General features: G+C 43.8%; 3 protein-coding genes and 2 long non-coding RNA genes across 8 annotated transcripts; 3 read left to right on the top strand and 2 right to left on the bottom strand.

The window, feature by feature from the left end:
- Positions 1-22,876: 22,876 nt before the first annotated feature.
- Positions 22,877-24,790, top strand: CCRL2 (C-C motif chemokine receptor like 2). Of its 3 annotated transcripts, none has more exons than XM_010997098.3 (2): positions 22,877-23,176; positions 23,677-24,790. In XM_010997098.3, the coding sequence occupies exons 1-2, from the start codon at positions 23,123-23,125 to the stop codon at positions 24,736-24,738; spliced, it is 1,116 nt and encodes a 371-aa protein (XP_010995400.1). In that variant the 5' UTR covers positions 22,877-23,122; the 3' UTR covers positions 24,739-24,790. The 3 variants fall into 3 exon arrangements, with proteins under 3 accessions (XP_010995400.1, XP_010995387.2, XP_064352686.1); XM_010997085.3 differs by lacking the exon at positions 22,877-23,176 and adding an exon at positions 23,213-23,310; XM_064496616.1 differs by lacking the exon at positions 22,877-23,176 and adding an exon at positions 23,322-23,469.
- Positions 24,791-36,585: 11,795 nt separating this feature from the next.
- LTF (lactotransferrin) lies at positions 36,586-63,185 on the bottom strand. The gene is given in 17 exon segments (NM_001303567.1): positions 36,586-36,784; positions 38,171-38,360; positions 39,766-39,950; positions 42,137-42,204; positions 44,395-44,536; positions 46,424-46,579; positions 47,456-47,503; positions 49,269-49,359; positions 50,471-50,625; positions 51,564-51,738; positions 52,193-52,371; positions 55,011-55,066; positions 55,987-56,134; positions 56,521-56,703; positions 57,035-57,143; positions 59,324-59,487; positions 63,130-63,185. Coding segments are annotated over 17 exon segments (2,127 nt in total). The 5' UTR covers positions 63,173-63,185; the 3' UTR covers positions 36,586-36,749.
- Positions 61,831-76,415, top strand: LOC116158217 (uncharacterized). The gene is made up of 3 exons (XR_004142414.2): positions 61,831-62,431; positions 65,054-65,142; positions 73,845-76,415. It is a non-coding gene; the product is annotated as an uncharacterized LOC116158217 (long non-coding RNA).
- A 933-nt stretch (positions 76,416-77,348) lies between these two features.
- Positions 77,349-84,901, bottom strand: LOC135323352 (uncharacterized). Of its 2 annotated transcripts, XR_010384870.1 has the most exons (3): positions 84,429-84,868; positions 78,846-78,999; positions 77,349-78,704 (listed from the first exon to the last, which is right to left on the bottom strand). It is a non-coding gene; the product is annotated as an uncharacterized LOC135323352 (long non-coding RNA). The 2 variants fall into 2 exon arrangements; XR_010384869.1 differs by having other exon boundaries at positions 77,349-78,999; positions 84,429-84,901.
- Positions 84,902-87,645: 2,744 nt separating this feature from the next.
- On the top strand, positions 87,646-88,998 carry RTP3 (receptor transporter protein 3). Its single transcript, XM_031471163.2, is given in 3 exon segments — positions 87,646-88,009; positions 88,216-88,291; positions 88,294-88,998. Coding segments are annotated over 3 exon segments (879 nt in total). The 5' UTR covers positions 87,646-87,808; the 3' UTR covers positions 88,896-88,998.
- Positions 88,999-144,179: the final 55,181 nt, after the last annotated feature.

Genomic DNA, 144,179 nt, shown 5'->3' with positions numbered 1-144,179 from the left:
GTTGTTAAGAGTGCATACAAGACATATGACCCTTGCCTCTGGGTCAATTCAAACATTCTGGTATCTTTGTGTGTGTGTGTATATGTGTAAACATACATATAGATACATATATATGACATTCATATGCATATAGAAACTTACAAATTGCTTGGAAGAAAATAGGTATCTAATAAAAATCCTATGAAATAACTGATTGTATTCTTGTTCTTTCAGCCAAGTGTACATTTAGAAAATACCACATAAAACTGTGAGAGCATTTTGTAAGCAGTTGTTTTGGAAAATTTCACACACACACACACACACACACACACATATATTGAGGATTATTTTTCCTTCTGAGTATTTTAAAAAGTTGACCCTCTCCCTGGGTCAAATTGCCAGAATAATTTGTTTTTAAAGATGCTACCTCCCAGAGTAGGGATTCTGAGCAACTGACCCTGAAAACTTTTACATTTCAAACTTAATTCTACTACTCAAGCAAAAGAATGTGTTTTTAAAAAAGAAAATCAATGTATGATTAAGGATATTCCAGCTGCCTATGTTTGAAAATGAAGAAGGCATATAATGTCATAACCTGGTCATTTATCTGTTTTATTTAAGTCTTCTGCTGCAGACACATGATGCAAGAGGAGAAGATTGGTTGCTACAAAGGTTGCTTTTCTTTCATTTAAAATCTGTCCCCAAGACTAGGCTGTAATTGTAGTGATGACAACAGTGCCTGTGTGGCCTGCTGTGCACCTGTCTCTTATCCTCAAAGAGGACAGGTGCTCCAGGTGGAGGTGAAGGAGCAGGGCATATTCACGGTCTGGAGCACACTGGTTCCCCCTGACCCCACTGCAATCTCCCCTTCCACAGCAGACTCTAGCACCTGCCACCGTCCTACTTAGAGGTCCTGCTTGGTGAAACAAGCAGCAGATAAGGACAATTGGAACTGGCCCTTAGGACAGCCTCTCCCTAGCAATACCTGGAGGACTGCCTTCCATCATAAAGGTTGAAAGGAGGCATGAACCGAGGAAGAGCAGGAGGGGCTGGGGTGAGAGCAGAAGGAAGGGTCAGGGAGAATGAAGTCCTGCCCCATGTGATGAGGCAGCTGCCACAGGGAGGCTGGAAGGTGTCAGTTTTTACAGCTGATATACAAGCACTGCTTATCCACGTTCCTTCTGAATAAATTAATCTAATGTTAACATGAAGAAAAAGCTACTCACCGTGTCTGCAGCCTTTCTGGGGTGTATCTCTGTCACCCCCTATGTGCATTCCTCACTCCTCATTTGCCTGGATCCCCCGTGCCCCTCGCTCACAGGCCCCTCCACCACCCACTTCTTCTCTGCCTACCCCTTAGACCGACAAAAACATAATGAGTGTGAACTCATGATGACCTGCAGGTTCTGACTCCATTCACTGCCTCAACCCAGAGGCCCTCATCAAGGAGGGGATTATGTATGTGCCATGGAGAAAGTCAAAGGAAAGGTCAACATCCTTAGCAGGGAGGTATATTCATAAATCAGGATTCTGTTGACATTTTATTCCAAGGGTTCTTAGTGAAAGCAGCACTGACTGAACTAAAACTCATTGGCATTTCCTGTGATTATATTTTCAAATCATGTATTATCTATCTGGGAGGACAGATTCCCCAGTATGAACATCAAGGGTTCAAGTGTTAACCCTTCTCATGAAGGCATCAGACTTAGCAAACAGCCACCATGGAGGTGAGAAGTGAGATGTGAGCCAGAGAACAAGTCCTGAGCGTCCTAAGTGCCCACGCTCATAGTCTCCTAATATATCCACTGCCTACAGAGCGTGTGGAGAGCGGCCATAACTCTCAGGGGTGAGGGTGGACAGAAGAGGCAAAAAGAGGCATTTCTATAGTTCCTTTGTAACTAAATAAAATTTCCTATAAAATTCTTGCTTGTATTTTTCCAAAACACAGTCAAACTTTAATATGTTAGGTTATATGTGTCACAATTGTGCTAAATTTTTAATTTTTCTTACTTCTCATAAGCATTTTTACAAGTCTAAGTTATATTTGTCTCCATATTTTTACTACTTTGAGAATAAGTACTGTGTAACTGTGATTCTGTCATGTTTCAGCAACTTATTTTTGTTTCTTTTTCTTAAAGTGGTAACTATTTTTTTAAAGTACATGCTTTAATGTTTTACAAGCTTAATTCAATGGGAAGAGGCTCGAAGCCATTAAGAACCTTAGGCTGTACTGCCCCCTTGTGGCCACTTTTTAGCAAACCAACCAGGGCAGCCAGCAGCCTGCCTTGACCATAGAGCTTGTAGACAGGGGGCATTTTTGCACTTGACTGTTCAACGTTTATCTCTGCTGGCACTACTCCCGTGTGGACAAGAAGTATTTCCACAGCAGTTCAGGGTGGACAATGCCCAACTCACTCTCGTTGTTTCGTAGAATAAGAGGAACATCAATGGAGGCCACAAAGGAACATCAGTTGGCTGGGGCCAATCTCTGTAGATCTATGAATTCACGACCTTGCAACAAGATCAGAAGATGTTTTGTGACAAAGTATTTTTCAAAGTCCATAAAACGCCACAAGCCCCTCCCGCATATCCCTTCATATATCCAACAATGGTTGCAGGTACCAAGTGTTTGAAGCAATCAAATACGATTGAGGTAGGTGGGTTTCTTTTTCATTTACAGTCACCTTTCTCCATCACTGTTATCACATCACATAATTTGAAACTGAAAATTTTGTTGAGGCTCTGTCAGTCCAACCCACTCACTTTAAAGACAAAGAGCACAGCCCACCCCAATCCCCGAGATCCTGATGTAACAGGTCTAGGGTGGGCCAGAGCACCGGCATGCTGTCTGTCAATCACACGTGGGGTATCCCCATCGCACCTGGGCAGATAGCGACCAGCTATTGGGTGGGGCAGGTGGGAGTAGTTCTAACTCCCTTCATGTTGGCATCATGTTCATGAGAGTTGGGTCTGGAATTCATGGGGACCATGCTCGTGGCTCCAGCTTAATCCTGACTACACAATGGGTCACCTGGGGAATGTTACAAATAGGGACACAAGTCCCACCCCCAAGGATTCTGATTTGATTAGCCTGCATGCAGCCTGCGGTTTTGACCTTCAAAAGTTCCCCATGTGATTCTAAGTGTAACCAAGTTTGAAAACCACTGCTTACAGCCTATGAAACTGAAAGCAGGATGAAGAGACGGCTGCCATCAGAGGAAGATGCTACCTGTCCTGGAAGCAGTGGCGCTCAGGCCTGGGACACTATGGACTCAGCTCCTCTATTTTCAAGAACATTAACTCTTGTCTTCCACCAAGTTGGTTTTTAAAGCAAATGAATCTAGCCTTAATTCGCAGTATAAAAATATCTGTATTCAAGGCTCCAAATATTTCACTTTCATTTCTGGTTTTGAATTATGTTTTGACCTGCCGATTCCAAGTGAACAGTAAATAAAAGTGGGATGTCTGGCGCATATGCTGAGCTTGGCAGCTTCAAATTCAAGAGAGAACAAGTCTCTCATGTACAAAAGGTCTGTTGGAGATGTTCTGCAAGAGAACATAGATTTTGCTTCTGTTGGTAAAAAAAACTTCTCCCCCAACTGTTTCCTTGTCCCTCCAGTGAACCGCATCTTTAACCATGTCCAGTAAGGCATTACCCCTGAAGAACTGAATAGCTGTGAGGACCCCTGTCAACGCTGGGTAAGGCAGTGATAATTCTGCAGAGAAATCAACATTTTTAAAATAGCAATAGATCACATTTAGTCTAAAATTCCTCTACTTATGTTTATTTCCACTAGCTACTATTCTTCAAATATCCCTTTAAGAAAATTATGTTTTTCTAACATAGTCAAATCAGGGCTCTTGATTGATTGGTTAACTCACTCCTTCAGGGTACAAAGGAGGGCCTGGTAGATGAAAAAGCAGGTGTTTAAAAATCAGGCTGATTTGAGTTCTAGCCTTAAGGCTGTGGGAGCTTGGGGAAGGGACTTAAAGACTCTGGGTCTCAGATTCCTTTCCTGTAATTTGGGGTACCAGTGAATTATGCTGGGATATAGTGTCTAGACCAGCACTGTCCAGTAGGATTTTCTGTAATGATGGAAATGCTCTGTATCTGCATTGTGTAGTACAGTGGCCACCAGAATAGTGCACAATGTGACTAATATGACTGTGGAACTAGGCTTATAATTTTATTTAATTTTAATCAATTTAATTTTAATATGGCTATTGATTATATTAATGAACAATTCAAGTCTGATATACAACAGATACGCCATAAATGAGTGTAACTTGGACTCTAGCATCAGGGATTCCTATGTTTAAATTCCTAGGCAAGTTACTTAATGTTTTTAAGCCTCTGTTGCCTCATCTGTAATACGGGGTAATAATAATACCTCATAGATTTGTCCAGAGGATTAAATGAGAAATTGCATGTTAAGGGCTAAATGCAGTACCTGGCACGGAGAAAGAAGGTCTTGTAACTGTTAGCTCCTTTCCTAATAATGACTGATTGCTCTTTGGATTACACCCCCGCTCCTTCAAAGAATGCTCTTCAACATGGCGGGCTACCCAGCTCACTTTCTGCAGGGGCATGGAAGCATTTCCACGTGAGGGCTCTTTGGGTGTGAAATCAAACATTATGGATTTAAAGAGATAGATGGACGGGGCCTCCCAACTTTATGGTTGTGTTCAATCCATTTGACTTAAGGAGTTCCTTTGGAAAGCCTATCATGGGAATTAACCTGATACCGTAATTCTCGTTGGATGCAGACTCTATAGCTCAAAGCAAAACGGGAGATTGGTGGGGGCGGGGGTGGCAGGCCAACTCCCTTCTCCTGCGTCTAGGATTCTGACAGAAGCTTACACACAAGGAGAAACAAAGTAGGAATTAATTTATTAAGGACTAGGTAAGTACTGAATATTCAATGAGCTCTGGCAAAGTCCCATGCGCAGACATGGCTTAGGCAGGAAAGGAATGGAGTTTCTCACTACCGCCCTCAATCTAGATCTAGGATCCTCACCCTCAGGTGTGCCTGTGAAAAGGGGAGCAATCAAGAGACCCCCAGCACACTCTCCTCTCATGGGAGCTGGAACAGGGCTGTGAGAGGGATAGTAAGTGTCCCCGTCAGCCCTCCTCCAAGAGGAAGAGAGGACTTGGGCAGAAGCTCTGCCTTCCCTGGAGCTGAGCAGAAACCTAGGGAGAGGGAAAGTGAAGGAGGTCTCCCTAGTACTGTTCTGTTGTGCACTAACCAACTGCAGCTCAACATTCATTCAACAAACACTTGTGGAGGGGCTACTATGTGCAACACACCAACCATGCCACAAAAGAGAGTCTCTGTCCTCATGAGATTCACTGTTTAGACAGAAAGGCGGGCAAATAAACAAAGTGACCCAGTGTATGAGGAGTGCATTGTGAACAAGGTACAGGGAGGAGGCTCTGAGGGTCGGAGGAAGGTGAGCTCTCCCAGCCCAAGCACAGGCACCTAGGGAAGGGAGCCTGCAGGAGGCCATGGGTACTCGAGTAAGGGCTGCTGGAAAGTTCCTTAGGGAGAGCATGGGGGAGAGAACAATCATGCAGGTGTGCAGAGGGACAGAGAGCAAGGCACAGGCCAGCGGCCTCAAGAGGCACAGTGAAGATGAAACAGGAACGATGGATGGATGGATAGATAGATGATAAACAGGTAAGTAGATAGACTGTGTGATTGTGGGTAAGGGAGGGCATTCCTCCTGAGGGAGGTCAGGAGTGGTGGCCAGTACGGGGGAGGGCAGGACCAGAAAGTGTTCCCTCCAGCTTCCCCTGGGCAAACACTCTGCCCTCCCTTTGAGCACAAGCAAAGCACAAGGTGATAGGGAGCAGGGAGTTTCCCCAACATTGTACTCAAGTGCACTAGCTATATATGGTTCTACATTCTCCATTTACTCATTAATTCAACCTTTATTGAGTGCCTACTGTGTGCAATGTCTATGTTTGGCTGTCAGGTGTGGATTCTATCCTGCCGGCCACCGGGAACTCCTGGCACCGTTAAGACACCATCAGCTTTGCTTTTCAGAAAAAGTCTTCTGTCGCAGGACAAAAGGAGAGACTCTGGGAAGAAGAAGGTGTCACAAATGGGGGGGGGGGGGGAGGGAAGAGAAGCCAAGGATCACGCAGGCCCCAGGGAATGAGGTTCTGATGCAAGCAGAGTCATTTACAGGTACCTGCTCTCTGCTTTCAGTGCCAGAGTTTTATCATGACCATTTTATAAGCAGAGCCTGTCCACCACCTTCTGCTTGTATCTATGCCTCCTTTAATAGATTACACTGAACAGAATGTATTTATTCCTTACTGTCCAGAGTCACCACCCTGAGGGCAGGTTGTGGAGGGGTGGGGAGAGGCCTGCACCTGCAAACAAGGCCCCAGGCTCTTTGAATATTTGGATATGGTTTTGTAACTTCCCTGTCTCCCCTCTTGCTCTCAGTCTGCAGGTACTTAAGTGTATAATTAAAAAGTCTCCTTCTTGCTTCTGTCTCCAGCTCCCCAGTTTCCTATCCTGGAGGCAATGAAGTTACCAGATTCTTATCATTCAGGAGATATTTCCTGCATATGTAAGCAAATTCACACCTGCATCCTTCTCCCCTTCTTTTACTTAAATGCTAGTCTAATATACCACACCTTGGTTCTTTTAACTTTATGATCTTGGGCAACTTACTTAAGCTCTCTGTGCCTCACTTTCTCCATCTGCAAAATGGGGATAATAATACCAACTCCACAGATTGTTCCAAGGGGTAAATGAATTGACATATTAACTGGCATATGGCAATATGTAACAAATATTAACTGTCCCATGACAGCCACTCAGGAAATTTCAGCTATTCTTGTTATTGTTGTTGGCCATGCAGAGAGACTTTATTTGTATGTAAGTGAACTTAGTAACTTTTCCTTTGGTTTCTGGGTTTGGTGTCTTGTTTAGAAAAGCCTACCCCATTCTGAGATTGCAAAAATCTCCCATGTTTTTCTTCTAAAGCTTTTATGGTTTCATTTTTTATAATTTTTACTGTTCTCTCTGAAATTTATCTTGGAGTATGGAGCAAAGAAGAAATCCAGAATGTTTTTTTTTCCCAGATGCTATACAATCAGCCCAAGAACATTTGTTGAACAATTTTCCTACTAACTTAAAAATGCCTTCTCTCCAATATCTTAAATTCCCCACAATGTTTGGCTTTACATCTCTATTTGCAGTTAAATAATTGGAACTTGGCTACCATTTAACATGTTTCTCTGTGCGCTGTGTTTTCTTTGAACTGGTCGTTAGGCTTTGTTGGCTGCAGGTGTGATCCCTTGAGGGGCCCCCTTCTGGGTGAGTCCTTCCACCGCTCCACACAGGGGGCGTACTGTCACCATTACAGTGACGTGAATGTTGGTCAGTGGGCTCAGGGGCAGTCAGATCAGTCAGAGTCCCCCGACAGCCTTTGATGGTCTTTCAAGGGCATTACAGTGGACACAAATTAGAGAGGCCACCTGCTCACCCCAAAGTCAAGGCGTGTGCTACCCCAGGTGAGCATCAGATGCCTACTCTCAGAGATGATGACTGTGACTGGGCCCCAGAGTGGCGGGCAGTGTCCTGGAGAGAGGACTCAACACAGAACTGCCCTAGGTCACATTTTTCACAAAATCAGATGCTCCGTGATTCCATCTCTCCTGAGATCAATCCCAAGAATCTGCAAGCATTTCTCTTTATTGCTGGGTGAGCCTGAGTCAGTGTCTGCTGTTTATACCTAGGGTGCCTTTACGGATACAGCTGTAAAAGTCTCTACTTCTCGCACACATGCATCAAGGAGTATTTCTCCACACTACTTTCCAGCTGCTCCCTCTTTTTCCAGTTGAATGAACAAGTTTTCATACACGGAGGCATAGATGTTTGTTTACCAGCTATTGTGGACTGCATGTTTATAAACCCCATTAAAAATGTTGCAAGTCTAACCCCCAATGTGATGGTATTGGGAGGTAATTAGGTCATGAGGGTGGAGCCCTCATGAAGGAGATTATTGTCCTTACAAAACACATGAAAGCTTGCACTTTCTCCGCTCTTCCCCTGTGAGGATACAATGCGAAGGTGGCCGTCTACAAACTAGGAAGCAGGCTTTCACCAGACACCAGATCTGCTAGCACCTTGATCTTGGACTTCCCAACCTCCAGCAGTGCAAGAAATAAGTGCTTGTTGTTTAACCCACCTAGTCTATGGCGACTTGCTGTAGCCACCCAAGCTGACCAAGATGCCAGGCATTTCTGCTACAAGGTATTTCTCTGTCCTTTTGCAAACTGCTTTTTTAAGGGATCTTGTATTAATTACAAAAGAATATCACTTCTGGAAAGTGAGCCCTTTTGCCCCCCTCATAGTGCTGTCCCTCACCCCAGTTTTCCTCCTCTATCAAAACCCCCCTCTCATCTTTCATCCAGCATACATACAGTGAACAACAGATGACAGTAGAAAGTGTCACTGATTCAGAGGATGTGCATTTGCAGTTAATCACTTATTTACCCAATATTTACTGAAAGGCTAGTGTGGCGCCAATGTCACAAAGAGGCCTGAGTTCCTATGTCCAAGGGATGATTCACAAGCCTAGAGCCAGGAGCCAGAGAGATAGGCAATCACAGCACCAAGTAAGGCACACTTCAGCACCAAGGAGGCCTCCTAGCTGGGTGCTGGGCTGTTAGAATTGTCAGTGGTGATGTCTCAGTGAAAGCCTGAGAACCGGGGAGGGCCTCTGTAGTCTCAGGGTTAAATCAGGCCCCATACTCAGAAGCACAAACGAAACAATTTTATAACCAAACCTACTTTTCCTCATTCTGAGCTGCATTTGTTTCAACCCAAAGTTCCATTTCATGCCTCCTAGCATGTTCAATCCAACCCCATGATTTTTTCAGCCAAATTCAAGATACATATGATGCATTTTCTGGTTAATGCTCCCTTGCTCCAAAATTTTTTCTCTTTCCTCCCCAGTCCCATGGTTGATTCCTCTAGTGTAGTGGAGCTCATCCAGGGGATGGCTTTCCTCTGGGGCCATCCAGCAACAACTGCAGACATTCAGGTTGTCACAACTTGTGAAGAGGGCAAGGATGCTGCTCACCATCCTACAACACACAGGACAATCCCCCCCTAACAAAACTGAGTCCACTCCAGCTGTCAGCAATGCTGGGGTTGAGAACCCTCCTCCAGCATCAGCAAGGAGGACCCTGAGGCCTGTGGTGAACTGGATCAGGCCCCACAAACTGCTGCAGCTGACTCCAGACTCGTGGAATATTCTGGATGCTTTGCATGGCTACAGGAGACTCAGACTGTCCACGGGCACCCATTCTTGTCACTCCACCACTTTCACGGCCTTCCCACACCTGGTGATGCAGGACACAACCATAGTGAGTCCCACCAGAGATGCTCCCAGCCTCCCCCATGGCGTAAGCAGACCTGGTGAGTGTGTGTCCCCTGCACCACTCCCTCCCTTTGGCCAGGGATCCTTAGAACACAGCATTTCCAGGTATCTTTCTCAGTGATCCAGTTTGTGTGCATATTAGGGAGGGGTCTTACACGAGAAGAAATTACAAGGGAAAGTGTATATATGTAAGATGAACAGAGGAAGTGGAAATAGTGTATGAGAAAACATAAAGGCATGGAGAGGAAGTGGCTTCAGGGAATGGATGGTGAGTAGTTTCAGGAGAGTGGAAAGTGAGAAAGGAGTGGAAAGAAATGAGACTGGAGGTTGGTGAGCAGAGGACAAATGAGGACGGGCCTTGCACACTCTGCTAAGGAGTGTGGGCCAGTTACGGAGGAGGAGGCTTTGAAGCCAGGGAGTGAACACACGCTTTGGATACTGATTGGCCCTGGCAATTCGTGGATGTGCTGAAGGAAAACAAGAAGGGAATCAGGGACTCTGGGCGGAGGTCTGGGCAGTGCTCCTTCTGGGACACAAAGGAGGCCTCCACCAAGGTAAAGAACTCTGTGTGGAGAGAAATCAATAATTTAAAAGATACAAGGGAGAAGTACTCATCAGGATTTGGATTTAGGGAGTGAGTGAGTAGCAGAGATCAAGGCTTGGGCCCCAGTTCAGAGGAATGCAGAGATGTGGGATGTGGAATGATGGGCTCAGTTTCTAGTAGAAATCATGGAGGACATCCAGGTGGCAGTGTCAAGAGAAACTAGATATGCTGGCCTTAAACCCAGCAGAATAAATGGAAGGAGATCTACATCTGGGGTCACAGGAAGTGAACAGCATGGGGGTGGACAAATGGCTCAAGACAAAACCCAGAGGAACACAGGCAGCCAAGGAGCCCCAGAGGAGGAGAAGGTATGTGGGACAAGGCAGAGCCAACTGGAGAGGAGAGAGCTCTGGGAGGAAGAGGAAGTGTCAGCGATGTTTCATGCTGCCAAGCAAGATAAGAGTGGAAAAAAAACGTCTCCTGACCCTGTGATGCAACCAGAAAAACAAGGTAACTTAATAGCTCCTGCCCTGTCTCTTCCTGGGCCCACTCACAGCAAAGGAGCACAGAATCATATTCCTTCCTTCCCTTAGAAAAGCATGACTTTTGTCCCTAAGTTCTGGGCTCTCCAAAGGGGACAGGGTCAGACTTTGTGGTCTGAAAGTCCTGGTTTACTAGGAGAGGGAGACATCCTTTCCAATGACCCTGTCCAGAGGGGAGGCTGAATCCTTTGAGACAGGAAGGGATGGGTTGGTGGACTCTGATGCAGAGATAGGAGCTCAAATCAAGACCTTGGATGCCCCCGGGCCTCGAAGGCAATGACTGTGGAGCTTCTGAGGAGCCTCAAGGGCCATCCCTTGGGGTGCACTGGGCAGGGAGAGAGGGCAGCCTACTGTCTCCAACAAGTGGGGCTACAAGGGCCTTGGCCCTCAGAAGGGCCCCAAGCTACCACCCAGGCTGAGGACCAGGGCAAATCCCACCCTGCAAAGTTAAAATCTGTCACAATTTAATTTTTTTAAAGGAAATATTTTTAAAGTGAGATGCTACTTAGTCTTTTATCTCTGTTCATAAGAAAAAAATTCTTATCAAATCAAGACACAGTTAGTGTCAAACCAATGACAGTCCAACACAACCAACCCTACAAAAGCTAGAAGGTGGCCAATGAGGTGGGAAAGCAGAAGGGGGAGAAGGGAAAGCTGGAGGGTGGGGCTGGGAGGGATGTGCCACTTCCTCTTCACTCCCTGATGACAACAGTGAGTACGGTTACTCGTGGTCAAGCAAGTCAGTGGGCAGTGTGGCCTCACGTTGCACATGACTCTTCCTTCCGTACACAGTACACATGAATTTTATGGTCTTACAACATGGTGGTTTTAGAAATTTCAGTTTCCATTTCTTGTCATTCAGGGTAAATGAAATTTACAGGAAACCAGAAGCCTCAGCCTGTGCAGTAGGTAGCTTTTCCAGATGTCCACTTCAGTTTTGGGGATGGGGTTGCTGCACCCCTCGCTGGGAACCACCCTCAGCCACTGGGATCTGCCTTCCCAGGGGGTATCTGAGGCCAACGACTGGCTGCTGTGGGACTGAAGAAGCCAGGCCCCTTCTTTCACAGTGTGATGGAGATCAAGGACCACCTTGGCACTGGAGCTCCTCATAGGATCAGTTGAGGCTTCGGCTGTACCCATACGTGGTGGATTCTCCCTCTGCCTTGGTCCTGCCTTGATCACTCCCTTATATAAAAGCGTATCTCTTGGAAGCTGCCCCAACAAGACCTTTGCATGCAACTCTGCTGCTAACAGCCCTGGATTCCCAGGAATGCAACCTAAGATAGTCTGGTTCTCAGTTTCAACTTTCTCTTCCACAGAAAATCAAAGATGCCAATGAGTAATAAAATGCCTCCACCTTGAATTCTGTTACTTTCCCTTCCCTTGCTCCATCTCTGAGATACAAGTAGATGGTCCCTCTAGCTGGGCCAGGTGCCCCCTGCTGACAGCTCCCACAGCTCCTGTGTGCTCCCCTAGAACAGCACATGACTCCCTAAATAATAACCAGGTATGTACCTGACCATCTGCCTCCAGAAAGTCAATGCCATGAGTGCAGAGAAGGGGTCTACTTTTCTCACTATTTTCTCCAGGGACCTGGCAAAGTTCCTGGCACTTGGGAAATGTGTCCCACAGGGTCCTGGCAGGAAACAAATGGCACACGCAAGTACAGCCACTGAGGAAAGTTTGGTGAAAGAAAGGAGGACTCTTCACAAAGATTTAGACAAGGTATAGGGAAACCACAGTAGGTAGTGCAGTACCTGATGCTGGTGAGAGCAGGCTGCCATTCCCACTGCTAAGAACAGAGGGTGCAGGGCGAGAGGGGTGGTGGGGGCTGCTGTCTGACAAGAGATGCTTGTAGGTCAAGGGACACATCAGCCCCACCAGGAAGGCAACCCCTGAAACCCCACCAGGAAGGAGCCAGTAGCTAAATCCCTTGACCTCACTCTCCAATCTTCTGCCCAAAACTCTCCACTGGCCAAACCCAACTACAACTCAAAGGACAGAGGAGTCTGCTCTTACAAGATAAAGCTCCCTGGACAGCAATCAGTGTATAAGAGAGTAGAGAGTGGATACAGGAGAGCAAAAGGAAGACTTATAAGACAGTAGACACTAAATGCCTGGGAAATGAATAAATGAATGACATTTTCAACAAATATTCATTGAGACACTACTCAATGGATATTTATCATTTTGATCACTGTCTCATGTAAACAAATCAAAGACCACACACATAAAAAGGTCACTAAGTGTAACTCCAACCTGGGGGCAGACAGCAAGACTATGTGAGATGGGGACCTGGAACTGAGAGATCCTGACATAAAGCTCACACTTGGGAAAAGGCGGACTAGAAGAAATTTGCTCAGAGGCAGAGGACAATAAGGAAGCTTATCCATTTTTGCCAAGGCTCTAAGTGGTAGGGGGTAAATCTCCTCTGAGAATCCAAAACCTGTGCCTCATGAAAATCTGAGGTTCAATTTCATAACACCCTCAAGATGGGAGACCCTCAGAACCAGTCCAGGAGAGCTCATCTCAAGCCATTGATGGTCCCAGTGCTCCTAGCTGAAAAAAAACGCAAAACTCCCCCAGAAGGAAGTGCTCCCATTTTAGGCCCCAAGAAAGCTGCTGCAGATAAAATAATTCCCATAAATACGATCTCACACTGAGGATACAGAGCACACAAGGAAATGGATCACCATGCATGACAGCCAGCAGGCCTAACAAACTATAGGATTAGAACCATGAAAGAGTGTATTAAATCATGATTTGACTAAAAGTAGCCTCATGAGCAATCAAAATCCTAGAAGAGTAACAAAATATTATTATAAGAACCCACTCAACGTATCAAGGGTGTATTCCACTCTTGCGGAATTTGTCTTACTGCTCTAACTCAGCACATTATTTTTGAATATGGAAAATCCTAAAAACCTTCCTGGAATATGGGGGCTTTTACTCAGCAGGTGTTTTTCCTTTCTTTTCCTAGAGCTATGTATACTTATCTTCTGAGTCCATTTGTCTTCCCGTTGAAGAGTATTAGGATACTTCTCAGGACTTACCGATTTTCCTTCTTTCTACAGTACTGTATCCGTAGGATTACATATAGGTACTAAAATGCACCATATTTTCAAAGTTTGGGTACAAGATTGTACCCTAATTGTTGTTCAGTTGCTACTGGCAAATTTTTAGAATTTTCGTTGAAACTATTTTTTAGTCATTTTATAAGGTACTGGAGGAGAGCTCCACAGAGCTTCACTCTGCCATCTTTACTAGAAAGTTCCATACTAATGTTTTTAACATTCTATAAGGGTTTCAAAAACATGAAGCACTACTTCAACTTAGGCAGCCCTAGATATAGTGGTGTTTGTGTTTTGTTGACTTCAGAGTTTTGTTCATGGTGGTATTTATAGTTGGACAGTAGGGAGATACTGGACACTTCCTATTTATGGGCACATGATGCATTAGCTGCCCTAACTTAGCAGAGTAGTTGATTACACTTTACCACAGGTTGCTGGAGTGGAATGGTGGAGACAGAAACCAGGCTCGAGGGGACTGAGTAGGGAGTAAACAATGTGAAGTAGCTGAACAACTAATGAAGGCTGCCTGGGGACGGGAAGAGTAAGTAGAGCAATGTGTGAGGTTAAGGGTGGGTTTATAGTCTTTATTTAAGAGAGAGATCTGAGTGTTTTTAAGTTCTGGAGAATCCAAAAGAGAAAGAGGTTAGAGCTATAGGAAAATGTGGGAACAACTGATGGAGGTTAGAAAGAATGAGATCCAGAGTGCAGAGGGGGAATTTAACTTTTGATATAAGAGAAACAACTCTGTCCATGGAAAGAGGAAAGGATGAAGACTTTGAAGCTGGGAACCAGAGAGTTGAGAGAGTTCTGAGCAAAGCAGAAGGTGAGGTCATAAATGTAGGTAATGGGAGTGGAAGTTTGAAGAGACTGGAAGAGCTTTAAATAGTTTGAAGTAGCCCATGGAAAACAAGAGAAAGTGACAATCTGGGACATTCAGAAGAATAACAAGGGAAACTAGAAAAATCTCTGGAAGCTAGTTGAGATTGGAGACCATAAATTAGTGATGGATCTTGTCTTCATGGCTAAGTGGTTTTAACCCAGCTATTCTCAGGAACACAAGCTAAAAGAAAGAATGGAGGGGACAAGTAGACTGATAGATCTAGTAAGACAGGGCTTCAAGGGAGGTCAGGATATTGACCAGAAAATGATTACATAATAGACTACTGGATCGCAGCTAGACAAGGAGGGATGTGACCATAGGATGGGCTGAGAGGCAGAGGCTAGGGGGCTTGATGAAGAACAACAGTTAAACAAGGAGTGAATGGAGTGAGAGCAACCAAAGGAGTGAAAGTTGTGATAAGAAAGAGTTTGGTGGTGGATCAATGCTAACAAACCTGAAATTTGACGTTAGTGGAGTGAAAGTGAAGACCAGTGAAACTGAGTTAATGAGCTGAAAGACCGGGGCCCTGCACGGGGTCAACATGGGCAATTAAGTCACCAGGATGATGAAGAACACTGGGGTGAAGAGAAGCTCCTTATCCACGTACATGTCTTAAATAAAAGAAGGGGGGAATCAGGCAGTCAGTGGCAATGATTAAGAAGAGTAGAGGGTAGTGGCTGGAGACCAAACTAATCTCTTATATACCAACCTGTTGGAGTAATGGTCAGCAAGTGACAGTGGGGTTAAGGACGTCACCTCCTGACCCCCAAGTGTGAGGCAGGTATGAGAGGGAAGGAATATCCTCAGGGGACAATAGATGGTAGAATGTTCTGGGAATAAGTCAAGGATGTCAAGAGGATTGTCTACAGTGGAATTCAGATTGCAGAGGACACAGAGGAAAAACAAGGGAGAAAAGGGGACATTAGGAAGTGAGGTGAGGGCAGAGGAAGCACAAAGGAGAATGGCAATGAGAAATAGAAGGTATCTGACCTGAGGAGTTGACTAAAGCTGGCTGGGATGGGGTCATGGTGACAGTAAGTGGTCTTATGTGTTCCAAAAAGATTGATCCCAGCAGACCACAGGTAGGTATGGCAGGTAAGAAGGTAAGAGAGGGATTAAGAGCCTGCAAAATGTATCATTCTCTAGTAAGCAAAGGACTAAAGACTCTCTAAAGACTGACATCTCTCTTCCAAGGCAGTGTTAGCCCAAGTCCTTCAAGATACAGTTGCCAAGATGGGATGTAGCATTAAGGAAATGTGTTAGAGTAACCATCTCTGAGAGATATGGCAAAGGGAGGCAGCAGAAGCTAGGAAAGCTGCCAGATTACAATGCAGGTCTGACCCCCAAGTGAAGGAGAGAAGGAGGAAGGAAGGTTGGGTGGAAACAGCAGCCAAAGTCGCTCATCAGAGGAGTCCATTTCCCAGGAAAGGGCCTGTCACAGGGTACCTAATAGGGCCATTGGCTGGGAGCAGCCCCTGGCAAGCATGGGCTCAGTGCAGATGTAAGGATGTAATTCAGACTGAGAAAGCTGGGACCCACAGTTGATTATTCTCATTCCCATGGTGGCCACACAATACAGCAATATTCGTACGTCTAAGGCAACATTTCTCAAAATATGTACTGCAGAGCCCTTGGCCCGTAAGTATCTGTATAAGAATTTAAAAGGGGATCCCATGATCAAATTTTGGGAAATGCTGCATCCTTTCTCTAGGATCATAATGCTTATCAGCATTTGAAGAGCTCCAAGAAGTCCTATTGTAAAGAACCTTGCTTTAAGTTTTCAGTCCACCTATTTTTCAAATCCACTTGAGCAAAGTCCCCACACACACTTTTTAAATACTTTTTAGCATGATGCAGAATAAACTGAACATGCATTGAGAAAGGCTTTTTTTTAGGATACAGTTAACAATTTTTCTTCCAGTAAGTATATGTAACATCTATATTTCACAGTTGATCATCAGTATGTTTTTTGGAAGTATCATCTCCCCCTGGCTGCCCTCCCAGGTAGGCCAGGCACTAAGAAGAGTAAGCACTTAGGTGAAGTCTCAGGCTTAGCTAGTATGTGGGAGAAAACATGGGGACAGGATGATAGATTCTCAGAATCCCTAAAATTACAACATGTAGGTATCTGTCTCTCCAATCTACTGCTCATTACCAAACAACTAACCCAAAGGAAAATGGATATTTTCTAAAAGTAGGTTTTACACATTTTCCATTACAAAGCAGTGCTATTTAAAAATGATAATAGCTACTATTTGGGAATATCACTATCATACATGTTTTCTGTACTTACCAAATTTTCTGTAATGTAATATTTACTAATAAAAATTAAATAGATAAATAGATAATCTGAGAGCACTGATACTTGATGAAGCCATTTTAAGGAGATAGATTAAATTATTGTAATTCTAAAATTTTGAATATCTATTTCTCAATATCAAGTTAGAGCTCTGAAAATGTCATCAGGCTAGCAATCATCATCCTAGTACCCTCCCAACCCTTTACCGAACTAAATTTAATGTTGTATCTATCAATCAGCAACCAGTCAAGAGACAAGAATCATACCAGTAATCTGAACAAAGAACATTTACTATAAAGAATTATTAACCAGTGAAAGGAGATTAACTGTCTAAAGGAGCAGGAAATAGGAACAGCAGGTGCAGGGAGCAGTCTCTAGGCTGAGGCAGAGCATCCAAGAAAGAACACACTTGGAAGATGCCTTCTTTCCCAAGGCTGACATTCACACCTTGTTGGAGAGGGTGACTACAACCCACTGAATTGTCAGGAAGTTTGCCAAGGTCCTGCCATGTGGGGCTTGTGAGCAGGAAACTGCCTGCAGGAGTACCAGCAAGACTCAAAGGAGGGTAGGCACCACTGGGTCTCCACACAGCACTGTCAGGTCATCCCAAGGAGCAAAAACAAACCAACCAACGAACAACAAAATCCAGGAATCAAAATGAGAAGCCCCTGCCTCTTCCTGTGACTCTCAGTGCCTCCTACACCAAAGCTGGCAAAGAAGAAATGTTTACAGGGTTCAGCTCTAGGATTACATAGCAAGGCAAAGAAGGATGGGTCAGAAGTGAAAGGCAAAAAATTACTAACAGGTGCACTGCATCCTTTGCTTTTTTTTTCATTGAGGGCCAATGTAATATGAAGAGTATTTCTGCATCTCCTGTGAAGTTATTGCACCTTCCTGATATAAGAATTTAGTAACAAGAAAAAATGAGATAATGAGTATTAATTATTGGGCCTAATCATTTGCTGTTTCATTTTCTCAGAGCTCCTCTTGTCAGCGGGGCTTTCTCTGACCATCCTATGTAAAATGTGAACCCCCGAACCACCCTTGCCCCTCCCAGTCTCCTTCCCTGTTTTGCTTTTCTCCAGAGAACTTCTCTCCTTCTACCCCACAATTTACTTACTTAGTTTTGTTTGTAGAATGTAAGCTCCATGAAGGTTAGGATGTTTCCCTAAGTTGTTCATTGCCTGTAACAGTGCTGGGCAGTGCTGGGCACACTACAAACGTTTGTTGAGTAAATGAATTGAATAAATGTGATTTACATGTATGGAGAAATGAGAGTTGTAACACATGACAGTTTCTTGGACTGAAACTGGGATTAAACCTAAATAGACATTTTTCCAAAGAAGACATAAAAATGGCCCACATGCACATGGAAAGATGCTCAATGTTGTTAATCATCAGAGAAACGCAAACCAAAACCACAGTGAGATATCACCTCACAACTGACAGAATGGCTGTCATCAAACAGACCACAAACAACAAATGGTGGTGAGGATGTGGAGAAAAGGGAACCTTCATACACTGTTGGTGGGAATGAAAATTGGTGCAGTCATAATTGAAAACAGTATGAAGATTCCTAAAAAAAAAAAAAACACTACCATATGACCCCAAAGTTCCATTCCAGGGTATATATCAGAAAAAAATGAAACCACTAATTCAAAAAGATAAAAGCACCCCAGTGTTGGCAGCAGCATTATTTACAATAGCCAAAATATGGAAGCAACCTAAGTATTCACCAACAGATGAATGGATAAAGATGTGGTGTACATATATAATAGAATACTATTTAGCCATAAAAAAGAATGAAATTTTGCCATTTGTAACAACATGGATGGACCTAGAGGGTATTATGCTTAGTGAAATAAGTCAGACAGAGAAAGACAAATACTGTATGTTATCACTTATATGTGGAATCTAAAAAATAAATTCCTGAATATAACAAAAAAGAAACAGACTCACAGATACAAGGAACAAACTAGTGGTTACCAGTGGGGAGAGGGAAAGGTGGAAGGGGCAAGACAAGGGTAGAGGATTAAAAGATACAAACTATTATGTATAATTTAAATAAGCAACAAGGATATATTCTGCAGCACAGGGAAACATAGCCAGTATTGTGTAGTATCTTTAAATGGAGTATAATTTATAAAAATATTGTATAACTATGTTGTATGCCTGAAACTAATAAAGTATTGTAAATCAACTATACTTCAATTTTAAAAAACTGGGATTGAATTATAGTGATAAAGATGAACTCACATCCTCAAAGGTTTGTGAGCCACATGCCAAAGCCACAGAATGTGGTGAAGTTTCAACAATAATGACAACCCTCTTACAGGTCCAGATAGTAGAATGGTAAATAGACTTTCCTCTTGCCTCACCTTCAGACTTCTAAAGCATTGCTTCCTACCAATTTAGAAGTTTCAAGAATACCATGGCCCTGGAGATCTAATACACAGTACAATGATTATAGACAACAAAACTGTATTATGAACATTAAACTTGCTAAGAGAATAGACCTTAATTGTTCCCACCACTAGAAAAACTGATCACTGTGTTAGCTAATACTACAATGACAATCCTACAATATAAATTTATTAAATCAATACATATACACCTTAAACTCACACAATGTTACTTGTGTAATCATATTTCAATTTTCTAAAAATAAAATAAAATACCTAGGAACAAACCTACCCAAGAAGGCAAAAGCCCTGTACCCCGAAAACTGTAAACATTGATGAAGGAAATTGAAGATGATATAAACAAATGGAAAGATATTCCATGTTCTTGGATTGGAAGAATCAATATTATTAAAATGTCCATACTGCCCAAGGCAATGTACAGATTCAACGCAGTCCCTATCAAATTACTGACATTCTTCACAGAACTGGAAGAAAAAAATGTTAAAATTTGTACGGAAACACAAAAGACCCCAAATAGCCAAAGCAATCTTGAAAAAGAAGAACGGAGCTGGGAGAATCATGCTCCCTGACTTCAGGCTATACTACAGAGCTACAGTAATCAAAACAGTATGGTACTGGCACAAAAAACAGACACATAGCTCCATGGAACAGGACAGAAAGTCCAGAAATAAACCCATGCACTTAGAGTCAATTAATCTATGACAAAGGAGGCAAGAATATACAATGGAGAGAAGACAGTCTCTTCAATAAGTGGTGCTGGGAAAACTGGACAGCTACCTATAAAAGACTGAAATTAGAACATTCTCTAACACATATACAAAAATAAACTCAAAATGGATTAAAGACTTAAATGTAAGACCAGATACTATAAAACTCCTAGAGGAAAACAAAGGTAGAACACTCTCGGACATAAATCACAGCAATATATTTTTTGAACCAGCTCCTGGAATAATGGAAATAAAAGCCAAAATAAACAAATGGGACCTAATTAAACTTTAAAGCTTTTGCACAGCTATGGGTACCATCAACAAAACAAAAAGACAACCTACAGAATAAGAGAAAATATTTGCAAATGATGCGACCAAAAAGGGACTAATTTCCAAAATATACAAACAGCTCATACACCTTAATATCAAAAAAACAAGCAGTCTAATCCAAAAACGGGCAGAAGACCTAAATAAGCAATTCTCCAATGAAGACATACAAATGGCCAATAGGCACGTGAAAAAATGCTCAGCATCACTAATTGTCAGAGAAAATGCAGTACAAAACTACCATGAGATATCACCTAACACCAACCAGAATGGCCATCATTAAAAACTCTACAAAAGATAGATGATGGAGAAAGTGTGGAGAAAAGGGAATCCTCCTGTACTGTTGGTGGGAATGTAGATTAGGGCAGCCACTATGGAGGACAGTATAGAGGTTCCTTAAAAAACTAAAAATAGACTTACCATGTGATCTAGCAATCCCACTCCTGGGCATATACTTGGAGAAAATAAAACTCAAAAAGACATATGCACAATGTTCATAACAGCACTATTTACAATAGCCAAGACATGGAAACAACCCAAATGTCTATCAACAGGTGACTGTATAAAGTAGATGTGGTATATATATACAATGGAATATTATTCGGCCATAAAAAGAATAAAATAATGTCATTTGCAGCAACATGGATGGACCTGGAGATCATCAGTCTAAGTGAAGTGGACCAGAAAGAGAAAGAAAAATGCCATATGATATCACTTATATGTGGAATCTAAAAACAAAAAAGAAGGACACAAATGAACTACTTATTATGTATAACTTAGAAGACTGATTTCCTGAATATGTGTAAGCATATTTGACTGTCCTTTATGATTGGATTACCATATTCTGCTGATCCTTATTTTATAGTTGACTTTATTCCTTTGATAACTATGCAAGTTTAAAAAGCTAAGCTTTAAACTGTTCTTACAAACAATGATCAGTACATATGATCAGTACAAATGATCAGTACATGTAAACTAAAAAAAAGTAAGTGCAGTATATTGTCTATACGTATTTACATGCAATATATTGTATATTTGCAGTCAAACTGTAACAATTCTACCTAATAAAACTGAAAAATGGAAAAGAAAAAAAAAGCAACCCCATGGTCTGGATGTGGATAATCAGAATGCTGGGAATCAAGCCAAAATAAAATAATTCTGAAAGTGAAAGCCATACTAACATCAGGAAGTTACGGTGATCCTGAATTTATCAAACAGTGTTTTTCTTTGGGAAACTTCAAATTTCACATATTCTGTGACACAGATGAGGCGTCTGCCTGCTACAACTTTCCTCTCCTTAACCATATAATGTGCAGCATGTATGTTCATCTGGTTTCCCAAATTTCAGAGTTTGACTTGACCCTCATTCCTTTGCCTAGGACTGATTAGTAAGCATCAGGCAATAAAGCACCACGAGCCACCATGACTTACTCAGCCAAGGTTCTAGGGGGACTGGTGTGGCTCCAAATAGCTCAGCTGCAAGGAGGTAGAGCCTCAGGAGGAAGGACCACTGCTGGTTCCAGGGATGTAGCCACACCAGTGGGCAGAGTTTCTCAGGGCACAGTGACCCTCATTCACTCACAGAAGCCATACTGGAGGGTGGTGGGGGAAGATTTGCTGGGAAACATTCACAGCCCAGGTTCCCACCAGCACCAACTCCTCCCAACCTCACCATATGGGGGAATGTCATGAGTTTCCCTTTGAGTTAAACTCAATGCTCCATCACATATTTGTTCGGGCCTTTTTGATGTTTATTTTTCCTTTGCCTTAATAGTTTCCTCAGTTCTATTTCTATTTTAATAGGTCCACATTCTGTACTGACTACCACCTCAAATACAGCTTTAGCATTAACAGACGTCAATTTCTAAGACTGTTCCCCAAATGAGTTCCATCACAGGTACAAAGAGTTGATCCAGGAGAAGTTCATACAGATTTTCCAGTTATTTCAAGTTCTTTTTCTCAGTTCATCTTTCCTCCAAACCACCCTCGTCTCCTTCCTCCTCTCCATGCTCTCCTCCTACCACCTCAAATCTGGACTCTCAGCTTCCTTTCTCTCTGGCCTCAAACTTTGCCCCACCTCAGCCTGGCTGGGGGTTGAACTTGTTCCCCTTACATTCTCTGCACCACAACTTGGTGGCATCTCCGTGTCCTTACCATGGAATTTTCCTGTGCCGGGTCCTCCTTCCCCAAGCAGGTTCAGCTCCTAACATCTTGCTTAACTCCTTGGTTCCCATCAATTTCCCCCAGGCTCACAGGTACCGAGGCCCCATCTCTGCACGCCCCTCCTTTCCCAACTGACAACATTCGGTAGCTTCCACTGTCCCAAAACCCTCCCTTGGGGCCCCATCCCTCAAGCAAAGCACATAATCTCTCTCAAAAGTGACAATAAAAACCTAAGCAGTGGTTCTCACTGCAAGTTCTTGAAGCCCCATATGCTAATGCTGATGAAATGCTACAAGCGAACATCAAGCCCCCTGGCCCTGGATACACAGTCACCAGGTGACCCTTTTCTCCTCTACTGCTAGCCATTACCTACTCAGAGTTACATGTCAGAAGCACTTTCCTGTCCCTCCCTCAGTATCACTGAGAAGCAGCAATAACTTAGTTCCCTTATCTGGGGCAGCCAGCAGGACAACCACAGGGAAATCAAAGGCGGGGTACAGGGCTGGCGGCACGGGTTGGGGGGAGGGGGTGGGGGTGGAGGAAGCAGGAGAAGCAGGAGAAAACAACTTCCCGGTTTCTTTTAGCAGCTTAAGAAATTCCCTGGGGGTCTGGGGGAGCTTTCAAGTTGCTTTATTTTGGTTAGTCCCCGAGACCTGTGACTGGTGGGGCAGAGCCACGAGGCGGATAAACAGCGGTTTATCTTGCCCTTATGGGTCAGGGACCGGCTGTTTAGAAGGAAGCCAGCCTTTCAACTGGCCCAGGCCATTCCCACAGCAACTCGGATGGTAGGTCGGGGGGCTGTGTCCTTCCCTCCTCACCAGAAACTCAGTCAAGTGGTAAGTATTGATGTATTTAACCAATTATGTCCATGCTGATGCTTAGGGTGGTTTCGCTTTTGCAAGCACTTATTTATATCCTTCGAGAGAAGAACTCAGACCTCTCCGCCTGTCACAGGAAGTTGTTACAGCGGGTGAGCAAACTTTTCAAACGCATAGAAATTGTGGCTGACATCAATTTTGTGAAACTAAGCCCCAGTACTTAGTTCTCTTTAATTGTGTATTTTCTCACATGGCTTTCTTACATAGGCAAGTCTTGTTTCTACTAAGAGAATGACATTCTATGAAGAAGGGTAATACTTACTTTTGTCTCCCTGCAGTAGCTCACATACTACTAAGCCCCTCAGTGCTTAATGAATGGATGAACTATAGTGGCTGCTCTCCGCTTATGTTTATTTTCAACCTTCTAAGTTGTAGGCCTGCTTTGGATAAAATTAAACACCAGAAAAGGTTGAGTATGGCTGCATAAATAATAAAAATAATCTTTCATTTGTCCACAGGGCAACAGCCTGAAGATGGCTAATTACACGTCAGCACCAGAGGATGAGTATGATGTCCTCATCGAAGACAATCTGACTAACAACGAAATAGAACCATGCACCTCATATGACCCCAAGATTCTCTTGGCCCAGCTGGTGCCTCACCTCTACACCACGTTGTTCATGGTTGGCCTTCTGGACAATATCTTGGCTGTGCTTATCCTGGTAAAATATAAAGGACTGAAGTATGTCGAAAATATCTATTTCCTCAACTTGGCAATTGCTAACTTGTGTTTCGTGCTCACCTTGCCATTCTGGGCTTACACAGCCTCACATGGTGGGGTTCTTGGAAACCCCCTGTGTAAAACTCTCGTGGTATTCTATTCCATAGGCCTGTACAGTGAGGCATTTTTCAATGCCCTTCTGACTGTACAAACCTACTGTAAGTTTTTCGATGTGAGGTTTTTCTCTGCCTCCAGGACGGTGGCTGGCAGCACCATCACAATGGCTTGGGTCGTAGCCGTTTTGGTCACTTTGCCTGAACTTGTGTTTTACAAACCTCAGCTGGAAAGCCAGGAATACAAGTGCTTCCTTAGCAGACCTCACTTCCTTCCAGCTGATGAGACATTCTGGAAGCATTTTCTAACCTTAAAGATGAATATTTTGGGATTTCTCTTGCCACTGTTTGTTTTTGTAGTTTGCTACATGCGAATGAGGAAAACACCAAGGTTCAGGGAAGCAAGGCATGACATTTTCAAGCTTGTTTTCACCATAATGGTTGTTTTCCTTCTGATGTGGGGCCCCTACAATATTGCGCTTTTCCTGTCTGCTTTCAACGAACACTTCTCCTTGCATGACTGTAACAGCAGCTATAACCTGGACAAAAGCGTTCAAATCACGAAAATCATCGCCACCATCCACTGCTGTGTCAACCCTCTCCTCTACGTGTTTCTCGACAATGCCTTTAGGGAACACCTCCGCCGCCACCTTTGCTGTCTGTGTGATGACACTGCACCTCAACCCACTGAGGAATATGCCCAAGACACATCAAGGGGAGAACATCACCTTTCCACTAACATGTAAACTAGCTCCCGTCCTTTGGGTGAGATAAATAAACATCAATTTTTGTCTCGTTGCATTGTTCTGTGTGATATTTTTTGCACATCTGTACATGAAATAGGAAGATTTTAGGATTCAGAAGAAAAGGGGGAGGTGAACAAACATTTATCAAGCTCTGAATTTGTCTCAGGCACTGTGCTAGGTTCTTGACAAATGTGACCTGCTCCACGTCCCAGTGCTTATTCATGATGTAGATAGAATTAATCTCATTTCTCTGGGGAGGAAAACAGAGGCTCAGAATTTGTCTAAGATCACACAGCTAGAGAGTGGCTGGGCTGAGACACAAACCCGAGTGCCAGTCACTCCAGAGTGTATGCTTTGTCCAGCATGCCAAACTTCAAAATTTGGGCAAAAGACAACACACGAAACAAATATGTTCTTTTAAAACCAGCTGGACCACATTCCAAATTAGAAGCCACTCATTCACACTGAAGTAATTTACCAGGCACATTTTCTTTCAGGTAATTGAAAGAGCTGGCTAGCTGGAGGCTATGGATAAAAAGAGGAAAAGAGACTCGTCCTGCGAAAAGTTCTCTGGGTTTTCTTGGCTACTTGCCTCACCTCTGCGGCCCCCAGATACCCTCAACCTGTGAGCTTCCCAAGGTTTCTAGTACTTCGTCTTCCTATTTAACAATAGTAAATGTAAGATTATGTCTAGAAATGTTCAACACAATGCATGTTTTGTCCTTTTCAGTGTAATACACACCACAGGCCTCAGTGGCCTGAGCCTACAAAATGTCACAATAAACATTTGCCTGAGACATCCAGTGGCCATTTTCAGTTACATATTCCAAGGAGAGTTGACAGATAAAATACAGGATGCCTGTGGACCAAAACATCTCACCTCCATCATTGAGGATGGAGGAGGAGGCAGCCCCTGGGGGAGACCCTATAGGGAGTGCACAATCACTGGCTCTTCTGTGTCCTCACCAGGTGCTATAAATGAAATGTTTCCCTTAAACACTTACATGTTGAAGCCCAAGCCCCCATGTGATGGTACTTGGAGATGGGGCATTTGGGAGGTAAGAAAGTTTAGATGAGGTCATGAGGGTGGGGCCCTTAGGATGGAATTAGTGCCCTTATAAGAGGAGACATCAGAAAGCTTACTGTGTCTCTCTCTCTGCACTACGTGAGGACTTAGCAAGAAGGGAAGCCAGGAAGAGAGCCTACACTAGAACCCTTCCATGCCAGCACCCTGAGCTTGGACTTCCCAGCCTCCAGAACTGTGAGAAATAAATTTCTGTTGTTTAATCCACCCAGTCTATGGCATTTTGTTAGTCAGCTTGAGCTCACTAAGGCTCATTCTGAATGACACTAAGTAGCAAATAAAAATACTGTGACAAGTTGAGAGTGGGACCTCAGAAGAAAGTATCCTAGCAGATGTGAAAAGAGGGTTAAAAAGTTCAAGAAGAGGAAAAGGATAAGGGACAGAAAAATTCTCTTCACAAATTGATACAAGCAGGTCTGGACTCTCCATCCACTTCTACCACATGTGGGATAAAATCTCAGAGAAAATTACATCATTTTTGGATGTTTACAGATACATTGATGAACCCAAAGAACAAATCATTTCAGAATTTTCAGAATGAAAACATGGAATGTATAGAGAATAAATTCTTAAAGTGACAGAGTGACATGGTTATTGAAAATCAACCAGCTACAACAACCTACACACATAAGTAGTATATTTGAAACATTGATGATCCAGCAAGGTCTTCTTCTCCTGTCAGAGCAAGAAGACAGTTGTCCTAAAGATAAAAATGACACATGCTCACACTATTTACAGTAGCCAAGAATAGAAGCAATCTAAATACAAATCAGGTGAATAGATAAGGAAGATATGGTATATGTATATATATATACACACATAACTCAGACATAAAAAAGAATGAAATTCTGCCATCTGCAGCAATGTGGATGGACTACAAAATATTATGAAGTCAGACAGAGAAAGACAAATCCTGTATAATATCACCTATATGAGGAGTCTAGAAAATAATACAAATGAATGTGTATGCAAAACAAAAAACAGACTCATAGATATAGAAAACAAACTTGTGGTTACCAAAGGGCGAGAGGCAGAGGGGGAGGGACAAATTATGGGTATGAGACTAACAGATACAAACTACTATGTATAAAATAGATAAGCAACAAGGATATATTGTATAGCACAGGGAATTATAGCTGTTATCTTGTAATAACTTATAATGGAGTATAATCTGCAAAATACTGAATCACTATGCTATTCACCTGCAACTAATATAATATTGTGAAATAACTATACTTCAATTTAAAAAAAAACACATGCTTTTTCACTCTTACACAAACTATTGCATTAGAAAATTAACAGTCAACAAAAAGCCAAGGAGAAGGTGTCTAGCATATTCAAGAAAAACTGACAGTGTTTCTGTTTAGCAAGTAAATTATTTTCTAATGCAAAAAAAAATTCCTCTCAGGTCAAGTTAATTCTGATTTGGGACATTAGAGAAAGACTGAACTGTCATGAGAAATCTCTGATTCATCTGAACTCTGTATTTGTGGGTACAAATGGAATGAATTTGAAAATGGAAACACAATTGATAGAGTGAAAGAAAAAGCAATAAAATTTGAAGTTGAAAAAATACAGGATTCCCAGTTAATTTTGAATTTCAGTTAAGCAACATATAATTTTGTCTGTGCCTTTTTTCAAGTGTGCTATGGCTACATTAGCCCAAGTTACCCTCCCTCCTCAGAACTTTCCTGGTCTCAGGCTCCTACACCAAGTCAATAGGACTTTGTCCATTTCAGTGTACGTTCACAGACATATCTGTACCACATAACTGTCCTTCAAAGAAAACTGAGTCTCATCAGCCTCATTTTACAAGTGTGGAAACTGAGGCTTAAACCACACAGCTCTCAAGGGTCAGAATCTGGGCTTGGTATCTTCTGACATCAGATCCAGTGCTCTTTCCCAATGTTCATACCGGCACTATTTACAATGGCCAAGATATGGAAACAACCTAAATATCCATTGACAGAAGTTGTGGTATATTTATATAATGGAATACTATTTGGCCATAAAAATAATAAAATAATGCCATTTGCAGAAATACGGACGGACCTGGAGATTGTCATTCTAAGTGAAGTAAGCCAGAAAGTGAAAGAAAAATACCATATGATATCTCTTATATGTGGAATCTTAAAAAAAAAAAAAAAAGACAAATGAACTTATTTACAAAACCAAAACAGACTCGCAGACACATAAAACAAACTTATGGTTATCAGGAAGGGAACGGGGTGGGAAGTGATAAATTGGGAGTTCAAGATTTGCAGATATAACTACGATATATAAAAAAGATAAACAACAAGTTTATACTGTATAGAACAGGGAACTATAGTCAATATTTTGTAGTAACTTACAATGAAAAAGAACATGAAAATGAATATATGTATCTACTTTCATGACTGAACTATTATGCTGTACACCAGAAATTGACACACTGTAAACGGACTATATTCAATTAAAAAAAAAATCCAGTGCTCTTTCCTCTCCTCCACCCACTACTTCCTTGTCTACAGAGCTTGGTTTATAGAGTGAGTTCCTGTACATACTGCACTGGATTTTTCAAAACAGTCCAAAGGATAGGGAGAAGGCGGGTCCTAGGATTTCTGCTCCCCTCAGCCACCAATTTATAGACCCTGAGAAAAGCAAAGTTCTACAAAGAACCATCTCTGGCACATCTAACAGAAGAAAACCCTTGATCTAAATTTCAGGCGCCGAATCCCTTGATTTTTCCCTGTGATGTGGCCTTTAGCTATGAGCAGGACCATGAGTCACCTCCCTGGAGGCCTCTGCCATGCCTGCCTGGGGAGAGGATGGGAAGGGATGTCTGTCTTCCTGTGGGACACAACACAAGCCATCTGGTCTCCTGGCGCCTCAGACAACTGGGAATAAGACACCTCCCCTTGCAGGGCTGTTGGCCAGGATGAGGTCTGAGTGAGCAGCATAGTGACAGGCCCTTGGGAAACTGTCCACACACCAAGCAATTTTCCTCACTCCCTCCACAGATCCTGTCTGTACCCTGATGACACTAAAATTTCATTTCTCTCAGGCCTCCTCCTCCTCCTCCTCATATCGGCCTTCTGCAGCTGCTCCAAGTAAATGACTACTACAGTTTGACAAAAGGATGTGGGGACATGTGGCTCAGCCTCTGCTGCTTTGTTTGAGGTAGCAGTGAAGAGAATCAGCTCATTTCATTCACGTCACTTACAACAAAATGTGTTTTCCTCTGCCTTCAACCATGTGGGCTGCCCAACAGTTTTGCTCTTTGTCTGTGGACAGCCCTTCCTACCAGAGCCCCTGCCCACACACTCTTTCAGGCGCTCATCTTTGCAGTGCACCTGCCACACACTTCCTGGGGGTGCACCCACCTTGCTCACCATGACTCAGGCCCCAGCTGCCCCATGCAAACAGACTCACCCTCTTCCGCAAAGCACACAACCCAGGTCCCCAAGCTTGCGCCAGTTCCATCTGATGACGAGCTGTATGCTGTACTTACCGTCTCCACTCTCGCCACTGAAGGACTCTGGGGCAGAGTCTGTCGAGTTCATCTCTGCAGGAACTAGAAGAGATGGAATGTGGTGATGGACGAGGAGGCCAAGTGAGAGGTAGTAGCCAATGCAGGCACTGTTATTCCCCAGAGAGAGGTGACACTCACACCTGTGAGGGAAGGCAAGGAGGGGTTGACTGCCAAAGGGTAATGGAAGCACTTCCTTAAAAGGAAAGTTCCAAGGAAAACTGGGAAAATACGAATATGAACAAAACATCAGGTGATATAGAACTGTCATTTTCAAATGTGACAATAAAATTATGATTATGTGGGAGAATGTCCCTATACTTAGAGGATGCATGCTTAAGAATTTAGGAGTGAAATGTCATGGAGGCTGCAACTCACATTCAAACAGTTCAGTCACACACACACCAGGTACGTGTAAAGAAAGTGAGGAGGAAAACACGTCAAAACATTAACAACTGTCAACTCTGGATGGAGGGTATACGGATGTCTGCGGAACCCTCTTTGACCCACACTGCACAAATGGCAATTTTCCTAAGACCAAGCTGAAGGGGAAAACTGACTTGGATATTGTCTGGATAAAAACAAAGAAAAAAGACTGACCACATGTACAAATTTTAAAAGTCTCCTCCTTTCTGGTCCCTCATGATTGGGGTCAGACTGAATCTGTAGAAGAGTCAGAGAACAAGCCCCTGACCCTTATTTTACCCACAAATAAAGCTGAGCCCAGAGAAGGTAAGGAACTTACCTAAGGTCACACAGCCACACGGCAGCAGGTCTGGGACCAGGCTCTAGACGTCCGGCGGCACAGGCCACTTCTTTCCCACTCAGGACTGACCTGTTAATATTTCTGAAAACAATGGCGGCCTAAAGGATTCTAACAGCTAACTCCCTGAGGGAATGCATGCAGGCTCAGTCCTCCTCCTAACGGTTCCTCCTGACGTGAAGTGACAAGACGCTCCCAGCACCACAGAGTTGTGGCTTTTCCCTCAGAAGTACACCCGCACTGTCACCGTGAGGGAAGCGCCGGCAGGTGCGCCTTCCCGCCCTCGCCCTCACGCGGCGGCGAAGCACTGCGGCGGAGCACTCCGCGGTGGCACTGCGCAGGTGCGGACGCAGCACGCAGCTTGGACTCCTCCGCGACACCGACGCTCCGGGCAGCATCCGCCCCAGCACTGGGACGCTTGCAGCAGTTGCAGGGCAGCAGCTCGGGCCCTCGCGACACCTGGGTCAGTGGGAGTCAGTGTCATCCTAGTCGTGCTTCTAGAACACCTCCAGGAACTGGTCCTGTGCATCCGGCAGAGGCAGCGCCCACCTTCCAAGAGTGGATGAAAGGAGCCAGAGAGGCTCCTACCTCAGTACAAATGGCTGCATCCTGGAAAAACAATTGGCAAACTACAGCCCTCGGGCCAAACCCAGCCACCCGCTTTTTTTTTGTTTTTGTTTTCTTGGTTTTTTTGTATGGCGCATGCACAAAGAATGGCTTTTACATTTTTTAATAGTTGGAAAAAGCAAAAGAAGACTATTTCATGACATGAAAATTATATGAAATTTAAATTTAAGTATCCATAAAGAAAGGTTTTTTTGAGCATAGATTCATTTATATATGCATTGTGGGTGGTTGCTTTTTGCACCACTGTGGCTGAGTGGAGCAGTGGTGACAGAGATGGTCTGTGGCAGTCTCATAGCCTCTCACTGCTGCTTGGTGCATTGCACATCACAGCAAGGCAGTTATAATTTAGTAGCATTTCAAGCACCACACTGTGATGTTGTGATACTGTAAAAAAATATGTATACGGTCTTCATCCCTGAGTGATTGGAGTGATAGGAGTGTCTTGTTATTCATAAGCCCTTGCAACTAGACCTGAGTTTATGCGGATGAGGTGACTCTTGGTGGTTCCCTAGGTAGCTTCAGAATGGGAGTTGGTTCCCAGAACCAACCATGTGGTTAGAGGGTTGGAACTTTGAGCTCTGCTTCCTGACCTCCAGGAATGGGAGAGCGACTGGATAATCACCAATGGTCAATGATTTAATCAGTTGTGTCTGTTACGAACTTCCATGCAAACCCTAAAGTACAGGATTCAGGCAGCTTCTTGGTTAGTGAATGCATTTATGTGCTGGGAGAGTGGCACACCCCAGCTCCATGGGGACAGAAGCTCCTAGGCTCTAGATGCTTCTAGACCTTAGCCTCATACCTCTTTATCTGGCTGTTCTTTTGTATCCTTTATAAGATCCTTTACATAAATAGGTAACAATAAGTAAAGTGTTTTCCTGGATTCTGTGAGCCATGATAACAAGTTATCAAACCTGAGGAGGAGGCCGTGGAAACCCTCAATTTATAGCCAGGTTGAACAAAAGTGTAGGCAACGTGGGAACCCACCACCTGTGTTGGAGGAGGACAGTCTTATGAGCCTAAGCCCTCAGCCTTGTGGGTCTGTGTAACTCTTAAGTGGTTAGAACTGAATTGATTTGTAGGAAACCCAGGTGGTGTCCACAGAGAATCAGAGCATTGTTCGGTTTAGAAACCCCACACATTTGGTGTCATAAGTGTTGTGAGTAGAGGAACAGCTTCTCTTTATACACGTGGAGCCCTGCCACATTTTATTTTATTTTCATTGCCAGTGCATCTCCATCATGTCAAAATAAGAAAAGAGAAGTGAACTTCGAATGTCAGGCTATTAAGACACTAAGGATTGTGGATTATTTTGCTTTCAATTTAGAAGACAAAGCATTATATTTATTATGCAGTGTAACTATAATTTTGCTAAGGGTACAACATGTGTTGACATTTCCAGACTAAGAGTTCATCACACTATTCCAAACTCACAGGGGAAAAAATGGTCAGGAAAATTAGAAGTTTTAAAGTGAAATATCTCATCACAACAGGATTTCTTCAACACAAAAAAAATAAAATAAGGCCACAAATGAAGAACATTTCTAAGTAGCTCATGTGTTAGCCAAGCAAGAAGAGCCATTTAACTATGCTGAGTTAATGAAATCACATTTGATTGCAGCTGTAAATCAAAGTGTCCAGAGAAAATTAACTCACTTAAGACTGTTAGCAAGCCTAGACTTACGCTTGGGAGGAAAAAAAAAAGAAAAAGAAAAAGATTTCACTTTGGATCTATAGCTGCCTTGTTTGATTTTGCATAAAAAATTACTGTAAAGATTGTTAGCCTTTCATTGACAACTAAGACTTTGGGAACAATATCAATAGTCAATTAAAAAACAAGGCAAATGATTGTAAGTCATTTTCCTTGGCTTTTGATGCGTAAACAGTTGTTACAGATGCCGTCAACTGTTGTTTATTTGAGAAATGAGTGGTGAGTTTGAAGTGAGTCAAGGATTAGCCTCCATGAATAGTCTGCATAGAATAACTACAGGCAAGAATATTTTCCGAAAAATTGAGAAAACACTAATTCAATACAGGCTGAAGTGGATTCTGCTAAAATGTATTACAATTGATGGTGGTTAAAATATATGTTGAGCAGGAAAAAAAATAAGGCTTAGAGTGAGGACTGAGCAGAATGCCCAGGCTACAAGTTTTCCTAGAAGACTGTAAGGAACTTGGGGTTTGAGGATGTAAAAGCAGGGACACCAAACAATCCACACTCAATTCAGCGTCAGGGTGAAAAGAATTCAGGACCAAAGGTCATGTGGCAGTTCAGAGGCTTGAGCTACCTGGGATGGACGTTGAGTGGGAGGAGAAAGAAACATCTGGGAGGTTATGGGACTCTGCATGAACATTTCCAGCTTTTGCAAGATTCATGAATACTGCTGTGATGGTTCACTGTGGACACAGTTTTTAGTTTTGCTTCCCCTCCGAGGATATGAGACACCCAGATTCTCAGCAAGCTTTCAGAGACATGTTTCTCTTGGCTAACACAAATCCACATGTTGGCTGCTTCTGGTGACCAGAAGACTTTGTTCTGGCAAAGATGAAACTAAGAAAATGTGCTTTTTCTTCTTTGCCTCCATCTATCCCCGTCTTATCCAAGAGTCTCCACATCCACTAGCTTTCTGGGGTCTGACTCTCCTTAAAAATTCAAATAATATACTCCTGGTGCCAAGTCAAGTAATATACCCCGGCTGCCTATCTGCTGCACTACAGAAGGTCCAGGGCCTTCCTCAGAATTCCCACGGATCCCCAGGGCCTCACTTCGTCTGGTTTCCTCTCACCACATTCCATTTGCTCCCTGAGGCATTGATGTTTACCACTGTTTCGTTGCTGGGAGTTGCTGTCCTCTCTCCATATGCTTCTTCCATGGGCAAACACTGTCTTGGGCAGTTATTCCCCTGAGAAAGGGGCATGATAACCAACATAGGTGAGTCACTGACATGTTTTAGGCATTGATGATAAAGTTCCTACACCATCGGGGCAGGAATGTCTCCATGACTGCGTTCTCCTTTAGAACCTGAGTCGCTGTTCTTCCGGGGCCCATTCATCTTCTTCAAGCAGCTTTTTCTGCCGTCTCCACACCTCTCCCCACCTGCAGTCAACTGTAAGTTGCCCTAGTCATTTAGTAGAGCAAGTCGGCTCTGTTTATCTGGCTCTGACCTTTCACCTTTAGGGTAGAGGGCTCACTCTTCTTAACCCAAGTAGCCTCTCAAGATGCTTTCCTAACAGACTTCTACTCTAAGATGATGCCTCTGGCTCCACCCCAAAATTCAGACACAACTCCAGGCATTGTTTTCACTCTTGCTCAAATACTAGTCAGGGCCTGCTTTGAGCCACTGTGCTCACAGCGCAGCAGGATTGTCAGTTTGGTTGGAAGGAGTAGGCTGGTGCTCACACCCACAACTGCTGCAGTGGCTGGTGACTTGCTTGCATTCAATACATTTCACAAGTATGGGCCTGATATACAGATGTTCCTATGAATTTGTTGACAACACTAAATTTTAGAAAACAGAGACATACAAGACCCTTGGGATTTAAATAAGTGAAGGTACTGCCCGAGATCAAGCAGCAAATGAGAAATAGAGGGTCCTATTGCCAAAATATTCACCACCCCTTCCTGTGGGTATCACATGCCCCCTCACTGATGCCACGGCCACCTGACTTGCTTTGGGCAGTGAAATGATGGAAATGATATGGCCTCTCCCAAGAGGAAGCTTTTTTTTTTTTTTAATGGAAGTACTGAGGATTGAACCCAGGACCTTATGCATGCTAAGCATGGGCTCTACCACTAAGCTGTACCCTCCCCCAAGAGGAAGCTTTGAGAGTTATTGTGTGGTGCCTCCATCTCTATTTTATTCCCCCTTTAAAGGCCAATATGCCCCAGGTGGGGGCTTCTGGTTCAGCCTGGGTCTCGGAATGAAGAGATGAACAGCAGAGCCACTAGTGCCCCATGACTGGCATGGATATGAGACAGAAACAAACCTTTGTTTTATAAGCCACCAAGATTTTGACATAACTTAGCATGAGCTAATGGATGCAGTAATATTTGATTTTGAAATATAATTTCAGCCAGAAAAGGGAATTTCATTGGTGAGCCTTTAATTTCACCTTAGTATCTTATTTATACAAGGAGGTTTATATGGCTCAAATATAATGTTTTATCTTGCTGGTATTATAACTAACACAGCTGTATAATCAAATGTTTCTCACTGAGTAACCTTCTCAAGGCTAGTGGGGATGTTCTACAAATCTGGGTCACAATTCAAAGTGGCAAAAAAGTAAGTTTTCATCATAGGATTATGGGACCCTCATTAATGTCCTATTCTGTCTTTCCTGACAGATTGGAGGGGCTTCTGCAGGCAGCAGCAGAACTGCCTGTCTCATTGATGGCAGTCAGCGCTGGCCACCCTTATCTCATGTCTGCCTTTCAAAGGGAGGACTCCCGGGGTTGACACAAGTTTGCCTGTTGAGTCCAATGAGCCACTGGAAAAACTGAAAGCAGGAAAATGATCGTTTCTCAGGGAAGAGTTACTAGTCAGAGAGAGCAGGTAGGACCCCATTGGGCCCTGTTTACTGGTGAGGGGAGTCTGTGCATTAGCAGCTAAAACCCAGCCATTTGGTTCTCTCTTATTTTCCTTCCCGGGCATCAAGACAGTGGGTCAGAAATGAAACGCTGGAGAAGAAAATTATGGGGAACACATTTAAAGGACAAAGCATGGACCCTCAAAAAGGCAGAGAAAGGAAGGCCAGGAGGGAGGAAAGATGGCATGCAAGCTGAGGAAACAGGATTTCCAAACAAGATATCCAGGAGTGCAGGGTCCATAGGGTCGACGACAGTGAAGGGCTCAAGGGGAAGAGATGGGAACCCTACTAAGCTTGGCCATTTGGGAGGGCAGGGCTGTCCTTTCCCAGAACCACTTTGAGGTTAGAATCAAATTACAATGGGGTGAAGAGAGAATGAGACAGTAACCCACCCACCCACCCCACTAGCTGAAGAAAGTAAAGGCAGCCGTCTTAGACCATGTTTGGAAGAGCTTGGCTGAGAAAAGTGGAGGAAAAAACTAGTGACTAGAGGTTAACCCAAGGTTGAGGGCCAATAAGGCTAAAGGATAGACATACAGTTATCCCTCTTCCCTTGGTATCTGTGGGGATTGGTTCCACACCCTGTGGATGCCCAAATCCACAGATGATCAAGCCCCTTATGTAAAATGGTGTACGTAGTATCTGCACATAACCTACACACATCCTCCTGCACACTTTAAAGCATCTCTAGATTATAGTACCTAATACAACGTAACTACTACATAAATAGCTGGCAGCACACTGCAAATTCAAGTTTTGCTTTCTGGAACTTTCTGGAGTTTTTTCCAAATATTTTCCACCCTTAGTTGTTCAAATTTACGGATGTGGAACCCATGAATATGGAGGGCCCATTGTATTCCACGTTTTCCTATAATGTCTACATTCGTACACTTACTGCATCTGATGCTGTTTACTTAAAGTGCCAAATACTCATAAATTTTCTTGATCGCCACTTTCTTCCACTGATCCTTGATTCCTACTCTCTTTTCCCTCCCCCGCCTTAGAAACACACACACTCTCTCTCTCTCTCTCTAATACAAGTATGTATGTGAATGACCGACCAGATGCCTTTGGGGAAAATAGTTACTTGGTCTGTCCTTAGATTCTAGACCATCAGGCATCATTCACAAAACTTCAACAAAGACTGGGGGGGTAGGACCTGGAAAACAGGGAAGGAAAGGTCCCACTGGGCAGGTATTTGGTCAGACACATAATTTCAGTATGAAATTCTAGAAAAAATGAATGACACTTTATAGGGAATGAAAACCAACAGCATTTCTAATTTTATTTCTTGCTAAGTTGACAGCAGGGAATTGTGAAAACTGATGAGCTTGGCGAACTCCGCCCTCAGGAAGGGAGAGGAAGGTGCAGCACACCTGGGATCAGGGTTGCGAGCAGCCAGGGGCTGAGGCTTCTGGGGAGGCGGGGCGGCTTTTCGAGTTTTACCTCATCAGGAAGGCGCAGGCTTCCAGAAGCGCTGTAGGGCACAACAAAGCAGGACATTCAGAGACTGATTTTTTTTTTTTAATTAATACATCAATCAAAAAAAAAATACATCAATCAAGGAGGACACAAAAACAGACTTTCCTCTGCCCTTGTCCCACCGCTGTAAGTCAATGCTTGTCATCTGAATATTACTCCACAGCCTCTCCTCCCAAGAGCCACAGGGCCGAAGGGAGCACGCGGCAGCCCTGGTCCTCACCACGCTGGGAGATTCCCTGCTCTAGCCTGAGTAACACCATCCACACCTCATTTGTCTCCCATTGAATCAACTCACATTCTAAGTTCACAAGGCATTGCTGGCCCTCGAATTTCTTCTGGAATGTGAGCAATTGATCAGCTTCATGCAAATCTGTTTGCAATGGCGTCCACCTACGCATTAATCCACAAACCCTTCCTGAGCACCTGTTTTGTGTGTCCCTGAGATCAGAGCTAGGGAGTCAGCAGGGAAGATAAGCGTGGCCCTCAGTGGCTGCATCGTCATGCGGTCCGGTGCCGGATGCTCGCAGAACAGCCCTGCTGCGGGGTCTCTAAGTGTGGCCCTAGACCCGCCTGTGTCACAGTTCTCTGAGACAGAGCAGGGTTTCTCAGCCTTGGCACTGCTGACATTTGAGGCTGGGTAATTCTCTGTTCTGAGGCCTGTTCTCTGCTTTGTTTAGTAGCATCCCTGCTTCTACCCGCAGATGCCAGCAGCATGCCCTAAATCGTGAGAATTAAAAATACCTCCCGGCATTGCCAAATGCCTCAGGGGCAAAATTACCCCTGATTGAGAACCCCTGATACAGAGATTCTCAGCCCTGCCCCACGCCCAGACCACCACACAACCCCTACCAATGCCTCCAACTTCCCAGGTGAGGGACCAGGAATACGGATCTGGGTGACCCTGGGGCACAGAGGAGGCAGCACTTGCTGAAATTTGAGAATCATCGCCTGGACCTTACAACACTCTGCTATGTCTTCTAAATGTTTTTAAAGGATTAAATTATTGTCCATATGTTTTCCTGGCCAAAATGTTTTTTGAGAATGTGTATTCTGTATAGTTAGTACTTATGGTAACTGTCTAGAAACCAGAACTTGTCATTTCTCAATATGTATGTATATGCATGTATACATAGATGTGTATGTATATACATACACACATTTACAATCAGATCAGTATTATAAAAATTTAGCATACTATCAACTGCTTTATTTTCCTCTCTAATTCTTTCACCTCATCAATGAGAGTGTAATTTCCTGAGGTATGGAGACATTGTGCTGTCTTAACATTTTTATACCCACTTCATCCCCAGAATGTTTGGCCCTCCACCCTTGACCTTCACCCGTGGTGGTGTCTCAGTGATGCTGCCTATGTTCCACTTACGGGAGGTGGAGCATCGTCTCAGCTTAGCAATGGCCGTGACATACTGTGGTCCCAAATACTCTTCATATGTTGTTTTGCCTTGGAGTTTGGCCAGACACTCAGTGTTGTCATTGAACAGGAGGTTTTTGGTTTTGGACTGGAACAAGCAAAACTTGCCTGGGCAGTCTTGTCCATTTCTTCCAAAATGAGCCTGTGTCAAAAAGGGCAGCTAATGAGAGAGCAGCTGAGGAAAACAGGAGAGTCGATGGATTTGGGGAGGCCAAGGACATTTCTTCCATGCAGGATCAGCCCCAGGAAAACCACGGGGCAAAATGAGCTGAGTCCTGGAGTCGTTCCACTGCTCTGGCCGAGTCTCCCCCTGCCCCCTGCCCCTAGCCCAGTGCCCAGGCTCCTCACCACTTCTCAGTTCACCTCCTGCCATCTTGCCTTTCTTCTCAATCTGTGGCTTTTTTCTTAGAACTTCTTATGGATGACTATGTGACTGCTGAGGATTTTGAGATCCACCCCAAAAGTTTATCACCTCTAGCATCCTAACAGTTCAGCTCTCCCAGAGAGGCACTCTGCACTGGAAATCATCTCTGCAACTGGCCATTGCCTTGGACAGGTCACTTAACCTCCCTTGGCCATGGTTCCTCCTCCATGCCCAGGGCTCCCACAGAGGTGAGATGTAATTACCAAGCATCTCCATTCCAGCACCAGTGAGTGTGCCATCGTGGGGCTCCATGAATCTAGTTATTGTGCCCATTTTTACATTCTAGGGCCACTGTCTTTAAAGCACATCTAGAAACATGCCCTTTTTTTTTTTTAATTGAAGAATAGTCAGTTTGCAATGTTGTGTTAACTTCTGGTGTACATCACAGTGATTCAGTTGTACATAGATGTATATCCCTTTTCATATTCTTTTTCACTATAGGCTATTACAAGGTATTGAATATAGTATATGCTATATTCATCCTATGCTATACAGCAGGACTTGTTGTTCATCTATATTATATATAGTACTGTGTATCTGCAAATCTCGAATTCCCAATTTCTCCCTCCACTCTCCACTTTCCCTCCTGCAACCGTAAGTTTGTTTTCTATATCTGTGAGTCTGTTTCTGAAAAAACATGCCATTTTAATACAAAACTAGATATTCTAATAAAGAATCCCAGACTTTAAGGAAATTATAGGATTTCCTTCAAACCACTTCACATAGATAGCCTTAAATCTATAGACGTTCTGGGTTTGCTATTTTTAAAGATTACAAATGCAGGGACCTTGTCTAAAACATTGCCCAGTCGGCCCAGACTCCAGAGTAAACCACTCTCTCCCTAGTTGGGGCAGGAAGGCTCAGTCACGTCCCTCATTTGCCTGAAGAACAACAGGAGGGACAAGGACAGAAGGCATCTCCCAGCCAGGCGGTGAGCACAAGTCCAGGGGCCTGAGACTCAGGGCAGCCCCGCAGTGTGGAGCAAATACGCCCATCACCAGCTTCAAGCAGAGGGACTAGAAAGGAAGACTTGAGATGGGCTGAATCCCCCAGCTCTGCGACCGCCCCACCTAACAGGAGCTCATGCAGGTAAGAAAAGGCAGGAGGCCCTGCTGACTCATACCTGTTGGCGGGGCAGCACCTGTTCCAGGTGTGCTACCTTATCAATCCGAGATACCACAGCATGATTTGGGGCCACGGCCAGGTGGCAGCTCTCAGCCTCAGTCACAGGCTTCCTGGTGCCATTGAGGCACAGCAGCTCAAAGTCTCCCAGCTTCAAATCCTTAGCCCACTGCTCAGTGTTCTTTCCTGGGGAGAGAGAGAAGGCAGCGTCAGCCAGGGCTGTCTGGTGTAGTCAACGCATCCTTTCTGGGTGGGTGTGACCATCCTGAGATGTACACACTGGGGTTGCAGTGACGTGAAGGAGAGCAAATGAAGTTTCACAAGTTATATAGACTTCAAACATATCAAACATGAGTGCTATAGCCTCATGATGGAATATTACTCAGCAATAAAAAGAAGTAAAGGACTAACATGGGTTCCAACATGGATGAACCTTGAAAACAGGGTGCTAAGTGAAGGACGCCAATCACAAAAGACCACACACATATCATAGGATTCCATTTACGTGAAATGTCCAGAATGGGCAAATCTACGGAGACAGAAAGTGGATTGCTGGTGGCCAGATCTGGGGGAGTGTGGAAGGGACTGTTATTAGGTGCAGGGTTTCCTTAGCGGGTTATTATTATTTCTTTAGGATTGTTCTAGAATTGGATTATGTTGGCAGCTGCACAACTCTGTGAGTGCACTGGAGACCACTGAACTGTACACTCTGAGTGGGTGGATTTTATAGTATGTAATTTGTATCTCCATAAAGCTGTTAAATTTCTTTAAAAGAAAACCCTTCATCAAATAAATAAGAAAAAAGAAAACCCTTCATGTATGCCGTATTTTCCAGTGAGTTCCAGAAAAAGAAATGCTGGTTTGTGTTCAAGAAGAGATTGTTTCCTTTCATATTCAAATGCTATTACTGCAACCAGAGGAAGGATAGGAACTTCTATAGGTTTACCAAAAATGTTTAAGTCAATTCCAATAACATGCAGTTGTAAAATCCCAGAGAAGCTTAAAATTAAATTTGACATCCATCTGATCCCTAGGTTCATAGTTCCTAAATTTGAAATGTAATTGTATGCACGCATGCCTGTGTGTGTGCAAACACATAGTCACTGTTTCTCCCCTTCTGCCCTGTCCCCTCAACAAAACACTTCGGCCATTCTCTTAGTTTTGTCTATTTGATATTGAGATCATCCCAAAGTTACATGTCTGCCCTCAATAGTTCTCCCCAGAGACTTGAGGAGGGGCAGGAGGAGGAGGCAGGAGCTGTAGGATTGTCACCGTCATTGAAGGAGGAAGGCAGAAAGTTGAGGCAGTTCCTTCGCAGGGGAGGAAGTGGCAAGTCCTCTGTGAGGAAGCTAAGTAGGGGCTAAGGAGAGAGGTGCAGCTTGGAAGGTGGCAAATCGCTAGGAGTCTTGAATTTGGTAATTATTATTTTCACTAGAGAGCAGAAGAGAGAGTGATTACTCATGCACTGGCTGGTAGGTTTTACCTTCTATCATCTGCATCTACCTGTGATGTTGTCCTTATTAAATCCCCAAGGAGTTTCCAACTGAGGGCTCACATGGGCTGAATGACTTCCTTTATTAGAAAGAGGAATTTTACTTGCATACGTTCATTTTTTTAAAAGTATCATTCACATTCAGTTTTTAATAGGCTGAGACAGGCAGATGGTGCTTCCGTGGCTGACTAGAAAAAGCCAGGGAGATGTATTTGCTCCTGAGTATGTCTTGGGTGTGTGTGTGTGTGTGTGTTTGAGAAAAAGAGATAGAATTCTGTTTCAAAATCCATGTGACATCCGACATTCTAAGCGAAGTAAGCCAGAAAGAGAAAGAAAAATACCATATGAGATCACTCATATGTGGAATTAAAAAAAAAAAAAAGAACATAAATACAGAATGGAAACAGACTCATAGCCATAGAATAAAATCTTGTGGTTGCCAAGGGGGAGGGGGGTGGTAAGGGATAGACTGGGAGTTCAAAATTTGTAGATACTGACAGGCATATATAGAATAGATAAACAAGATTATACTGTATAGTGCAGGGAAATATATACAAGATCTTGTGGTAGCTCACAGCGAAAAAAAATGTGACAATGAGTATATGTATGTTCATGTATAACTGAAAAATTGTGCTCTACACTGGAATTTGACACAACATTGTAAACTGACTATAACTCAATAAACAAAAGTTTAAAAAAAAATCCATATGACATCCTATAGATGTTACTATGTTGTATACTGAGGTAAAGTATTTTGGAAATAACTTGATCCAAGTCTGGAAAAGGTTACAATCACTTGCCGATTGCAAATCTGAATAGAAGGCTGTGTTGTCATGGCAGAGACTCTGCCTTGAGGGGAAAGGGAAACAGCTTCACCTACCATCAGTGTTGTCTAAGACGGTGACATCTTTCACAAACGCAACATCCCCAACATTCTCAGCCAGGCACCTAAAATGTTCCAGAGAATAAAAACAATGCCAGAGAAGAAAAACTATTTTGAGTTTTCATAAATATTTGTAAGACACATTCCAAAAACTGAAACATGGAAGTAAACATAGAAAAGATGAAGACAAATATTTCCAAGAACTTTCAGATTTTAAATGGTAGATTGAACACATATGTGAGCCTTCCCTCCTTCTAATAGTCCAATAAAATGACACAAATGAGATTTTTTAAAGAGCCATAAATCCACGAGAGAGAGGAAAGGGAGAAGGAAGAGAGACGATAATAATGACAATGTTTGGAAGTTAGAGATCAAATGGGTGAGCAGTAATTGACCCATCAGAGCAAAGAAAGCTGTGACATAAGTTGGAAGTTGGGGGGAGTTCAGGAGAAAGCTGACATGCACAGCAGAACTGCACAAAGACTCAATGATTAGAAGTACTAGGCACCATTGAAAGTGGCTGAGAACAGGAGGCCTGGGTAGAACCTATATACATGCTATGTATATACACACGCCCTTCTATCCCGTGCTGCCGGGAGATTGCTGGCCCCTCCTCCTGGCAGAAATCGGGTTTGTTCACAGGGAGGTTGAATCTGAACACTAAGGACTAGAAAATCAAACCCAGCTTCAGGTGCAACATTCCCAGGTAAATGATCAGCCTGAGGCAGCATCCGGTTTGTTCATGCATGGATTATTGCTACTTACAGAACCTTTTGAGATGAATGAGTGATTTCTTTTTAAAGTACAGAAAACTCAGCAAATTTTTAAAAGACACCTATCAACTCCAGAGGAAACAAAATCTTTGTACAATAGGGGAAATATAATCTTATTATATCACATATTTGATATGAGACTGGTATTTACATATTTGTAATAAAGTAAGCACTGAATATGTCATACTCTTGTAGGAGGCTCCAAGGAGGTGAAGTTGATGGTTACAGGTGGATGGGGCACAGAAGCAGTGTGAGAGGTTAGATCCTCTTCTTTCATAAGAGAAAGTCAACAGAAAATAGCTTAAAAATTAAGAACTGGCAGTCTATAAGGATGTTAGTTAGGAACACAGAGGTAAACAGAACTTCCGGTTCCAGCTTTCACTTTGAACAAAGCATTTCCTTCTAGTATAAATAGGAATACCAAAGTGTAGGAGTTTCCAGTGAAATAGCGCCTTATCACAGGTTTGAAACAACCCACATAATTCCTGTGAAATTTTTATCAGACATGTTGTCTCTTCAATATTTCTGAGTGCAATCACATCACAACCTTTCCATTTGCAAAACTTTAGCCCCTTAAAGATATTTTTTAAATTTTGTTTAACTTAAAGATATTTTTGAACAGTCACAAAATATTTTTTCAGTGAGTCACTCAGAGTATAGTAAAAGGATACTTTTATTTCCTTCATCACTGGAAAGAAGGCTACTGAATTTACATTAAAAAGTTCAGACCAAAAAAAATATATATGAAAAAAAAAAAAAAAGTCAGACCAGTTTGGGCATTGTCATTCTCAGATACATGACACCACCTTGTGGTGAAATATATTCTTGGAGAACAGAGGAAGACGAATAAGGGAGATCTGCCCTTCAAACCCCTAACTGGACCACTGAGAAGTAACAGCTGAATGAATGGGATTGTAAAACAAGGATTGTGGAAAGAAACTGTGATTCTCTAAACGTTTATAACTGGTGAATTCTGAAAACTTATTTTTTGTTTTATTTTTCACTTTACTGGTGGAGAATAACACTGCAATACTGCTTTCTCTTTGCCATTTCTAAGGCCAGAATCAAAAAGAAAGTGAAACATGAGACATAAGCATTACCCAGATTGTGGAAAAAGTGGTGGCTCCGGGAAAGAGAATTCTTCCCCATAAAACTGAATTGCAGAAAGGACTTAAGATACCACAAACTCTCCCCATTTGATTCTGACGATGAGGACATTGAGGCTCACTGAGGCTGAACTGGGCTCCAGGCCACAGGGAGGAGCCCAGCAGAGCTGAGGTCAGACAGCCCCCATGCCAGCCCTCACTCTTGGGGTGCTGAATGCAGTGGGAGGAGCCCTCCCTGGCACCGCCCATAAGCTGATCCCCAAGCTGCCCCCTGGCTCTGCTGTGACGGGCCATATTGGGCCCCTTAGAAATGCAGCACCGAGATGCTGGAGGATGAGGGACAAGGCCTGTCTGGTGAAGCCTGAACAGCACTTACCTGAAAGCCCCAGTGTAGCCATAGTATCTCTCGCTGCTGTTGGGCACACACTTGTTCTGGCCCTCCTCGTTGCCTGCACACAGAGCACAGAGCTTGGATCTTGGGTCAGACCCAGGGGCACAGCTTTGACTGAAGAATTCATCTGCAGAGAAGAAACACGGGAAGTCGGCTCTTCCTACCTGACTCAAGGGAAGCAGTCTTTCCCTAACAGATGATGTGGCTTGGTTTCCGTGCATCCTATTGCCCAAGACAGATAGAACACAGTCACTATCACACATAGGAACATGTTACCAACAACGAGGGACCCACCAGAAATCAGAAAAACTTTAGACTGCAGGCATCGACAGGAAACACAACTAGGGTGGGAGAAGAGAGTCTGTGACAGCACAAAGGGTCCCACCCTCACAGCTCGAGCTGGGGACTCAACTGATGAACGTGACAGCCATCATAGCAGAAGCTGCTGGTTGTCTACCATAGGACCTGATTCCCCCTTTTCCTCAGTAATAGAACTGCTTTTTACCTGGGCTCCTGGTCCCTTAGAACAAAGATGAGCCTCATCAGATGCTCTGTGGCTCATAAGCCACGTGGCTAGGTACTTGCTAGTGAAATACAAGTGAGAGTCTAGGGTGCCAGTGACTCAACAGCCTTAAAAGTTGGTCGGGGGGAGGCTATAGTTCAGCAGTACAGTGCATGCTTAGCATGCACAAGGTCCTGGGTTCAATACCCAGTACTTCCATTAGGAAAAATAAATAAACTTTATTACCTCCTCCTACCCTCCCCCCACCAAAAAACAAAATTGGCACGTGTCTTTTGCCCCTTCTTTTCCTTCCCTTCCTTCATTCTGCACATGGAATACAGAAGTGGGAACTGGACCTCCAGATGTGACATGAGCCATGAGGTGACCCTGAACATGGAAGCTACACATGTGTCAGAGTAGCCAGACGTTTGAAGCCTGGGTCCCTGACACCATGTGATCGTTCTACCATCTCTGGACAACCTACCTCTAGACTTCACTCACGTGAGAGAGAAATAAGCTTCTATTAACATCTACTGGGGGTTTTCTGTCCTTGGAGCTGCTAATCTGAACTAACCCATCATGTGATTTAACCCACAGTAAGGATTTAATGTGGATTAATTCGGGTTAAAGAGAGAGGAAATAAAGGTGACAAGAAAGCCCTGCCCCATTGATGAACAAGTAGCACCCATTATCTGACTCGTGCAGCCCATGCCCCACGCCAAGCTCGGGTGACGGCTGGGAGCACCCCACCATGGTCCTGGCAGCTTCCCCACAGCCTCGAGGCAGCCGTGGGGTCAGAGAGAGTGGCACCAGCCGGCACTGCTGGTAAGGAGCAGAGCCACACGAAAAGTCTGCCAAGCCAGGATCACAGACCCATTCAAAATGCAGCAGGGCCCCCCTCGAGCACACGCCTGCACAGGAGATGGGCCATGGTGAGAACGTGGCACACACCGCCACGTCTCCAGGCCCACGGCAGGCAGGGAGTCGCGCACGTGAGGGGTGTGAGCATGGGGTGCGGCAGGGAGAGGAGGCGCCGGCAGCAGCCTGAGCCAGAAGCCTGGAGGTCTAACTCCGTTTCCTCTGCCATGTGGAGTTAGAAGTCAGTTCTGTTTAGGAACAGAAGTTACCTTTCAGAAGGCGGGCAGGTGGCTTTTCCCAAATTAGGAAGCCACTGCCTGGGAGGAATTTAGATTGGGAGCTTTAGGAGGCAAAAATTAACTTTCATACTTCTCAGAACCTGCATCCATTCTTGGGGTGCAGAAACACTGATGGATGCTCCAGTTTTGTGCCTTCAAGTTGGGTAGGCTGGGTGTGGGAAGTGTGGTGCGGAGAAGCTCGCGGTACACCCACGACAGGAGGCAGCCACGGCGGGAGCCTGCTTACACCGAGAGGGGCCTGTGGGCCACAAGAAGCCTGCAAATCCCCACTCCCCCCTTCCCCATGTTCCACAGGGAACCCCAGCCTAACCCCACTCCAAGCTCGGCCGACCCCCGACTCCCTCAGGACTCCTACCAAATCTGCAGGAGTCTGTATTTTTGAAGAGCAGGCCCATGGGGATGTTCCAGCCTGCGGTCCTGTCCACGGCGGTGTGGCAGGACTTCTTGCCTCTCAGAGAATTCCAGGTGATCTTGTCATTTGCTTTCCTGACAACCGCCACGGCAAGATACCCTTGGACAACAGAAGAGCAAGTCTTAGCTTTGTCTGCAACCCAGGCCAACCCAGGTCAAGAAGCATCCCCAGGCAGTGACTCCCCCAGATAACTGGCCATTATCAGATACACCAAAAAGCTTAAGCTGCTGCTCTATGTTAAGATGAGACTGATCTGGGCTCTGACATGAAATAGTAAGCTCATCCTTTCAGTGATCTCAGGGGACAGTCCTTGACCAGCGATACACTGTTCCTAAGTTATAAACTAGCAATTCATTGTATTCTAGATGCAGGCTGCTAAAGCAACAAACACTGAACAACAAGCATGACCCCAACAGTGCATAAATCACTAACTGCAATATGCAATATACCAACAGCGTCGCGCCAGAGGAATGCCGGCCCACAGACTGAGTGCTGTGTGGGTGCAGGGGGTGTGTCCCCAAGGACCTCCCTGTGCTGAGAGGGGGTCAAGGTGGTGCAGTCCTCCTCCTGATAGCATGAACCTGGCAGACTGAAGCTGGACAAGCACCAGCTCTTGTGAGCGGGTTGGGGTGGAGCACGGAATTTAGCACAAATCCAGACCAAGATTTGCCACAGTCTTCTCTATGGGTGTGAGTGAGACCTGGGGCACTGTTTCCTCAACCATACGAGATGGAGATGTATCACCCCTCCTTCCCCATAACCACGACACAATGAGGAACTCTGAAATTTCTCTGCCATCTGTGAGGGTCCATATAAACTTAATTAGTTACTCCTTGCTGAATTATTCGCATCTGCAAAAGAACTTATAGCTTCGGCTGCATCTCTTTCTGTGCAGGTTTTTTTAAGTTCCTACCACCTCCTCCTCCAGCAACAAGGACTTACAGTTGCCCCTGAAAGTGACCACTTCCAACTCACCTTTTACCGGTCGATGCACACAATCTAAGCCACTGCTTTCGGGGGATTCTGAAGAAATAAAGACAAGCAAAATGTCACTAAACACTTCTTTAATGTGTTTATATATTTTTCAAAGGCACCCACAAATCAACGTATATTGGCATAGTTTTGTGTACATGTGGGGATTTTTTAATTCTTATTTTTTATTGAAGTGTAGTTGATCTAGAATGTTAGTTTCAGGTGTACAGCAGTGACTCAGTTTGTATATGTGTTTTCAATATAAATAAATGCCACTGTACTATAGGCTTCACTGAGTTTCTTCCCTTTTTTTGTTTTCAACCCAATACTGTGTTTTAAAGTTCAAATCGCTTTACTGTCTGTAACTTGTTGAGCTGAGTTTGGGCTCCTAAGTTCATTGCTTCCAGTGTTGCCACTGACATCTTCATACATGTCTGGGGATGTGCCCAGGGGCAACTGCTGAAACTTCTGGACATTTCTATCACCACATAAACCAATCAACTATCTTTTCTGTTTAAGCCACTTGGCAGTGGGTTTGTGTCACTTGCAATCAAAGGACTCCTTCCTACCTCATCCTCGCCTTTTGGAGGTGAGGGGTACCATGTCCCACCTGCCTGGCTTCCTCTAGCTCCATTTTGAGAGGCCAAGGATAAAGAAGCATTTTTTTATGTCTCTTCAGCACGCCCCATCCATGCCTTCAGACTCATTAACAGGCTTCTCCTTTGGAAAAGTCTCATCACTCACATTTCATGTGATGGATAATGTGAACCCATAGGTGTTGTTCTATTAGAAGAGCATTTTGTTCAAATAGGCAACATTGGTTTATAACATTATATATATTTCATGTGTACAACGTTCTATTTTGACTTCTATATACCCTAAAGCGTGTCACCACCAAAAGTTTAGTTTCCATCCATCACATACAGCTGACCACCTTTACCCATTTCACTCTCCCCCCACCCTCCTTCCCCTCTGTCTCCAGGATTCTATTCCCTGAATCTGTGTTTGATGTGGTTTGGTGTTTTTTTTTTTTTTATTCCACATATGAGTGAAATCAGAAGGCATTTGTCTTTCTCCGTCTGAGAAATCATAAACTTTTAAGTCTCAACAATGCAGAATCAAGTCCAAAGAGACCATCCCAGCAGTTCCAAGCAACAGAAATGCATATATGTGTTCACAGACATTCATAACAGCATGACTTACAATAGCCACCAACTGGAAATTACCCAAATGCTCATCCACAGTAGAATAAATAACTGCCATAGAGTCACACAATAGGATACTACATATCAACGAGATATAATGCTCAGCAAAAGCCATTTGAAAAAGCACCTGTGCAACTCCTTTACCTAAAGTTCAAAAACAGGCAGAACTGATCTGTGCTATTTGAAGTCAGGAGTCATTACCCTTGTTAGAGAAAGAGGGCTGGTGGCAGGAAGACACAAGGGGAATTGTGAAATCTGCTGTGTCCTGATCTGGGCACTAGTGCAGTGAGATGTGCCGGGTTGTGAAATGTCCTTGAGTCATACACTTATGTGCACTTTTCTGTATCTATATTATATTTTACTAAAATCTTTTTTTAATTAAGAAGAAGAAGCCAACCTGGGTTTTGTTAGTTCTTACTATAATATTCTGTGTGGGTAACACAGCCCCTTTCCTCTATTCTGTCCCCAGATTGTCCTGTTTGAAGGTAACCATCCATCTTTATTTGTTCGAATCCATTCCTCCACCTGGACCCACTGAGTAGGGTTATTCCTCCCTACCCTGACCCCAAAGCCCAGAGGGAATAAACCAGAAAGGACACTTCCCCACTTACGTTGGCTCTCCGCCAGGACAGGCACCAAGCCACACTTGCCCGCAATGTAGATATATCCTCCATCCAAGCTCAAAGCATCAGCTTCTCCTTTCTGCCAAGACAAAGCATATCACCAGCACCACAGTGAGGCTCTTTCCTGTCCTGCTGGTCTTTACGGTTCTGAGAGAATGGCTTTCTGTCAGGTACTCAAGCAAGAATTGTTTGAACTGAGCACGCAAAGGAAGTAGTATGTGCACTATTAATTCTCCACCTGCCCCACATGCTTCTCATGCTGTTGTTTCCAGTGGAAAGACCAGGTACAGGTTGCTCTGTCCTCTAAACAAAACCTTTTTCTGTCCTTGGAGCACTCTGGGGCTGCCCTCCTAGACCAGGGAGGCATCCCAAGAGTGGAGAGGAGACAGATGGGAACAGCTGGCCAAGTCTAGTCTCTGCTTGTTAGCACTACACACAACATGCTATACAGAAGTTATTCAACAAGTGAGAAGAAACAATTAAACTGGCTCACCATTTTAATGAATTAACCCACATGCCAGCATTGGAAAAAGGATTCATTAAAATTGTCATTAAGACCCTCTTTGGCCCAGTAGTAATCTGTTTTTACAACTGTTTTAAAAATAATTGGAGATGTGGATGAAACTTCTGTTCAAGGCTGCACATCACAAGGTTACTGATAACAACAAAAGAAAGGGACAGAAAGAAATAGGGTCATGACTAAACTGAGCCACATCCATATAAAACATAGCCCGAAACCATTTTTAAAGTGTTTTCAAAGAATAGGTATTCACGTGGGAAAATGACTATGAGGTACTGTGCAGTGGAAAGGACTCAAACTACCGAACTGGCACGGTCCGGTACTATTGTGAGCCTAGGCATGGGCGGCCCGAGAAATCCTGGAGCTGGAAATTAGCAAAACTCTAACTGCCGTATCCCTCTGTGAGACCACAAGTGGTTTTTTGTTTTTGTTTTTACAACACACCTTTCCATATTTCCCAAATTACCTGCATTCATCGTGAGTGGTTCTTATAAACCGAAGAGTGAAAAGTGCACAACAGGTCAGACAGCGGTGCCTGGTCCGACACTGCGCAGGCGCGCGCAGACCCCGCCCCCGGGTTCGAGGCGCTCACTTCCACTCTGGATGTCCGGCTCCCGGGATCGCTGCCCGACCCAGACCGACGCCCGCAGGCCCGCTGCCGGCCACCTACCAGCACCAGGGCGATGCAGTCCTCGGTGGTGGAGGCCGTGGCACAGACCACGCTTTGGTTGCTCTGGCGGCTCCACTCCTGGCACTTGAGCTGCTCGTCGGAGCCCACCGCGCACCACACGACCTGCGCGCGCCTCAACTCCACCTCCGCCGCCGCTGCCGAGGGACACAGCGGTCGGCGGGGGTCTTGAGCCCAGCGAGGGTCACTCAGGCCCGCCGTCCTCCCTGGAGCCCGGGCTCACTCAGAGTGCCCTTCCTGCCCCTACCCTCCTTGGACAGGAGCTACCTCCTCCAGGAAAGAGTGGAGTCGGACACTTGCTCCTCTTTCCCTCCACCTGCCCGGCTCTCCCTCCACTGAGCTCCCCAACCCCTTCTTCAGGCATAGCCCCCATTGTGTCTCATTTCCGTTCCTTTGGAGGCTTCCGCGGCTTCTAATCTACCCACGCCTTAGCGTAATGATTTGTCTAATAACTGGGTCCCAAGGGATAAAAACTCCAGGACAGAGAGACAGTGGCAGCTCCAAGAGATGGCCTAGGGGAACTTGAACCCACCCCCTGACCTCCTTCAAGGCCAGCAATCACCACCACTAACAACAGGGCAGCCTCCTAGTTCACCCAGACTCCACCAGAAGCCTCCAGTGGAGAAAGAACCATGACTGAGCTGGCTCACTGTGATGTCCCCAGCCAAGCTCAGGGTCCAAGCACTGGGCTTTGTCCCACCAGGTCTCTGGATATGTCCCAGAAGCGGCCCTGGCTCTCTTAGTTCATGTTCATACTTCTCATTCACAGGAGGCAAACTGACTTTTCTGTCAGGGCTGGGAAGACTGATGCACGCAGGAACACGAGGCAGTATTAATGAGGAGGTGGCACATTCCTTTGGAGGCACTTTTCACCTGACTTGGTCCACAGAAGACACACCTGCATCAAACCTACCATGGTGAAGCCTCCAGTGGCCATAATATGGCCAAGTGACCACGACAGAGCAGGGCCATGCTGCCCATGGCAGTTGTGGGGAGGGTGTAATCCTAGAAGGCCTCACCCATGGCTCACCACCCACACTAGCCTGCCCTCAGGGCCTGCCTGGTCCTCACTTACTTTCCCTCAGGCCTCGGATGGCAGTGATGTAGTTGGAGCCCAGGTACAGCCCAGAATCTATCTTTGAGGGGATCCTCAACAACCCAAGGGCAGAGTCTTTGAACAGCAGGTCCTTCTGCCCAGCAGGAGAGCCAAAGAGCTGGAATGCTGATGGCTTGCCTCTTCCAAACTTTTCCTAATTAAGGAAAAATAGAATCATGATATTAGTGGTAAACAGGAAACAAAAACACGATGTTGAAATAGAGCATCTGGAACTTAGGGGTGATTCTGAGAGCAGAAACCATGGTTGACTTCCTGCTATAGAGGGACTCATGTCATCCCTATGACATAGCTCACATATGGCTTAATCTTTAGAAAGTTGCTGGAGTCCAGGCACATTAGAGTCCAGAGAAGAACGCATTGTCCTCCCCCTGCTTCTGCTCCACCCTATGCGACACTGCCAGTCAGTAATGCTAGAAAGGGCTTCATTGTTCCTGCTGTCCAGAGGACAGCCTGGACAGGCAGGCCACTGAATCTATAAACTCCTGTGCAGTGAGGCTACAGAAGGACTCCTAGTGTGGCAGGAAGTTAGGGAAGGAAACTGCCCCCCACCAAATCCAAGCAAGTAGGGTTACTAGGGGTAGGGCTACCTGTGCCTTGACGAGAAGTTTCCAGATCAAGTCCTCCTTGCCATTCACACTTCGGGCCACAACAGCATGAGAAGGGACCCGGGCTAGATGACACTCCTGGAATGCATCCACTGGTTTCCGAGTATTGTTTGGGCAGAGCAGCTCATACTGGTCCCTGTCCGCCTTCGCTGGCAGGCTCTCTAGGGAAAAGGGGGAGGTGGAGGGGAGCTCAGATGAGCCCACTCCAGGGAGTAGCCACGAGCTGTTGTTCCCCTTTCCCCACAGAATTTTGAGCTGGAGGAGACATCTTACAAAACTGATAAAACTAGGGGTCAGAAAGGCAGTGGATTGCTCCAGAACATTCAGAAAGGTGAAGACAGTGCCCAGAAAGCCTTAGGGGTCAGCCCAGTGTTCCTCTGATTGGATCATATGGGCCCTGGGGTTGTTGCAACTCCTGCTCGGCAAGCCCAGGCTGAACCAGATGCATCTGTTTCCACAATAACCCCACCTAGAAAAGGGTCACATGGTGGAGACAAGCACAGGGGGCCAGTCAGGGGGGTGCTGCCTTACCCACATCTCTGGAAAGAATAAATAAAATATCTAACTCAACATAACAGAGTATTTAAAAAACTAACAGATCAGAATTAAGGTTTATCAGTTTGTTCCATTAACAACAACAACAACAAAAAAAGGTTGAACATCAAAGAAGCTAAAGTAATTCACGACATGAATGGATTAAAGGAAAACCATGAAATCACCTTAATCTTAATAGGTTCAGTAAAAGCATTTATATGTTCATTTATGTGTTCATATATTTGTGATTTTTTTGTCTCAGAAAACTAGTAATACAGAGAACTAGGCAAAAGTATAAATAATGAACTTGAGAAATGCCACTTATCAAAATATCTACAGCAAAATCACACTAAAAGAAGAACATTTAAACATTCACTTCAAAATCAGGAACAAGGCAAGTGTTGTCCTCATTAACAATAACCAAACAGAAACTAATACAGCATATAAGATACCATAATAGCAACTAAAACCATTAAATAGCTGATAATTAGTCTTATTAAAAACGTAGGAGACCAAGAGAAAAATGTTAAGTTCTAAGAAAGGACCTAAAAAGAGGTCGAAAAGGAGAGATTTATCATGATCAGGAGTTGGACAGTTTGACATAAATATGGCAATTTTTCATGGGCCAGTTTAAATTCAATACAACTCTGAATTAAAGTATAATGCTTTTAGAAGTTCAACAAAATAATTCTAAAATTTTTTGTTCAAAGTTTTTGAAAATAAGTAGCAAAGTGTTGGGGGGAAGGCTCTTTTGCTGCCTCCACAAGCTGTGAAGAACCACTACAAGCCAGAATAATAAAAGCATACAAATACAAATAGACCGATGAAACTAACTAACTCCAAAATGGATCCATGACTATAAACAAGCTTGATGTATACTTGGTTCCACAGATTAGCAGGAAAAAGGTGGAATTTTTTTTTTTATAGTTGTTATTGTAAGGGAAAAGGTCTGACTATAAAGGGGGAAAATGCTGAAGCTGGATCCATACCTAACTTCCCAGGACATATGAACAAATGTATGTTGGGGAGGGGAGTCTGTTGTAGAAAATCTTTATGGTTTGGGAGTTGAGGGCATCTTTGAAAGACCCCCAAAACACAAACCAACATGGCAAAGCTGACTGATTTAACCTTATCAATATCAAGGACTTCAACAAAGGGTGCTACTGACAGATTTTCTTGACTGAGAAAAGATTTTCCTAAAGTCTAGAACCAACAATGGCTAAATATCTAGAGAGAAGGAATGCCTATCCTTGAATCAAAATCACGAAGAAACAGGCATGAAAATCAATAGAAAAACAGTCAAAGATTATACAAGAAGAAAGTGAAGCCCAAATTACTAGCAAATGTATTGAGATGAACAGACTCACTAGCTGCCAGAAAAATGCAAAATAAACCAACACTGACATATCTATTGCTCTACAATAATTTGGACAAAAAATATAAAAGTCAATAAATACCCAAAATTAAAATTGTGGGAAAATGAGAATTCTTGTCAAGTGCTGGTGGGAGTGTAATTCTGCAGAGTGACCTTTTGGTCCTTGGTGAGTGTGTAGGGCCTGTCTCTGGTGGTCTGGGTGGAATATGTTGCCCTCTGTCTAGTGGTCTTGTAGGGAACGTGTTGGGGGTGTCTCTGGTGGGCTTGGTAAATTGTGTTCATCCTGTGCACACCTAGCAATAGTGCTTCAGTGTGTGGTCTCTCGCGGACCTTCTCCTGCAGGAGTGGGGATGCACACGAGGACCTGAGTCCTGGAGCTGTTTGTGACAGAGTGGAATGAAAGGATGACCTACTCCATCGTAGGATGATAGATAATAAAACGTGATGAGTGCTTTCCTTGGAGCATCTGTTAGAACCACTGAACCAGACACGGACAATAATGTGGCTAAATCTCCAAAACAAAATGCTGAGTGGAAAACCTCAGCCACATCTTGATCAATAATGATCAATAATGACCAATAAAGCTTCTGTGAGTTTAGAACCCAGAAGCACAAACCAGCACTGTACATTTTGCAAGACCACATATATCTCAGAGGACACATGGCAAGTACCATGGCATGGGTGTCTATGAGGGGGAAGAGAAAGACAGTGGGCATGAGAGATTTGAAGAAAACTGATTGTTTAAAATATGAAATAACATAAAATAAGAGCTGTGCCCTGTAAGGATAATCGTGTGCCAGGAAGCGAGGAGTCAAATTGGCTGAATGCTTGGAATGATGATAAAATAAAATAAACAGAGGCAGTACCCATGGCACTTCTCCCTCCTCTTACCAAACACTGTACTGTCCTTGACAAAAGCCACATCTCCAGCCCCATCTTGCAGACACCTGCGGGATGAGAAAGCACCAGATAGGCTGGCATGAAGCAGCTCCCCTTGACTTCTTCCTCCTGCCTCCCTGGGGAGCAGGGCCCTGGGGCTTGTCTTCTGTGGGTGCCTGGCCTGCAGAGGGCAGGGCCCTGAGGCTTTGGGGCATCCTCTCAGCAAGGCGGCAGAAGTCACCTGCAGGTACATTCTGAGGAACAAGGGCTCGGGTGTTGTCCAGAGACCCCCACTTCCTGCTTTAAGGACTGAGAGGGCAAAACTTTGTCTTTCCAGGTAAAAAAGTTTTGAAGCCTTTACACCAGAGGGTAAAAGTGATGTCCTTGGCCGTGTGGTTTTTCCTCCCAGGACTAAGTGATAGACGTTCCCAGGCCAGCAGAGAAGCCGGGAGGCCTCCCTTAGCAAAATGCTCGAGTCCGGGAGGCAGATGGGGGACGAGGAGCAGCATCAGCCTCAGCACGGGGGGGGGGGGGGGGGGAGAGGGTGCGGAGGTCCCTGCCTCCCGGAGCCAGGAGAGGCCAGGCTGTCCTGCCCCACCAGAAGCCTGGGACTGGTTTTCTCATTACAAGACTCTTTGAGTCCCTCTGTGGTTAGGGAGGGGACAGAAGTCAGCAGGAGGAACCCAGGACAACGTCAGATTCAGGGTTCTCTGGGAAGACAGAAGGGGCCACTGCCAGAGGTGACTGCTTGTGGGGCTGGTGCAGAGGTGAGGGGGCACATGTGGGGCCTGGGGGGCTGGAGGGGAACGTGCGCTGGGCAAAGGCAGCACCCTCTTCGGACTCAGTTTCTCTGTCTGCACAGCAGTAGGAGAACTGGACTTCCTCAGTGGTCCCTACTAACAGATTGAGCTCTACTTGGTACCAGAGAAAGGGCCTCCTAGCTTGAGGAAATGTGGGCCACTGGGGAGAAGAGGACAGTCTCACTCACTTGAAGGCACCAGAGTAGCCAAAATATGGTTCCTGGGAGGAGCAGGCACATTTATTTTCCCCCGTCCCTGCACACAGCTGACACAGGTTGGGGTACTCTTTTCCATCCACGCAGGGAACACAGCTGGCAGAGAAGAATTTGGCCACAGCTGTTGAACCGACAGAAATAGACCGGAGTGTGAGCCAGCTGAGTCACAGCCAGTGGCACCTCCCAGTGTGTGCTCCCGTGGGCAGATTGCTGCTCCCTCTGCCCCCTGCCTGACAGCCTTTGCAAAGCTAGGAACTCAGAGAGATGCATCTTGGCTGATAGCAGACTCAGCTGCATCTCCCAGGGCTGCCAGTGCGGTAGACCCTGACCATGCAGGTTTCGTGCAGGTTTTGTGCAGGTTTCGTGCAGGTTTCATGGAGGTTAAACTCACTCCCACCTTGGATTCATCCCATATGTTCACCTGGGTGATATCAAAGTGATTTGTGTATGTGCCACTGGAGTGGAGACCCCAGCCTGAGATCATCCCCAATTCTCTAACCATCTTACCTTTCTGGAGGGGCTCAGGAGGCCCTGTCCAGTCCAAGAATGGACGAAGTAGCCCCATAGGGATGTTCCACCCAGCGGACCTGCCAAGGCCGGTATGGCAGGACTTCAGGCCTTGTAGCTGGTTCAGCTGAAAGTTGGTGCCCTTTTTGGCAATGGCAACGGCATAATAGTGGGTTTGGGGATCTGCAAAGGGGCAGAGGGAATCGAGAGCTCGTAACCTAGACCGGAGGGACAGAAGCAGCCCACCCTGACCAAGCCCCTCGTGGGAAGGGGACCATGTACTGGCGTTTCATCTGGTCCACAGCAGCCCAGAGCCTGCTGTTTCCCCAGGGAGCGTGCACGCGTGTCCTCCCCCAGTGGGTCAGCATCTGGCCCAAAGAGCCCAGGGATTCCGTCCCTTGCAAGTGTGATGCTGTCTGAGACCCCAGCTCTGTGCTTCATCCAATCTGACTCCAAGGAGCCCAGGGCCCAGGCCAAGGCCACACTAGCTTCTGGGTCCCCATGGAGAACTCACTGTTTTCTGTCCCATAGACCTCTGCCGCTATCGGCCGCAGCTTGTAGGGGTCCAGGCCTGCGTCATACACCAAACCACCGTCAAGGGTCACAGCATCTGCCTTTTCTGTCTGAAAGCAGAGGCCAGATGGGCTTCAGGAGAAAACCTACCCTAAGCCAGACAAGTGAATTGCAGGACGCCAGAAGCCTCCATGGCTGGAAGGCTCTTCCAGAGGGGCAGCTTTCAAACATGCCCACTCAGGTGCCTTGAGAGGTGGCACGAGTCCAGGGAGCCAATTTCTGGGTGATGAGCCCCAGCCCTACTGCTTTACCTCCTGAGGTTGGAGGATTGCCTTAGATCACTCCCCGAATCTCACCCTTAATAATCACTTGTATCAAAAGTTGTTGGAGATGCTTCCTCCCCTGGTTTTGCTCTGTATTTATTTCTTTTAAGTTCTTGCTTATTGAATAGAAAGTTTAACTATTAATAGAACTTAAAATTATCACAATAAACCATGTTCATCCCCTTTGGCGTATTACTTCTCACATGCCTACCTCTTTCTTACATCTGCAATCAGGTACGGATCATATTTTGTGGACTGCTCAAGTCATCTAAAGCTGCCTATGGTTTCTCCCTTCTGTAGAGCCTTTATCAATTTTATTGACTTCATGATATTTTATTATAATGTGGCTGTTCCATAATTTATTAAATTAAAATTTAAAAATTCCCCCTCAAAGTTCAGCACTTGGGTTACTTCTGACTTTTTAAAACTATACTTTTGGACAGCTTTGTTCTCATAACTTTTTTCCCTTCTGATGACCTGTTGCCTTGGGATAAGCATCTGAGGGTGGGATCACCCAGACAATGAACATTTTATGGTCAAGGTCCTGGCTGTCATTGCCATTCTGCTTTCCAGAAGGTTCTGAAAGCCAGTTTAGAATGCCATCCACTGTGAGGATCAGTTTCATTGCAGAATCACCAGTGGGACAGGCTTTCATTTTATTAAGTGTTGTTACTTGAGAAAATGCAAGTACTAACAATTTGCTGAGATTTGCATTTCTCTTGATTATTAAGAGGAACATTTCTCAAGTATTTTTATTAATTATGAACACCCACTGCTCCTGTTGTTTTTCTTATGTGATCCCACACTTCTGACCAGTTTGAATCAGTTCTTTACAGGGTGTGCATAGCAGTCACTTGTCGGGGGGGGTGGTGGTCACTTCTTCCTCTGGTGCTTTCTAAATTTTTTTGTTTAAATGTTTTTAATAGCTGCAAGTGAAATGTTTCATATTTTAAAATCTGTCAGTTTACTTCATGATTTAGTTCATTGCTGAAAAGCTAAGAGATTTCTCTTCCCTCTGTAATTTTGCTAGTCAGCCTGTCTCCCTGGCTGTTCAATAATACACATTTTATTTCTAATCATTTAATCTATCTCAACTTTACTCTGATGTATGGTATGTAGTACTGGCTTCAAATGGGGCTCTTATTAAAAAGGCAGATTTTGAGACCTTATTCACAGATATTGAACAGGTTAGAACAGGGCCTAGAAATCTGCATTTAAAACCATCAGGAAATGCTGGTGCTGCTTGTCCACAGGCCATAGTGATAAAATAATAGCCTAGAATATTGTTCAGACTAGATTCCCCACCCCCAAGTACTGTTCCAATAACCCTAGATAGTAATAGAAACTTTTACACAAATCACCCACTCTGCACTAGAGTTGAGTACGCACAATCATGGCACACGGCAAACACATAACAAAGTTGTCAAGTGAATGAGTAAAAATTATTTCGGTAGATCTTATATCTCAAAAAACAAAAGGAACCTGAAATCATCCACAAGTCATGATTCCCTTTTCTCTCCGCGAATGTCTTGGACAAATGCCTTTCCAATGCCATGTTCCCTGGCAGGCCCTGCCCCAGAGATGTGATGTGCTGACTATGATGGGCTGGGTTTATTTCTCTAATTATTAGAGGTCACGATCTTCTGGAGGTTTTACCTTTCAGAGTCACCTTGACTTTTGCCAGTGTCACATATTCACCCAGTACGACTGGATCTCTGGCATTTTTTGCACAGTTGTTACTCACAATTTATGTGGCGATCCCGGTTTCCCTACACACAGTCTCTCCACTTTAGAATATTAATTTCTGCTTTCAAAATAGCATTGTGTCCTGTGAGAGAGGACTGTTCCCAGCTTACAGGTGCCCAGGAAGAACAGGAGAGGGAGTGGGAAGAGCACATTTTCCACTGCTCTCTTCTCCTTTCCCTTCCTTTCAGTCTGGTCCCACCCAAACTGCAGCCTGGACTTACCGAGATGGCCTGGATGCATTCAAAGCGAGATGTCTTCTTTACGCAGGTGACAGAGGGACCACGCACTTTTTTCATCCTCCGTTGCCATTGGGCACATTTTGACGACTCTGCTGGTGATGTGGTGCACCATCGAACACTTTTCTTAGAGGCAGCCAGACACAGTCCTGGGAGAAGGAGGCCAAGGAGTGAGGGCTCCACCACTGCCCATGGAAGAGACTGCCTCCCCCTCTGACGGAGTTTTCCTCCCCTTCCCTCTCCATTCTGTCCCTAAGTCAGGCCACTCTCCTCAAGCGGAGGTGTCCTGCTGGCCTAATGAGAACTCAGTGCTGGCCAGAGGGCTGTGATTCTCAATGAATTAGTGGAGACAATCAGGGCCTCTGGATTCTCTTCCCTTCTATGACTGACATACTTCTGACACCTGAAAAAACAGTGATGCTCCCTTGAGTCAGTTTATGGAGTTCTCTTGCTTTGTCACCCTGGAACCTGGGAGGTAGGCAGGGAAGGGATTATTGCTTGTGTGTTTCTGGTGTGGGAGCTGAGTCTTGAGAATGCTGAGTGACAGGCTGCTCAGCAGTGGCAACATCCTGCCTGGAATCTGGGTCCCTCTAGATTGCTGTTTCTACAAGCATCTCCCCAGAGGATGCTGAGGGAACAGAGGAAAATACACCTGATCGATCCCTTGTCAGTAGCTGCAGTAGGTATTGTACCAAATGGGTCAGTGTGCCTGAGTTACCACCATTCACCTCTGAATCAGACAGAGGACTCTTATGGGGGGATGGAAATGCTCTAAAACTGATTTACAGTGATGGTTGCACCACTCAGTAAAATTACTAAAAATCATTGAATTGTACACTCGAAGTAGGTGAATTTTGAATAGGTGAATGTAAAATATACCTCAGTAAAGCTGTTACCAAAAAAACAGAACAAAAACAAAAACCACTTGGTTGCAAAAGCCCCCTTCCCCTTTGGCTGTGCTTTGGGGTGGAACACTCAGACCTCTGCCACCTCCTGTTCCTAGGCCATCCCCTGCACAGTCAGACCCACTGAGGTCTTGAGGCAGGCTGCAAGGGTGTAAGGGGGAGACCTGTGGCTCCCAAGCTGAGTCAGCAGAGGTTCAGGGACACCCGACTGCCACACCCCTCCTCCGCCAGCCATCATCCCAGGGAGATGTCTCAGGGTGTAATCTCTCCTCAGAAAACTTCACTCAGAACTGTCCCAGAGTGAGAATTAACCCTCTCAGATTCAGCCCAATAGTGTTTCCTGGATGCCCTCTGTATGTATACATAGCACTATGTGACATGCAGAGGAACGTATAAGCAGACAGCTCTCACCTCTCATCTGGAGAGGCAAAAACCAAAAAAGAGGAAGCTAAGTATGATGAATGCTCTAGAAGAGAACAAATATCAAACCAGGAGTGATGTCCCCATGACCTCAGCCAGTAATGGGTGGGGGGAGGGGGAGGACATTCCAGGAGGCGGGAACAACGGGCTGTGTGCACAGTGAAGCTTGCAAGCACGTTCTGTGCCAGATCTCAGCCCTTCACTTGACCTCCCTCAAACCTCCCAGCCCCTCTTTATTGTGAGTTTTGCAGTATCCATGTTTTCCAGGTGAGGAAAATGTGGCTTTAACTAGTTATGTGGCTTCCTGACATTCCACAGCTAATAAATTTGGCTCTAGGATCTGAACCTAGGCAGTCAGACAGCAGACTCCCTGCTTTCACCACTGGGCTAGCCTGCCTATTGAGGCTCACTGGGTTAGAAACAGGCTGCTGTGGAGAGGGGTCTAGTAAACGGTTTGGGGTCAGATCATGGAAAGCCTGCAATGATTGTCCAAGAAGTAGTGGAGCAGTGACTCGTGAAGGGGCAGGGACAGGGAGGACTGAAACCTGGAAACCAGGCAGAAAAGCATCCGGAATAGAGAAGGGGGAAGAAATACAGAGTTGGTGTCAGAAATTAGCTTGGGATGGGTGGTACCTGGGGGTGTAGGGAGAGCTAAAAACAAAGACCGTGTCTCAAGGTAGGGGGAGGACACCAGCAGTGGCAGGAATGGGGAACTGGGGCCGAGCTCGTGTGCTCCCCTGGGAGGGGAGGAACCAGAAGACTAAAGCACAACTCGGGGGTTTTTCGAGGTCCTCAGACCCCAGCTCCCCAAACACCAGAAGCAGATCGCTCATCCCTTCCCACAGTTCCCACCATCCAGTTCTGAAGCTATGTGTCCCTCTCAAGACCAAGTGCTCCCTGAAGCAGGTCTGGGTCTGGCTCTTCCTGTATCCCAAACCCAGCCCCTGAAACATGTCAGCCACTCAGATGCTGTGCACCTGAGCCTGCATCGACTCTTCCTAAAAGTGTACATCCTCCAATTCCTTCTGTGCAAATGTGCAGTGACCCAAAGGCAGGGGCTGGGATGGAGTTACTCTTCTGACCCCACCCAGCCTTTGCCAGCCAGTAGACCCATGGGGAATCCCCTAAGGCAGCTGCCACTCCTTCCTCTGGGTAGGACAAGGGTTTCAGTGACACTTTGGGATGTTGGCCACCATCCCAGGGACTGCAGGGCCGCAGGATTTAAACTGCAGGCTCTGTGGGGGCCAAGACAGCCAAAGATTCAAATGAAATAGAACCCAGTGGTGCAACTCTGAGCCGGAATCCAGACCACGGCCCGTCACCACCTCCAGAAAAGCAAGGCTTCCTACTTCTTGGGCCTCCCTGTGCTGTGGGCCCAGCAAGCCACACATCAGGGAGTTGGTCCTGAGGAATTGGTCCTGGCTAGACCCAATCCTGCCTTAGCCAAGAGAGGGACGACCAACACCCATGGGAAGGAATTTGGAGGAGGGGCCAGGTTTGGGGGCATCGCTAACCACCTCTTTTCATCCAGGAAACTCCCAGTCCAGAGCAGTTGCCGTTGGACAGGAAGAGGGCTGCAGGCATTGGGGTGGGGCAGGGGAGGAGGATTGCAGACACCTGGGCTTTCGCTCTGACCTGGCTCTCACACTGCCTGCTCACACACTGCCTAGATGCTGCTCTCACAGCCCTGACTGCTGCTGCCTGGAACCCTCTGTCTCCACTGCAGGTTGCCCTGCCCTCATGTTTACATCACGAACGTCCATCATAGGTGAGTGTCCTCCAAGCGCACCAGAAATTATTTCCGATACTTGGGTACAGGACTAACAATTGTCTAGTCCCCTCTATTTAGTCCCTTCTAGTCTGGGCACAGTTAAAACCAGAAACCAATCACTTCTGTCACACCCTCTGACAGAGGGGTGGCATCAGCAGGGTCTGTGCCACCACCCCGGCCCCTCTACCATAGGAGGCTTGTATACACTTTTGCCTACCCTGCCCCCTCCTCACGGCTATGTGGAAGAGAATTGGACCATTTTTAAATGAAACTATGGCTCAGAAAGTCTCTGTCTTGCCCAAGTTACACAGTCCTTGCAGGAGCTGGGATCTAATCTGTCTCCTGTGTGTCTTGGGCAAGTCACTCACCCTCTCTGAATCTCATTTTCCTCCCACATAAACGCATATAACAATACTATGGGTACCAAAGGTCCTGGTGGGACAAAATGGGTCAGGGTCCTGGAAGGTCCTTAAGGAAGATCTGCCGGCTCTAGGTATCGGCCCCACCTGCTTCACAGAGCCCTGCTCAGGCTCCTCCCCAGGCAGGTGGGCGGGGCCCGGCGCATTCCGGGCGCCTCCCGGGCTGCCGGGGCTGATGCCAACCTTGCAGGGCGCGGGGACCCGGGCGCCTACCCGGAGGGGCGCAGAGTCGGGGCACCCACACGACTAGGCGCGCCCCCAGGTACCTGCACTCACCAAGGGCCCCGAGGGACAGCAGGGCGGGGAAGAAGAGCTTCATGTCTGGGGTCCTGAGGCGACTCCAGGGAACGAAGCCTCTGCCACCTGAGCCCTGGTCTGCACCCCTTTATCCAGCGCTTGCTGACCTCACGGGGTTAGCCCCGCCCTGTGGCCCAATAAACACCCCCTGCCTCCCTCCTCCCCTGTCCCCAGGTCTCCTAGTTCCTTGAGGCGAAGAATCCCGGGGGGAGGGGACAAAGTGGGGAGGGAGGACGGAATGGTGCCTGGGCAGGGCTTGGCACTCCCAGAGAGGATACCCAGCCCACACCCACCTCTCAAGTCTGCCCCTGTGCTGCCTGGTTGTTGGGATGTTCTTTCTTCCCCACTAGTCTGCAGCCCCTGGGGAGTGGCAGCCCCTGAGTTTTGTCCTCCCTCTGGTCTCACTGTCTCCTAGAGGGTGGGGCACAGAGCAGGGGTCCTAAGGTGAATTGTTGTGGATCATCTGACTGTATAGATGGTATCTAAAGTGCCTGGGAGCCAGTTAGGGCAGACGTATGTACCTCCATCTCTGCACAGTAGCCAGCTCAGATTTCAAAAGAGGACCCGATGCCTGACCTGAGGTCCGCAGCAGCCTGGCTCAGCTGGCAGAGATAACAGAGGCTGCCCAGAGTCTGACCCAGGCTGAGGGTACAGCTCCCAGAAAACAGAGCCAGAGGCCTCAGTGCCCAGTGGCTGTCTCCTGGTCCCCTCATTTGCAGTGAAAAGGATATCCTACCATTTGTTTGTTTTTGTTTTGTTTTGTGGCAGTGTGAGGTGGGAGACGGGGACTTCATCTGATAAATGTTATATTTTGTCCTCGATATATAAGCTGACCCACTTTCAGCAAGCTGACTTTAAATTCTAAAGCTAGAATTCTGCTTCTACAGATTTTAAATACACTCACCTGATGCACACCAGCTCACAGACCAGGGTCTCCAGTACAGTCATTCACTGATTGGAAGCAAGCTAAACGTCCATCTCTTTGAGGAGGGGTGGGGGGTGTCACACAGAGCATTGTGCCATGCCTGCAGTGGGACACACTGGAGACCTCAGTAAGAACAGGCCACCCTGTATGTACTGATGTGAGCTTAGCTCCAGGAGATACTAAGTGAAGAAGTCAGGTACTAACAGTGAGGGAAATTGCCGGTTACCTGAACATTCCCTCTACGAGTTAGTCTGGACAATATGTTATTCTGAAATCTGCTTGTCCTGAAAAGCTGGTCTTGATTTTTTGCTTAGACCGTTTGGTACAAAAAGCATTTCCTGGAGCAGATGGGCAATTCCTGGGGAGGCAGCACTGTTGAGGGTGGGCATGCAGTGGGCACTTGGCCACAGAGAAGCAGAGCCAACCCCAGTCTTTGAGTACCTCAAGGAGGCTGTGGGGCCCATTGTCCTGGGTGTGGATCCTGCCAAGGCACGAGAATGGGGTCTGATCAGGGGTCCTGCTTTCTGGGCACAAGATTAAGGTCCAAGTTTCAGTGCCAGAATCATCAGCAGGTTTTGGGGTGACAGATCCAGGGTGTCTCATTGTTTGGAAACACAGTGTCGCAACCTTAAAAGTTGCTTTCATCAATAATTGCAATAAGCTATTTCAAAAATAATGAAGTAATACAAAATTGACTAATTCTCAGGAGCACTGAAGCACCTTTGTACCTAAATTAGCAACTCAGCTTTGCCTTTCCATAGTTATAAAAGAATTAAGAAATGTCACAACCCATCTCTCCGAGTGCAAATTAGAAGAAGGATGGGTTGGGAGGTCAGAGGCCTCTAGACCCACTTATGCCGGCTTTGGCAGGAACACAGAGAACCTGGGGCCATAACCCAGAAGCTGAGCTTAAGGGCTGCCCTGGAGGCAGGACTCGGGTAGGCAACAGGGCTGATTGTTTTCATGCTGTGTCTGCAGGTAATGGTCCAGCCCCAGGCCAGCGATGTGCTCCGCTGACAACCTGCAGAGCAACCCTCCAAGGCCATCTGCAGAAGCTGATGGAAGAGGTGGGTCTGCCCAGAAGACAAATGAAGTTCAACTGTTCTATTATCAGCATTCATTTATTCACTCATTGATTCTTGCCAGAACTGATGGGTGCCTTGAGGAACACAGAGAAGAGGGGTCCATCCTTGCCCTCAAGGGCTCAAGGCACAGTGGGGTGGGGGTGGGGGGCAGGTCCAGGCCCCCTGGGAAGAGGCAGGCAGCATAAACAGAGTGAGGGTGGGGGCCAGAGGAGGACTGACTGATTGTTTCCCATTACGAGGTTCCCAGAAAAGTTTGAGGAAGAGCATTTGACCTGGGTACCTGAAGGAAAGGTAGGGTTTCTACAAAGAGAGTGTTCAGGAAACAGCCAGGTAAAGGCTTGGGAGCATGGATTCAGTGACCATGAGGGACCAAAAAAGGTCACTCTGGGCTTTCTGGCCTTGAATTCTTGTTGAAGAAGGATTAACAAGTCATCTTCTCTGTCCTGAGCTCCACCCCAAGTGTCTATCTGCCCCTGGACAGGTGTTTCCTGAAGGTCCTGCGGGCACCTGCAGTCAATGCATCTAAAATGGAACTCATCTGCTCCCTCCAGCCCTGCACCTCCTCTGGTATTTTCTACCACTTTCCACCAAACCCACCAAACGAAGAGTCTCAGAGTCATCCTCAAATCCTCTGGCCAGCCCTGGACGTGTGCTGGGAACTTAATGATTAATGTTGGTTGAATGGATGAGTGATATATAGAGTGAGGAGGAGGGACGGGAGTTGGGCAAAAGATCCTGCTTGCCATTTGTCAGATCTGAAAGATAGTGAGGGCCGGGGCTGGCTATGCTGGCTGCCCCAGAGCCTGTGTGCCTGGAGTCATCAATTTATTCATTAATTCAACATCAATCTATGCCCCACCTCTGATGTGCCAGGGCCTGGGCCAGATCCTGAAAAGCCTGCAGGAGGGTAGGATGCAGGTTTCCAAGTGCTAAGACAGTGGCATGGCGTGAATACAGGGAGTACAAAGAAGGTGGCTGTGGTACCAACCCTTGTGTAATGGCAGGAGCTGGTGTTTAACAGGCAGGTGAGGGAGGCTCTCCTCCCAGGACCCCACTCTCTCTCCACCCTTGAAATTCACACAGTGACACATTGCTGGCCCAAGCTAAGCCCTCCCTACAGATGGGCAGTAAACCACACATCCTTCCCTCTATGGGCTCCTCCAGCTTCAAATCCCAAGAGGAGTATTGGAAGGAAATGTGGGATCTGGGCAGAACCGACTCCAGATGGAATAAAGGAGGAAAGGAGTTCTCAAGACACCTACTGGCATGGAGGCTCTAGCCTGGCCGACAGGAGACCTGGGCCTTTTTTCCTGCCTCTGCCAGTGGTGTGAGGTTACTGGCTTGGTGGAGAGCCACCTCTTAAATATTTAGGGATGTTGTGGTGGGTTGTGAAACCATTGGTAGCTTGGAATCAGTCACAGTGGGAAAATTTACATCCTGGAAATTAGCAAATTCTGTAAAGCAGGACATTTTTTTCCCTCTAAGAGAGCAAGCTGACAGCACAGCCCTGCCTGTGTTTGTCATTATTTGGAGGCAGGCAGTGCCCGTGTTAGTGTGGGGGTGTATATGGGTGTTGGGGGGCTACCGTCCTAGGAGAGACAAGATAATCCTTAGCGCTTCCATGGCACTTTTAATGCCAAACAGAGCTGTCAGTCACATTGTCTCCTGCGACTCCAACAACAGCTCTGTGAGCTAAGAAAGTCACTCTTCCCGCTTTAAAAAGAGGGAAACTGGGCTGCCTGTGGTCATGCAGTGAGTGCGATACAGAGACCAAACTTCTAACCCTGAGTCTGCCTTAGGCCCATAGCCTGGCGCTCTCACTTCCAGCCAGCCCAGAACTCTCTGAGAGCTCCTGTTGCAGAGACTGGGTCGTAGGGATAGCCTCCACTCTTGATCTTAGTCAGCGGAAGAACTAAACCCTCCTGTGGACCAAGCAGGGTCTGGACCCTGCACACATCAGCCGTGGCTTCACGGAAGCATCGTGAAGAACCTCTTAGACCTCCCTTCAGATGAGGGGACTGAGGCCAAGCAGCTCTGAAATGTGTCACTGACCCCGACTCCTATCCCATGATCCCTTATTGGCTTGATTGTTTCTGTGCTGACCACCCTGAAGAGAGAGCAGAGAGTAAGCCAGACTGAGGAGGAGATGGATGGAGCATCCCCCGCTTCCAGCCAGTGTGGTGACAGTGATTTCTGGAGCAAGGCCTTCACATTGGGCCCAGAGTCAGCCCCTTGCATACAGCCAAGGGTCCCAGAGAGTCTTTGGATGTGTCTGGCGGGGGAAGGGGGGGTGCCTTCAGGAGGGAGCTCAGCTGAAGGGCAGTGGTCAGGAAAACAGTGCCTTTATTAACTAATAGGTTGTGTTGCCAAATGTTGCCCAATTTACAAAGAACCCACAGAGACAAAGAGCTTCTGTCTCCTTGGACAACTTTTTCCTCTTCCTCTTCCTCCTCCTCACCTACCCCTTCTCATAGTCAGGACCCTCTGCCTGTCTGGACCCTCTCCTCACAGGGCCAGACCCTCCTGGGGCTGGTACCCTGCAGACCTGCTGAGCCACACTCTCCCCAGCAGTTGAAGGGACAGTGGAAAACCCTGGGTTTCCCCAGTTGACATATTTCAATTCTTCTGGCCAGGGTAGCACCCCATGTCCCTGGCTGATGTCTGGTTCCATGAGCATCTAATCATCGCATCCGTTGAGATGGAAGTGTGCAGTGGGCCAAGCCCAGGGAGAGTCTTCCAGGAAGGTGCCAGCCAAAGGCAACTTGGAGGGTGGCAGGGGCTGCCCCAGGGCCATACATGCAAATTTCTTCCCAGAAGGAATGAGGCCCCTTGCCCAGGAAAACTCCCAGGCAGGAAGCATCTGAGCCTGGGGCCTCTTTTGCTGCCCCTCTCATGGGGCTGCATTCTGTCAGGGAGGGGGCCTGCTCCGTGGCTTTCAGCCTCTGCACCTCAGCCAGCCAGAAGCCTCCACATCTGCTGCCTGTACCCCAGGGGGGAAGGTCAGATGGGCCTTCACTGAGAAGGAGCTTGAGACGGGTACTCAGAAGAGTGAGGAACCATCATTTTCCTCCATTTCCCTGGATGAGGCAGTGCTCCGCCTCCCCAGCTCCTCTGGGCCGCGAGTGCCCAGCCTCCTGACCGCTGCTCCAGGCAGACTTCCCTTCCTCATCCCTGCAATCATTTCTTTGCTGGACAGCCTGGCAGGGTTCAAACCACAGAAGGTGGGCTTGGAAACCTAGGTTTGAACCTGCTCCACCCTAAATGGCCACCTGGACCTGATCCAGTCTCTCAATCTAAGCCTCAGTTTCCCCATGTGTAAAAAAGGGATGCAAATAATACCCATCTCATGAAGTGGGTGCAGTTCAAACCTGATGTTTGAGATGCTTACACAGGCTCAGTACAGGTGACCTACTGTCCGTATTTACAGATTCTCATGAGCCCCCGCCCTGTGGGGCTCAGCTGGGCACAGGGATACAAGGGAGCAGAAAGTGGCCACCTGGTCCAGCAGGAGGGGCTGCCCAGAGCCACAAAAGCAGCAAACAGGTCTGCTGACAGAGGTGTCCCAGGGAGCTTTGACAGCAAAGGGAACAGCCCATCTGGGGTGGAGACAAAGGCAGTGATTTTCCCCACATACCCCTCCTTATAATCGAGCCCGTGGCTGTCCGCAGCCACCCACATTTTCTAGTGTTCAGTCTTAAACTGTCCTGCTCTCTGGCCCCTTCTCCAGCTCTCTGTCTCTAATCTCTGCTTCCTCCCCTTTCTGTCTCACTTTTTGTCTCTCTCTCCTTGGTTTCTTTCTTCATCACTAGGTTTGTCTCTCCCTTCCTCCTTCTTAAACACAGGCGTCTAACACCTGTGTCCTTGTCCTGGCCGCGCCTCCACTGGGAGCCTGCTCTGAGCCTGGCCCAGCTTCCCTCTACCACAGTCATTGTGATTACTGACCCATCATCCCTTACACTGAGCTCCGGCGGGGACGGTCTATGGCTGACGCATCTCTGGCCCAGGGAGAGCCTGACTGAGGGCTTGTTAAGTGGGTGAGTGTGGAGAAAGCTGGGATGAGAAGCCAAGAACAGCCCCTTCCTAGATCCTTTGGTTAAAATTCTAATTGATGGCACCTTTCTCATCCTCTGGAAGGTAGGAAGAAGCCCCAGCACAGGGCTGGAGGGGGGAGGTGCAAGGTGGCTGCACCCATTTTTCCTTCTCCCTACTCTGTGCCCTGCAGAGACCTCCCAGCAGGTGGGACATTCTGGTGCTACCCCTGACCTTGGGGAAGAGCAGGAGCATCAGAGCACAAGGCCTCACCTAATGGAACCAAGGAAGAGGAGCCCCGTATAAAAGCACAGGAGAGTTGAGAGGTGCCCCGACCCTGCCCTGTGCAGCATCTGCCTGCCTGGTGTCCTGAGGAGGTCGGTATGAGGGCAGCAGCGAGGGAGTTGATGGGAAGGGCTGGAGAAGAGATTCCTCCATCACCCCTAGCACCCATCACTCTCCTATAGGGAAGCTAGGACCCATTTCCACTGAAAAGCCTCTTTCCTGCTGCACAGCCCACATCCACTTCCAAAGACAAGGAGAGGGTGGCAGGAGAGCACCAGGGAAATGCCAGTGATGAGCTGGGAGAACCATGGAGGCAGGGTTCCAGATCCCCCAAACTCTCATGTGCTCCCCTTTTAAGGCCAGCCATGCTCTCAATTTAGTGGATTAGTTTGCAGTCAGAGGCTTGTTGGAATCTCCAGAGGGGCACTCGGCACCCCTCTGTAGCACCTGCCAGGTCGGGCTCTTCTGCAGGGACACACTCCCTCCTTTCCCTTTCCTTCCCTTCCCTCTGCCTCCCAGCTCTAGATTCTGCCCTCCTCCATCCTCCCTCTACTAGTGTTTGGCTGACACTAGAAGTAAAACTAGCACAAACTCGGGTCCCTTCAGGACCCTTTAGGAGCCCCTGAGCTGCAGCATTTATCCCACAAGTGTGTCTTATCACAGAAATGACACTCGCCCACGGTCGCTCAGCAGGCACTGGCCCAGGAATCCCTCCAGGGCATCCTGTCCACTCATCCTTAACCTCCTGTGTGTTCACATTGAGCGTGAGAGGAGGGGCCGGGGCGAGGGGGGCAAGATGCCTCCTTTTCTTGATCCACTGAGCAGATGTTGCTTCTGAGCAAAATCCTCCTCCAGTGAGTGTTAGTTTCCAGGAAAATCCATTTGGGAAAAGACTCTTAAAGTTCAGCCACCTGATTGGCCATCTTGAAAAGACAGCTGAACCCCTGGAGCTGTGGTGTTTGTGGGAGACTAGGAGGAAGCTGAGAGGGAGGGGGCTGGACTCTGAACCAATAGTGGTGTTGCCCAATGTTGCCCCATTTGTAAAGGAAACTCGGCAATCAAAGAGCTTCTCTCTGCTTGTCCTTCCCGCCCCTTCTCCAGGTCCTCCTCCCTCTCTGGAGTCCTACCCTTCCTTCTGGTCTCTCTTCACTCCAGTCTGACAGGGCTGGGCCCAGGTTCTCAGTCTCTTCAGGTCAATACTTTTGTGTCTTTCTGATACCCCTTCTCCTTCACTCATTATGTGCCATCTGGGGCCCAAATGCACCCAGTCTTCCTTCATCCTGCCCCTTGTGCCCACACGTTCCTTTCCACTCTATGGAAATATTATAGATAAATCAAAATGGAATTCTACAAAATGTTTAAGTAACCCACAAGGCAGGAGGTAAGGAAATAGTGAAAATATAAAACTAGAGAAAACAAACAAACAAAAAATAAAACTACAGACTTAACCCTAACATATCAATAATTATATCAAATATAGTCTAACTATTCCAATTAAAAGACTGGGATTAGCAGAGTGGTTTGAAAAAAAAAACAAAAAACAGCCTTTGCCTGTCTACAGGAGACTCACTAAAATATATAATTATATAGCTAGATTGAAAGTAAAAGGATAGAAAAATATATACTATGTAAACATTAATAAAGAGAAAGTAGAGGTGGCTGTATTAATATCAGATAAAGTCAAATTCAGAGCAATTTAGGGACAGTGAGAAACATTACATAATAATAAGAGTCAATACATCAAGAGATCATAACAATCCTAAATGTGCATACACCAAAGAGCAGAGCTGACAGAACTGAAAGGAGAAATAGATAAATCCACAGCTATGGCTGGAGGTTTCAAACCCCTCTCTCAACAACTGATAAAACAGCAATGAAAGGAGACAGCAAATCAGCAAGTGTGAAGAAGAAGACAACAACATCATCAACCAAGATCTGATCACCATGTATAGGACACTGCCCAAAGCAGCAGGATTCACCATCTCCTCAGGTTCCCACAGAACATTTACTAAGATAGACCATGCCCTAGGACATAAAACAAACCTCAACAAATTTAGAAGAATTTAAATCATGCAAAAATGTGTTTGATCACAATTAAATCAAACTAGAAATCAGTAACAAAGAGATAGGAACATCTCCAAACACTTAGAAATTAAGTTTCATTTCACACTTCTAAATAACCAATGGGTAAAAGAGACAGAAATGGGGAGCTGGAGTTCCTCCCAGAAGACAAGAAAGCCATGACTTTGAATAAGAACCCAGGTAGTTTTAAAGCAAGTGTCTGAGCCAACATATTTGAGAAACACAGGCATGAGTATTCAGTTATTGGAGACAGAGAAAGAGAGAGAGAGAATGAGAATCCATTATTTTCTGGGGAAGCCCCCTATGAGATGAGATTACTTTCTTCTTCTGGCTCTCTCCTTCCGCACGTCTTTCCTCTCCCCTCCGCTGCTGTCCTACAAGGGGCCACCTTTGAACCACATGGCTCTTTTGATCTGACTACAGCCAACTGTCCTAAATTATGGATCACTACTCAAGCTGGCCAAGTCATCTTTTTTTGACTTTTTAAAAATGACTCTCATACAGAAAAGTGTAAAAACGTATATGTACAGTTCAATAAATTATCCCCAAAAGAACACTGAAGTAACTACCATTCAGGTCTAAGAAGGAAACATTGCCAATGTTCCCCTTATCCCTCCACTCAAACCAACACCCTCTCTCTGTCCCCAAGGTTAACTACTATCCTAATTTTTAACACTATAGTTTCGCCTCTGTTTGAACTTTATGTAAATTGAATCATATAGTACCTATTCTTTTGTATCTGATTTCTTTCATTCAACATTATGTTCGTGAGAGCATCCATTTTTTTCATTTTCTGATTTTTATTTCATTTCCTAATAATTGCTAGTATTACAAATATAATCTGTTTTGGTATATTATCCTCATATCTGGCAACCTCATTAAATTCACTTATTAATTCTAAGGCCCCACCTGGCAGCCTCAGTGTCTCATCTTGGCACTTTCTAATCTGTCTCCCAGATGGCTGCCTCCCAACTCTCAGGTCCTACCTCTGCTCCACAACATCTTCTCTCTCCAACCCCTTAAGTTCTCTGGGCTACAAGGGAAGCTTTCCCAGAGCCTATGTGGCCACTTGGTCATTTCCCCTGAAGCTGAAGGTCACTATGTTGGTGACTAAAGACAGGTGACGTGCTTTGCCCATCAGCAGGCAATGGCAGGGGCCATGGAGAGTGCCAGGGTCTGAGAGGTGAGTCCAGGCCCACCTGGTCACCGAGGAAGGTGCACCTTGATGAGGAAGCATCAGCAGAATGCAACATGGATGCCAGAGGGTCAAGATGAGGATTTAAAGACACAAGATGACTCGTAGAATGAGGAACTGGTAACAAAGCCTGGGAACCTCGTAGTCGAAGCAGAACCTAATGGCTATTTGGAAATGGAGGAAAGACTCAGAGAAGTGAGCGATTTCCAGGATATTTGGAAATATTCTGGCTTGAGGTTGCTCCTATGAAGTAACTTGACCAAAAAAAATCAGACACCCTCAGAGCTGAATGTTTTCTTTGATGCTATTTTATAACTGGGGTTTCTGAGCCCAGAGAGGGTGCATGACCTGCCCAGACCTGCCCTGGTAGGGCTGGATAAAATCTGGCTTCCTGACTCCTTGCACTGGAGGAGGAGAGGGGTTCCCTTCCATTGAAAACATCTTCACTGAGCATTTACTCTGGTCCAGGCACTTGATTGTCAAGTGCTTGGGTCACCACTGTGAACCACACCTGGTCCCTGCCCCCAAGGACAACAGATAAGTGAGCAGGCAGTTACCACCACAGGAGAGATGAGAATGCTCAGGAAAAGGCATGGAAGACCATGCCTGTGCCCAGTGACCTCTAAGTGGGAGAGGGAGTCTGCCTCCCACCAGTGACAGCTCTGGAAGAGGCAGGGGAAGCCCCCACACTCCCCCAACCTGCCGTGTACCAGCAACCTCCACAAGATGGGCTTGGCCGGAACCAAGTGACTGAGGGAGAGAGTATAGGAACCAGGAATTGTGGGGCCTTGTGGGTAACTGGAGGAACTACCACTTTTACTATGGGGGTAGGTAGGAGAAGGCTAAAAATTGACAGAGAGCAGGACAAGGCAGGAACAGAGAGGCAATTGTGGAGGCTCAGCAATGATCAGGGAAAGAGGAGACAGCTTAGTCTGGGGGTCAGCAGTGGGGAGATGGCAAGATGGGTTGAATTCAAGACATGTTTTATAGTTTATTTGGTTTTTATTTTCTATTGAAGTATAGTCCGTTTACAGTGTGTCAATTTCAAATGTGTTTGAAACGTGGACACCATGGTGTTTGCTTACATTACCAGAGGATATGGGACTGAAGGTCAAGAGTGGAAGATGACTGGCCTGAGAAGGTAAAGGATGGACTCGCATTAACTGAGAAGGGGAAGACTGGATGAAACAGATTGGGAAGACGTAGACCAGAATTTCCATTCTGGACACCATCAGATCAACAGGTCCCTGGACGTCCAGATGGATTGTGAGAGAGGAAGCTCCCTGACTTACCACCACCCAGAGAGCACTGGTACTATAGGATTCAAAGGCAGAGGCCTGGAACTTTATTTAAAATTATTCTGGGGACCATGGATTCACTTTCTTCCCAGGATAATGCTGATGCCTAGTTACATAAAACACTGTGTCCAACTCCAGGGGTTCATGAAACACTCTGTGTTGTGTCTATGGATCGTTCTAACATTTGGGGAGTCTGTAACAACTTTCCTAACGGCCCCTTCCAGCCCTACTCTGACCTTTCTGCCCCTACCCCAACCTGTGCCTGCGGCAGTGGAGGGAAGACTAGCTCCCATTCAAGCCTTCGGCTCATCTGCGCTGTTCTGTGCATGTCGGTTCCTTCTTTGCACAGGGACTCAGGAGGGGGCTGAAGCTATTCTCTGTATGATCCACACCTGGTGCAGAGCCTGCCTTCACGAGTTTCACAACTGAAACATCTTTGTGATTGATTGTTGACCACATAATGGCCTCTCGGTGAGCAAAAGAAGGAAACGTCTACTTGGGCAGCAGGGAGAACAATGGGTACATTAACGAGCCTCAGAAAGGTTTGTGTGCATTTGGGAACAATGTTTATTCATAATTTTATAAGCCACTGTGTTGCCCACAGATTTCAGTGCATCATTTATTGAGATTAGATCTGAGCAATGATATATAAGATGTGAGAATTAGACCCGTGAGAAGGACAGCAGGGCTTCCTTGTACTAGGCTTCTGCCCCAAGGACAGCCTAGTTCAGGCCTCCTTCCAGGCCTGGGGCTGAGGCATAAAGGTCAGGAGCCATGGACAGTAGGAACTCCGCTGCCAGTGGAGGTGCCTCCAGCTCTCTGCCCTTTGCCACTGCTTACAGGAAGATGCTCCAGCCATACTCCTTGCCCCACAGGGCTCACGGGCTGTCCCTGCCCTGATGCCTGGTGCCTCCTTTCCCCACTCAAGTTCTCACGGCTATCAGAGTGCAGCCCCCTCCAAGAAGCCAAGTCGCTGCACCTACGTGACCTCTTCCTTCCTGCTGCCCAGGGCCCCGCCCAGATCATGCTTCAGCAAATGGCCCTACAGAAGTAGAGTTTTCTTAGGGACTCTTTTGCAGATAATTATCAACCAGCCTGTGTCAGCTAGTTTGCTCAGCCATGGCCTTAGATTCTAGGAAAATGCTAGTCCTGAAATAGGATTACAAAGCACAGCAGAATTTTGTTTAAAACCTCACCAACAGATATGTAAATGGGTACAACCACTTTGGAGGAGTATTTGGCAGTATCGGCTAAAGCAGAATGTGCCCTATGACCAGGGCTGAGCTGCTCAGTGCTTAATAACTGGCTCTGGGAGTGTGGTTCCAGCATGACTACTGTTTGATACATTTGTTTATGTTAAAGAGCAAGATGAAAGGAATGACTAGACACATGTCAGAACTTCACTCATTTGTCAATGATGTGAGCAACTTCTTCCCTGAATTCAATACATCACCATTTTCCAATACTGGAGAAATATTTTCTCAATCTCTTGTGCTATTTACAATGTTATAGAGATGACAGATTTATAAGTTTCATCTGCATTATTAACATTTTCTCTATCACTTTCTTGAGTTTAATGCTAGACAGTCAATAAAAGAATAATCTGTTAAGCCCTGATTTGTAACATTTGCCAGTTTCCATGGTGACTGCTTTCATGTTACCAATGTGGATGGGTATCACTGAATATGGAGATGGGAAGAGATGAGTAATATCACATTATATGGTGTTCCTGCCAGACAGGTATAATAGACATAAATAACATCAAGAACAACAAGAATTCGAGGGAAGGAAGGTCAGAGTAGGGAAGAATTTTGCAAACTCCTGACAATCTAACAGCTGGCCTTCATGACCCCAGATAAGCCAGCTCCAACACAGCACTGCCTAGGTGGATGCCTGACAGAAATGTGTGCACCAAAAACACAAAGAGGAATGTTCACAGGAACGTTACCCCAAACATCCAAAATGTCTCTTAGTGGTAGATGGGATAAATACCATAAGCTAAGCACTGAGAATTGCTGCTACCCACTATAACGTGACTGAATCTCACAAATACAATGCTGAGTGAGAGTCTGGATGCTAGGCTGCACCTGCCACCCGACTGCTTTTATATAAAGCTCAGGGACAAGTCCAATGGGCTTATGACACCACAAGATAGCAGAGTGGAAACTTTGAGGAGGAGGGGCGGGAGAGTGACTGATGGAGCAGGAGTGGGGCTTCCAGGTGCAAGTAATGTGGAGGATTTTTTTCTTGACTTGGGGGCCGATTATGTGAGGGTGTTCATCTTGTGATAACTCACCTAACTATACATATATTCACTGTATCCTTTTCTACATATATATTATGCATCAATAAAAAGTTTGGTTTAATTTTTTTTTGCAGAATTTTTTTTAAGACTGTTTTTGGTTTTTGTGGGGGGCAGTAATTAGGTTTATTTATTTGTTTATTTTTAACAGGTGTACTGGGGATTGAACCCAGGACCTCATGCATGCTAGGCATGTACTTTACCACTAAGCTATACACTCCCCTCAAAAAGTTTATTTTTTAAAAAGAAGGAGCACGAAGACAAATGACTACATCCCTCAAAGGGGATATGTTAAAAAATGCTGCTCTGGGAGGCCCTCTGGAACCAGCAATGCAAAACATCCTTTGAAAAGCAACCTCCTCCTCCCTCAAATATCAACCCTTGACAATGGCTGAGGAGAGAAGCGGGAGGGGAGAGGAAGGGGAAGGATATTTGTAAATGGACGAAAGCCGCGGTTGCCCAAGCCACAGTGGGATGCTGTCTGAGCTGGGCATGGGCTCTGAAGAAGAAGGGAAGGGAGGGACGGAGGGAGGGAACCAGCATGTTTAGCAGACCCCACCCAACACCTGAGCACCGAGCCAGGCGCTGTTCTGGACGCCGTGTGTGCTTGACTCATTGTCCTCAGCCACCCTGCGAAGTGGGGCCCGCCATCATTCTGACCATCTCACAGATGCGGATGTTGCCGGTTGGGAGCGAGGTGACAACAAAGCGCCCTCTAGGCAGCCTCGGAGCGCAGGGGCTGTTCTCTCCTCACCCCACCCAGTGCCGACCACTCCCCTAGGAAACTGTGTCCCCCTGCTGGGAAGGCAGTGCCAAGAAGCGCCTGGAATGTTCTGCCCCAGAATGTTCTGCCAATGTTCACCTTGCTCCCACGCTGGCACTGAGCCTTCATAATCTGGGGCCCCAGCGTATTGCTATCAATCAAAGTCAGCCGTAGTCGATGAAGCAGGGACATCAAAGAGGCCGCAGGAGGAATAAGGAAACAGGGAAAACTGAGTCAAATGTTCCCAGCAAGTGTTTATACCTGGGGCTTTGCCATTTGTCTCATCTCTCGCCCCCACCCCCGCCCACCTCGGGTCCCAAAGGGCGAGAACCTGCCGCCTTGGGGCAGAAAGGCCAACTCTCCCGCGGCCCTGGGGGCTGTGTGTGAGCTCCAGACTGGAAAGAGTCTCCGTGACCTCCAGGCCTGGCCCCTGAGCCCACGCTTCCTCCTTGACCAGCCTCCTGCTCTCCCAAGTCCTTGCCAGCCCCAGGGGAAACGAATCTTCTTCCTTTCCTTTTGTGGAGTAAATTCTGGGTTAAGTCGGGCCTCACTTCAGCACCCAGCTGGAGTCTGGGGGATCAGGGAAGCCAGGAGCAGAAAGCTCAGGGATGCGGGCTGGCTGAGCCAGAGGTAGGGAGCCTGGAAGGTGATGACAAGGTCTGCTGGCTGGGTGTCAGGCTTTGTTCTCCTGGCTTCCGGCTGCGTTCTGGGCCCAGACCAGCTGTGACGGTTGAGACGGTTTTCCCCTGGGGAAGGAAGCAGCTGGGGAGCAAGACTGACCAGGAATAGGGGTGCGGGGCAAGGAAGGAGAAATGGTGGGAAACAGGGAGTCCCGCAGTGTAGGATGTCTCCCACGGTTTCTGTGACAGCGGCTAGTGGCAACAGAGGACCTGCTTGCTTAATGTCAGTCACTAAGCAAGAATGTTAAGGTCAGGAGCTGAGGCTGGTGTTGCGTGGGTGGAGATTCCAGGGACCCTCAGTGCTCGGAGGGAGAGTAGGGGGCCTCCTCAGAGGAAAGAGGCTGTAGGGGGTACCTACTGCCTAGAAGACCCTGAAGACACACCCTCCCTGTGCCCAGCCCCTTCCTCCTCACAGAACCCACTCATGCTGCCTGGCTCCTTTGCTGCCATTTGGCAGTCACACCTGTGAAGTGTGTGTTTTTCCTACATCATCTTCCTCAAAGCTTCAGGTAGGGCTCATTGCTGTGATGCTGGCTGTTTGCGGTGCATTCATTGTCGCTACCATCTGCTAGGTGGGAACCAAGGCCTGTCAGGGTGGGTCAAAGCCCGAACGGGGTCAGGGCAGACACTGGGGACACTGGGTGAGAAGTGTCCACCTCGTGACCGTGCGTGTGTGGGCTCCAGTCCGCACCCCGGGCTCACCTCTCGGGGTAGGCGGGAGCCCAGGCAGCAGATTGAATTGAAGCTGGGGGCTGCAGTCAGACAGGCACCACAACTGGCCCCTTCCACACAAAGCGCTCAGAACGGAAGAGAAAATGTATTCGGGAACCTTCCTCAGAGTCTTTTAAGGCCTGTCACAGCCGTGGAAGACGCAGGACAGAAAGGCCACAGGAGGAGGTTATCCTGTGCACTGGACATGAGAGGAGTGAGCACAGGTGTTTGGGTTCTGTGAAGAGAGCTCCCCCTCAGAAGAGCTCGTTCTCAGGGAAACCCCTCCCTCCTACAGGCCAGGCAGGAACAAGGAAGCAAGTAAGATTTCCAGCTTCCTTACCCACAGCGGCGCCCTTTCGGGTAGAGGGAAGGAAGGCCCAAGGGAGAACTGATGCCAGGATTCGGGAGGAGGGATGGTCCCAGATGGAGCTTGATGATACAGAGACCAGCTGTAGGATGAATGGCAGCCTTCATCTTCCAACAGTGTACCTGGGCTGTAGGAGGGGGAGGTAATTAGTTTTATTTCTTTTATTTTTAGAGGAGGTACTGGGGAACCCAGGACCTTATGCATACTGAGCCCATGCTCTACCACTTGAGCTATACCCTCCTCTAGCCAAGAGAGGTATTTCTAATTCATCTCTTTGAACCTCAGTTTTCTCATCTCTAAAATGGGAGTAATAATCTCCCAGGGCTGTAGTGAGGATTAGATAATTTATATTTCTTTATAAACTTGGCATAGTGTCTCACCCACTAGAGAAATGTTGGTTCCAGCTTTGGCCATTGGGATCTCATTCAGGTTGGTTCCCCCATCCCTTTGCCATGCCCTCTCCTTTTATTTTTGACAACTTTCTTGTTTTCTGGAACTACCAGATGCTCCAGGCTCATCTTGTATGTTCCCTGCCCCAGGGCTAGAATCAGCTCATTTACCCAGGAACTTCCATTCCTTCTACAGGAGAAGGTCATTTTTCTATTGGATTGTTTATATTTTTATCACTGATTTGTAAAAATTCTTTATTTATCAGTTAACCTTTTTTCTTTTGTGCAAGTATGTTAAAAATAGCTTCTACTTTGTGGCTTCTTTTTTTCCATTTTTAAGAGTGTCTTATGAGCGAAAGGTTTTAGTCAAATGTACAGCTCATCTTGTTGTGTCTTCTTTAAGCATGTAGTTGAAAAGGTTTTGAAATTTTGCTTTTTGTATTTAGGTTCTTAATCCACAGGGAATTAACATAGGGGTTCCGGTGAATTTATTGGATGGCCTGGAAAAAATTGATAGCTCCACCTTTCCCTCAGAATCTTAGGTGCTACTTCTCTCATGTATCATATTTCTAGATATAGGTGGGTCAATTTCTGGACTTTTCTATTCTAGTAAATTTGGCAATTTTTGCACATTGCCTTGACTACTGTAGTGTATGTGTGTTTAATGTGTTGATATCTAGTAGGGAGAATACTTGCTCCAGCTTGATTGTATTTAAGATTGTCTTTAAAATTGTCTTGGTTATTTTGGCCCTTTCTTCTGTACAAATCTTAGAATCAGACTTGTCAAGTTCCATAAAAAGTTCTGTCAGAGTTTTGATGGACATTGCATTGAGTTTGTAGATTAATTTGGTGGGAAACTGACATTTTTAAAATTGAATCATTGGGCCCAGGTCCATGGGGTGAGATTCAGGGGGGTTTTAAATATTTTTCATAGAGTTATATAATTTTTCTATAAAATTCTTCAACATCTTTTGTTAGATTTGTTTTTAGGTCCCCAAATTTTGGGTTCTTATTATTGCTGTTGTATATGTCACTTTAAAGGGGTTTTTTTTTTCTGTTCTTTGTTTGTTGTTAGTGTCTAGATATGCACATAATTTTGATCTATGTATCCTATATCCAGAAAATTTGTTGAACTCTTGATAATTCTTATCGTTTATCTCTAGATTATTTGGGGATTTTTTTCCTATGTGAACAATCATATTGTCCATGAGTAATGGAAGTTTTTCTTGTTCCCTTTCCAATTCCTATAACCATTTCTTTTAACAACATATTGGGCTGCCTAGGACCTCTATTACAAAATTAAATAGAAGTTCACGTGTTAAATGATGGTAAGTACTCTTGTCTTATTTCTGATTTTTAAGGGGGAGCTTTTATTGTTTCACCTTGTGGAATGATTTTGCTGTAGGATTTTATTAGATACTCTATCTGGCAAAGTAATCCCCTTCCATTCCTACTTTACTAAGATTTTTTTTTTTTGGTCTTACATGAATGTTGGATTCTTCTGCATACTGTTTCTTATTTGCGTTTTTTTTTTTCATTTATTCTGAAAATTATGTTAATATGATGAATCATGATCATATGTTTTCTGTTAAAACATTCTTGCATTGCAAGAATTCCTAGCATAAATTCAACTTGGTCAGTATTTTAAAGTACATTGCTAGATTAACTTGGCTGGGGGTTTTTTTTGTTGTTGTTGCACAGGTTTTTTGTTTTTGTTTTGTTTTTTAATAAGTTAAGTTCTTGGTGACATTGGCCTATAATTTTCTTCTTGGTTGCTTTTTGAATCAAAGTTATACTATACTAATAAAATGAGTTATCAAATGTGATCTCCTTTTCTATGACATGTAAGATAAAACTGTGTAAGGTTGGAATTATATTTTCCTTGAATGCTTTGTATAACTTACCTAGAGCACAAACCTAGATCATATACCCTACACCTAGTTTTTATAGTTTTCTTTAATAATTATGGGAACACTCAGTGAGCGAAAGGTTTAATGTTCCATTTTAATGTTCTATGATTTTAGGAAGCTATCCATTTCTTCTAGGTTTTATTTTATTTATTTTAGGTAATAAGTATTTTATTTTATTTTCATTTATTGCTATAAAGATCCCCAAAGTAGAAAGGTGAGGCATACATCTGACACATGTAACTGAAAAGGAACCAATATAGAAAACATATTTTTAAAATTCCAACAAACCAATAAAGAAAAGATAAACAGCTTAATTTTTTAAGTGAGGAAAAGACTTGACCCAAATACTTCACAGATAGAGAATATCCAAATGGTCAATCAACATTATGAAAAGGTACTCAACTTTAACACTAATCAGGGAAACATAAATTTAAATCGTAGAAATCATAGTGTTATCTCCATGTGCCCACCAGAAAGGCTAGATTTTAAAAGAATGACAATACCATGTGTTGGTGAGGATTGGAACAGTTGCAACACTCAGAAACTTTCAAAAACTGGCTTATTTACTGACGGCTAGCTCGTGCATACCCTCTGACTAGGCATTTCCACTCTTGGTTATGGACTCAACGAAAAGGCATATAAAGGTGCACAAGAAGACACGTGTTAAGAATATGCAGAGCCTGTTATTCATAACAAGCAGATGCTGGAACAACCCCCACAGACAACCACAGTGGTGTGGATAAATACATTGCAATTTTCATTCAGTGGAGTATAGAAGATTGGGAATCAATAAATCACTGCAGCATGGCACCACACGGATGAATCTCACATACAAAAAGAAATGTTAAAAGATAAACTGAGGCACATTAAAATTTTTCAAGCATTTCTTTGAGCACGCACCAGCTGGAATCAGGCAGCACCAGACTGAAAGTGGCTGGGTGTGCTCCACCGGCAGGAACTGGGGGAGAGGCTTTATAGAGAAGACATGGCAGCCAAGCCAGGAAATTGTTTGATTGTCTCTAGCTGACGTGGTTGCCTACATTGGGAAAGCACAGTGGGCTGTTTGGGACAGGTTGTTCTTAAGTTTCATTTTCTCGGATTCCAGTGCATTGACTCTGGCTTAGTTTTCTGTTTGCTTACAAAAGCTACCCAGGCAGTGGAGCCACCTCAGTCTGATGGACTAATTGTCTAATTACTTTAACAGAAGCGGGGGCTGTGTTAAATGTTTTAATAATAACATTTATTTTAAAATAATAGTCATTTATGTTTTCACTTTTTAAAACACCATTAACAACAGAATTATGAAAAAAAACCCACCTCAAAACATAAATAAAAATTCCCCAAGAGAGGATAAAGGAACTGAGCAGTGAGGGCCACCGCCCAGTCTGGGAGTCCCCCATTTTTATGGCCAGAGCAGGCTGGGAACTCTGCTGTCGGGTACCTCAGGCCTCCGAGCACTCCTGAGCATCACTCTAGCCAGTACATCCCATCCAGAAGTTGGCAGGTGCCACTGTCTGAGCTGCCTCGACTCCTGTGCTGAGGAAGGGATTCCTGTGGCCAGTCCGTGAGTTTCACATTCATTCTGGATTGTTCATTACATAAGCCTGGCCCAGGCTCTGAATTTTAACTCAAAGGGTTGGTGAATTTCAAACAATAAACAGATGGTTAGTAATGGGAACTTTTATAGTATAGAGAGCAAGTCGTCTTAATGAGGAGTAAAAAAATTCTCAGTTGAATGTTAATAAAAATAGAGGTTCAAATGGAATTTTAAAAGTCCCAAAGATGGAAAATTCTGCTGTTAGGAATTACTGATTAGGAGACTGATTACGGTTTTCTCAGTCTCAAGGAGGAGCTAAGTTGGTTTATAAAGTGGTTTTTTGTTTGTTTGTTGTTTTCTCCCTTGCATTCAGCACAGGACAGGGATAGTGCAAAATGAAAGAAAAATAGTGGAAGAAGTTTGTATTAAACTTGACTTAAACAGCAATTTCCAAGAAGGTATAGCTCAGTGGTAGAGCACATGCTTAGCAGACATGAGGTCCTGAGTTCAATCCCTAGTACCTCCATTAAAATAAATAAATGAATAAATAAATAAATAAATAAACCTAATAACCCATCCACCCAAAAAATAAAAATTAAAAAAAGCAATTTCCTTGGGGAATTAAATCCTAGAGGCTAAGGAGGCCAGATTTGAAAGAGAAAAGAGGCCCAAAGGCTCTTAGTAAAGTTGGGGCTCTGAAAGAGGGAGTTATTTGGGGATTGGGGATGATGACAGGTCCCAGCAAGACCCAACAGAAAAAGAGGCAAATTATCAGAGAGGAAATGGAAATGATCCCCCAGAGAAAAAATAGATTCAGAAACCGTGGATAATTGCCCTCTAAAAACTGTGATAAGAGCCACTGTAGGACCATCCCCAACCCCCTTCACCTCCGGCCCCATCCCCAGACTCCAAATTGGGATAGTTCTATAGAAAGTCAGTGACAGAATCTGGACAGAACTCATTCAATATTAATTCAAGGAATTATTGAGCACCCAGGCACTGTTCTGGTGAATAAAAATTTCCTCCCCTCCTATTTCAGACTGGTCATTTCCTAGAAACTCAGGCTGTGTCAGGACATGATTTAAAAACAAACAAAAAGAGCAAACAGAATGGTGAGAGGGAAAGAGGGTGTGGGAGGGGAGGAGGGGCTGGTATTCAATCTGGGGAGATTAAGGAAGGGCTCCCTCCCTACTGAGGTGACATTTGAGGGGCAATTTAGGAAGAACTAACTTAATGGAGTGAGCTGTGCTCCAGCTGATCGTGTTCAAGGAAGAGTGAGGAGGCCCTGCCAGGGGATGGCATCTGGATTTTAAAAAGAGTTCTTTGGCAGCTCTGTAAAGGCTGATTTTTGAGAGAGAACACTAGGGGGAGAATATGAGTTAAGGGGCTATCAAAATTGTCCAGCCAACAAATAACGAGGGTCTTTTCTCATTATTCCAACAAATAATGAAGTGGGAGTAGGTAGGGAAAGGAAGGAACGGACCATATGCTGGAGTTGTTCCCCACCCCTTGTACCTGTTGGAAAAGCAGGCAGGTGGCCCCAGCCCTCAGGACCGCTGGGAGAGCCAGGAGAGTTTAAACACCCCAACAACCCCCCACCCCTGTATTCATTTCCTCACATACTACCACAAGCTGGGTGGCTTAGAACAATGAAAATGTATTCCCTTACAGTTCTGGAGGCTGGGAGTTCCAGAATCAAGTTGCCAGCAAGGTGACTTACATCTGAATGAAGCTCATCAGGCACTTGTGTCCTCTCCATAGGGCTCATCGCAGCCTTCTCCAGCACGAGACAGCACTTCGGCATGACACCTCCAGGCCACTTTAAATGACAAAATCACCAACAAAAAGCACAAAAATTCAAAAAATGTGACACAATAGACCATGAAAAGGACACTTGTTTACAGTATAAGAGCTGAAGCAAGAAGGCAGTGTTGTCAGGTTCCATCTCAGCTTGGAGCACGGGCACCAGGCGCTTCAGACTTTCTCAACTCTGTGCACGTCCCAGGTTTTCAGAGATGGCCTCCTCCGAGCAGCTGACCCACAGCCCAGCCCGTGTTCAGGAAGAGTGTCAGTGGGTATCCAGGCAGAGCCCTGACTCTGTACAAAAGAGAATGGCCTCTGGGTTAAGAAGCTGAGATGAGTGTGCTCTGGCTGGTCCCCTCAAGGGGGAGACAGAACCCTGCCATGTCCTGGCCAGTGATGCAAGCTCTTATTTATGCATGTAAATTTCCACTTCTGGAGTGCATAGGTCCCTGTGAGAGTTCAGGATGTTCCAAATGAGGTCCTGGAAATTGCTTTTTTTCAAGCTTACCAGACGAGACACCAACATGGGCTTAAGGGCCCGTCTCTGCACCAGGCACGCAGAGCATCCTTCCACAAAAAGGCACATTTCATCTTTAAAAATCCTGAAGTGACTTGTCTACTGTCACACAGTGGGTCAGAGCCCCAGACCAAAGACCCCGCACTTCCAGTCCAGACTCTCTCCCCTGTAACCTCACTCCCTTTATAAATCTCCTAATCTGCCCAGAAGTTGAAAGTAGGTGGCAGGAACACAAAAAGAAAATTTGAAAGAGAAAAATTCATTAAGAGGGCTCCCCAAATCTAGTTAATTTATGATTTAAGCAAAGTAACATAGACAAACAAAATCGGGGGGTGTGGAGGGCAGCCTCAGACTGCCCAGGTTGGACCTGCTCTTGTAGGAGCTGACCTCTGGTGCAGCAGCGGGGAGGGCGGGAAGAGGGTGGCTGTGAGTTTGCCAAACGCTGCCAGGGCCACCCCTCCCCCCACTCCTTTCCTTTTCCTCCCCGCCTCTTCCTCCCTCCCTCCCCCATCTGTCCCTTCTCTTTCCTCCTGCAGCCCACTTCTCAGACTGCCGGTGTCTGACCAGAAGGTGGATGCCACCAGGCAGTCCTAGGACTGGTTCCCCCCAAAGCCGACTGTAAGGCTTGCTGCTTCTGCCACTGCATTGCAGGAGGGAGGGACACCTCTGGCTATGGGTCAGTCTCCCAAGTCTTGGCTGATTGCTGACTGTGATCTCTCCAGGTTTTCCTTCCCTTTCACCTCCTTGTGTGTTCGCCACCATAACTGAACATAAGAACCACTTGGCGGGAGCTTTTTAGAAATGCTGATGCCCAGACCAACTCCATGAGAGCTTCTGGGACTGGGACTGGCAGTGTCCCAGGGATTCGTGAATGGAATACCCAGCTATCTGCAATCCCTTGGGGTCTCCCAGGCCTTGGCATCCCCACCCCCACCCCAGAAACCCAGAATTCTCTGGAAAACCAGGTAAATGATGTCACTCGTGATGGTTAGAGAGAAGACATTTAGCCTGTGTTAATCTAAATGTGACAAACTCCCTCACACTCTTAAATACTTGTATTCAAATGTGTGTATCATTTAAGAGCACAGAGTTTTTCAATTCGAATATTCTCACTAGAGTAAGAGGCTAAAGGTAATCTACATGACCCCAAAACACTATCTGGGTATCTTTCAAGCTCTCCTTTCACAATTATTTTCAAGGGTGGTTTTAATGAAACAGAACTGGATATGACATTTTCACACAAGATTTCACACCAACTAGAAAGTCGGACAATTCTGTTAAAATATTCTCTGGTCACTGCCTTATCTGATCTAGCTTTATGATTCAGAAGAGCACCTGCATTTGTTCAGCTGTAGGGGGAAAGGGAGGAGGCTGTTCTCCCTTCCAGAGGTTTCTTCCTCCAGCAGCAATTAGGAGGCTGGTGCAGGAATTTCTTTAGTTAACACCAGGCAGGACCAGGAGGTGGACGATGGAGCAGGCACTGTGCGGCTCTTGAACTTGAAGGTGAGCAGGAGCCATGGGAGGGAGGGAAGGCAGGTGCTCTGGGTGGGATGGACTTGAGTACAAGGCAGGAAGGCTGGGTGGGCATGAGTTGTCAGAGGACGGCTCAGAGTAAGGGGCTGGGGCTTAGGGTGGAGGGGTGGGTATGGACTCGGGGGAGGATAAGCTTGGCAGAGCTGAGGCTGGTGGGAAGGCAGGGCTGGGCTGCGAGGGGTCCGAATGCCCTGCTACAGCACTGTGTAGGTGGGAGTTTCCGCTTCTGGAGAGACCTGCAGCCGCAGTGTGGGGAGTGGCTCAGCGTCGCGGGGTCTGGGAGGCCAGGACAGAGGCTGTGATGCAGGCCTGAGCTGAGCCAGAGGCTGCCAGCCTGGAGGACTCGCTGAGGGCAGGGCTTTCCTCCTGGAAGATGGTCAGCGACGCAGGTCAGCACCAGGCTGTCTGTGCACGGGGCCTTGTGATGCAGACACTCAGAATCTTGCCCCCCTGGCCTGGGCTGTCGCCTGCTTCAGCACCCACCACGGAGTCAGCCCCTCCGCTCTCCTCCCTCCTTCCCAAGCCTTTCCTGGAGGAAGTAGGGGATGATGAAGTACCTCTGGGTGTGGCCATGGCCTCCCACCCACGTGGGGACCTAGTAGCCTCATCTCCAGGGCACGGGGACTGCAACAGCTTTGGTTTCTAATGGGTGGGAGAGCGGGCGTGGGCATCGCCTTGAACAGCTTAGTGTCTGTGAAACACCATTCCCCAGAGACTTGGTGCAAGCAAAGGCGTCAAGTGCCAGAGCGAGGATGCAGAAATTCAGGTGAGGTCCGAGGAGGACGGGCTGTGCCCGTCTTTGCATCTCTCCTTCCGGATCGTGAGCACAGCAGCCCAATGGATAAAGATTTTCAAAGGTTAGAACTAGAAAGGGCAACTGCAGCCTGTCTCCACCATTTACAGGGCTTCAGAGGTAATAAGGTGTGTTCCCGGTTAAAGGTGGGCAAACAGCAGAGCCTGACAGAGTCCAGGACCCTTCTTTGGTTATATTCTGCTGCATGAAACCATGCATTCTGTGTCTCTTTCAAGATTCCCTGTGGAGTCTAGTACTGTTCTCTGAACTTGGAACCGGAATCAACTGACCTTTGTCCTCGGGACAAAGACCTGGTCTACGAGCCCAGTCCAGGGACACCAAGGGAGAGTGGGCCTGAACTCTTGCTCTCTAAAGTGAAAAACTTCACGTCCTGCTCCAGAGCCTGGGAGACACTGGCGCCCAGCTCACCACGGCAGCAGTGAAGGATCAGAACATGGAAGAAGTCTGGAAGCAAGTGTTCCAGGAATTAATTAGGGAAGTGAAACCATGGCACATGTGGACCCTGAAACTAGACAAAACCCTTCTTCCCAACATCCTGAAGCCAGAGTGGATACAATACCAGCATGGACCTGTGCCTGGTGAGCGGGGAATGTGACGGTAATATTGCAGAAAATTCTTGTTTATTTCTCACTGTGTGCACTTGTTTCTTTTCTTGTTCTGCTCGTGCTTGTAAATTGAAGATTATAGAAAGTAAGGTGCCCACCATCAAAGACATTAAAGATTTTTTCCTTATTTACACTGTACCCCAAAACAGTAGCAGGACTGGACAAATGCCCAGATAGAGAGAAATCAGGGTGCGAGGGGTGAGGGTGAGAAGCAGTGAGGAAAAGAGAAAGGGAGGAACGGAGGCTATTTTCTACCCAAGTTCAGATCCTTTTCCACATGCAGTGGAGTGAGAAGGAATCCAGGGGCCAGGTGAAATGAGAGTCTTTTCCCAGAGATGTCAGAAGTGCTCCCAGCCTTCTTTTGAGGTTCCTGAGTTCACAGAAAAAAACATCTCAAGGATCCTGAATAGCTTGTTGCGGATTCTGAAGACATGCTATAGGGAAGGATTTACGTTGGTAGAGATTCCTATGATTGAGGAAATCTCTCCTGAAGGGCCACATGACAGAGACAACTGTGAGGCATGTCTGCTGGGCTTTTGTGCCCAAAGTGGCTTAGGTCTGGTCGTGCGATCACCAATGTCCCCATCACTTCCCACAATAAGCTCACCCACTCTCGGGTCTCAAATGTCTTCTCCCCCAAGGAGTAGTGCCACAGCAGATGCAAAGAAGTAAAAGAAGGTATTACCCAGAACCTGGTTTTCTGAGCCCACGCAGGCTGAGAGCCTCCCCACATTCTGGAGCCCTACAGCAAACACCACCTTCCAGGAGGAGAGAAGAGACCAGGCCTCCCCCTCCAATGAGGATTTCTACTTCGACACAGCCCAGAATCACATGCACAGGAGCTTAGGTGTGTGTTGCTGTTGTCTCATCCTGCTAATCATTGTCATCGTGGTTGCTGTAAAAATCACTATCTGAGCCTCGAAAACATGATGCGGAGTTTAAAAAACTCAGACACAGTCGTCAATTGTATAATCCCATTGATGTGAAATATCCAAAAGAGGTAAATCCAGAGACAGGAAGGAGGTTAGTGGCTGCCAGCCATGGGGATTGAGGGGAGAGGGGAAATGGGGAGCAACTATTTAATCTGTGTCAGTAGCCTTAAGTGAACAGGCCATGGGGCCCAGGCCAAAGTTCACAATAGCTTGCACCTGGTAAGGAGGGACTACACGCATGCGCCACCAGTTATGTCAGCCTTAGAAACAAAGAAGTAAAGGTACACATGCGCTAGTAGCATTATATAAGCCTTAGGAACAAAGAAATGAACAATGCGAATGTGTGGGCAGAATAGATAAAAGCAGGACAAGTGCGCCATGCAGGTGGCACCATCTTGTTAAACGAAGAAAGTACTGAGCGCCGCCGCTGCCACGGCCGCCCACCGCGTGCGCCACCCGCTTGTACTGCAATAAAGTGCTACTTTGCCCTGTGTCAGCTCCTTGTGCATTTTTCCAGTTGGGCAACTCACCTCAAATCCCTCTTCAGCCCCCCTCAGCTGACAATCTGTATGGGCTTTTTGGCGGGAGGGTGATGAAAATATTTTAGAGATGATTGTTGTGCCACACTGAATGCACCAAATGTAAGTTGAATTGTTCATTTTACAATGGCTAACTTAATGTAAATTTCACCTCCATTAGGGAAACACACACACACACACACACACACACACACACACAAATTTCGTTCATTCTGTAGAGAACTGAGACTGAGGAATTCTCATGAAATCCATGGCCCTTTCACCAGAACATTTCACACAGACCCCCTGATCTCAGTCTGTAGAGGCTTTTGCCGTCCAAAGCATTAGGCTGAAAACCTGGGTTCTAGAACAGTGGACTCCACCGCAAGGCTCCACAAAGCTAAAGGCTAAGGCCGGACCATCTGCTGAAGTGGGGAGATATCCTTACAACTGTTTAATTTTTCTTTGCACTTTACTTTTTCTTGTCGCATGTTTTATGATGTACGTTCATATATTAGTGGACTGGTATAGTGATATGATGTACGAATAAATAGACATCCACCGGCAGTGCCTGCTCATTTCTCATTGACAGGGTTACACAATCAAGAACATTGGGGTGAGGGGGAAGTGTAAGCCAGCAGGGCCCTGTGGGGCCTTCCCAGGACAGACCCCTCCCCCAGATCATCTGCAGTAGCTCCTCTCTGGAAGACTCAGATAATAGTATCGCAGGCATGTTTCCTGAGTTTTCCAAATCTAAAAACCACCACCAAATGGAATAAATTAACTACTTAATGATCATGAGCATGGAGCCCCCAGACCTCCTGACATCTAAGGATTGATCACTGTCAACCAATCTGAGAATTGTGTGCAGCTGATCACAGACCCTGGGATGCCACACCCTCCACTAAGCCTTTAAAAAGGCTCAAAAGGCCCAGCTGAAACCTCTCAAGGGGTTTGGGTGTTTTTTGGGCAGGAGCCACTCGTTCTCCTTGCTCAGCTCTGCAGTAAAGCTTTCTCTGCTCCAAACCCCAATGTCTCAGTATTGTTTAGCCTCACTGTGCATCTGGTAGTAATTTTGACAAAGCCAGCCCAGGAGTGGTGGAGCTCATGACGGGTTGACCCTAGATGGGGCTGCCCTTTTCCTGGGACCCCAGCAGCTGTTGGAGCTCACTTCACTCCAGGGAACTGGGAGAGACTCCCCCTGGCAGATGCCGGCTGCCCTGGGATGAGGCTATTTGGAGCCGAAAACATCCGGAGCTGCGGCCCACATTCAGCGTGTCCTGGAGGTGAGTTACTCCAGCTTGTCCAGCCTGGGGATTGTCTCCCCTCTATCTGGGCTCTTTCCCTTCTGTGTAGTGAGCCACTGTGGTCTCACTGGGAGCCACTCTGGGTACATTCTCTTTTGAGAGCCAGGCCACTCTGTTTGAGAGTGGATGTGGAATCCTTGGCCTACACCTCATCTGATGTTTTGTTTGTGGGACTGTTAGCAGGTGGAGGGACCCCTAAATTAGGAAGCCCACCAAAGTGTGGGTTCTGCCACCATCTGTGAAAGATTTCACACGGCAGGGTCAGAGGGACGAAGTGAAGAGCTGCTTTATTGCTCAGAAGGGGAAATGGAAGGAAAGTGCTTGAGCAGGGAGAAGGGGAGAGTCACTCAAATGAGGAAAAGGTGCTAGAGTGGGGAGCCATCAGCCAAGATGGGCGGTAGGGACTCCTCCGGCCTGTGTCGGGCCACATGGACTTTTATGAGAGGCTTCCACCATCATGTCCTCGTTCTGGGTGTGATGGATTCCCCTTGTTAGTTTTTTTCAGTCCTTGTACGCATTTTTCCAGTTGTCATGACAATCGTCAACTGTCATGGTGCTTATGTGTCACTTAGCATGCTAATATATTACAATGAGTGTATAATGAGGCTCAAGGTCCACTGGAAGTCAACTCCTCCACCATCTTGGACTTCATAGGGTTCTAACCAGTTCTTGCTTCTTCTCTGCAGCTGCCTCCTGAGACTTCGATAAGAGTAATTGGTTTCTGTTTGAGGGAGGGGCAGGGGTATGATCCTGGGGGAAACAGCTTTGGTAACAAAAACAGGAAAGTTGCTTTCAGTCAGAATGTCTGCAATCTAGTGTACCCAGCTTTCCTTCCTTCCCCCAAAAAATCTCCAAAGATTCTATTCAGCCATGAAAGCTTTATAGGGAAATGAAGGAGTTGTCTCAGTAAATCATTGAGATAGGCGGTCAGAGCCCTCGCCATCCCGCAGTGTCTGCAGGCTTGTCCTAATCAACTGCTTGAGCCTGCTCTCCTGTGACTCCGGGAGGCTGGGAGACTTCAGCTGTTCTATAAACAAGAGGCAGGGGTTGGGGTGCGGGGCACGCAGGGTCCCACTCCCTTTCAGGACTGTTTGTTGTTTATGTGTGCATGTCAGTACTTGCACTGGCCTGTTGAGATGTCTTAGGTGAGTAATGTGGCTCACCTGTAATGACACCAGCGTATCCTTCCCTATTGCATTGGCTGCAACGCAATGCTGTGTCGACTGAAATAAAATGCACAACCTTAAAGTTGAGAGTTATGTTTTATTTGGTGGACATTTCTGAGGAATCAAACCCCTTCAAGCCTGGGATAACAGCCTCCCAGATCACTCTGAGGGACTGCTCTGATGAGGTAGGGGAGGAGCCCGAATATATAGGAGTTTTACAACAAAGACCAGGTAGACAGAACATTAAAAGATTACTGTTAACTAAAGAAAACCAGACATCTCAAGTTAAAGAATTTAGCACTTTTCTATGTATGGGAAGGAGCAAATGTCTGGGCTCATTGAAATCATTCCTTTGACAAGCACCAGGCTATCCAGGGCCAGTATCTGTCCTCTCACATTCTGAGTCCCCCCAGAGTCCACACTGTGAGTGGCTGCACGGGCCCGGCTGCTTGCTTGTCTGCACCCTGAGCTGGTGGTAGATGCTGATGACTTGATGGCCACACCCTTCTTTGTTTACTGGTAGGGCTTGCAGTACTTTTTGTTCATAGTGCTCCCCCTTGGTGCTAAATTCAACCAATATTTTGGGAGACATTTCATGACCAATTTTGTCCCATGGCACTAAGAAGTCTCATTCCTAAATCAGGTGAAGATTCTGTCGATATACCACTCAAAGTGCTAACTTTTGGATCAGGCCCTGTTAATACCCGAAATTTCTCTGGATCACCTGACTTACTAGTCTATTATGATCCAGAAAATGTTTTTCCTTCACTGCTCATTCCCATACCTAGAATCACACTATTACAATTATTCTATACAGGGGTATATATGTGATCTATTTTAAGATGTTTAGCTGTCATCAATCTTGTTGGAGGCCTAGTTACACACTGGGAAATGTAAGAGACAACAATCTAATAAAATAGAATAAGTAACACAGTAACATTAATAAAGTCATACAAAGCATAACAATTTAGAAGCAAAGAACAAATTAAAATAATGATTAGTATAACTAGTTGTAATCTGGTTGCAATAACCATTAGGTCCACAGGGGAGCCAGCTGGAGAAGTTAAATTCTGGAAGGATCTAGTAGAGAGAAAAAGATGTTTCATTCTTGTTTACAAAGGCATACTTCATCAACTTGTTGAAGGTCATAGAATGAGAAGAAAGGTTTTCTGAAAAATAAAGAGTAAAGGCCATTATGTTTCCCAAAATTCATAAGATAATTAACCATATTTATCAGTTCATTCAGTTCCATGTAATTAATTCCTGTTTATTAATCCCTGATGAATTAATCAGGTGTGCCACTAGAGTTTCATTATTCACCTAGTTCAGTGGTATGATCTAAAAATTATCAGAAACTTAACATTTGTTTACAAGTCCCTTTTAATAACTCTTCCTGAAGATCTTCATTTAGCATCAGACTAAAACAATGTTTACGTAATTACAAGACATAAAATGGCATGGTTAAAGATTTGATTACAATCCAATTGACAAGCAACTCAGATATTTCTGCTATACAACACTTTAAGATGATAATTAGAATTATGACTGATACCAGGACATATTAGATTTTAGGAATCCCATACAAATTTTGGAATAACTATATTAATGACTTCTCACTCTACATTATAGCCTAAGCTTTATCCCCAATCACTTGACAATGTTTTTGAAGTAATTTAACATACCAAATAAGTTTAATTAGTTTAATATGTCTTTCAGATGCTTCAGGGCTCCTCTGAAACATCCCAAAGTTAGCTAAAGGTCAAAAGAACTTTAATCAAAATTTGATATTTGGGAAGCTTTTTAAAAAGTTTCAAAACATTTGATCAGATAAAATCATAGGCCACTGTGAAACAATACTTATTTACTCAACCAAAGTGACTGGTTTCAAAAACAGATTCAAATCACTTAAAGCACAGACACTCACACAATCTGTTATCAAAGGTAGCATTCTAAGAAGCTTTGTTTTCTTAACATAGAGAATCAAAACCTAGTCTTGTAACAGCTTACTTTCAACAAAAATCCCCTTACTTAGTCAATCCTGACCATACACAAAATTCTTTTCTCAAGATTCCTTCTCCACAAACCTTCTATCACTTTCTGTATCCATATTATTTTATCCCTTAGTTCTCCCATCTAGAAACTACCAACTCTAAGTAACAAAATGCAGTTTCATGCTTTATACCTTCTTTTGTGAAAACATACACTCTATTTTTCTACTGCATATCAAAATGTTTTCTTCATTATTTGTAGTAGCTTTAATTACATATTTAAATTAGAACGCTTAACTCTTAAAAACCTTAATTTCCAGTGAAAACTAGGAAATAAGCAGTTACGAATTGTCTTCTACATTAGCTTTCTGTAGATTGACACATAAATACCAATAGTAATTTCTAAAACCATGTACTTTCTTATAGAAAATCTATTAAGTGGCACCAAACATATTTATCAATAGTTCTAAATACTTTTAGCTTCTCTATAAAGGGAAGGCAGTGTTTAGTAATTAATGTTTTAATATCTTACTTTATTTGGGAGTTACCTAGCTATTTAATAAACTCTCATTGTTTTACTTAATTTAGCACAACTCCAGAATTTTAAGATACTAAATATTTGCAGAGATTATTTCAAGCAGACATTCCTAAAATATAATTATTTTACAGCATCTACCAAAAAGCTCTTATCTCATTTGCATTTAATTTACTTATACAAATTTTATCACACCAAATTTCTATTTTTTTTGGACAGATCTGCAACAGATATAAGAAGGTATTCTTTGGTTTTTATTGAACCTAGGTACAGTAAAAGTATTATATTTAATATTGATGACTCTAAAGACACATCTAAATTAATTAGATCAACAAACAAACTAAACTTAATACCAGGTATTAACTTAATACTGAATATTTTCCAGTTCATGTGAACCTGAAAGTCAATTTGATCAGTTTTTATTTTAGAAATATTTAATTTGTAAGGGCTTACTTTTAAGTCAGTTAAATAGAGCTCTTTTATAAACTTAATTTTGATAATATTTCTTAGGGGTAGAGACATCTCATATGTATAATGTGTACACAGACATATAAATGGACAAAAGGAGATCTTATAGCTTCACTTCAAAACAGTTATGAATTAGATATTATGATACAAGTTTACTGTTTATAAATAACAGTTTGAATAAATTGAATTCACTTGCTCAAATCACTAAGGCTTACTATTTATGGAAAAGACTTTTAAGATTTGCATTTGTCTTTGATAAAGTCTGAAGGACTTGTCAGGCTTTTGAGTTTTAAAATGCCCCCAGTTTTTTGGTTTCAAGTTTTACCTCATTGAGATAATTAGGCTCCATCTCAGGTTATTATTTGTTGTATTTGTGTTTCTGATTGCCTTGACAAATTCAGTTGCTTTTAATTCCCCACAGAACTGGTCTGTCACCTAAGTCCAATCATATCTTTTTAAATTTGCTTTTTTGTATAAGTGAGAATATTTCTAAATAAAAACTTTAATATTTTAAAACTTTAGGGTTTAATTTATCATGTCTTCAAGGGTTTGTATAAGATATTTAATAAAGGCCCTCTTTATTGAGTTTACAAGTTAAACCCAGAACAAAATCTCTTTATTATTATTATTATTATTTTTTAACTGAAGTACTGTCAGTTACAATGTGTCAGTTTCTGGTGTACAGCACAATGTCCCAGTCATGCATATACATACATATATTCGTTTTCATATTCTTTTTCATTAAAGGCTATGACATATTAAACTATATCACTATTGAATATAGGTCCCTGTGCTATACAGAAGAAATTTGTTGTTGTCATCGTTTTGTCTATTTTCATATATGGTGGCTAATATTTGCAAATCTCAAACTCTCAAATTTGTCACTTACCACCCCTTCCCCCCGGTAACCATTAGATTGTTTACTATGTCTGCAAGTCTGTTTCTGTTTTGTAGATGAGTTTATTAGTTTTCTCTTTTTTTCTTTTTTTCAGATTCTACACATGAGTGATAGATATCAAATGGTATTTTTCTTTCTTTTTCTGGCTTACTTAGAATGCTGATCTCTAAGTCCATCCATATTGCTGCAAATGGCATTACTTTATTTTTATGGCTGTGTCATATTCCACTGTTTAAATATACCACAGCTTCTTTATCAAGTCATCTGTTGATGGACATTTATTTTAGGTTGCTTCCATGTCTTGGCTATTGTTTATAGTGCTGCTGTGAACATTGCGGTGCATGTATCTTTTCAAATTAGAGTTCCTTCCAGATATATGCCCAGGAGTGAGATTGCTGGATCATATGATAAGTCTATTTTTAGTTTTTTGAGGAGACTCCATACTGTTTTCTATAATGTCTGCACCAAACTACCTTCCCACCAGTAGTGTGGGAGGGTCCCCTTTTGTACACACTCTGTCCAGCATTTATCGTTTGTGGATTTTTTCATGATGACCATTCTGACTGGTGTGAGGTGATACCTCCTTGTAGTTTTGATTTGCATGTCTCTGATAATTAGTAATATTGAGCATTTTTTCATGTGCCTATTGGCCATTTATATGTCTTCGTTGGAGAATTGCTTGTTTAGGTCTTCTGCCCATTTTTGGATTGGGTTTTTGTTTTTTGTTTGTTTGTTTTTGTTATTAATTTGTATGAAGTGTTTATATATTCTGGAAATTAAACTTTTGTCAGTTGCATCATTTGCAAATATTTTCTCCCATTTCATAGATTGTCATTTTGTTTTGCTTTTGGTTTTGTTTGCTGTGCAAAAGCTTATAAGTTTAAGTAGGTCCCATTTTTACTTTTATTTCTATTGCCTGGGTAGACTGCCCTAGGAGAACATTGCTAAGATTTATGTCAGAAAATGTTTTGCCTGTGTTTTCTTCTAGGAGGTTTATCGTGTCTTGTCTTATGTTTAAATTTTTAAGCCATTTTGAGTTTATTTTGGTGTCTGGTGTGAGGGAGTGTTCAAAGTTCATTGATTTACATACTGCTATCCAGTTTTTATAAGCCTCTGAATATTCATTTTTAGTTTTACTTTATATTGTATGGCTGAGGTTACCCTATTAGTTTTCTTTAGTATGTCTAATTAATATTTTCTGAGGGGCAGATTTATATGCCTGGTCTTATAATACCAAGCAGGGGAAGCATTCCCCATTGAAACATGTCTATCCCACAACAAAATTAAGAAAAGAGGTTTATATAAAACCCATTTAAATATACCAATTTTTACAAACTTTTATCTCAATTTTATCAACTCTTATAACTTTTAGTTTTGATTTTAAGAGGAGTCCTAGAGCTTTCTTTCTTTTATCCCCCATCCATTTTATTTAATTTTATATAAAAGGCTCTGGGATTCCCAGAGAAGAGTTTGAGCCAAGGGACTCAGGCCCTTGTCAATCTTTAAATCTGATTAATTGGTCTAACTGTTGCACCAATTGTTGATCAAGTATCTCAGTGTGCATTTTTTCCCCAGGGCTATAAATATATGTGTTTTAATCTGGGGTAAATAGAGCTGACTTGTTTGAACTTAATGTTGGGGACCAATAGGGTGTCACTTTGGCCTTTTTACCTTACATAGTGTAGTATCAAAAGCTTGTATTTTAATCCATAAATGTCCATTTTATTTATCCCATCTTAAGTAACCATCTGAAAAGTGTTTATCCATTTGGGATAAGTACCCCCCCCCCCTTTTTTTTTACCTTATTTAAAAAAATCTATCTTTAGGCTTTTTCTACAGTCTTTTTCCAGTTACTCAACCTAAATAACATTAATTATGTTAATATTTTGTTAGCATCTCTAAAACCCATTGAGGAGGAGGGGAGAACACAAATAAGTCTTCTCAAACTGATTTTTCTTGTTGTTTTAAACTAAGGGTCTTCTTAGGTTAACCATTAGATATACATATTTTCCACCTTTCAATTTGATTGATTTTTATAGTGTTGACTAAAATAAAATCACACAACATGAGAGTTGCGGGTTAAGTTTTATTTGGAGCAAAATGAAGACTATACCCTGGAGACAGCACCTCAGACAGCTCTGAGAAACTGTTCCAAAGAGGCAGGGGGAAAACTCAGTATTATATATGATTTCGGTGAAGGGGGTACGTGCAGTCAGACACACGTTAGGCAGAGGCTTGCTGCTAGTCACCAGGAGCAGATGTCACCATTAATGATTTTAGTGCTTTTCTAGATATGAGGAGATGCAAGAATTGAGCTCATAAAATCTTCTGAAAATATCTATCTGAAGGCCTGTTCAGCCAGTTTTCCCAGAGCACAGAGCACCTCACTCCTGACCTCCACCCTGAGCTCCTTTCAGGGAGTGCTGGAGGTCAGCGGCTGCGGTGGCTCATTATTTAGTCCAAGCAGAGTTAGATGGCAAGTGCCAACGTGATCCAATTCTTGTAGAGGCAGATGGCAAATGCCAGTTTTTAGTTAGCCACAGGTACCAATAAAACAGTAAAGGTTTACCAATTTAGAAGTTTCTCCAGTTTAAAGTCTCCATCATTTGGCCATCAATTATATATATATATATATATATATATATATATACACACATACATACATATATATCTATATCTATCTTAGTAGTGACTTTAAAACAATAAGACAAAGATACTTCCCCATAAGAGAGAAGGGGGTCCCACCTAAATAAGATTCAGAAGTTTGCTTCCTGAGAAAGTAAAGGCCTTTGTGGCCTAGGCTGATGCAACAAAGGTTAAGATGGCAAAGTGCCTGAGAATTGGTACAAGGGAATGCTCAAAATCTCAATCTATTTGCTTGGCCACCATATGTACACCATTCCTTTTGGATACACACAGCTTTTGGATGGCAGAGACCAAGTTTTAAAAAGCAAACAAACACACACACATATAAATACACACAAAATGCCCAGAGGAAGATAAAACATTTATATTTTAAGGGCACTGGAAGAGAAATGCAAGTTCCTCCTAGAAGGGCTTTTGTTTTTGTAAGATCAGAATTCTGAAAAAAAAAAGTTTTTATCAGGCTGGCTTTTTTAACTTAACTGCATTAGCAATAAAATAACCCCAGCTTATTTATTTTCAGGGCAAGATTTTCTTTAATTCCCAATTAACTAAGTACTTATAACTTTTGTGCATACATAAACCTGGCTGGGGTTTTACTTGGAGGCTGGCAAACTGTCATTCCACTTTCTTTTGTTTTAAAGAGTTATTCCTCATTCTAAGGTCAATTTGTCAGAATAAAATCACTAGTGGGCTTCCCTACAGGGACAGCTGCATGGCATGAAGTCTTTGCGTCCACCACTCTGCAAGTTTCACACTCACCTGACAAAGCCATTGCTGGCCAGGCGGAGGGTCCCATCTTTAGAGCTGAAAGGCTCTCATAAGATTTCAGATTTATTTTGACAAATTCTATTAAGGTAGCCAATTCAAGGGAAAACAACAGGTCAGTTTTCTCCCTAATTACCCAGTCCAACCCTACTCAGTATTCTTTTAACTGAGCAAAGTCTTCCTAGTCTTTCAACTGAGGATAAAACTGTTGTGGGTAGATGTAACCAGTGTCCAGGTTCTTGCCCCATCCCAGAAAGAATTCAGAGACAAGACGCAGAGGTTAAGAAAGTAAAGTGAGGATTTTTTTTAAAGAGATAGATAGTACACTCTCAAGCGGAGAGTGGTCAGGCCCAGGTGAGCAGCTGTGCTGAGCTTTGGAAAGTTGGTTACATAGAGTGTAAAAATCAATGATTGGAATATTCATTGGAGAGGGAAGGGTTTGGGGCCCTATTCCCTGATTTTCATCCCAACTCCACCTTCCCAAAGGGAGGAGGGATTTTTGTCCTTACTTAGTCTGGATGGGAAGCGTCATGGCATCACTGCATGATGGGTACTTCTAATCTGCAAGGCTAATTTTATAAAAATGAAGACATAATGAGCAAAAGGTTACATTCAGACACTGGAGATTCCTGCATTCCCAACTTTCATTGTTGGCCTGGACCTCTCATCACCCCCAAAAGATGTGATCACTTATTATCCCAGAGGGTCCTGCTTTTCTTTCTCTGCCCAGGACCCCTGGTGCTTACATGATGTATGGTTTCCTGCCTTTGGCCTTTGTCTCCCTTTCTCTGTTCATATCTAGCTATCTGCCTGCTCTAACAAAACCATTCAGTGTTTAAACTGAGCAAAAATCTTCCCAGTGGATTTCACTGAGGATAACCCAGGTACTTCTTGAAACTAAGTTTCAAGGATAACCTGCTCCTCCAGAGAGGAGTTTAACACCACTGAATAAAACTTAGGATCATCAACCAATAATCCTAGGACCAAGAGAGACTCACCCAAATTCACCAGGACTCTGAGAGGAGGTGGATGGGCCCAAGAGGCCTCTGCTGGTACCAAAGCTCTGGATCCTCATAGAGTTCAGGTGAAAGAAAAAAGTCTGCTCTGGGACCCATGTGGTTGCCAAAACTGTTGACTAAAATAAATGCATATCCTAAAAGTTGAGAGTTATGTTTTATTTGGGGGACACTTCTGAGCACTCAAACCCCTCTGAGCCTGGGATGACAGCCTCCCAGATTGCTCTGAGGGACTACTCTGATGAGGTAGGGGAGGAGCCAGGATATATAGGGGTTTTACAACAAAGACCAGGTAGTCAAAACATTAAAAGATTACTGTTAACAAAAGAAAGCCAGACACCTCAACTTAAAGAATTTAGCAGTTTTCTATATATGGGAGCAACTATCTGGGCTCATTGAAATCATTCCTCTGACAAGCACCTAGCTATCCAGGGCGAGTGTCCTGTCCTTTCACATACTGTGTTCTCTCAGGATGCACCATTAGGGGTGGCTACAGAGGCTGGGCTGCCTGCTTATCTGCATCCTGAGCTGGCAATAGGTGCTGATGACTGGATGGATGCAGCGTTCTTTGTTTACTGATATGGCTTTCAGTATCTTTTGTTCACAGTTGGAAATCTCCCTTTTGGGGCAGGGAAACTGTTCTGATTGCTGGTTGCTTGATGTTTGATAACACTGGTCATGAATAATTAAGTAAAGATGGTCAGGGCTCTGTTCTATCTTATACTTCCCATCTTTTGCAAAACTGGTAGATCTTCAGCTATGCTCCCATAAATGAGAGAAAATTATATATTTTTTCCTTTTTTGTTTTATTGAAGTATAGTCAGTTAAAATGTGTCAATATCTGGTGTACACAAAATGTCCCAGTCATGCACATACATACATATATTTGTTTTCATATTCTTTTTCATTAAAGGTTATTACAAGATATTAAATATAGTTCCCTGTGCTATATAGAAGAAATTTGTTTTTTTAATGTTTTTATATATATGGCTAACATTTACAAATCTCAAACTTCCAAATTTATCAATATGCACCCCCTTTCTGCCAGTAACCATAAGATTGTTTACTATGTCTGCAAGTCTGTTTTGTAGATCATTAGTGTCCTCTTTTTTCTTTTCTTAGATTTCACATATGAGTAACATCATATGGTATTTTTCTTTCTCTTTATGGCTTACTTCACTTAAAATGACAGTCTCCAGGTCCATCCATGTTGCTGCAAATGGCATTATTTTATTAATTTTTATGGCTGAATAGTATTCCATTGTATCAATATACCACAGCTTCTTTATCTAGTCATCTGTTAGACATTTAGGTTGTTTCCATGTCTTGGCTATTATAAATAGTGCTGCTATGCACATTGGCATGCATTTATCTTTTTGAATTAGGGATTCCTCTGGATATATGCTCAGGAGTGGAATTGTTGGATCAAATAGTAAGTCTGTTTTTAGTCTTTTGAGGAATCTGCATACTGTTTTTCCATGAGGGCTGCACCAAACTACATTGCCACCAACAGTGTAGGAGGGTTCCTTTTTCTCCACACCCTCTCCAGCATTTATGGTTCGTGGACTTTTTCATAATGGCCATTGTGACTGGTGTGGGGTGATACCTCATGTAGTTTTGATTTGCATGTCTCTGATAATTAGTAATATTGAGAATTTGTTCATGTGTTTATTGGCCATTTGTATGTCTTCACTGGAGAATTGTTTGTTCAGGTCTTCTGCCCATTTTTGGATCGGGTTGCTTATTTATTTGTTATTAGGTTGTATGAGCTGTTTATATATTCTGGATATTAAACCTTTGTCAGTTGTATCATTTGAGAATATTTTCTCCCATTCCACAGGTTGTCATTTTGATTTGCTTATGGTTTCCTCTGCTGTGCAAAAGGTTATAAATTTAATTAGGTCCCATTTGTTAAGTTTTGCTTATAAGAAAATTATAATTTTATTGTAACATTGTGTGGGGTCAGCACTCCCTGAGATCTGGAGAACAGTGGCCCCTAATTGCTCTGCTATTACATCAAAGTGGGCCTTTTGCAACTGGTTTTTTATCTTCGTGGGGGGGGTGTATGTCTCAGTACTTGAGTACTGTTCTCTCTTCCTGGTTTTGCTGAAAGGGGGGCATGCGGACGTGAGTGAATGATATATATGTATTATTGCCTAGTGGATATTTGGGAACTAGAAAAAGAAATTCCTGAAAATAGCCAAGATGGATTGGTTTTGTAAAAAGTTGGTAGAGGAGGAATTAACATTTCTCTTTCTGTGCCTTTGACATGTAAATGAATACTTTTGCTCTCAGGGGGAAAAATTAGACTTTTGAAACTCAGGTGGAGAAACTTTGAGATCTCTGGTTCTGTGTTTACCTGGGCTCTTAAGGGAAAAAAGAGGTTTTTTAAAACTCACATGGAAAAACTGAGATCTCTGGTTCTGTGTCTTTATGTAAAAAATTAACTTGTAAATGAGCTCTATTTCATTGACTTAAAAGTAAGCACTTACATATTAAGTACTTCTAAGTATAAAAAGCTAGACAGATTTCAGGGTCATGTGATCTGGGAAGTATTCAATATTGAGTTAATATCTGTTATTAAAGCTAGCTTAAGCTTACTGGTATAGTCAATACAGACATGTCATTTATTGCAGCTAGGTATACTGAAGGTCAGTAAGTTCATGTTGTTATTGTTGCAGTTTGTCAGCAGAAAGAAAAAAATTAAGTTGGTATGATGAAATTCTTATCAGTGAATTAAACGCAGATGTTGCCACAAAACCAATCTCTGCATTCTGAAAGCCAACTTGAGATTCAGACACAGAGTTTTGGGAGGAAAAGAACAGATTTATTGCTTTGTCAGGCAAGAGAGAGTCACAGTAGGCTAATGTTTTAGAGACTGTGAATCCTTCTTGGAGGTGGGATCTTGAAGTTTTACAGAATAATTGGGTGGATCAGAAAAGATGGAACAAGCAAGAGGCTTAACAGAGTGCTGCTACCTTCCTCTTAACCTTGGTGTCTTGGGGAAACTGCCGAGGGTCTGTCCGTATTTCTGAGATTATTGGCCCATTTTCTTCTTCCTGAAATACAGCCTCTGGGTTAAAACTATTGTAAAGAATGTAAGAAAGAAGTTTAGGGGTTGCTTAGCACAAGCAGTAGGGGAGAAAAGACAAATTGCAGGATTTCTTAGTCAGAAAGAATCAGTGAACTGTTTTAGCATCAAAGGAGTTAGCATCAAAGGAGTCCTTCTCCTTCACAAGTGAGATGGAAGCTTTTGGGAGAACTCCTTGGAAATGAGGATTGTATTTTAGGAATGGCTACCAAAATGATATCTCGAGATATTTGGTAGCTTGAAACTTTGGAGTTGGCCTGAATTAGGTTGAATGATGGAGGTCTGCTGAGTAACTGGGTCGTTCCCAAATGGAATAAGATACTGAGGAGTTCATTGTTGAGCACTGGCTTCCTTTTGCAGAGAAGCTAGAAGTATTTAGGGTTTTTAAAAATTGAAATATAGTCAGTTACAATATATCAATTTCTGGTGTACAGCACAATGTCCCAGCCATGTATATATGTATATATGTATATATTCATTTTCATATTCTCTTTCACTAAAGGTTACTGCAAGATATTGAGTATCCAGAAGAAATTTGTTTCTTATTTATTTTTATATATAGTGGTTAGCATTTGGGGTTTAGGACTCCTGATGGATATTTGGTGCCACCCTGAGATATTTTCTGTAAATAGCACATGTTTTGGGAAGTTATTGATGGTGTGTATTTGTCAATCTGCAGAATGCTAATGTAGGGGACAGTTCTTGGTTTTTACTAGAAATTAAGATTTTTAAGAGTTGAAGATTCTAATATAAACATGCCAGTAAAGCTGCTGAAAATAATAAGGGAAACACTTCAGTATTCAGTAGGAAAGTAGGATATATGTTTTGAGTGAAGAAAAGTATGAAGAGAGGCATTGCATTTTGTTAAAGGAAAAGAAACTAATTTGGTCCTGGACTGGTTGTTTTTGGATGATGAAAAAAATAGTGGACAGACTCATGTGGACATAGAAGGTTGCGGGGGCAGTGAGTTTGTGGGAAAGGAGCCCTAAAAAAAGAGTCCTGTGCATGGTTGGACGGAGATTAGATTAAACTTGATTAGGTGAATGAATTTTGTTACTAAAATTGTTGCCAGTGGAAGCACCCAGTGTTCCAGGTTCTCATCCTGTCCCAGAAAGAATTCAGATATGATGTAGTGGTTAAAAAAGTAAAGTGAGAATTTATTAAAGGATGGATAGTACACTCTCAAGGGGAGAGGGGGCAGGATGAGGTGAGCGGCTGCCCTGTGTTTCCTTGGCAAGTTAGTTACACAGGGTGTAAAAATGAATGGGCGGAACATTCACTGGGGAGGGAAGGGTTTGGGGTTCTATTCCCTGATTATCATCCCAACTCCACCTTCCCAAAGGGAGGAGGGATTTTTGTCCTTATTTAGTTTAGATTGGAAGTGTCATGGGGTCAGTGCATGACGGGTACTTCATCTGCAAGGCTAATTTTATTGAAATGAGGGCTGAATGAGCAAAAGTTTACATTTGGACCCTGGAAATTCCTGACTTTTCTCACCTTTCTTTGTCGGTCTCCAGGCCATTCATCACGCCAAAAGTTGTGACCACTTTTCAACCCAAAGGTTCCTGCTTTTCTTTCTTTGCCCAGGGATCCCTGGTGCTTACATGATGTATGGTTTCCTGCATTTGGCCTGTGCCCCTCCTTTCTGCCCAATTCCTGCCATTGGTCTGTGTTGCCTTTTCTCTGCACATGTCTAGCTATCTGCCTGCTCTAATAAAAGTAGGCTGGTGCAGAACTAGATTTGATTCCTCTCTGTTAAGAGAACAAGTTTATTTAGAGTGCTTCTGATAACACATGGTGTGAAACTTTTGATATTTTTGACAAACTTCCTATCATATCCTAATGAAAGTTCTTTTGACTTCAGCTACCTTTGGGATGCTTCAGAGGGCCCCTGAGACATCTCAGAGGAAAATGTTCCACTACTTAGGGTGGGTTAGTATGTTGAATTGCACGGGAAGCACTGTGAAATGAGTGCTAAGCCTCCTCAGGAGCTATGGTATGGGTGAGTGTAGTTAATGTGGGTATTCTAGAAGTTGTGGGATTTCTGGGGTTGGACATGTCCTGGTATAAAGCTGTCAGCCTGATTGTCGTGGTTGTTTTGCAATGTTGTGTCACAGCAACTTGATGGAGCTGCTTTGTCCAGGGCATTGTGATCAGATCTTTGGCCTGGCATTTTTGGGTCTCTTGTCTCTCATGGACAGTTGGGCTGACTCTTTGCAGGACAACTTCTGTTGTGGGCACACTGAGAGAGCCAGTTGGTGACATGGTGACCCGTGGGTTGGTAAAAGAATTTACCAGAAAAATTGTGTTCTACACTGGAATTTGACATAACATTGTGAACTGACAATAAAATAAAATAAAATAAAATAAAATAAAATAAAATAAAATAAAATAAAATAATTTACCAGAGGTAAAATATGGGAATAGAAAAGGAGTTTTTTAGGTGTACCCTGCCATAGACAACAGGAAGGTTGTTGGGGTCTTTGATAAGGTCGGGTCACAAGGTGCCTGACTGGCTTGTGCACAAGTCTCTGATTGGTTGTAGGTGAGGTAAGGGGTTCAGGGTCTGTGAAGGGTTGTGGGGTTTGATTCTGATAAGGTGGGCTGAAATAAGCCAGCCTGCATCTATTGTGAGATTAGGCGTTACCTAGGGCTATTAGCTTGTTAGGGGAAACATGTCCAATAAAGAATGTACTTCATCTGTTGAGGGATCACAGGCAAACATCTGAGAGCCCAGAAATGGGGGTTGATAGACTTTGAAGCACATCACTTGGCCCAATATTGCCCCCTGACAGATTGGCACTGACAAATCTTTGAAATGGGACAGAGGTCTCTTCTTCCATATCTACTTCCTGCTGAACTGTGGGTGTTGCACTGTCCCTGCCTATGGTGCCAATCTGTCAGGGGTTATGGGGCCCCAACATCCTTGCAGCCTTAAAGGTGGGAGCAGAAGAAGACATGAGCAGCATCCAAGGACTGCATCACCAGGATGTTGGCTTGGCTCATGGCAGCAATCTTGATAGGAGGGGTGTATTTGTTCCTACATTCTCAGATCTTGGACCTCAAAGAGAGACAATTGTTTTTGAATACAACATAAAAGTAGGCAGATACCAAGATAAATAGCTAAACCCAGTAAAATCAGAGAAGAAAAAATGTCTGAAAAGAACTTATCCCTTTAGGGATCTAGGAAAAAGCATTGGAGAACCATCCAGAGACATGTTTAGTGATGAATTCGCTGTAAGCTTTGATATACCTAACATATTGGATATACAAGTACAGCACTCAGTACATATAACTGTGAGTGGGTGGGGTGAGGTGTTAACAGCCATGTGGTTTTGTAAGACAGCTCTCCTTAATGGCCACAGAAGATGTTACCACTAATGATCTTAGTGCTTTTCTAGATGTGAAGAGATGCAAGGATTTAGGCAGATAAAATCTCCTGAAAATATCTAAATATCTGAAAGCCTTTTTTTTTTTTTTTTTTTTTGGCCAGTTTTCTCGGAGCATCTAGTGCCTCATTCCCAACTTCCTCTCTGGGCTCCTTTCAGCATGCACTGAAGGTCAGAGACATCAGTGGCTTGTGACTTAATTGTTGTAGAGGCAGGTGGCAAGTGCCCTCGTGATCATAAATTTGATCATGGTTTAGGAGGCATTTCATGACAATTTGTCCCACATTGCTAGGAGTGCTCATACCTAGGTCAGGTGAGGATTACATTGACAGACCACTCCATGTGCTATTATGGCCTTATCAATAGCAGCAAAAGTCTTTGGACCCCCTGTCTTACTAGTCTGTTATGGTCCAGGAAAATATTCCCTCTTGTTGCTTCTTCCCATATCTGGACTTATACTGCTACGGAAATGACAGGCCAGTCAAGAAACAAGCACCACTTGGAGGGTTGGAGTACTCAGATGTATTACGCCGGCGGGCTCAGAGGGGCTCCTGCTCCGAAGCTCTGAGCACCTCCAAGATGTGCGCATGAGGTTTTATAGGGTAAAGTACAAGCTTGGGGTATTCGGCCAATAGGCATGGAATAGCTTTAGCAGCATTATCATCACAAAAATGGAGGCGGGGAGGCAGCAAACCAACATTCCAAAGCCAGATATGTATCTTTGAAAACCCAGCTGGCTAGCAAAAAACATGAACAGCAAACCAACACTAATTAACCTAGATTTACAAATTAGTCCAGCAGAACTCAGATCAGTATTCCAATACTTAGATTTGTGAGTTATCTTGTTAGCCCAGCCCAGCCTCTCCTTCACATTCCTAGACTTGTGAGTTATCTTGTTAGACCAGCCCGGCTTTTCCTTCACAACACCATTATAATCACAAACCTATAGAACTATGTATCTGGTTACTTTAGAAGGAAATTCATATTTATGGCTAGGATTAAAGCAGGTATGAATTAGCCAGGTGAGGGAATCCCACCTAGTAATATTACTAGGGGCCTGAACAGAACTATAATTTCTTTTTCTAGGTTAAATTTCCTAAGGGCCTACCAATTAAACCCTTAGAGTGGAGAAATCTACCAAGGGAACCCAGAAATACTGGATACAGGTAGTTGACCATAAACCTAACAATGGGATTGACTTAAGTCTGCATAAGATTGTGAAATATATCTAGATTACTGAGCTTTAGAAATAAACCTAGTTTTCTTTTAATGATTTCATTAAACTTTGTAACAACCCCCAGAGACAAGGCAGCTTCTTGTTGGCTGAGCCTTGCCCCCTTTTCAAAATTTGCATTTTAAAAAGATGGGGAGATAAGAGTTCCTGGAGAAGACCAGGTAGAACATTTGCATCTCAAAGGCAAGTTCCTGCCAGAATGACTTTGTTCCCTTAGAATCAGAAAAGGGTTTTTTTTCTTTTTCTTTTTCTTCTTTTCTTTTCCTTCTCCTTCTCCTTCTTTACTTAAGTCGGGGAGGCTTGGGGAGTGGAGAGGATTGGTGGGCTTTGGGTTTTTTCTGGAGCCACATCACTGGTCCTGGCATAGAAAGAGCAATGGCAGCGGCCACACATCTGGCCTGACTTCTGTCTCTTTTCTCCAAAGAATGTTTTTGTTTTCTCAGGGTCAGAATTTGAAAAGGTATCAAACTGGTGTTTTGTTTGTTTGTTTGTTTTTGCCTAACTACATATGCAAAAAGAACCAGTTTGGAATTTTTCTCTGGAATCTAAAAAATATTGTTATAATACCATCTTTTTCTTATTCATAGGCTAGTAACTAAAATCTTGCCAGTCAGACAATTTGCCCAAGAGGGCTCCATGGTGGAACAGAACCAGAATTTCCCATTTCACAAGACAGGGCGCAAGGTACAAAACGCATACGTGCATGGACGTCACAGACTGACCAGTGCAAGTTCTAATCAGACACTCTTACAGAACCAGATCTGAGTTTTGAGAGCCATAAAGGCTTGGGCATATGGGACCTCAAACCATTTTCCCAAGTTGTGACAAGGGACTAGGTTGAAAGATGGTGTTACAGTTTAGGGTTCCATGAAGGGCCAAGTCTCCTGATCTGGAAGTTGGTCTTGAAGCCAAGTGGTGTTACAGAAAAAGACAAGGCAATGTCTCTTTAAGGTCTGGGGAATTGAACTTGTCCCAGTGTTTTAAAATGCAACACAAAAATGAATCCCGGGGAATAGAAGAAGTAAAGAGAGAAGGAAACCAACACAGACTCTATTCGGTAGGGGTGTGTCCCCCAGAAAGAGAGGCTAACAGTGCAGACTCTATTCTGGGACATCCCCTAGAAAGAGACAGGCTAAAATTCTGGTGTCCTCTTACTTTGAGTGTCCCCCAAGAAAGAGAAGCCAAGGTCTGAAAAGCTGTCACAAGGGACTGAAGAGCAAAGGAAAAATGGGGAGACTCACCACCAGTGACTTTTACTTGGTGCAGTGATGGAAGGCAGGAGGCACGGCCGATCTGGAGACCTGATCCACAAAACAGTAGAGAAGGCACAGAGGTGCACCACGTGGTTGGGCCCGAGAACCAAGGAGTGTCTCAAGGGCCAGAGTCAGAGGAAGGGAGAGATGGAGAGAAGGGTATTTAGAAAACATGCCTTTCCCAAGTGCATTCACTGCCAAGGGCCAGGGGTCATTTCCATCTGTCAGACCAAGTTTTCAAAGCCTGCTGAGAGTAGCCCAGCCAGGGTTCCTCAATCCACAGCAAGATTTCTGGGAACCTGAATGCTAGGGAGGAGCAGAAAATAATGAGAGAGGAAAGGAGAAAGAAAAGCAGAAGAGGAAAGCCTGCCTTGACGATTCTGGCCTTCAGAATAGAGCATCTGATCAAACCTAGGGGAGACTCACATAGAAAGGGGCAGAGAGAGAGAGAGAGAAGCCCAAAGGGCTCCCCTGAAGTCCTAGCCCCATATAAGCCACCAAATAAACAAAGACTATGTTGTATGACACAACAGCGCCCCATCGGTGACATAGCGATGCATGGGTTGGTAGAAGAATTTACCAGAGATAAAGTATGGGAATAGAAACAGAGTTTATTAGGGGTGTGCTGCCATAGACATCAGTGGGCCACACACATGAGAGGCGCCTGTGTGAGCTCTGAGGGATGGTTTGGGGTCTTTTCTGAGGTCGGATAACAAGGTGCCTGATTGGCTTGTGCACAAGTCTCTGTTTGTAGGTGAGGTGAGAGGTTTAGGGTCTGTGAAGGGCGGTGGGGTTTGTGACTCTAAGGGGGGCTGAAATAAGCCAGCCTGCACTATTGTGAGATTAGGCTTTACCTAGGGCTATTAGTTTGTTAGGGCAAATATGCCCAGTAAAGAATGTGCTTTATCAGTTGAGGGGTCAGACATTTGGGAGCCCAGAAATGGGGGTCATTGTACTTTAAAACACGTCAGTTGGCCCAACAGCTTCCTGTTCGGGAGGATGCTTGGCAGAGACTTTTTCACAAGCGCAGGTTCCTTTTGGAACATGCTGCTGAGCTGGGAAAGATATTTAGAGCCTGATGAAAACTCTGATTTCATAAAGCTGTTGGTAAATAGGATTGATTTCATAGGAATGAGTGAACTGAGGAATATAGTTATAATTTTTTGGTTGTATAAAAATCTTACTGGCTTTGGATTTATGGTTCCTAATTGAACTATTTACCAAATGTTTGTCTCCCTATCAATATTGACCCTAATGTTTAAGATTAAAGAAAGAGAATTCTTGGGGTGAAGGGGGGAGGGTATAGCCCAGTGGTAGAGCCTATGCTTAGCGATCATGAGGTCCTGGATTTCAGTACCTCCATAAAAATAAGTAAATAAACCCAATGATCTCCCCCCCAAAATAAAATGAACTATAAATAGAAAATAAAAATAAATATTAAAAAAAAGAAAGATTTCCATAATGGATTTATCAAAGAATATAACTACTCATGAGGTATAACAATGCTCGCTTTAAGTTGATTGCTAAGAGCACATGTATGATGCTTGGGTAACAATTGAGTATAAGTGACATAATGTTTGGCTTGTAAAGTGTTTCCCCATTAACGTACCTCTGAGCCTGTTCCCAATATCTGATATCTGCTTTTCCCCCAACACGGATAACTAGGCAGATATAAAGGAGGCCTAGCACAGAGGGACACGATCTAAACCTGGGACAAGAGGCACCACCCCAGGATTGAGGGATAGATATTTTAATCTGTTGAAAGATATAGAATCAAGAGGAAATGATGGGGAAATCTGCACATATTGAGATATGGGGAAGTCACTCTGGCTTTTGCATGGTTTGACTTAAACTGTACTCACCAAAGCAGCCTGTCTTATGGCCTTTTGTTTAATTTTTTTTTTTAAGAGGAGGAGGTAATTAGGTTTATTTATTTAAGTGGAGGTACTGGGGATTGAACCCAGGACCTTGTGCATGCTTGGCAGGCACTCTACCACTGAGCTAACCCCTCCTCCTCGTCTTATGGCCTTTTGGACATGCATTATACATCTGCTTTGGCCTTGAGAAGGGAAATGCATCCGAAGGTTGGAATGGAGTGGCTGTGGTTCGGATGTCCAGGATGGAACTGGGTAGCCATTGTAGGCACGATTTCCAACATGTTCCTGTATTAAGGAGAGCTCTGATTTTCTGGGCTGTGTCATGCTCTGTGTCATACTCGGGATGCCACCAGCCACTCTCAAAGCAGTGTCTGCTGGCAGCTGCAAGCTTATAACCTCAAGCTCTCTTATAGCTATTAAACTTTTAGACAATAAAAGTACTTTAGATCAGATGTTAGCAGAAAAAAAGGAGGCATGTAGTAGCCAATAGCTCCTGTTATATATATATTGATACCACATCAACAGTTAAAACCTACTCAGATAAAAGTAGACATCTGGGTACCTGGCTACAAGTCTCCCCAAAAGTGCCAGGTCCAGACTCATTTTCAGGCTGAGTCTCCTGAATTCCTCAAGGAGTGAGAGCTTAATCATACAAGATTAGGACCCAGGACTGGGAACTCAGGAATATTTCCAACCCGGTGTCCATTCCCCAAATTGAGGTATTGCCAAAAGGTTAGACCCCATCCCTGATGAGCCCAGTAACTCAGAGACATGGTCTTAGAAATTAGAGGAAAAGAGAGCTTTATTAATTTGCCAGGCAAAGGGGACCCACAGCAGACTGGTGCCTTCAAAACTTTGAACCCACATTGGGGATGGGGTAGAGTGATTACATAGTCATAGCTCAAACAATATAACATAGATAACAATCAACAAAATCATTTTCTTGTCATAAGGTTTAGAGTGGCATCATGGCGTCTCCAGGTGACCAATGCTATAGAGGCTAGTGATTGTCACTTTCTCAATCTCTTCATCTCACAAACACCTGCCGTGTGGGTTTCTTTTGTTTCTGATAATTTAGCCTATTCAGTAGGGGTACAGTCCTATGACCTTCTCCCTGGAGAATAATTCAGAAGCCAGGCATGATCATAACTTTTGATTACTGGAATCAAATAGAAACAGTAAAATTAATAGCTTTGGTTCTAACAATGGGCCTGGAGCTGTGAGTAGTAACTGGTCAGGTTTGTTGACCATTTTAAGGGCAAGCATAAAGTAAGAATTTGTTAGCCTAAGTGCAACCATTTTATTATTTCTCCTTCAGAGGTAGGACTAAGCCCCATTTCAGGAGAATGCAGTCAGAGCACTCACTGGCGTTTTACTTGAAAGACTTGGGGAAGGATAAAACAGAATAGAAGATTGAAACTGAGTTCCTCTGCTGAGTTTATGATTAAGCTCTCTGTCCATAATATGACTCCCCTTCTTGTCCAACACGTATTCTCCTCAAAAGTGAGGCGTGTCACAGAAAAGGAGGGAATTGTAATGGAGCAGGGCTCTGTGGGGCTTTCCCAGGACAGACTCCTCCCCCATATCCTCTGCTGTAGCTCCTCTCATGCATGTTTCTTGAGTTTTTCAAATGCTAAAAACCACCACCAAATGGAAGAAATTAACTACTTGATAATCATGACCAAGGAGCCCCCAGATTTTCTGGCACCTAAGGATTGAGCACCATCAATCAATCTGAGAATTGTGCACAGCTGATCACAGACTCTGGGCTGCCCCACCCTCCACTGAGCCTTTAAAAGTCTCAAAAGGCTCAGCTGAAACCTTTCAGGGAGTTCCGCGTTTTGTGGGCGGGAGCCGCGCATTCTCCCTGCTCAGCTCTGCAGTAAACCGCCACGTTTCAGGGTTGTTTGGCCTCACTGTGCCTCCAGTAACAGTTTTGACAAAGCCAGCACAGGGGTCTATGCCTGTGGCAGGTCAACTCCAGGCGGGGCCACCCTTTCCTGGGTGCCGTCGGAGCTCCAGCGGCCGTCGGAGCTCATTTCACTCCAAGGAACTGGGAGAGACCCTCCCTGGCAGAGGCTAGCTGCCCTGGGATGAGGCTATTTGGAGCCGAGAAACATCCAGAGCCGCGGTCCACATTCAGTGTGTCCTGGAGGTGAGTTGCTCCAGCTTGTCCAGGCTGGGGAATTCTCTGCCTCCCATCTGGGCTTATTCCTTTCTGGGTAGTGAGCCACTGTGGCCTCATCAGGAGCCACTCTGGGTACATTCTCTTTTGGGAGCCAGGCCACTCTGTAAGCCTCTGTGTGAGAGTGGAATTTTAGGGCTACACCTCATCTGATATTTAGTTTGTGGGACTGTTACTGGATAGAGGTACCCCTAAATTAGGAAACACACCAAACTGTGGATTCCTGCTGCTGGCTGTGAAAAAATTTCACAAAGCAGGGTCAGACGGATGATGTGAACGGCTGGTTTATTGCTCAGAAGAGGAAATGGAAAGAAAGTTCTTGAGCAGGGAGAAGAGAAGAAAGTAACTCAAACAAGGAAAAAGTGCTCGAGTTGCGAGTGGTCAGGCAAGATGGGCAGTAGGGACAGCTCCGGAGGCTTCCACCATCACATCCTCCTTTTGGGTGTGACGGAGTCAATTAGTCCTTTGAATTTTCAGTCTTTGTGTGGGCTTTTCTGGTTGTTGTCATGGCAATCATCGACTGTCATGGCGCTGTTGGGTGTTATTTAGCATGCTAATATATTACAATGAGTGTATAATGAGGCTCAAAGTCCACTGGAAGTCAACTCCTCCACCATCTTGGACTCCATAGGGTTCTAACCAGTTCTTGTTTCTTCTCTGCAGCTGCCTCCTGAGACTTAAATAAGAGTAATTGGTTTCTATTTGAGGGAGAGGCAGGAGTATGTTGACTGAAATAAAATGCACAACCTAAAAGTTGAGAGTTATGATTTATTCAGGTGGCATTTCTGAGGACTCCACCTGGGATGACAGCCTCTCAGACAGCTCTAAGGGACCACTCTGGAAGAGGTAGGGGAGGAGCCAGGATATATAGGAATTTGACAACAAAGACCAGGTAGTCAGAACATTAAAGGATTACTGTTAATTAAAGAAAACCAGACATCTCAAGTAAAAGAACTGAGCACTTTTCTATGTATGGGAGGGAGCAAATGTCTAGGCTCATTGAAATCATCCTTTTGACAAGCACCAGTTTCCTCTCCTTTCACATTCTGAGTCCCCCCAGAGAGCACCATGGTGGGTGGCTGCAGAGGCCAGGCTGCCTGCTTGTCTGCACCCTGAGCTCACTGTGGGGGGTGGGGGGTAGTGACTGATGGCTTGATGGCTTTTGCATTCTTCATTTACTGATATGATTTGCAGTATTTTTCCTCCACAGGTATGATCTGGGGGGAAAAGCCTTGGTAACAAAAAGAAAAGTTGCTTTTAATCAGAATGTCTGCAATATAGTGCACCATGCATTCCCCACCCCCCTGAAAAAAAAACTCCAAAGTTTCTGTTCATCCATAAAAATTTTAAAGGGAAATGGGGGCGTCATCTCAGTTAATCTTTGAGATAGGTGGTCAGAGCCCTCGCCATCCCGCAGTGTCTGCAGGCTTGTCCTAATCAACTGCTTGAGCCTGCTCTCCTGTGACTCCGGGAGGCTGGGAGACTTCAGCTGTTCTATAAACAAGAGGCAGGGGTTGGGGTGCGGGGCACGCAGGGTCCCACTCCCTTTCAGGACTGTGTTTGTTGTTTGTATGTGTGTGCATGTCAGTACTTGCATTGGCTTGTTGACAGGTCTTTGGTGACATCTGTGATGACCCCAGGGTATCCTTCCCTGTTGCACTGGCTTCAGTGCAACACTGTGGCAGAGCATTGGATGGGACTTTCCCTGTTAGGACTGGCCTTGGGCATTCATTCAGCTTCATCTTTGATGGAATCTTGGTTGGGGGTTCTCCCCTTTTGAATTGTTGGAGCAGTTGTTAAAAATCTCCCTTTTGGGGCAAGAAAACTGTGACCCTGAAAGAGTGTTTTGCTTCCTGTTTGACGTTTGATAACATTGGCTATGAATAATTAAGTATGGATTGTCATGGGCACAATGGCTGGGCGGGAGGTGAGCCAGTGACACTCGCGATGGTAAAAGAATTTATTAGAGAAAGTATGGGAATAGAAAAGAGTTAGGGTATGCTGCCATTGACAGCAGTGGGCCAAACAGGCAAGGGGTGCCTGCATGAGGAAGGACAAGGGAAGTTTAATAATTATGCTGCTGTCGGCAACAGTAGTCCACACAGAGGAGAGTTGCCTGTGTGAGAACTGAGGGTCAGTTGTTAGGGTTTTTCTTGAGGTCAAGTCAAAAGGTGCTTGGTCGGCTTGTGCACAAATCTTTGGTTGTAGGTGAGGTAAGGTGCCCCTGGAGGGCGGTGGGGTTTATGGCTCCGATAAGGAGGGTATTACCTGGGGCTATTAGTTTCTTAGGGAAAACTTGCCCAGTAAAAACATGTCAGACATCTGAGAGCTCAGGAATGGGGGCCTTTGGACTTTGAAGGATGTCAGTTGGCCCAACGTGGGTGATCAGCCACCCGCTCCTTCATGTAGTCCCTGTGGGGTATATTTTGAAAAACTGGGAGAACTTCAGCTATGTGCCCATAAATGAGGGGAAAGTATATTTTTATTGTAACACTGTGTGTGCCCAGTACTCCCTGAGATCTGGAGAACAGTGGCCCCTAATGACTCTGCTATTATATCAAAGTGGGTCTTTTACAATTTGGCTTTTATGTTGGTAGGGGGTATGTGTGTCTTGGTACGTGAGTCCAGACCTGTTCTCTTCCTGGTTTTGCTGAAAGTGGGGCATGCGGATGTGAGTGAATGATATACATGTATTATTGCCTAGTGGATTGGGGGGGACTGGAAAAAAATTCCTGCAAATAGCCAAGATGGATGGGTTTTGTAAAAAGCTGGTAGAGGAGAAATTTGCATTTCTCTTTCTGTTACTTTGAGATGTGAATGATATACCTGGATATTCAGGGTGGGGGAAATGGTTTTTGAAACTCAAGTGGGGAAACTTTGAGATCTCTGGTTCTGTGTTTACCTGGGTTCTTCAGGTGGAAAGGGGTTTTGTTTTTTTTTTTAAACTCAAGTAGAAAAACTGAGATCTATGATTCTGTGTTTATGTAAAGAATTAACTTGAAAATGAGCTGTATATAATTGACTTAAAAGTAAGCTCTTACATATTAAATACTTCTAAGTATAAAAATCTGGACAGAATGGATTTTGGGTTCATGTGATCTGGGAAGTATTCAATATTGAGTTAATATCTGATATTAAAGCTTAGCTTAAGCTTACTGGTATAATCAATACAGACACGTCTTTCATTGTAGATAGGTTTACTGAAGGTCAATATGTTAATGCTATTACTGTCACAGAGTTTGTCAGCAGGAAGAAAAAAATAACTTGGTATGATGAAATTCTTATCAGTGAATTAAATGCAAGTGTTGCTTCAAAATGGGCCTCTGCACCCCAAAAGCCAGACTGAGACTAAGAGGCAGAGTTTTGGGAGATTTATTGCTTTGTCAGGCAGAGGGGAGTCACAGCAGGCTAATGGATTAGAGACTGTGAATCCATCTTGAAGGTGGAGTCTTGAAGTTTTGTAGAAAAACTGGATGGATCAGAAAAGGTGGTAACAATCAGGGGGCTTTACAGGGTGCTGCTGCCTTCTGCTGAACCCTGGTGTCCTGGGGTAACTGGAGGGTCTGTCCATTCTTCTATTTTGGGCCCATTACCTTCTTCCTGGAGCACAGCCTCTGGGTAAAAACTATTGTAAAGAATGTAAGGGAGAAGTTTAGGGGCTGCTTAGCACAAGCAGTAAGGGAGAGAAAGCAAATTGTAGGATTTCTGAATAGAAATAATCAGCAAACAGTTTTAACATCAGGGAAATTAGTTCCTTTCCTACTTCTTCACAAGTGAGATGGGAACTTTTGGGTGAACTCCTTGGAAATGATTGTGTTTTAGGAATAGTTACTCAGAAATGATATCTCCAGATATTTGGTAGCTTGAAAGTTTGGAGCTGGCCTGAATTAGGTTAAATCATGGAGATTTATTGAATGGCTGAATCATTCCCAAATGGAATAAGATACTGAGGCATTCATTGCTGAGCATTGGCTTCCCTTTGCAGAGAAGTTAGATTTATTTAGGACTGTTTTTTTAACTGAAGTATAGTCAGTTACAATGTGTCAATTTCTCATGTACAGCATAATGTCCCAGTCATGCATTTATATATATTCATTTTCATATTCTCTTTCATTAATGGTTACTGCAAGATACTGAATATAGTTCCCTGTGCTCTACAAAATTTTTTTTTATTTATTTTTATATATAGTTGTTAACATTTGGTATTTAGGACCCTTGAAAGATATGTTCAGTGCCACCCTGAGATATTTTCTGTAAATAGCACATGTTTTTGAAAGTTACTGATTTTGTGTTTGTCAATCGGCAGAATGCTAATGTAGGGGACAGTTCAGAGTTGCTTACTTCTTGGTTTTCACTGGAAATTAAGGTTTTTAAGAGATGAGAATTCTAGTGTAAACATGTCAGTAAACCCACTGAAAATAATAAGGGAAACATTTCAGTATTCAGTGGGAAAGTAGGATATATGTTTTGAGTGAAGAAAGGTATGAAGAGTGGTGTTGCATTTTGTTAAGGGCAAAGAAAGTGATTTGGTCCCGGAGCTGGTTGTTTGTGGATAAGGAAGAAAACAGGGGACAGACTCATGTGGACACAGAAGGTAGTGGAGGGTTTGTAGGAAGGGAGCCCTAAAAAAAGGAGTCCTGTGCATGGTCCTGCAGAGATTAGATTAAACTTAATTAGGTGAATGGATTTTGTTACTAAAAGTAGGCTGGTGCAGGACTAGACTTGGTTTCTCTCTGTTAAGAGAACAAGTTTACTTAGAGTGCTTGTGATAACAGATGGTGTGAAACTTTCTGATATTTTTTTACTAGCTTCCTATCACATCTTGTTGACTAAAATAAAATCACACAATGTGAGAACTGTGGGTTAAGATTTACTTGGAACAAAATGAGGACTATACCCTGGGAGACAGCACCTCAGACAGCTCTGAGACACTGTTCCAAAGAGGCAGGGGGAGAACTCAGTATTATATATGATTTCAGTGAAGGGGGTACGTGCAGTCAGACACACATTAGGCAGAGGCTTGCTGCTAGTCACCAGGAGCAGATGTCACCATTGATGATTTTACTGCTTTTCTAGATATGATGAGAGATAAGATTTGAAGTCATAAAATCTTCTCCAGAAAAATAACTATCTGAATGCCTGTTCAGTTTTCCCAGAGCACAGAGGACCTCCATCCTGAACACCTTTCAGGGTGTGTTGGAGGTCAGCGGCTGTATTGGCTCATGATTTAATCTAAGCAGGGTTAGATGGCAGTTGCCAATTTTTAGTTAGCAAGGCTCCCTCATGGTCATTACTTTGACCATAGTTTGGGAAGTATTTCATGGCCATTTTGCCCCATGGTGCTAGGAATGCTTATTCCTAGGTCAGGCGAGGATTTTGTTGACAGGCCACTCATTGTGGTGTTCGGGATGAGGCCTTTTTAACAGTAGCACCAAGTCTCTGGACCCCCTGTCTTACTAGTCCATTATGGTCCAGGAAAATATTCCCTCTTGTTGCTTCTTCCCATATCTAGACTTACACCATTACAATCACTGGTCTCATACAGAACTCTATATCTGGTCTACTGCTTCAAGTTGTCTAGTCATTATTTTATCAGAGGCTCAGTCATGTATTTGGTAATGCAACAAACAACAATTTTGTGAAACAGGCAAAATACAAATAATTCAGTTAACTGTATTAGTAAGGTCATAAATAAGAATTTATGCCAAGAACTTCCATTAGGTGTGGCCCAGTGTATCCCCAGATCATCTGACTCAGCCTCTTCTGTACCAGTCCTATCTTTTGAGTAAGGTGTTACACAGGCATCGTTCATAGGGCACCCAGCCAAATTTTCTAGTGTTATTAGGTTGGTTACCCTTAGTATAGTTTAATTTTTCCCAACATAAGGGAGCCTTTACACTTAAATGTCCACAGCCCGGTGTTAACCATGTAAGTCTTTCCCATAATTGAGGGAGGTTATATTCTTTCCCTGAAATTTTACTTGTTGCCTTGATTGAGCTTTAGTGATCTTATAAGAAAATTCATATTCATGGCCAGGCCCAGTGTGGGTATTATTAATTGGCCGGGTGAGGAGATCCCACCTAGTAATATCAATAGTGGCCTAAACAGAACTATGCTTTCTTTTTTTTAGAATAAATTTTCTAAAGGTTATCTAGTTAGAGTCTTGGAGTGGGGAAACCCACCAAGGTAACCCAGAGGTACTGGATATAGGTAATTGACCATAAGCTTAACAATTGTATTAAATTTAACTCTGCATAAAATTGTGAAATACATTTAGCTCATAAGCAAAGGCGTGAGCTATTATCAAAGTAATGGGTATACAGGCCTGGTCCAGTGTCTTGGGTCAGCTGTCTACCTCAGATGTCATCTTCTCATCCTGGTCTGGTAGCTTCTCCCTTGAGCATTGTTTTGGGGGTGATTTTGACATCAGTAGTACTCTATATAGGCCAGTCTAGTGCAGGGGACCTTTGTAATCAGAAGTATTAATCCAAGAGTCAATTCCCTTCAGTTTCACTAGCATGAGCTAGTTAAGAGTACCTGATAAATGTCCTTCCATCTCAGTTGGAGATAGTCCTTAAACTGTGTCTTTTCCAGTGTGCATAATCTTTTGGTTGCAGGTCATGGGGCATCAGATCTTCATCCAAAGATAGATTTCTGAGATAAGCTTCAGAAACAAACTTAGAGTGTCCTTTTAATAATTCAGTTAAACTTTACAAAACAACAAAGATCTATCTGGGAAGTGAGTCCTAGGCAGTAAATGCAGACCTCCATTAACAAAACTAGAATTTCATATTCACCAAAATGTAATTTTTTCTAAGTTATCCTCATTTTTATCAAATACAGCAAAATCAACATTAATTTGTCTGCAAGTTAGTCTGATTATTTGATCATATAGGCTCTTTTATATTGCCTGTGTCAGAACTTTTCATAAGGAGACTCAGGCTGAAATTTTAATAAGGTCTTCTAGGGCCAGGAAAACCACATCAAGGGCTTGTCACAGGTTTTGCTTTACAGATCTTTTGGAGGTCCTCAAAATACCTTGAGATTCCTATACCTGTTAGGAGGTGGTCTTGAAGCCACTGAGGACCTAAGAGTTTCCCATCTCTAGAGGGATCAGATAGAAAAGATAACTGTTCCAAACCTGCTTACATAGGTGTAATAGAGCAGATGGCTGTGAGCCATAATTAGCTTAAAGAGAAGGGTTTCTTTATATCTGGAAAACACAGGTTAAACACCAGTAATGTTTCAGACAGGAACCATAAAAATTATAACCATTATCAGCCAGTTCACTCAGTGCTATGTAACTAATCCTTTTTTGTTATTAGTTTTACAAAGCCATCAGGTTTCCCATTAGAATTCTTTAATTTATTACCCAATCCAACATTATGGTCTGAAAGTTAACAAAAACCTGTACTTATCAAAGAAGTCTTTTCTATAAAAACTTCTTGACATGGAGGCATTTTGCAAAGGCATCACAGTAAACCATAACTATCTATGAATAATAAACACTTAAGGCACAGTTAAAAACTTGATTACAGTGCAGTTGACAAGAAACTTGGGTACTGCTCTGACATACAACATTTTAAGATAATAACTAGAATTATGACTAATAGCATTTTACCAGGATATGCCAGATTTTTGAGTTCTATATAATTTCTAGGATATCTATATTAATAACATTTTCCCATGCAATATAACTTAAGAAGATTTATTCATTTGACAATGCTTCCCATGTAATTTAACATACCAATGAAACGTACTAGTTTAAAATCTCACCTTGGATGTTCAGGGACCCTCTGAAGAATTCCAAGGTTAGATGGAGGTCAAAAGAACTCTGATTAAAATTTGATACTTGGGAAGCTTGTTAAAAACTTTGAAAATGATACTTTGATAAAAGCGTAGGTCACTATGGAACAATACTTATCCCCAAGATAACAATAAAATATTTCAAAGGCAAATACAGAACAGATCACCTAAGAGGTAAAAGAAACTTCACGATCTGTTACTAAAAGCAGATTGACATTTTAAGAAAACTTTGTCCTCTTAACAGAGAGACAGAAAACCAAATCTAGTCTTGTACCAGCTTACTTCTAAGATTCATTTACTCAACTAAATTTGTTGTAAACTTAGCCAATCCTGACTATTTACAAAACTCATCTTTTACGCACTCATCTTACTATCCTAGCACACTGAGATGTTTCCCTTAATAACAGAATATTTCAGGGTGGCACCAAACATTTATTAATATTTCTAAATACCTTTAGTTTCTCTGTGAAGAGAAGTCAATGTTCAGTCATTAACATTTCAATATCTTCTATTATCTGAAAATGACCTAGCTATTTAATAAACTTTCATCATTTAACTTAATTTAGCACAATTCTAAAATTTCAAGTTACCAAATACCTGGGGAGATCATTTGAGTAGACATTCCTGAAATAATCATTCCTAAAGATTTTACCCAAAAGCTCTTTCTCATTTGCATTTAAGTCACTTATAAGAATATTATACCAAGTTATTTTTCTTGTAGACATATCTGTAATGGGTATAACAAGGTCTTATTGGACTTCTGAACCTCAGTACAATAGAAGTTTTCTGCTTAACAATAATGAATCCAAAGACATGTCTGTATTAATCAAACCAATAAGCTTAATCTAGCTTCAAATACCAGGTATCGATTTACTACTGAATATTTTCTAGATCACATCAGCCTGACTTTCTTTCTTTCTTTTTCTTTATTTTTCCCCTGGGGTAACTTTCTTTTTTATTGAAGTATAGTTGATTTACAACGTGTTAGTTTCTGATGTTCAACAAAGTGATTCAGTTATACTCATATGTATACATCTATTCTTTTTCAGATTTTTTTCCATTATAGATAATTACAAGCTATTGAATATAGTTCCCTGTACTGTACAGTAGGACCTTGTTATATATCTATTTTATATATAGTAGTTTTCTATCTGTTAATCCCAAACTCCTAATATTTATGCCTCTCACCCTTTTCCCCCCCTAGTAACCATAAGTTTGTTTTCTATGTCTGTAAGCCTTTTTCTGTTTTGTAAATAAGTTCATTTGTGTCTTGTTTTAGATTCTACACATAAGTGACATATGATATTTGTCTTTCACTGTCCAGCTTACTTCACTTAGTATGATAATCTCCAGGTCCATCCATGTTGCTGCAAATGACATTGTTTCATTCTTTTTATGGCTGAGTAGTATTCCATTGTGTATGTGTGTGTGTATATATATACACATATATATGTATATATATGACATATATGTAACATATTCTTTATCCAGTCATCTGTCAATGGACATTTAGGTTGTTTCCATGTCTTGGCTATTGTGTATAGTGCTGCTGTGAACATTGGGGTGCAGGTGTCATTTTGAATTGGAGTTTTCTCTGGATATATGCCCAGGAGTGGGATTGCTGGATCATAGGGTAACTCTATTTTTAGTTTTTTAAGGAATCTCCATACTGTCCTCCACAGTGGCTGCACCAATTTACATTTGCTGAGTTAGCTTTTGTTTAAATGGTGATTATGTTAGACTCAAAAGAAATAGTGCCTTCCCATTTTAGCAATTCCCCCCTCCCCCACCCCAGGCTTAAGCATTTTGTTGTTGTTGTTGTTGTTGTTGTTGTTAGGAGGTGTTGGGTGAGTCAGCTTTTACTTAGATGATGATGATGTGCAGGCTTAGAAAAATTTATGAAGTTCAAGGATGATGACTACTTGGTTTCTCACCAGCAGGGCCACACCGTTAGGGCATCTTCTCTGTCATAGGCAGGAGATCTGACATGCGTGGGAACCAGGAGCTGGATGCTGTGCACAGGGCTGCTTCTGGCAGGAATTTTATTATAACCACTTCAACACACCTCTCTGCCACTGGTCCCTCAGGCAAATAACGATGACTTTGTTGTATTGATTGCATCTTTAACTCCGTTTAGTTTTAAGGGAGTTTCCCTATGGCTCCAAGATGGAATTGTCCCCCTAAAGAGCATAGAAGGCTTTTCTTGGTGAATTTTGATACTTCACTAACATTGTAGATCAGCAAAGGCTGGGCTTTCTGACTTGTACGTCAATCTCAGGTTCCGTTTGGGACGGGGAGAGGTGGGCGTTAGGCGGGAGGGAGAGTGAAGACTATAGAAGTGGCCTCAACCAAATGAGTAACTAGTTGTTAAAGCTAGCCAGTTTCTTCCCTAACTCTGCCGATCGACAGGGTGTGTGGTGTGTCTCCTGGCTGATGGCAGCTCCTAGGAGATGCGTTCACATTCAACCCACCCATCCTGCTGTCTTCTCTTCCAGGGAGCTATAGATTTCACTGCCTCCAGCGGAGACCCCCGGAACAGCTGTTCCCTGCAATACATCTGCCCTGACCAGCGCAAGGAGTACCTAAAGAGATTTGCCAAGACTATGACAGGTAGGAGACTGCGTTGGCCCCAGCCTCACCAGTGGCTCCTGGCCGACCCTTCACAGAATAGAAATTTCAGTCTGGCATTGACTCACACTGAGACTCACGAAAGAACAGAACAAAACCTTGCCCCAGACGTGTTATCCTCTCCCAGCCTACAGAACTGAGTTTGTGCCTGCTCACCTGGGTCACCCAAATAATTCTATCTCCACTTTCTTCTCTTCACTGGCTGGCAGGACCACTGGATAGCGATTTGGGTTTCCATGTTGTAGTTTTAGGAAGTGTCTTGTTATGCAAAGTCTGGTCCATGAACCAGTGGCATAATATCACCTAGGGACTGAGAATGGCAGGCCCAACTCGAGACTCTGAAGCAGAGTCTGCATTTTAATGAGATTCCCAGATGATCTGTGTGCACTTTGGAGTTTGAGAAGCACCAGTTTATTGGGAACTATTCTCTCCAACCCTTGCAGCGACCCTGCTGCAGTGGGTGGTGTGTAATGGGAGAGGAAAGCCATAAAGGAGGGGAGGCAGTCTGGGCCCTGCCCCACCACGGAGGCAGATTTAAACCCGGCTTAGCTCACTCCACAGCTGAAGCTGGTAATTGTAGGGTCTTGCTGACCACAAAAGCTGTTGGTGACTATAGCAGAGGGTGTGTGTCTGCCTACGAGCACATGTGTGCGTGTGTGGATTTAGAAAACATGATTTTGAGGTCAGGTCAGCATTATATTTATTTTTACTTGATGGTAAATATTGACCTTTCCCAGCAAGAGAATTCCTTGTAAGAAGTAATTTGCATAAATTACATTAAACTGAATTTATTCTGCTTTTCCAGCATTTCCAGGTTGAGGTGAGGTTATTCACCTGTTTGTTCAAGAAGGCTCTTTGGGGTAGAAGCAATGTAAACATAAATATGGGTGAATCTCAGTTGAGTCCTGGTGGGATTGTAAAACAAGGCTGGTTAGTAATGAGTAGTAACGAGCTGACCTGTTAAACCAGGAAAACAAAGAGAGCGACTCTGTCTTCCAGTTTCAGGAGATATTATGGGATAGCCTGATTTCTGCTTTTCTAGCCTCATAATTAGTGATAACTGTATTAAAAACCTGGTATGCAGGAAGTGACAAAACCTAGTGACCAGAATGTGCAGAGAAACCAACAGGACAGGTAACAGGAAAGTTTCCATCAGGGTCCTTCCCACTGGTGAGTCCCTGAACTCCACTTGGTCACTGTCAGAAACTCAGGTGGACGTCCAGCCAGTTGGGGATGAAAGAACAGGTCCAGTGAAATCAGACTGCTTTGAGCACTCAGGCCCTTATGCATTTGGAACAGAGGGCAATAAATAGCACTTTAAATTATCTTGTTGAAGTGAGCCTTACACTTAACCATGAAATACTGACTATGAAACGTGAACCCGATTTTCATTCTGGCCAGCTTCTTTTATATTTTTGAGTGTTTATATAAGCATTTAATTTTCTTTAAGCCAGTGAAATAGAGCTCTTTTACTAATTAATTTTGGTTATACCATACATCTATGACACACAAACACACAAAGCACAAAGACTTCATAGTTCTCATTCCAACACTCTAGCCACGAACTGGGTACACAATGTAAAACCCATCAGTTACAAGTGGTTGGATTCAAACTGGGTTTCTGGCAGATGGAACAAATCAAAGTTGCCTGTCAAGATAGCTAAACGTTTTTACTAAGTTCTATGGAAGACATGTAAGACTGTTTGTCCTTGACAAGCCAAGTTCCAAATTACCCCCTTTCTCAAAATTTGCAATCCAGAGGTTGTAACAGTAGTTGAGTCAATGGTACCCCCATAATTCCCATTACTGGGACAGAAGTTTCTGATAGTGTTCCCAATTTACAGTTCAGAACTGAGTATGCCACTCCAGTATTCACTAGAAAGTCCACTAGTTGAGACCTACTGTCAGTTGTACCCGAGGCTCTTGGGTGGCAGTTGTTATGGGGGTCTTTAACATGCTAGGAGCCCCGGGCCCCATCAGTCATTACCACTTTCCTCATCTACGGTTCCTTGGGTGACCAGTACATTGGAAGGTGCTTGTTCTTCCTTTTCTTTCTTTGATTTTAGTTTTGGGCAATCCTCTCTGCAGTGTCCCTCCTCTTTGCAGTAGACACACTGATTAATCATCACGGCTGGCTTTTTCTTATCTCCCTCTTGCTCTTTGGGCTTTTGTTGACTAAAGGCCCTTGAGTGAGTTGGCTTTCTGTTTCTCTCTTCTCTAGCATTATAAACCTTAAAGGCAATGTCCAGTAATTCTCTGGGGGTTTTTGGCTCCTGCTCCTTCAATCTTGTTTAATTTATGCTTTATACCACCTGAGCTCTGGCTGATGGAAGTCCCAGTTACCACGCGTGCATCTTCAGGGTCATCAGGATTAGGGTGCTGCATTTTCCATAAGCCTGATGGGTCCATTCCAGAAAAGTGGATGGGCTTTCTGTTGGTTCCTGTTTCAGGGCTTGCACCTTGTCAAAGGTAGCCTGTTTTGGGAAGCCCTTTCTGAGGCTAGCTAGGACGTATTGTTTACTGTGGGCATTTGTGGGTTCCTTTGATTTAGACATTGGGCCTCCTTCTGAGTGGCCTCTGAAACCATTCTTTTTCTTAGTAACAGGTGAATAACTACAATTAGACCAGTCATTCAAGATCTTATCCAGTGGGCTACTGGATGGAATAGATGGTGTGCCCCCCATAGTACCTTACTTCAAATATGTAAATACAAATACACATTTCAGATTGTAATGTCAGGCCTTTGTCAGTAAATGGAAGCACAAACTTACAAATGACAGGTTAGCCAATATGGATACAGAAAAGAAGAAAACAAATTCAAACTCTACTTTTGCTTCTAATATCAGCCTGAGATCTCAGTTACAGATGAGTGTCTGTTACTCAAATTCAGACAGGAGTTCCCCACCTGTCTAACTAGAGAGCTCCCAATGGGAGGTCAAGGGGCCTTGGTCATCACTGGGAACTTACCCTAGGCCTGTTGATCTGATGAAGCACTTCAAAGAAACAGAGCCATCTTTTCTTCCTCAAAGGGGTTAGTTTGGGTGACTGCAGTCCATTGATGGGTGGAAGGGCAAGGGATGAAAGGATCCCCAGAGCAAAATTGGCTTTGGCAGCTGCTGGGCTCCATTCTCCATCATCCCTCCCATCAGCCCAGAGGGGCAGTCATTCAAGGCCTGATGGCCCAGCAATGGGATGGAACCTGAAGCTCCTCTTAGAAGTGGGTGGTCTCACACCTCACATTGGGTGCCATGAATTTGTTGCCAAAAGATTGGCCCCCATCCCTGATGAGCCAAATTGAAACTCAGAAACAAGGTCTTAGAACTTAGAAGAAAGAGACAGTTTTATTGGTTTTCTGGGCACAGGGGGTTCACAGCAGGCTGGTGCCTTCAAAACTGTGAACCCAGGGGGAGATTATAGCTCAGTGGCAGTGTGCCTAGCATACACAAGGTTCTGGGTTCAATCCCCAGTACCTCCTCCAGGAATAAAGAAATAAATAAAACCTAATTACCCCCCCAAAACAAAAACAAAACAAAACACCCATAAACCCACCTTGGGGATGGGGTAAGGTGATTATATAGCCATGGCTCAAACAATAAAGCATCGATAACAATCAACTGAATCATCTTTTGTCATAAGACTTAGAGTGCTCTCATGGTGACTCCAGGTGGCCAGTTTTATAGAGGCTAGCAGTTGTCACTTTTTCAATCTCTTTTTCTTGTAAGCACCCATGGTGTGGTCTTGGTAATTCAGGCTATTTGTAAGTTTACAGTTTCATGACCTCCCTGGAGAACTCAGAAACCAAATATGATTATTACTTACAATTACTAGAATAAAGCAGAAACAGTATAATTAATAGCTTTATTTTAACAATACACCTGGAGCTGTGAGTAGTAACTGGTCAGTCAGGTTAGTTGACTGTTTTAAGGACAAGCATAAGAATAAGCAATCTGTTAGCCTAACTGGAACCATTTTATTAACTCTCCTTCAGTTAGAGAATGATCCAGGTGCTGTAACTGAGCAGGGCCCTGTAGGGCCTTCCAGGGCCAGACCCCTCTCCCATATCCTCTGCTGTAGCTCCTCTCTTGAATGGCCCAGATAATAGTATCTCATGTATATTTCCTGAGTTTTCCAGATGCTTAAAAATACCACCAAAGGGAAGAAATTAACTATTTGATGATCAAGGGCGCACAGCCCCAGACCTTCTGGCGCCTAGGGCTTGATGGTGTTACCGCCACATCAACCCAACAGACAACTTCCCACCCTCTTTACCTGGCCTTTAAGTATGCTTTGCTGAAATCCTTCAAGGAGTTCAAGGATTTCTTGGGTATGAGTGACCCCGTCCTCATTGCTTAGCTCTGTAATAAACCTTTCTCTGCTCCAAACTTCAATGTTCCAGTTTGGTCTCATGGTGCAGCAGGCACATGAATTTGCCTTCAGTAACAATTTTGGTGAGCCAGCACAGGAGTCTGTGTCTGTGGCAGGTCAACCCTGATCAGGGGCAGCCCCTTCCCTGGGTCCCAGCAGCTGTCAGAGGTCACTGAGCTCCAGGGAACCAGGAGGGAAAATTCCTGCCAGGTGCCAGCTGCCCAAAGGTGTGAGGCTATTTGGAGCCAAGAAAAGTCTGGAGCTATGGTCCGCATTCAGTGTCACCTGGGGGTGAGTCTTTCTGGCTCATGCAGGCTGGGGAGTCTCTTCACCCACTCTGGGCTCACTCCCACTGGGAAGTGAGCCACTCTGGGCTCATCATGAGCCACTCTGAGTCCATTCTCTGCTGGGAGCTGGACCCATCTGTTTGGAGGCCTCCTGGTAGCTGAAGTGGAATTCTTAGACTGCATCTCCTCTGATTGTCTGTGCAACTGTAGCTTATTTGTTGTTTGTGTTTTTGGGTGCATCATTTTGGATTGGGCCACCCCAGTTGTGTAGGATGGGAAAATTCTACCCTCTGCATCTGGGTTCCTTCCTTTACTGACAGTAAGCCCCTCTGGTCTCACTCTGGAGTCACTCTGGGTCCATTTTCTTTTGAGAGCTGAGCCAGTCTGTATGGAAGCCTCCATCTGGGAGTGGAAGTGGAATTTGGGGCTACACCTTGTCTGATCTTTTGTTTATGGGAACATGTCTGTTGTGTGTAAGTGTATGTGTCAGAACTTGCATTGATCAGCCGAGATGTCTTTGAATAATGGGGCTTGCCTGTGATGACACCCGGGTGTCCTTCCCTGTTGCAATGGCCTCACTTGTGGCAGAGTGTTGGTCAGGATTTTCCCTTTCTAGCCTTGGTCTTTCATTCCGCTTCATCTCTGATGGGGCATCAGTTGGGGTTCTCTCCTTTTGGACTGATGGGGCATTGGTTAGGAATCTCCCTTTGGGGCTAGGGAACTATGACCCTCAGAGACCATTTTTAATTGTTGTTTGCTTAATATTTGATAACATTGGCCATGAATAATTAAATGTAGATGATCAGAGATCTTTTCCTTCTTATATATACAGTCCTCCTAGAGTATATTTTGCAAAACTGGGAGATCTTCAGCTATGCTCCCATAAATGAAAGAATATGATATATTTATTGCAACACTGTGACCTTAGCACTCCCTGAGATCTGGAGAACAATGGCCTCAGTGGCTCTGCTGTTATATCAAAATGAGCCTTTTGCAACTTGGCTTTTATCTTGGGGGTGTGTGTGTGTGTGTGTGTGTGTGTGTGTGTGTGTGTGTGTGTGTGTGTATTTGAGTGTCATGGTACCTGAGTCCAAATCATATTCTCTCTTCTTAGTTTGCTGAGAGTGAGGCATCTGAATGTGAATGAATTTTATATATAATTATATATCTATAATTTGTATGAACATTTAGAGGAGGAATTTATATTTCTCTTTCTGTGCCTTTGAGATGTAAATGATCTACCTGGGCTTTCAAGGAAAGACTTTTTTTTTCAACTCAGGCACAAAAACTGAGATCTCTGGTTCTGTCTGTCTTTATGTAAAATTACCATTAAAAGAATTCTATTTAATTGACTTAAAAGTAAGCACTTACAACTTAAACACATCTAAGTATAAAAGAAGCTAGACAACAAATTTCAGGCTCATGTGATCATATTGAAATTTTCAATATTAATATCTGATATTAAGTCTAGCTTAAGTTTGATATACATTCAATACAGGTATGTCTTTTATTGTGTCTGGGTTTACTGAAGGTCAATAGGTGCATGTTGTTTGTGTTGCCGAGTTTGTCAGGAAGAAAAAAATTCAATTAACTTGGTATGACAAAATTCTTATACATGGATCAAATGCAAATAACGTAATAGCTATTGGGTGAACTCTTTTGAAATAATTCTGTTTTAGCAATGTCTACTTAAAAATGGTTTCTCCAGATATTTGGTAACTTGAAATTTTCAGAGTTGTACTAAATGTGTCAAATGATGGAAGTTTGTGCAATAGCTAAGTCACTCCCAAACAAAGAAAGATACTGGAACATTATTGACTGAACACTGGCTTCCCTTTACAGAGAAACTAAAGGTGTTTAGGGCTATGATTAAATATGTTTGGTGCCACACTGAGATATTTTCTATTAAAAGCACATGTTTTTAAAAATTATTATTGGTATTTATGTTTGCCAATCTACAGAATTCTAATGGAAAAGGCAGCTCAAAATTGCTTACTTCTTGGTTTTCACTAGAAATTAAGGTTTTTAAGAGTTGAGGATTCTAATTTAAATGTCATTAAATCTAGTAAAAATAATAAAGGGAACATTTCACTATATGTTATATAGTAGGAAAATAGGATATATTTGAGTAAAACCTATGAGGAATGGAATTGCATTTTGTTAAAGGAAGCGTTTGTAGAAAGGGACCCCTAAAAGAGTTTTGTGCATGGCATGGTAGGACTGAGATTAGATTATATTAAATTTAAGTAAATGGTAAATGCTTTTTTTTTTTTTTTTAACTGGTGCAGGACTAGATTTTGCTCCTCTCTGTTAAGAGGACAAGTTTACTTGCTTGTAATAACAGATGCTTCTGAGAACAGATTGTGTGAAACTTTTTGATGTTGTTGATAAACTTTCTATCAAATTCTAGTAAAAGTTCTTTTGACTTCAGCTAACTTCGGGAGGTTTCAGAGGACCCCTGAGACATCTCAGAGAAAGATATTAAGATAACTAGGATTGGCTGATATGTTAAATTACATGGCATTGTCAAATGAGTGATAAGCCTCCTCAGATTATATGATACTGGTAAATGTTATTAACATAGACATTTTGGAAATTATGTCAGGTTTCTGAAGTTTAGGTATGTCCTGTATAATGCTATCAGTATTAATTCTACCAAGTTCTAGCCATAATTCTAGTTCTGGTCTACTTGTTATCTTAATATGTTGTATGCCACAGCAACCTGAAGCTTTTGTCCAAAATGTTATCAGATCTTTAACCTTTCCTTTTTTAAGTCTTTTGTCATTTATAGATAATTACGGTAATGCTTTGCAAAACTGCTTCATTTCAGTAAGATTCATACAAGGAACTTTTTGATAGTACAGGTTTCTCTTAAATCATACTGCTGAACTTGGGAAGGTGTCTAAAAGTCTAATGAAAACTCTGATTTTGTAAAAACTTAGTAAAAAGAACTGATTACATAGGATTGAGTAAACTGGTGAATACAATTACAATTTTTTTTGTTTTGTCTGAAATTTTACTGGCTTTTAGTCTACATTTTCTAATTAAATTGTTGATCAGATCTTTGTCTCCCTATCAATATTAAAAGTTATTGTTTTTTGTTTGTTTGTTTTGTTTTGTTTGTTTTTTACTTCCAAACACACTGTGGCCCCAAAGTTTAGGACAGAAAGCATCCTGTTGCTAAAAGCACATGTAAGATACTTGTGTAAGAATTGATTGTAAGTGATAAAATATATGGCCTATACTGTTTCCCCATTAACAGACCTCTGAGCCTCTATAAGTTTATCTGATTAATTTTCTCCCAATGTGGATAGCTAAGCAAATATAAAGGAGGCCTAACATCAAAAGACATGATCTGAACCTGGGGCAGGATCCATCACCAAAACATTGAGGGGCAAACATTTTGATCATCAATGTTTTCTGTTGAAAGGTTTGCAATCAAAAGGGGAAATGATGGGAAAATCTGCATATAGTGAGAAATGGGGAAGTCACCCCAGCTTATACAGAGTTTAACTGAAACTTTCCTGATGGAAATAGCCTGTTTTATGGCCTTTTGGACATGCATTGTACATCTACTTTGGCCTTGAGGAGGGGAATGCATTTGAATATCAAAATGGAGTAGATGTGATTCAAACATTCAAGGTAAAACTAGGTGACCATTGGGGTGTGATTTCAGATATGTTCTTGTATCATTGAGAACTCAAATTTTCTGAGCTATGTCACATTTGGGGGAATCCCCAACCATTCTTGAAGTAGTGCCTGCTGGCAGCTGCAGCCTTATGACTTCAAGATCTCCTCTTGTAACTATTAAATTTTAGACAATAAAATTGTTTTAGATCAAATGTTAGCAGAAAAGAGATGAGTAATGGCCAATAGCTCCTGTTGTGAATATGCTAATATCACATCAGAAGTTAGAACCTGCTTAGATAAAAGACAAGAGGCTACCTGGCTACAAGTCTCCACTAAAGTGCCAGGTGCAGACTGGTTTTCAGGCTCATTCACCTGAATTCCTCTGGGAATGAGGAATAAGATCTATTTTGTCTATTAAAGTTCTGGTTGTCACTCCTCCAACTATTTCTAATTAGGTCTGTTGGAACCACAAGGGTGGACTAAAAGGTTATGATCTTAATTATACAAGACTCAGATTATTATACAAGGACTTGAAATTTGGAGATATTTTCAATGAAGTGTTTAATCCCCAAAGTGAGGCAGGACTGCACCCCATTTCAGCAGGAAGTAGCCAGAGCAGTCATCGTCCCATTCCTTGAAAGATATGGGGAAGGATGAAATAGGATTGGAGATTGAAACCAAGTCCCCCTAAAACAGGGTCCTCTACTGAGTTTATGGTTAACTTCTGTCCAAAACATTATTTCCTTTCCTGTCCAACACCCATTTTCCTTGAGACTGAGGAGTATCAAAGAAAGGGGTGGGGTTGTAACCTAGCAGGACCCTGTGGGGCCTTCCATGGTCAGACCCCTTCCCCATATACTCTGCTGCAGCTCCTCTCTGAAGGGCCCAGATAATAGTGTCTCATGTATATTTCCTGAGGTTTTCAGATGCTTAAAGCCACCACCAAAGGGAAGACATTAACTACTTGGTTATCCAGGGTGCATAGTCCCCAGACCTTCTAGGGCCTAGGGCTTGATGGTGTTGGCTGCCTTGTTACCTCAACATCAACCAATCTAGAGAACTATACATGAGCTGATCATGTACCCTGTAACACCTACACCCTCCCTTACCTGGCCTTTAAATATGTTTTTCTGAAACCCTTTGGGGAGTTTGGGGTTTTCTTGGACATGAGCATCGCCGTCCTCCTTTCTTGGCCCTGCAATAAACCTTCCTCTGCTCCAGACTTCAATGTTTTAGTTCATTTGGCTTCATGGTGTGGCAGGCACAGGATTTTGCCTTCAGTAGCAGTGTCATACCTGAATATTGTTTTAAAGTTTTCTCAAACTTCTCATAGTAATCTGGAATTGATTCATCTAGACTTTGTTTGCATTGTTGAATCTTTGACCAATCTACAGCTTTTGGAAAAAGCTCTGGGATAAGTCTGAGTAATTTAGGAGCTAATTCCTTGCATTCAGCTTGAGCCTGCAGGGTATGTACATCAACATCCATTCAGGCATCTTTCCATCCTGCCTGCTCTATCCAGTCCTTTCCTTTATCCTCAGAAACTAATAGCTGTATTAATTGATATAGATCTGAAAACCCAGGCTCATAGGTTCAGGTGTTTAGCTGACATTTCTTAGCAAATGGATCTTGGCTAGGTCAGGAAACTCCTTAGCTTGGGTCCAGGCTGTATACATAAGCACCAAGGACAGTTCCACTCTTCCCATAATGGGTTTCTCCTTAAAGGGAATTATGATTACTTCTGATTCTCTGTCTTCCTTTCTTGAGGAAGGGAAATGGGCAGGAGGCAGGATTGATGGAAGAGAGAGGGAGACAGCCTCTGGATTAGACATCTCAGATAAAAGAGTACAGAGGAGGAGCAGACGGAGAGACAGGGTTAATGCTGGCTGCTTTTTAAAATTCTTTCATTTCAAGCAAACTTATGTTGGTTTCCTGCAAACAAGTTATCATTTCCCGTCTTAGAATCTTCTAAATACCAATCAAAATAAGCATTCCATTCAGTCTGTTTGATTTTATGGCTGGCTTTTTCTAGCTGTGTATGCAAAAAAAAAAAAAAAAAAAAAAAAAAGTTTTGGAATCTCCAAAGAGCCCCAATTTGGCCATTTTAGGTTGAGATCTCCTTTAGTATAGTTTCCCCAATCAAGTAAGTATGTGCAAGTCGAATTCCCATATGTATTGTACATGAACCTGGCTGGGGTGTTGTTTGGAGGCTGGCAAACTGTTCTTTCCTTTTCTTTGGTTTTGAAAGCCTTATTTCCCATTGTGAAGTTGGTATGTTGAAATAAAATGGCTAGTGGTGATGGTGTGATGCATCCATGTGCTGCTTGAGAGATTGATTCCTCTAGGTTTTTACTCCAAGTGGTCTTTGCTCCTTCCTGTGTGTCTCGGGTTCTCCCATTTGTCTCATTGGGAACAATTCTGGGTACATTCTCTTTCAGGAGCCAGGCCACTAGAATCCTCCATGTGGGGTGGAAGTGAAATTTGGGGGATACATTTTGTCTGATCTTTTGTTTGTGGGACTGTTAGCCAATGGAGGGACCCCTAAATTAGGAAGCCCACCACAGTGTGGGTTCTGCCACCAGCTGTGAAAGAATTCACACAGCAAAGACAGAGGAACAAAGTGAACAGCTGCTTTATCGCTCAGAAGGGGAAATGGAAGGAAAGTGCTTGAGCAGGGAGAAGAGAAGAAAGTCACTCAAATGAGTGCCCAGGTTGGGCCACGTGGACTTTGATGAGAGGCTTCCACCATCATGTCCTCATTCTGGGTGTGATGCAGCCAATCAGTCTTTGTTTGAATATTTCAGTCTTAGTATGGGGTTTTCCTATTGTTGTCATGGCAATCGTCAACTGTCATGGTGTTGGTGGGTGTGTCACTTAGCATGCTAATATATTATAGTGAGCATGTAATGAGGCTCAAATTCCACTGGAAGTCAACTCCTCCACCATCTTGGACTCCATAGGGTTCTAATCAGTTCTTGCTTCTCTGCAGGTGCCTCCTGAGACTTAGATAAGAGTGATTGGTTTCTGTTTGAGAGAGGGGCAGGGATATGTTGACTGAAATAAAATGTACAACCTTAAAGTTGAGAGTTATGATTTATTCTGGTGACATTTCTGAAGACTCAGCTTGGGATGACAGCCCCTGAGGTCAGAGGGACTGCTCCAATGAGGTAGAGGAGGAGAGAGGAGATATAGGAATTTAACAACAAAGAGCAGGCAGTCAGAACATTACAAGATTACCATTAACTAAAGAAAACCAGACATCTAAAGTTAAAGAATTTAGCACTTTTCTGTGTATGGGAGGAAGCAAATGTCTGAGCTCATTGAAATTATTCCTTTGACAAGTACCAGGCTATCTGGGGCCAGTGTCCTGTCCTTTCACATTCTGATTCCCCCCAGAATCAGAATTTTGTGGGTGGCTTCACAAGCCCAGCTGCCTGCTTGTCTGCACTTTGAGCTCACTGTTGGGGTGGTGGTAGTGGCTGATGATTTAATGCTCTTTGCATTCTTTGTTTACTGATATGACTTGCAGTACTTTTCCTCCACAGGTATGATCCTGGGGAAAACAGCCTTGGTAACAAAAAGGAAAGTTGCTTTTAATCAGAATGCCTGCAATCTAGTGCACCCAGCATCACCACCTCCCACAAAAAACAAAACAAAACAAAAAACCTTCAAGGATTCTGTTCAGCCATGGGAGTTTTATAGGGAAATGAAGGAGTCATCTCAGTTAATCGTTGAGATAGGTGGTCAGAGCCCTCGCCATCCCCCAGTGCCTGCAGGCTTGTCCTAATCAACTGCTTGAGCCTGCTCTTCTGTGACTCAGGGAGGCCTGGGGACTTCAGCTTTCCTATAAACAAGAGGCAGGGGAGGGAGGGAACAGGGTCCTGCTTCCTTTCAGGATCATGTTTGTTGTTTGTATGTATGTGTGCATCAGCAATTGCTTTGGCCAGTTGAGATGTCTTTGGTGAGTAACACGGCTCACCTGTGATGCCAGGATGGTACCCTTCCCTATTCCACTGGCTGCAATGCAATGCTGTGGTGGGGCATGGGGTGGGATTTTCCCTGTTAGGACTGGCCTTGTGTATTCATTCAGCTTCATCTTTGATGGGACCTTGGTTGAAGAGTTTCCCCCTTTGAGTTGTTGGACCGTTGGTTGGGAATCTCCCTTTTGGGCTAGGGGACTGTGACCCTGAGAGGCTGTTTTGTTTCCTGCTTGCTATTTGATAACATTGGCCTTGAATAAAGTATGGATTGTTGTGGGCACAATGGGGTGGGCAGGTGGTGAGCCAGTGACATGCAGGGTGGTAAAAGAATTTACCAGAGATAAAGTATGGCAATAGAAAGGAGTTTATTAAGGTATGCTGTCATAGACAACGGCAGGCCACATGGTGAGGGGCGCCTGGTGTGAGCACTTAGGGCCAATTGTTGGGGTTTTTTATAAGGTTGGGTCACAATGTGACTAATCGGCTTGTGCGCAAGTCTTCTGATTGGCTGTAGGTGAGGTAAGGTGCCCCTGGAGGGCCGTGGGGATTATGACTCTGATAAGGAAGGCATTACCTGGGGCTATTAGCTTCTTAGGGTAAAACACCCAGTAAAGAATGTCAGACATCTGAGAGCCCAGGAATTGGACTTTGAAGGATGTCAGTTGGCCCAACGTGAGTGATCAGCCACCTGCTCCATCTTTTGTCCCCTGTGGGTATATTTTGCAAAACTGGGAGATCTTCAGCTATGCGCCCATAAATGAGGGGAAAGTATATTTTTATTGTAACACTGTGTGTGCCCAGTACTCCCTGAGATCTGGAGAACAGTGGCCCCTAATGACTCTGCTATTATATCAAAGTGGGTCTTTTGCAGTTTGGCTTTTATCTTGATAGGGGGTATTTGTGTCTTGGTACCTGAGTCCAGACCTGTTCTCTTGTCCTGGTTTTGCTGAAATTGAGGCATGTGAATGTGAGTGAAGGTTATATATATCTTATAGTCTAGTGGATATTTAGGCACTGAAAAAAAAATTCCTGAAAATAGCCAAGGTTGATGGGTTTTGTAAAAATCTGGTAGAGGAGAAATCTGCATTTCATTTTCTGTGCCTTTGAGATGTAAATGATATACCTGGGCTCTCAGGGGGGAAAAAGTAGTTTTGAAACTCTAGAGGACAAACTTTGAGATCTCTTGTTCTGTGTTAACCTGGGCTCTTAAGGGGGAAAAAGGTGTGTGTTTGTTTGTTTTTTAACCCAAATGGAAAAACTGTGAGATCTCTGGTTCTGTCTGTCTTTATGTAAAAAGTTAGTTTATAAATGAGCTCTATATAATTGATTTAAAAGTGAGGACTTACATATTAAGCACTTCTAAGTATAAAAATCTGGACAGAATGGATTTTGGGTCCACGTGACCTGGGAAATATTCAATATTGAGTTAATATCTGATATTAAAACTAGCTTAAGCTTCTTGGTATAATCAATACAGGTATGTCTTTCATTGTAGCTAAGTTTACTGAAGGTCAGTAAGTTAATGTTGTTACTGTTGCAGAGTTTGTCAGCAGAAAGAAAAAAGTTAACTTGGTATGATGAAATTCTTATCAGTGATTTAAATGCAACTGTTGCTTCAAAACCAGCTGCTGCACCCTGAAAGCCAGAGTGAGATTCAGAAGCAGAGTTTTGGGAGAAAAGCTTTTTTTACTGTTTTGCCAGGCAAAGGGGAGTCACAGCAGACTAATGTGTTAGAGACTGTGAATCCGTCTTCGAGTTGGGATCTTGAAGTTTTGTAGAAAAACTGGATGGATCAGAAAAGGTGGTAACAATCAGGGGGCTTTACAGGGTGCTGCTACCTTCCTCTGAACCCTGGTGTCCTGGGGGAACTGCGGAGGGTCTGTCCATTCTTCTGAGATTATCAGCCCATTACCTTCTTCCTGGAGCACAGCCTCTGGGTAAAAACCATTGTAAAGAATGTAAGGAAGAAGTTTAGGGGCTGCTTAGCACAAGCAGTAAGGGAGAAAAAGTAAATTGCAGGCTTTCTGAATAGAAATAATCAGCAGTTTTAACATCAGGGAAATTAGTTCTTTTCCTACTTTTTCACAAGTGAGATGGGAGCTTTTGGGTGAACTCCTTGGAAATGATTGTGTTTTAGGAATAGTTACTCAGAAATGATATCTCCAGATATTTGGTGGCTTGAAAGTTTGGAGCTGGCCTGAATTAGTTTGAATGATGGAGCTTTGTTGAAAGGCTGGGTCATTCCCAAATAGAATAAGATACTGGGGGGTTCATTGCTAAGCATTGGCTTCCCTTTGCAGAGAAGCTAGATTTATTTAGGACTTTTTTTTTTTTTTTTTTAACTGAAGTAGAGTCAGTTACAATGTGTTCACTTCTGGTGTATGGCATAATGTCCCAGCCACGCATATACACACATGTATTTGTTTTCTTATTCACTTTCATTAAAGATTACTGTAAGATATTGAATATAGTTCCCTGTGTTATACAAAAGAAATTTGTTTTTAATTTACTTTTATATATAGAGTTAACATTTGGTATTTAGGATTCTTGATGGATATGTTCAGTGCCACTCTGAGACATTTTCTGTAAAAAGCACATGTTTTTGAAAGTTATTGACGGTGTTTGTTTGCCAATCTGCAGTATGCTACTGTAGGGGACAGTTCAGAGTTGCTTACTTCTTGGTTTTCACTGGAAATTAAGGTTTTTAAGAGATGAGAATTCTAGTGTAAACATGTCAGTAAATCCACTGAAAATAATAAGGGAAACATTTCAGTATTCAGTGGGAAAGTAGGACATATGTTTTGAGTGAAGGAAGGTATGAAGAGTGGTGTTGCATTTTGTTAAGGGCAAAGAAAGTGATTTGGTCCCAGAGCTGGTTGTTTGTGGATAAGGAAGAAAACAGGGGACAGACTCATGTGGACACAGAAGGTAGTGGAGGGTTTGTGGGAAGGGAGCCCTAAAAAAAGGAGTCCTGTGCATGGTCCTGCAGAGATTAGATTAAACTTAATTAGGTGAATGGATTTTGTTACTAAAAGTAGGCTGGTGCAGGACTAGACTTGGTTTCTCTCTGTTAAGAGAACAAGTTTACTTAGAGTGCTTGTGATACCAGACGGTGTGAAACTTTTTGATAGTTTTTACAAGTGTTCTATCCCATCTTATTGACTAAAATAAAATCACACAATGTGAGAATGTGGGTTAAGGTTTATTTGAGGCAAAATGAGGAGTATACCCCTGGAGACAGCACCTCAGACAGCTCTGAGAAATTGTTCTGAAGAGGCAGGGCGAGCACCCAGTATTATATGTGGTTTTAGTGAAGCAGGTATGTGCAGTCACACATTAGGCAGAGGCTTGCTGCTAGTCACCAGGAGCAGATGTCCCATTAATGATTTTAGTGCTTTTCTAGATATGAGGAGATGCAAGAATTGGGCTCATAAAATCTTCTCCTGAAAAAAATCTATCTGAAGGCCTGTTCAGCCAGTTTCCCAGAGCACAGAGCGCCTCATTCCTGACCTCCACCCTGAGCTCCATTCAGGGAGTGCTGGAGGTCAGCGGCTGTGGTGGCTCATTATTTAATCCAAGCAGAGGTAAATGGCAAGTGCCAACGTGATCCAATTCTTGTAGAGGCAGATGGCAAAGTGCCAAGTTTTTGTTAACATCTTAATTAAAGTTCTTTTGACTTTAGCTACTTTGGGGATGCCTCAGTGGGCCCGTGAGTCATCTTAGAGAAAAATGTTCTACTAACTAGGATTGGCTGATATGCTGAATTACACGGGAAGCATTGTCTAATGAGTGATCAGCCTCTTCAGATGATATGGTATGCACAAATATTGTTAATGTGAATTTTCTAGAAGTTGTGTGGAGTTCCTGAGGTCTGGACAGGTCCTGGTATAAAGCTATCAGTCCTGATTGTCGTGGTTGTTTTGCAATGTTGTGTCACAGTAACTTGATGGAGCTGCTTTGTCCAGGGCATTGTGATCAGGTCTTTGGCCTCACCTTTTTGGGTCTCTCGTCACTTGTGGACAGCGGGGCTGACTCTTTGCAGGGTAGCTTCCCCTTTCAGAGGACTCATGGCAGGGACTTTTTGACACGTGCAGGTTTCTTTTGGATCATGCTGCTGAGCTGGGTAAGTTATTTAGAGACTGAAAACTGACTTCCTAAAGCTGTTGGTAAAAGGGATTGATTGCATAGAAATGAGTGAACTGAGGAATATGGTTATAATTTTTTTGGTTGTTATAAAATGTTACTGGCTTTGGATCCATGTTTTCTAACTGAACTGTTTACCAAATGTTTGTCTCCCTGTCAAAATTGTCCCCAGTGTTTAGGATTAAGGAAAGAGAATTCTCTAATGGAGTTGTCACCAAGTATAACTACTCATGAGGTATAACAATACTCGCTTTAAGTTGATTGCTAAGAGCACATGTACGATGCTTGGGTAACAATTGGGTGTAAGTGATAAAATGTTGGGCTTGTAAAGTGTTTCCCCATTAACATACCTCTGAGCCTGTTCCTGATATCTGATTAGCTTTCCCCCAATTTGTGGATAATGAGGCAAATATAAAGGAGGCCTAGCACCGAGGGACATGATCTAAACCTGGGGCAAGCGCCACCACCCCAGCATTGAGGGACAGATACATTAATCATCAGTGATTTCTGTTGAAAGATTTAGAATCAAAAGAGGAAATGATGGGGGAATCTGCACATACTGAAGTGCGGGGAAGTCGTTCTGGCTTACGCATGGTTTGACATAAACTGTACTGACCAAAGTGGCCTGTCTCATGGCCTTTAGGACGTGCATTGTACATCTGCTTTGGCTTTGAGAAGGGAAATGCCTTTGAAAGCATACATGGAGTAGCTGTGGTTCAGACACCTAAGGTAAAACTAGGTGGCCACTGTGGATGTGATTTCAGGCATATTCCTGTATTTTTAAGAACTCGATTCTTAGATGTATCTTACTTGGGATGCCACCAGCCATTCTGAAAGTGGTGTCTGCAGGCAGATGGCAGCTGCAACCTTATGACCTTAAGGTGTCTTCTTGTAACTATTAAACTTTTAGACAGTAAAAGTACTTTAGATCAGGTGTTGGAAGAAAAAATGAGACATGTACTGGCCAAAAGCTCCTGTTATATACATGTTGATACCACATCAAAAGTTAAAACCTACTCAGATAAAAGTAGACAACTGGCTACAAGTCTCCCCTAAAGAGCCAGGTCCAGACTGGTTTCCAGGCTTAGTCTCCCAAATTCCTTAGGGAGTGAGAGCTTAATCATACAAGATGGACCCAGGACTGGGAACTTGGGAATATTTCCAATTCAGTGTCCATTCCCCAAGTCGAAGTGGGACTACACCAGTTTCATCAGAAAGTAGTCAGAGCGGTCACTGCCCTGTTCCCTGAAAGATTTGGGGAAGGACGAAACAGGATTGGAGATTGAAACAGAGTTCCTCTGCTGAGTTTATGATTAAGCTCTCTGCCCAAAATATGACTCCCCTTCTTGTCCAATACCTGTTCTCAAGATTGAGGCATATCAAAGAAAAGGGGGCAATTGTAACCAAGCAGGACACTATGGGGCCTTCTCAGGACAGATCCCTCCCCTCATGTTGGCTGCGGTAGCTCCTCTCTGAAGGACTCAGATAATAGTATCTCATGCATGTTTCCTGGGTTTATCAGATGCTAAAAACCACCACCAAATGGAAAAAAACTAACTACTTGATGATCGTGAGCACGTAACCCCCAGACTTCCTGGCACCTAAGGATTGATCACCATCAACCAATCTGAGAATTGTGCACAACTGATCACAGACTCTGGGATGCTCCGCCCTCAGCTGGGCCTTTAAAGAGGGTCAGCTGGAACCCTTGGTGCAGGGTTTTCTGGGGCAGGACCCTCTCATTCTCCTTGCTTGGCCCGGCAGTAAACTTCTCCCTACTCTAAACTTCGGTGTTTCGGTATTTGGCCTCACGGTGCACTGGGCACAAGAACGTGAGGTAACAGGGGGACCCCTGTTCTGAAGGACCAACCATGGAAGTCTGTGCATGGGTTCTCATCAAGATTCTGAAACCAAGTTACTTTTTTAAAGTTTTTGTTCTAATTAATAAGAAAAATTTAAAGATTCATTCTCACATATTTTTAAATTTAGAATTAGGAATCCTCCTGTTGCCATGGCTAAAATGAAAGCAGAAGTTGTTTACAGCAACTTTCACTCACCCCCAGTCCCCTTCTCCACCCACCTGCCCGGCTTATCGCCTCCAGTGGTTCCCACGGGCTCAGAGCTGGTCTGGCCAAGCCCCAGCCTGCAGGCTGCTCCCTCGGAGGCAACCTCTAGAACTTTTTCATTTTACAGAACTGAAACTCTACAGCCATTAAGCAACAACTCCGTTTTTCTTTCCCCAGGCCCTGCTAACCAACATTCTTCCTGCTTTAAACGTTGACTATTATATACCTCATATAAGTAATGATACAGTATTTGTCTTCTCGTAACTGGCTTGCTTCACTGAGCATAATGTCCTCAAGGTTCATCCACGTTGTATCATGTGACAGGACTGCCTTCCTTCTTGAGACTAAATAATACTCTGTTGTGCGTTTTGTTTATCCAGTTATCTGTTGATAGACACTGGGGTTGCTTCCATCTGTTGGCTGTTGTGAGTGGTGCTGCAGTGAACATGGGGGTACAAATATCTTTTTTTTTTAATTGAACTATAGGTGATTGATTTACAGTGTGTTAGTTTCTGGTATACAGCATAATGGCTCAGTTGTACATACATATTTTTTTCATATTCTTTTTCATTGAAGCTTATTACAAGCTATTGAATATAGTTCCCTGTGCTATAGAGTAGGACCTTTTAAAAATCTATTTTATATATAATAGTTTGCATCTGCTAATCCCACACTCCAAATTTATCCCTCCCCCACTTTTCCCCCTTTTTGTGTTCTGTATCTGAGTCTGCTTCTGTTTTGTAAATAAGCTCATTTGTGTCTTTTTTAAGATTTCACATATAAGTGATATATGATATTTGTCTTTCTGTGACTTCACTTACTACAGTAATCTCTAGGCCCATCCATGTTGCTGCAAATGGCATTATTTCATTTTTAATGGCTGAGTAGTATTCCATTGTATAAATATACCACAACTTCTTTATCCAGGTTTCTGTTGATGGCATTTAGTTTGCTTCCATCTCTTGGCTATTGTAAATACTGCTGTTATGAACATTGGGGTGCATGTATCTTTTTGAATTAGAGTCCTTTCCAGATATATGCCCAGGAGTGGGATTGCTGGATCAGATGATAAGTCTATTTTTGTTTTTTTAAGGAATCTCCATAGTGTTCTCCATAATGACTGCACCAAACTACATACCCATTGACAGTGTAGGAGAGTCCCCTTTTCTCCACACCCTCTCCAGCATTTATCATTATTTTACAATATCATATTTTTTAAATTGAAGTATAGCTGATGAACAATATTTTATGTTACAGGTATACAATATTGTGATTCACAATTTTTATAGATTATACTCCATTTATAGTTATTATAAAGTATTGGCTATATTCCCCATGTTGTACAGTACATCCTTGTAGCTTATTTTTTTATTTTTAAAATAATATTAGACATTTACTATATGTTAAATATTAAATGCAAATTAGTTGTGTAGTAAAGGTAGATTAACATAAATTTGTTAAATATGAATAAACTGAATTTCCTCTTAGAAATCATGTTGAAACATACTACCTTTCAAAGCAAGTAGTTTCAGACTTGGCTTCTCAAATGTATACTGAGAAGAAGTTAAAGAAATATGTAGGGTGTTTTTACATGCATAAATAACATTTTTAATGAAAAATACCTATTTTCCAAAACTTCTCCAAAAACGTCTGTGAGAAGAATGACCTTATGGAGTTTTTTCCCTTAGGTTTTCTTTTGGGGGTGGGGAGGAGGGTTCTTTTTTTTATTTTTTATTGTGGTAAAATATGCATTAAATTTACCATTTTCATCATTTTTAAGTGCATAGTTCAGTGGCATGAAATACATTCACATTGTTATGTAATCATTATCACTACCCACCTCTGGAAATTTTTCATTGTCCTAAACTCATTAAACAATAACTCCTCGTTATCTCCTCTCTCAGTCCCTGGTAAACACTATCCTTTCTGTCTCTCTGAATTTGACTATTTTAGGTACGTCATGTTAGTGGTATCTTACTGTATCTGTTCTTCTGTCACTGGTTTATTTCACTTAGCACAAAATCTT

This window comes from Camelus dromedarius, chromosome 17 (genome assembly GCF_036321535.1).
Source record: "Camelus dromedarius isolate mCamDro1 chromosome 17, mCamDro1.pat, whole genome shotgun sequence".
NCBI classification, from domain to species: Eukaryota; Metazoa; Chordata; class Mammalia; order Artiodactyla; family Camelidae; genus Camelus; species Camelus dromedarius.
This window is presented reverse-complemented; position numbering and strand designations above follow the sequence as displayed.

What these genes read in the sequence shown, in the direction of transcription:
- CCRL2 (XM_010997085.3), top strand. Translation starts at nt 23,215, where the DNA reads ATGCTTAGGGTGGTTTCGCTTTTGCAAGCACTTATTTATATCCTTCGA. An exon ending in ACAGGAAGTTGTTACAGCGG is followed by an intron (nt 23,311 to 23,676) that starts GTGAGCAAACTT and finishes ATTTGTCCACAG; the next exon opens with GGCAACAGCCTGAAGATGGC.